The following is a 121,896-nucleotide window of genomic DNA, read 5'->3' as shown; positions in this document are numbered from 1 at the left end:
AGCCTCAGCTACTTAGTGAGGCCCTCTGCAATTCAGTGAGACCCGGTTTCAAAATAAAAAGAATAAAATATAGGGCAGGGGTGTGGTTCGGAGGTCGAATGCCCCTGGGTTCCATCCCCAGGCCTGCAAAAACCACATGCATAGAGTATGTTATTGTTTATTTATTTTATAGTTTATACTTACATATATACATATATATATATATATATATATATATATATATATATATATATGGTTTATTTTGCAGTACTAGGGATGGAACCCAAGGGCATTCTACCTCCAAGTGACACCCCCAGCCCTATTTTTTATTCTTTATTTTGAAACAGGGTCTCACTGAGTTGCAGAGGGCCTCACCAAGTAGCTGAGGCTGTCCACGAACCACAATCCTCCTATCTCAGCCTCCTGAATTCTGGGATTACAAGCGTGCACCACCGTGCCTAGCTGTATTTTATAGTTTAGCATAGAGTAGAGTATAATTGATTTTCAACCTTGCTGCTCTTTCTCCTGCATCAAAATTTTTTTTTTTTTTTTTGGTGGTATAAGGTGTTGAACCCAGTGGTACTCTACTACTGAGCTACATCCCCAGCCCTTTTTTATTATTATATTTTGATATTGTTTTATTTTATTTGGTCTCACTAAGTTGCCCAGGCCGACCTCAAACATGAGATCCTCCTGCCTCAGTCTCTGGAGTAGCTGGGATTACAGGTATGTGCCACCACAGCGGACTCCCAGCAATGTTATCCTTTAACCAGAGGGACAATTGAGTCACAGATAATTCCTTGATACAGTTTTCTGACTAGCTCACAAAGCGTGAATTGCTGTTGTCAAGGTCAGAATTGGAGCACCTTCATGCGAGAGACTTTCTTTTCCTAGGGAGAAGTGATCCTTCTCAGAGACGCATGCTATTTGGGGTGGCTTTTGGTAAGGCTAGAGCTCGATTCTTTTTTTTTTTTTTTTTTTCTCCAGTACTGGAGATGGAACCCAGGGGCATTCTACGAGGTACACCTCCCCCCCAGCCCTATTTTATTCTTTATTTTGAAATAGGGTCTCACTAAGTTGTGGAGGGCCTCACTAAGTAGCTGAGGCTGGCCACAAACCTGTGATCCTCCTGTCTCAGCCTCCAAGTACTGGGATTACAAACCATGCCTGGCTAGGTTTACTCCTTAAAAAAATTTTTTTTTGTGGCAGTATTGGGGATTTGGGGCACAGGGTCATTCTACCTCTGAGCTACACTCCCAGCCCTATTTTAATTTTTTTTTTTTTTTTTTTTTTTTTTTTTTTTTTTTTGGTACTGGGGGTAGAACCCAGAGGCTTTCTACCTCCAGGCTATACTTCTAGACCTACTTTTATATTTTATTTGGAAACAGGGTCTCACTAAGTTGCTGAGAGCCTCACTAAGTAGCTGAGGCTGGCTTCGAATCTGCTCAATCCTCCTGTCTCAGCCTCCCAAACGTGGGGATTACGAGCGTGCACCACCATGCCCAGTTTAACTTTTTGTTGTTGTTGCGGGTCTGGGGATGGAACCCCGGGTTATTCAACCTCCAAGCTACACCCCCTGCCCTATTTTTTATTCTTTATTTTGAAACCGGGTCTCACTGAGTTGCAGAGGGCCTCACTAAGTAGCTGAGGCTGTCTGCGAACTGTGATCCTCCTGTCTCAGCCTCCCAAATGCTGGGATTACAAGTGTGCCCCACCACACCCGGCTTCCAGTTTAACTTTTAACTATATTTGTTTGAGTTTTTTAAATTTCTGTTACATCACGCCTAGCTTTGGAGTCAATTCTTGCAGAAGTAGAAGACTCTAGGTCCTCTTCCCCATTTGAGGAGCAAAAGGTGGAAGTAGGTATAGAACTGCTATTTCAAGAGGATAAATGCTAGCGAAGGGACCAGAAAGTGACATCGTCGAGGGTTCATGGGGTTCAGGCATAGGTAGCAAGTTCAGCAACCCCACCCCTTAATACAAAGGGATTCGGAGGAAGGGAGGGTTGGAGAAGTTTTTGTCCACAAGAATGTTGCAATATTATTGCAGTGTGCATGTGACCCCAGGCGCCTGGCAGGGGCACAGGCATGCCCTGCACCACTGGGCTGACCTCAGATTCACGCTGGTCAGTGGATGCTTCTGCCTCTTTCCTGGAACTACACAGTTGTTAGGTTCAGAGAATAGCCTGAGGCCTCCAGGACTGAGTTGCAGGTAGGGAAGCTCCAGAATATCAGAGCAGTGACTCTATGTCCTGACCTCCAGAACCGTCTGATCTCAAATATACAGCTCGGCAAGTTCACCAGCACCTGTTAGACTGGGTGTTCCAGTTTCTGGTTTGGAAAATATGGTCTCAAGGGTAACGGAGAAGGAAGGAGTTAGTTTGTTACTTCCAAGATCTGAATATGGAGTTGAGTGGGAACAAGAGACCAGCAGAGATGACGCCAGCCCTGTGCTAGAATCTCCCATTGAAGTCTCTCTCGGCTCCGCCCTCATCCGCGCTGAGGCGCTGAGGTGAGCAGATGAGAGGGACGGAGTGCTTTGTGACTGGCACCGGCCTGGATCCAGAGGTTCATCCTTTCTCTGGACCTATCCCTTTTTGAATGGCGGGATCTGGAAGCCAGAGCTCACAGCCTTGCTCCATCAGCTCAATGGGGCGGGCCCAAGGAGGGGAGAGGCGCCACGTGCGAATGGAAACGCAGTCTGCCGCGGCTACTTAAGAAGCGGGTATAAAATACTGGGTTTGGTGAGGTTGCTTACAAGTGGCTGGGAGGCGGACGTCAGTTTCTCCCAGGGGAACGAGGAAGGGAGGCGAGGCCAGGTCCCTAAAGAAGGGTTACGGCCTTTTGGGCCAACAACCCCCTCCCCAACTACACGACCGAGTGGCAGTCAGCCCATCCCCTGAAGCGATCAGGCCACGTCCCCCAGGCGTGTGCGTTCCGCTCTCGAGTAGCCCGGCCCATCTCCCCACCCGAGGCACCGCCCCTGGCCTCGCTGACTTGGGCGAGCCGGTTCCCGCCCGCCTCCTTGGGGCGGACGGGCCGGCTGGACTACAAGTCCCAGCAGCCCCTCGGGTCCCGCCCTCGGGGCGGGGTCACCGCGGCAGCGAATTGGGAGGAGCCCTGGCGCTCAGGCTAGGGAACGCGTGTGACCAATCGCGGGGCCGCTCCCGCCGTGAGCCGATGGGGGCGGGGAGAAGCCCGCCTGGGCCGGGACAAAAGCCGGATCCCCGGCGGCAGCCGGCGGCTGGAGCGCTCGGGGTACTGGGGTGAGCCGGGCCTGTGGAGGGAGCGCCGTGGTCGGACTTTCGCGGAGAGGTGAGTACCGCGGCTGTTTTCCATGGCGGGACCCCCCACTCTCCCGGGAGCTTCCTGCCTCCCTCTCGCAACCCGGAACCGCCTCTCCCGACGCTAGCTGGTGCTCACGTGCCCACCCTGCACCTGCTCGGAAGTTTTGGGGGGTCTTAGGTTTGGGCTGGTCTTCGCCGCGGACCCTGGCCGCGTGCTGAAACCCCCCCAACACACACTCCCACATTCTGGGTCCTGGGAGTTTGCACTGGGCTTGCCGCCGACCTTGTTCTCTTCCCTCCTCCAAATTGCCTTTGCCGCCTCTTGGTGCCCCTCCTCTGCTCCACCCGGGGGCAGCGATCGAGCCTCCTCGGGCTTTTTCGGGCCACTTTTTGACCCCATCCGGGTCCCCAACCGGATGCCGGGGCGGGAAGTAGGGAAGGCGGTGGCGACTTGCCCCACTCCAATCCTTCACAAGCCAGACTCGGGCCTGTCCTCTTGGTTCTGTGGGGAATCGATTACGCTTCTTACGCTCCTCGCAGAAGTGGAGGGAGCGGGCTGGGCCACGCGGCGGGCTGCCCCAGGATGCCCGAGGCCTTGCCGCGCGGCGAGGGCGTGTTGGAAGGACACTCCTCCATCAGAGCTACGTTCAGGCCCAGCCCCTAAACGACAGATGGCGGGGGTGCCCTCTGCCTCCCCACCCCTAAAGCCGACCCCGAGTCTGGAAGGATGCTGCTGCCGCCCTCCTGCCAACCCTGGCAGAGGGCCAATTCCAACGCCTCCTGCCCTCTCCAACCTTGGCAGATTCCTCTCCAGGACCAAGAGGTTATGTCATTAGAGGGTCCTGGGGGTATACCTGGGAAGAGGATTTTGGAAGGGGTGGTAAGGAGGGATGTAAAGTATAGTTTGGTTTGCCAACACACCCCCTTTAACTTTGCTCTGTGTCTCGCCCAGCTTAGCTCCTCTTTTTTTCTGACATGTTGGGTGGGGGACAGCTGGTAGATCCCAGTTGTCAAAGGGGTAATTTTCACCTCTTAGAAAGCTTCTTAAACCGCTGGGGGCGGGGGGGGGGGGGGGGGGAGGAGACACTGGGCAGCTGGTGTCTCCAACCCCATTCAGACAATGCTTGCTGCAACAAGGGACACTCAAAAGAATTCTGCCCCTTCCTTTACTCCAGGGATTGCCTGTCCTCCCAGAAAACCCCAGTCCCACAAATGCTAACCTTAAAATGAAAATATTTTCTGTCCTTCCCAGAGAGAGAGCCTATGGAGCATTCCTAGTGATTCCTCCCTACTGGCTGTGTTCCACAGGCACCTTCCTAGGAAACAGCCTCCTTTCATTCAGCCTCCCCTGCGGGCTGCTTCTGCTCTTATGGCTGCTGTGAGCAAACTCAATTCTGAGTCACTTACTGTCTGTAGAAAATGCTCCGTTCAGTTCAGAGGGTCCCTTCCTTAGAGAATGTGTGTGTGTTCCGGTTCTTTGGCCTGATTTCCCTGTGAAATCAAGTTATACATTTACCTATGACTTGGTAAACAGTTCCTAGGATCCAAGCTCTACCCTGAAATAATCACAAGGTTTGGCAGCTAGGAGAGGTACACTTAGACCTTGGGGGGTGGTTCTCCAATCCCAGATTGGTATACACTTTGTCTTATTGTCACTAGGAACAAATGTTCTGAACTGGTGTTGGGTCAGGGGACCATCAAATCATAGTCCTATGTGAGCACCTTAAAAAGATATGCACAGAGCCTAGTATGATGGTTCATGCCTGTAATCAAGCACTTGGGAGGCTGAAATAGGAGAATCTCAAGTTCAAAGCCAGCCTTTGCAACTTACTGAGGCTCTCAGCAACTTAGCGAGACCCTGTTTCCAAATAAAAAATTAAAAAAAGAAATAGAGCTAGGGGCCCCCGGGTTCCATCCTCAGTACCACTGCCAAAAAAAAAAAAGCATAATTAAATATGTGCATTTTTCCTGGATTTTCTTGGGATTCTCAAGGAGAATGAGATCTTAAGATATCAGAGTGCTTAAGAACTACTGCCCAGAGACTTCAAGATCCCACTGAATGACTCAAGTTTTGATTTATCTTTAGATTCCCCTCCCAGGGTTTGTGAGCCAGTTGCCTGCCCCTCACCCAGCACTTGTGAACATGCAGAGGCCAGACTCGGCCTCCTATTATTCTATAAATACCTGCCTCTATGTCCTCATCGAAGCCAGAGTGCTCTGGGGGTAAAACTCTTGTTTTGGTAAACAGCAAATTTTTGCCATCCAGTTGTGTCTTCTCTCCTGCCCCCTTTCTTAGACCCTATGGGCTCTTGGGTCTAAGATTTGATCTGGGAGCTCAAGTAAATTGTCATTTTCTCCCCCTGCACCCCCCCCCCCCCAAGCTGCCAAAAGGTTCTTTTTCCTTCCCTTGTCCTCTCCACAGTGGGTATTATATCTGCTCTGGGAGGGGGCTGTTGTGCTAGGGACATCAGACTTCTGGAGAGGCTTGGCTAAGGAGCCTCCTTCTGCGGTTTGTGATCACTCCTGCAGAGTATCTGAGCTGCTAAGGGTGGTCAGTCTCTGCCCACTCCTCTCTGTTGGCTTGACCTGCCTTGGGTGCACAGGGAGAGGGATCTGCTTGGGAGGGGGTGGAGGGGTACCCATTTGATTTCAGGACCAGTTTTTCTGGTCTGAGTCAAGAAGGTTGGGAAATGGAGCTGGAGTGGGTGGGGGTGGAGGACTGTGGGGCAGTGGGGCTGGTTGGGGCGTCTCCTTCAGAAACTTAACTGAGAAGCAGAAGTCCAAGCTATCCCAGGGGAGGGCCAGAACAGGGAAGGTCTCAGAGCCCCTTCCCAGCTACCGGACTTTGGGCCGGACAGCAGGCTGAATACTCCCATTGTGCAGAGCTGGAAACTAGCTGGAGGTGGAGGGAGGCAGCCAAGCGAGGACAAGAACCTGAAGCCCCACAGCTCGGCCAGCTGGGAGGGGTGCAGAGTGGCCCTGGGAGGGGTGCAGAGTGGCCCTGGGGCGCTGGCCTTCCCTGAGCTAGGGAGAGACACCAGGATGCCTTAAGTAGCCCACTGATTCAGCTCACCCTCCTGTATTTGTGGGAAGCTCCAGCAAATTCACCAGCTTCCATTCTTTATGGCAGACGGGAGTGACCTGTGATCTGTCGTGCATGACTTGATTTCCTTTCCCGCCGCCCTTCTTTCTCTTCCTCCATGGTTGAGAGGGGAGATGAGGGAATCCTCATCATAAACCTTCAGCTGAAGTGAAGGGGTCCTGTGGGCCTGGTCTTTGGAGAAAATGTTCTTGGGCCGCTGTGGATTTTTCTGAGGACTTAGCTGGAAGAGCATTTGGGTTCAAGTCCTGTTGGCTAGTTGAGCTTCTCTGAGCATTTCTCATCCAATAATGGGGTTATAACTTTCAGTATACCTCCTGGGGCTCATGTAGGGCAAGTTTTGCCCAACCTCCTGCCCTTGCGGTACTAGGAGCCAAACCCAGGGCCTTGTACATACTAGGCAAATGCTTCACCACTCAGCCATACCCCAGCTCCTAAAATGAGTTTCTCTTGACACACGTGATTAAGGAGTTGAGGATGGTTTCCGCCTCCTCCCTGCTCTGGCTCAGTTAGAAGTGACCAGTGCAGAGTGGTCCCCAGAGAGGACTCTGTTTTGCTCTAAATTAGCAGCTGGATGACTCATTGGGGTGGGTAGGATGCACCGAAGGTCACAGTTCCCCGCCCTCTGCCTGCTGGGTGCTCGGGGTGGGAGTCTAGTGTCCTGGGAGAAATGAGCTTTGAGATGACTCTTCTCCTTTCTGCCTGCCTCCCCCCCACTCCGTCCCAAGGCCTTGGGAGTGTGGCCCTACTTGAGGTTAAGTAAACTTGCTGGCCTGGCCTGTGGCCTGGTGGTGTGTATGGGTGAGTTGGGGTGTGGGGAGGCCAGCCTTGTGTAATTCTGGCTGTGCTCCTCACGGGTCAGGAACCGGCGGGCGGGTGTGTTTCAGTGTCTGTGTGCCCATCTCGAGTGGGACAGCACTCAGATTTAGATGGAACCGTGGCCGCCTCTTTGAGCTGCCTTTTGCTCTGGGATGAATGTGGTTGTGGCCGAGCTAGTTTGCATAGAGGGAGGAGAGGTGGGGTTGGGTTGGGCCAAGAGTTCCAGGGGCATTGCCACCTTCGTTTTTCTGCACCATCTTCTCTGGCCTTTCATCCCCCAGGTCCTCTGCCTCTCCTGGCCAGAAGCTGCCATTTGAGTCCCCTTCCTCCTGCTGGGGAGAGTTGTTTTTCTCCTTGTGAAAAGTGGAGATTCAGTTCTTTTGGCTGGGGGCAGCTGGGAGTGGGTCTGTCCTGCTGGGAAAGTCCACTTCTCTCCCCCCACTGACCAGCTCCTCTCACCTCAACAGGTAGAGCAGGTCCCTCCGCAGCCATGTCAGCCAAGGCGATTTCGGAGCAGACGGGCAAAGAACTCCTTTACAAGTACATCTGTACCACCTCGGCCATCCAGAACCGGTTCAAGTATGCCCGAGTCACCCCTGACACAGACTGGGCCCGCCTGCTGCAGGACCACCCCTGGCTGCTCAGCCAGGTGAGCGCTCTCTGCACCATGGTCCTGCAAGTCCACTGTCTGAGGAAGAGAAAGTGATGGGTTTGTTGGCGATGTCTCAGGGGCTCATGGGATCGCCGATTGCCTGTATCACGACTGTGGGAGGTTGAGCAGGGTCTCTTGTTCTCCCTGAGTCCTGAGCATGGAAGTACCCTGGCATGGCCTTGGAACCCGACAAACAAACTGGTGTTCAGTCATAGCTTTCCACGAGATTTATTAACTCTGTGACCTGCGGCCAGCCACTTCACATCTCTGAGTTATAGATTCTCCATCTGTCAAACAGGGATAGCACTCTGTGAGCTGTAAGAATTAGCAGCAATATCTGGAAAGCATTTAGTGTCCTGCCTGGCACTTGGTAGATGCTCAATAAAACAATAGGCTTTTGCTTATGCTGACCCGTAACCCTGCCTGAAGCATATTAGGGACACATCAGGGCAATTAGGAAGTGTGACCTTGTACTTTGTGAGGAATGGTTGGTGGCCAGGACCCTGGTGGGTCAGCCTTGAACAGAAACTCCTGTCTTCAAATCCCTACCAGACCATTTTGGGGACACTTGGAAAGCTCTTAGAATTTTTTGACAGGAGCTGGCCAGTGGCACACTCCAAAAATCCTAGTATTTAGGAGGCTGAGACAGGAGGATCAAAAGTTTATGGCCAGTCTCATCAACTTAGGTCCTCTGCAACTTGGACCTTGTTTCAAAATAAAAAAGTGCCAGGGGTGTAGTTCAGAGGCAGAGTGCCCCATGGGTTCAATCCCTAACACCATATACATTAAAAAAAAAATTTTTTTTTTGGCAGAGCCCAGACAGAAGGACTAGGGCCCCTGGTGGGGATTTCCTTCCTTTCTTAGGCAGCTTGAAGGTAGTAAATTTTCTGGCCCCTAAGATAGGGCCTCCCTGTTTGGCCTGATGTAGATAGGGTTTGTTTGTTTGTTTGTTTGTTTGTTTGTTTTAGTGCTGGGGATTGAACCCAGGGGCGTTCTAACTCTGAGCTAAACCTCAACCTTATTTTTTATTTTGGATTGGTCTCACTGTGCTGCCGTGGGCCTTGCTAAGTTGCTGAGGGTAGCCTTGAACCTGCACTCTTCCTGTCTCAAGCTCCCATGTGCGGGGATTACAAGTATGCACCATCATGCCCCGGTGATAGGGTTCCGGAAGGGGTTGACCAGAAGATGGTTGAAGGTCCTTTGTTACCCCAAAGCTCTGTCTCTGTTCGCCCTTTTGGAGTACAGGAGCTAGTCCAACGGGCTGGGGCATTTAGTGTTGGATAAGAAGGCGCACGCATCCTATGGGACGGATAGGGATTCACTTACTCGGCAAGCATTTTCTGGGCATCTACTCAGCCAGGCCCCATCCTGGCTCTGGACTCCTGGTTGTTACAGAAGAAAGATTATGCTGAGGCAGGTGAGGGAAGGCTTCAAGAGTTGACCCTGACTGATGAATGGTGCTAGCTTTGGGTGCTGGGTGAATTGGAAGTCTCCCGGGTAGTCCTGTGTTTTAGGTCTCCAGGTTCCTACTTCTTAAACTACCCTCTCCTTCCTCACTCTGAATGCAAACCCCTCTTGTTCCAGAGCTTGGTAGTCAAGCCAGACCAGCTGATCAAACGACGTGGGAAGCTTGGCCTTGTTGGAGTCAACCTCACTTTGGATGGAGTCAAATCTTGGCTGAAGCCACGGCTGGGCCAGGAGGCCACGGTGAGTCCAGGTGTAGGGTCAGGGCAGATGTGCTGTGGTAATAGAAGCAGCGCAGCCACCTCCACATCAGTGACGCTGTGACTTACTCCACAGCCAGTCACACTGCAGCCGGGGAGGCGGGGGTCTGTGGAGATGACACCCTGGGGCTTTAGGCCGCAGGGCCAGTCTTTGTGATTTTTCCCAAGCTCCTTATCAGGGAACCCAAACCTAAAGGCATTCTACCCCCAGGCCTATTTTATTTTAATTTGGAAACAGGGTCTCACTAGGTTGATGAGAGTATCACTGAGACTGTCCTCAAACCTGTGATCCTCCTGTCAGCCTCCTAAGCACTGGGATTACAAGCGTGCGCCACCATGCCCGGCTTCCTAACTGCTTTTGTTATTGGTTCAGACCACAGCGTATTGCACTGTGGGGTACAGTGTTGAGCCAGGTAGAAATGGCCTGTTTCTTTAACAACAGTCATGGAGATGGGACTCAGAGGCCCAATCTGGGAACTGCTTTCTTTCCCATTTTCAGAAAAGGCTATGGTTGTGTGTGGAGACGTGCATACTGAAAAGGGCAGACTGATAAAGATGCAAAAGGAAGATGCAGAATCATTTAGTCCGGGTGATGTATTGGGCCCAAACCCTCGGATGAGGTAGTTAATGATGCTGAAAGAGTAAATCCAGTGTGCCCAGCTCGGTGATTAATTTCAGCCACGACGACGAGAGAGCTGGAGTGAAATATGGTGTAGGAAGGCAAAGGGATGCTCGGTGGTAAAACTGCTTCTTCTCACTCCCCAAGGGAGCTGGGAGCTAAGGGAGGGTGTGGGGCTGCAGCCTGGCTTTGCACATGGTTCTGAAGGGCCTGGTGGACCCATCTGGTGTGAGTGCTCACCAGGGATGCGCTGCTCTCCTACTCGGCTGCTCTGGAGATAGGAATGAAGGTGGAGATGAAGATGTTTTCCTCCCTTATTGGGCTTCCTCAAAGCAGCTCTTAATCACCCAGTGCCTGGCCCTCATGGGTAAAGAGGGACCCTTTTATTTTTTAATTATTAGTTTTTTGTGTGTGGAACAGTGGGGGGGGGGCGCGAGGGGCTTTTCTACCTCTGGGCCATACTCCCAGACCTATTTTTTTTATATTTTATTTGGAAACAGGGTCTCACTAAGTTGCTGAGAGCCTCACTAAGTAGCTGAGGCTGGCTTCGAACCGGTGCGACCTTCCTGTCTCAGCCTCCCAAGCGCTGGGATTACAAGTGTGCGCCACCACGCCTGGCTTAAGAGGGACCCTTGAAGATGCACATGGGCCTGGGGCAGAGACATCTGATCTTTGAGTTCCCAGGCCTCCGGGGAGGGGATGCTGGGGCTGGAGTGTGTCCTCAGGGAGCACATCAAGCTCCTTTCACCTCAGCTGGCTGTTGGGAGGGAGGGGATGTCGGGGACATCTGAGCTGGCAGCAGTGTCGCACCAGGCAAGAGCGCCTCATTACCTCTGATGGATCACTGTCTGGTCCCTGACTCAGCAGTGACGCACAGGCGGGGCGGGGGGTTCAGGACCTACTGGGATGAGGGCTGTCTCGTCTCAGCTGCCGCCAGGGATCCACTCAAACTGATTAACTCTGCAGGCCTGTTGGCCTCAGACAATAGAATCTGTGTGAGAATTTTTCCTCATCAAGCACTGGCTTTTCTCACCGTCCCCCCAGGCCTGGACTCACGTCCTCAGGCTGGGTCACTGTGCCTACAGTGCCTACGTCAAGGCAGACAAGCAGAGTGCTCAACCCCCACCTTACCCACGTTCCCATCTCTGCTTGAACTCTGGAATGGCCTTGATTTGTCTGACATCTTTTAATTTGTGGTAGCCGGGAGGGAGATGGCTCTTGATCTCTGTGCCCTCTGGGTGGGGCAGCGTTGAGCTCAGGAAGCAGGTGTGTGTGCAAGGGCTGGCTGCGTGTGCAGGTCAGTGTGTGCAGAGGTGCCACTGGCCCTGGGCAAGAGGGTGAAAGTGCCTCAGAGGCTGTTCCAGCTTAAGGATCTGTGACTCCATTGTCTTGGCTTCTGGAAAAAATCATTCCTGGGTGTCATGGCGGTAGTGCTTGGGTTCCATCTCCTTCTTCCCTGGGGAGCAAGATGAGCCACCCTCCTGAGCTCTTTCTCCCTTGATTTCTCCCTCCACAGGTTGGCAAGGCCAAAGGCTTCCTCAAGAACTTTCTGATCGAGCCCTTTGTCCCACACAGTCAGGTACGTGAGGCGGCTCCATGCTGGGTCTTGCCCTCCCGGAGCTTTGTGCTCCTCCACCTTAAGATGATGAACGGCGAGTCAGGCCGAAGGGGGGAAGCCAAAGAGACCAGCATCTCCGGAGCTACTCTGAGGTGCTACAGTTACAGACCCGTGGTCAGAGCAGGAACTCCAGAGATGAAGAAAGGACTTATCTGGCGGCAGAGCAGAATTAGGGCAGGTAGCAGCGGAGACTTCCCAGTGCTGGGATGAGAAAGACCCAACCACAGATGGGGTCACACTGGCTGAGCCAGGGAGGTTTCCCCCCTGGGGAAGATGGTGACAGTCTCCCCTGGGTGAATGTTTCCTACTGGATTTTAGAAGTGAAGTCGGGTCTCTCTCACCTGCCCTGTGCTTTCCTCCCCCGCAAGGCGGAAGAGTTCTATGTCTGCATCTACGCCACCCGGGAAGGGGACTATGTTCTGTTCCACCACGAGGGGGGAGTGGATGTGGGCGATGTGGATGCCAAAGCCCAAAAGCTGCTCGTCGGTGTGGATGAGAAGCTGAATCCAGAGGACATCAAGAAACACCTGTTGGTCCATGCCCCTGCAGACAAGAAAGAGTTGAGTGAGAAGGACAGGAGGGAGAATGCGGGGCTGGGGGCACAGAGCAGAGGAAGCCAAGCGGGCCTCCCTGTCTGGCTCAGCCCGTGTCCTGAGGAAGAGGGCCACACACAGGGCGGGGCACTGGCTGGGAGGCAGACTGCACTGAGCCATTCTGCCGGCATCCCTCACCTCCCTGCCCCTGTCTGTCTGGGCGCCTCCTCTCCGGCTCCGTGTGACAGCTCCTTTCCGCCTCAGCGGCTGAAGGGTGACATCCAGGGAGCGGGGTTTGCAGCACGGGGGCGGCAGGACAAGTGTCGGCGGTGGGCTGTGAGTGGGGGTGAGAGGCTGCTGCTGCAGGTTGGGGTGGAGGGGTGCTGGCCTCTCGCTGAAGGGTTGACTGTCCCTCTCTCCCTCTCCCCTCTAGAATTCTGGCCAGTTTCATCTCTGGCCTCTTCAATTTCTACGAGGACCTGTACTTCACCTACCTGGAGATCAACCCTCTTGGTAACAGGCTCTGCTGGGGTGGGATAGGGCAAGGGTCAGTTACAGCAGGGGCCCAGTGCCTGTAGTGAACCTGGTCTTGTTCAGAGAACTGTACCCCACTTTGCCAGAGGGCCGCTTAAGGCAGGTGTGTGTGCCTGGAACAGTCTCCGAGCTTATTTGATCCCGTGTCCTATTTCTGAACTCTTAGAAAACTGATCATTTCTCTTTTAACCAACTCCAACTTTTTACTTTGGTCCTCATTTGCCCTATGAGGGGGGTCCTGGTTTTGATCTGACTCTTGGGTTGCTTTTCCTACCAGTGGCTTGGGGTGCCGAGGCTTTGGTCTGACTCTTCAAGCCCTCTACCTCCGTGCCCCCAGAGGACCCCCCCGCCCCTCCCTCTCGGAGTTGGTTAATCATTGACATCAACCCTGGTAAGAGCTGCAGCAGCCTCTCAGGCTAGGAAGGAGGCAGGTGGTGTGAGAGAGGGGTGCGGGCTGGATCTGGCCAGGGCCTCCCAGGGCAAAGTCCAGGAGGCTGAGAAAATTAAATCAGATTCCAGCTGAGGATGCAGTGCCTCTAATGGGCCATATGGCAGGGTGCTAACTTAATTAGCTAAGTGGCCCTGGGGAAAAGGAAGATGGGTAGCCAGTGAGGTGGCAATAAGTGAAGGCTGCTGGTGGGGACTCAGTGTGGCCCACATTCCGGCTGACTCTGCGGCTGCCCTTGGCTGGACTCCAGGAATCCCAGAGGCACAGGCTGGGGCCGTCGGCGTGTGCTGGAAACGCTATTTATTATTATTATTTATTTATTTTATTTTTTATTTTTTGCGGTACTGGGGATAGAACCCAGGGGGCATTCTACCTCCAAGCTATATCCCCAGTCTAATTTTTTATTCTTTATTTTGAAACAGGGTCTCACTGAATTGCAAAGGACCTCACTAAATAGTAGCTGAGGCTGTCCACGAACCACGATCCTCCTGTCTCAGCCTCCCAAGTGCTGGGATTACAAGCATATGCCACCACGCCTGGCTATTTATTTATTTATTTATTTATTTATTTATTTATGTGGTGCTGAGGATTGAACCCAAGGCTCTTTTCCCTCTAAGCCACACCCCACAGACCAGTTTTATTTTTTTATTTGGTAATAGTTGCTGAGGCTGACTTTGAACCTGCAGTCTTCCGTTCTCAGCGTCCCGAGCACTAGGATTATAGGCATGCGACACCATGTCTGGCAGCGCCCTTGTGTATGTATGTATTACTGGAGATGGAACCCAGGGACGTTCTACCACCAGTATATACCCCTAAGCCTATTTTTATTTTTTGTTTTGGAACAGAGTCTCATTCAATTACCGAGGCTGGCTGCAAACCTGTGATCTTCTTGTCCCAGCCTACCAAGTACTGAGATTATAAGTGTGTGCCACCATGCCCAGCTCTGGCAACACTTTTTTATTTTATACTGGGGACTGAACCTAGGGGCATTCTACCTCTGAGCTACATCCCCAGCCCTATTATTTTTCTTATATTTATTTATTTATTTACTTATTTATTTATTGCGGTACTGGGGATGGAACCCAGGGGTGTTCTACCTTGGAGCTACATCCCAGTCCTATTTTTTATTCTTCATTTTTTTTTTTTTTTTTGGTGGCACTGGGGGTGGAATCCAGAGGCTTTCTACCTCCGGGCTGTACTCCCAGACCTTTTTTTATATTTTATTTGGAAACAGGGTCTCACTAGGTTGCTGAGAGCCTCACTAAGTAGCTGAGGCTGGCTTCGAACCCGTGCGATCCTCCTGTCTCAGCCTCCCAAGCGCAGGGATTACAAGCGTGCACCACCACGCCCGGCTTTTATTCTTCATTTTGAAACAGGGTCTCACTGAGCTAAGTAGGCGAGGCTGTCCGCAAACCATGATCCTCCTGTCTCAGGCTCCCTAATGCTGGGATTACAAGCATGCGCCACCACGCCTGGCTTCCTATTTTTTATTACTAATTTGAAACAGTCTTTCTAGTGATGAGAGATTCCCTTCTTGCTGAGCTTGTCTTCACACATGCAACCCTTTTCTCTCAGCCTCCCAAGTACTGGGATTATAGGTGTATGCCATCACACTGTGCTATTACTTGTTGTTTCTGACCAACAACACTTTTTTTTTTTTTTTTTGCAGCACTGGGGAATAAACCCAGGGGCATTCTGCCTCCGAGCTAAACCCCCAGCCCTATTTTTTATTCTTTATTTTGAAACAGGGTCTCACTAAGTTGCAGAGGGCGTAAGTAGATGAGGCCGGCCATGAACCACCATCCTCCTATTTCAACCTCCCAAGTACTGGGATTACAAGCATGCACCACCACACCCAACTCTGGCTAACACTTTTTATTTCTAATTTGTGTGTGTGTGTGTTACTAGGGATGGACCAAGGGATGTTCTACTTCTGAGCTACACCCCCAATTCAATTGTATTCATTATTATTATTTTTTGTGGTAGTGGGATTTGAACTCGGGGCATTCTACCTCTGAGCTATATCTCAGTTCTATTTTTTTTGTGTGTGTGGTACTGGGGGTGGAACCCAGGGGCTTTTCTACCTTCAGGCTACACCCCCAGGCCTATTTTATATTTTATTTGGAAACAGGGTCTCACTAAGTTGCTGAGAGCCTCACTAAGTAGCTGAGGCTGGCTTCGAACCTGTGCGATCCTCCTGTCTCAGCCTCCCAAAAGCTGGGATTACAAGCGTGCGCCACCATGCCTGGCTTATCCCATTTCTATTTTTTGTTTTGAAATAGGGTCTCACTAAGTTACAGAGAGCCTCACTAAGTAGCTGAGGCTGTCTGCAAATCTGTGCTCCTCCTATCTCAGCTTCCCAAGTGCTGGTATATTTTTATTTTGAAACCTGGTTTATTTTTATTTTGAAACAAGGTCTTGCTAAGTTGCTGAGAGTCTCACTAAATTGCTGAGAGTGTCTTGAACCTGTAATCCTGTCTCAGCCTCCCAAGTGCTAGGATTACAACCTTGTACCTCCACACCCAGGTATTTCTAAATTTTTTATATTTATTTTTTTGTGCTGGGGATAGTATCCAGGGCACATGTTCTGCCACTGAGCTATATTCCCAAGCAATTTTTCCCCCCAATGGAAGGGCCATGGATAGATGAATGGTTAAATATTTAAAGCAAGGTTAAATATTTTAAAGATGTCTGAAAATTGTCATGTCAACTAATACAGATCTCCCTGTCCTATAACCAAAAGGTCAAGGAGTGAGGAATGGTCCCTTAAAAACTGTTTTTCTTTAACAGGAAAAAGCTATGTTTCTAGAAGGGCCATTATGGTTTCCGGTGGACTTTCGGGACCCCATGGGAGACCATGGGGGGTCTGATGGAGAGGTTTGGGGTTGATGGTCGCTTCTGCCTGGAAACCATATCTAATTTCTTTTCCTTGTCTTGCAGTTGTGACCAAAGATGGCGTCTATGTCCTTGACTTGGCTGCCAAGGTGGATGCCACGGCTGACTACATCTGTAAAGTGAAATGGGGTGATATAGAGTTTCCTCCCCCCTTCGGACGTGAGGCGTATCCAGAGGTAAGATGGGTTTGGAGAGGAGAAGGAGGGCGATGGGGACCAAGGGACAGGGTGACTAATCTCGGACGAGCATTTGGACCCCTTTGAGACTGTATTTGGCAGGAAAAGGAAGATGGGAAGACCATTTAATTTTCTTAAAATCCCAGTGGGGTGGGGGTGGGAGGCAGCCAAGCCTCTGGATCCTGGCCAGAAATCCTTTTAGACTTCGCTCCCAATCAACCTCCCTGGGCTTTTAACTTGATTTGTTGCTTCTTGATAATTCCAAGTGGCTTCCTCCTAATCCTGTCGGGAAGGAAGGGTGCTGAGAATTTTAATTGCTCCCCCCTCCCCCAAAAGTCCTCCCAGCAGGATCAGGCCTTCTGTGAAGTTCCCCAAGCTGGGCTGCCAGAGGCTGTTGGGCCCGGGGAGGGAGGAGCAGGCAGATGCTGGAGTGGGGCATGGTAGAAGCAGAGTGACATGGTGTGCTGAGGCTTGGGCAGAGAGCCATGTAGTCAGAGGATAGAGTTCAGAAGATTGTCCCCAGGCAGTGACTGTGGCTGTGGGTGGTTTTGGTACTTGGAGATACCATCATGTGTTGTCCCAGACCTGCGTGGCCCTGCACAGTTCTTTCTCCCTGGCCCCCTTAAGGCAGTCGGATGACCTCTGTGTGCTTTCAGGGCAAGGGGAGGTCCTGGGAGCCGGGACCTTGTGAAGGCCAACCTGTTGCTCTCTGGTTCCCTAGGAAGCTTACATTGCTGACCTGGATGCCAAAAGCGGGGCGAGCCTGAAGCTGACCTTGCTGAACCCCAAGGGGAGGATCTGGACCATGGTGGCCGGGGGTGGCGCCTCCGTCGTGTACAGGTGACAGGATGCTAGCCAGGTCCACTCCTCCGTGAGCTGGAAGTCTCTGGTTCTCACCTGGGTGTGGGCCCATAGCTCATGGGACAGATGGAAGTGGTGACATCCTACAGAGCTTCTGGCCCCACAGCGTCGCTTGCAGCCTCTCTTTGCTTCAGAATGATGTTATTATTTTTTTATTTTTTATTTTTGGTGGTACTGGGATTCCTGGAAGCCCTTCTACCTCCGGGCTACACTCCCAGACCTATTTTTATATTTTTTATTTGGAAACAGGGTCTCCTAAGCCAGCGCGCATGGCTGGCTTCGAACCTGCGCGATCCTCCTGTCTCTGCCTCCCAAGCGTGGGGATTACAAGCGTGCGCCACCACGCCCGGCCAGAATGATGTTATTTATATATTTTTTCTTGTGCTGGGGAGGAACCCACGGGCATCTACCTCCGAGCTATACCCTCAGCCCTATTTTTTAGTCTTTATAGTGAAAGTGGATCTCACAAAGTTGCAGAGGGCCTCACTACGTAGCTGAGGCCATCCGTGAACCACGATCCTGTCTCAGCCTCCCAAATGCTGGGATTACAAGCGTGCGTGCGCCACCATGCCATGCCTGGTAGAATGATATTATTTTCTTTTTTTTTTTTTTTTTTTTTTTTTTTTTTGGTGGTACTGGAGATGGAACCCAGGGGCTTTTCTACCTCCGGGCTACACTTCCAGACCTATTTTATATTTTATTTGGAAATAGGGTCTCAGTAAGTTGCTGAGAGCCTCACTAAGTAGCTGAGGGTGGCTTTGAACCTGTACAGTCCTCCTGTTTCAGCCTCCCAAGTGCTGGGATTACAAGCGTGTGCCACCACGCCCAGCTAGAATGATGTTATTTTTAAAAGATTTAATTTATATAGTTAGTGCTGTATATGCCCCAAATGTAAGAGAAAATGAACTAGCAGGTGAAAGTTGCCTGGCTGCCTCTACAAGTCATGCTAGTATGCTAGTGAACATGCTATGTTTTGTGCTCCCAGGCATTTTAATGCCTGTATAAATACTTCAATGCTTTTTTGCTTTGTAGAAATGTTGAGATCATATTCTACACCCTTTTCTTTTTCTTTTCTCTCTTTTTTTTTTTTTTTTATGCTGGTACTGGGGATGGAACCGGGCATTCTACCTCTGAGCTACACTCCCAGCCCTTTTTTTTTTTTTTTTTTTTTTGGTGGTACTGGGGTTCCTGGAAGCCCTTCTCCTCCGGGCTACACTCCCAGACCTATTTTTTTATATTTTTATTTAGAAATAGGATCTCTTACGCTAGTGTGGCTGGCTTCAAACCTGCGCGATCCTCCTGTCTCCGCCTCCCAAGTGCGGGGATTACAAGCGTGCGCCACCACGCCCGGCTCAGCCCTATTTTTTATTCTTTATTTTGAAACGGGGTCTCAGAGTTGCAAAGGGCCTCGCTAAGTAGCTGAAGCTGTCCACAAACTGAAATCCTCCTGTCTCAGCCTCCCAAGTGCTGGGATTACAAGTGTGTGCCACCACACCCGGCCCTACCCTTTTCAATAATTGGCAATTTTTTTTCTTTACAACCACTGCAGGAAAGCCGAACATGGTGGCGCATGCTTGTAATCCAGAATGGGAAGCTGAGACGAGGATAGTGGTTCGCGGACAGCCTCAGCTACTAAGTGAGGCTCTCCGCAACTCAGTGAGACCCTATTTCAAAATAAAGAATAAAAAATTAGGCAGGGAGTGTAGCTTGGAGGTCAAATGCCTCTGGGTTCTGTCCCCAAGACCTGCAATAAAATAAAATAAAATAAATAAAAGCACGGTAGGAGTGGTTAGCGGACAGCCTCAGCTACTTAGTGAGGCTTTCTGCAACTCAATGAGACCCTGTTTCAAAATAAGGAATAAAAAATAGGGCAGGGGGTGTAGCTCGGAGGTCAAATGCCCCTGAGTTCGATCCCCAAACCCGCAAAAAAAAGCACAGTAGGGCCGGGCGTGGTGGCGCACACTTGTAATCCCAGTACTTGGGAGCCTGAGACAGGAGGCGCGTAGGTTTGAAGCCAGCCTCAGCTACTTAGTGAGGCTCACAGCAACTTAGTGAAACCCTCTTTCCAAATAAAAATATAAAACTGGTCTGGGAGTGTAGCCCGGAGGTAGAAAGCCCCTGAGTTCCATTCCCAGTACTATAAAAAAAAATAGCACGATAGGGATCTGGTCATTACAGATGTGTGATCTGCTCCATCCCTCTCTGGATGGCTGGCACTCTTTCATGGGCTGCAACACAGTTCTCTCTATCGGGGAGCCCATTGGGGACTCCCACAGTTTGTGTTTTCTCAGGTTTTTTTGTTTTTGTTTTTGGTGGTACTGGGGGTGGAACCCAGGGGCTTTTCTACCTTCAGGCTACACCCCCAGGCCTATTTTATATTTCATTTGGAAACAGGGTCTCACTAAGTTGCTGAGAGCCTCACTAAGTAGTTGAGGCTGGCTTCGAACCTGTGCGATCCTCCTGTCTCAGCCTCCCAAGCGCGGGGATTACAAGCGTGCGCCACCATGCCCGGCGTTTTTCTCACGTTTTTAACTGGGCACTTGCTCATTGTTTATTTAACCCACACTACCAGAGCCCAGGGCCCCAGGGTTGGCAGAGTGTGCCACCCAGGAGAGTCTCGTGGAGCCCAGTTGACTTTGAGCAAGACTTGTGGGGTTGAGGGTTGAAGGACCAAGAGACTGGTTCTGCAAGCTGACTTTAGTGCTTCTGGGTAGGGGACGGTGTGTCCTCCCAGGAGGCCACTAGGCTGCCCTCTCCTGCCTCAGGCCTGCACTGATGCTTCTGTCTTCCCGGCAGTGATACCATCTGTGATCTAGGAGGTGTCAATGAGCTGGCCAATTACGGCGAATACTCAGGTGCCCCCAGTGAGCAGCAGACCTACGACTACGCCAAGACTATCCTCTCCCTCATGACCCGAGAGAAGCACCCAGATGGTGAGGCACGACTGCACATGCGCACACACCTCGCGCCTTCCCCTGTGACGGCCCAGTGTGCCGCAGCGGGAACGGCTTTGTGCTGGGTCACGGAGGCTGCGGTCCTGCGCCCTTGCCACTTGGGGCTAGTCATTTCATTTCTGGACCTCTGCTTCCCTCATTTCAGATGAGCAGGGATAACATCTATCAGAGGGGCTGCTCAGAGGGCAAAGGGGTAATATGCAGTACCGCCTAGTAAACAGAGACAAGGGAGTAGTACCTGCCCTGATTGCTGTAAGCTCAGTGCCTGATGACAGCGATACCATCTTGTGTATCATCCAGACTGTGTGATTCCCTGTCACCCAGTGTTTTGGATCTATACGTAGCAAGTCTCTTTCTAAGCGAGAGAGAGAAAAGGAGAGAGAGAATGCCACCAACCCATTCTCAAAGAGGTGTCCAGGAACCAAGCTGGAATTCTAGATGCTAACTAGGAACGATGTAGAGATCCTGGGTTTAATAACCACTGCCTGGTGGTGTAGGTATTGGAGAGTTGGGCTGAAAAGGCTGAGTGCACATTGAAGACACAGTCTTGCTGTCTGACTCCTGGCGGGAGGGGGCTCCCCTCGGGAGCGAGGGTTCCTTCGGTTTCTGGGACCTACTCGAGTCTCTCTCTAACCACTTTTCAAATTTTCTCTTATTCCGAACCCAGGCAAGATCCTCATCATTGGAGGCAGCATCGCAAACTTCACCAATGTGGCTGCTACTTTCAAGGTAACCTGCCACCGGAGCGGTGTGGATTCTGGGGAAAGCGGGTTTGGGGAAAGGAAGGTTTGAGTTCCCATGTGCTACCCAGTTCAGGTAGGGTCTCTTGCCCCAGGTTTCTCCTTTTTTTTTGGGGGGGGGCGGGGGGGAGCCTGCTGGGGTTGCAGAAGACACTGGGATAGGAGAGGAAATGTGAAGCTATGTCTCTGGGCAAGGAGCTGACACTGACTGGACCATAATTCTCCCATCGGAAGCATAGGCTCTTCTGGTCTTTTATCTTTTATTGACCAGCCCCTTCTAAAGACTAGCATGACGAAAGTGTTTTGTTTTGTTTTTTTTTTTGGTGGTACTGGGGTTCCTGGAAGCCCTTCTACCTCCGGGTTACACTCCCAGACCTATTTTTTATATTTTTGAAACAGGGTCTCTTACGCCAGTGCGGCTAGCTTTGAACCTGCGCGATCCTCCTGTCTCCGCCTCCCACGCGCAGGGATTACAAGCGTGCGCCACCACGCCCGGCGACGAAAGTGTTTTAATCAGCTGGGGCTCTTGCCCATCCAGCCAGGGTTCCGTAAAGCTGAATCCATGTGCATGGGTCTGGGTTACGGGCACATGTGTTAATGGAAATGTGATGCTGGGCTTAGTGGTACACACCTATAATCCCAGTACTTGAGAGGCTGAGATGGAAGGATCATAGGTTCCAGGAGAGCCAAGCTGGGTGCGTTGGCACATGTTTGTAATTTCAGTGCTTGGGAGGCTGAAACAAGAGGATCACAGATTTGAAAACAGCCTTAGCAAATAGTGAGACTCTCATCAACCTAGTAAGACTCTGATTCAAAATAAAGAAATAAAATGGGGCTGGGGGTATAGCTCAGAGATACAGTGCTCCTGGGTGTCTAATCCCTAGTACCACCAAAAAAATAAAATAGCCAGGCATGGTAGCACATGCTTGTAATCCTAGTGCTTGGGAGGCTGAAACAGAAGGATCACCAGCCTCAGCTACTTAGTGAGGCCCTCCTAAACTTAGTGAGACTTCGTTTTAAAATAAAGAATAGCCGGGCGTGGTGGTGTACACTTGTAATCATGCTCTTGGGAGGCGGAGACAGGAGGATCGTGCAGGTTTGAAGCCAGCCTTGCTGGCTTAAGAGACCCTGTTTCCAAATAAAAATATAAAATAGTTCTGGGAGTGTAGCCTGGAGGTAGAAAGGTTCCATCCCTAGTACCACCAAAAAATTAAAAAATAAAAATATGCCGGGCGTGGTGGCGCACGCTTGTAATCCCCGCGCTTGGGAGGCGGAGACAAGGAGGATCGCGCAGGTTCGAAGCCAGCCGTGCTGGCGTAAGAGACCCTGTTTCAAAAATATAAAATAGGTCTGGGAGTGTAGCCCGGAGGAAGAAGGGCTTCCAGGAACCCCAGTACCACCAAAAATAAATAAATAAATAAAAGGCCGGGCGTGGTGGCGCACACTTGTAATCCCAGCGCTTGGGAGGCAGAGACAGGAGGATCGCGCAGGTTCAAAGTCAGCCGCGCTGACTTAAGAGACCCGGTTTCAAAAAATATAAAATAGGTCTGGGAGTGTAGCCCGGAGGTAGAAGGGTTTCCAGGAAACCCAGTACCACCAAAAAAATAAATAAACAAATAAATAAAAAAGCTGCTAAGGTGTACCTGTTTCAGATTTGACCACGGAATCAGATGCAGTGAGGGAGACCCGTCCGCAGAGCTAGACTTCCATGGCTGACATTTATTTGTTCTTTATTCTCAAAACATATGCAAAATAACCATTTTTTTATTTTTATTTGGAAACAGGGTCTCTTAAGCCAGCAAGGCTGGCTTCGAACCTGCACATTCCTCCTGTCTCCGCCTCCTAAGTGTGGGGATTACAAGTGTGTGCCACCACACCCGGCTTTAGCAGCTTTTTTAAAACTTGGGATTAGCTGGATGTGGTGGCACACGCTTGTAATCCCAGCATTTGGGAGGCTGAGACCAGAGGATCACAGTTCACGGACAGCCTCAGCTACTTAGTGAGGCCCTCTGCAACTCAATGAGACCCTGTTTCAAAATAAAGAATAAGAAAAATGGGCTGGGGGTATAGCTCGGAGGTAGAATGCCCCTGGGTTCCATCCCCAGTACTGCAAAACAAAAAACAAAACAAAAAAAAACCTTGGGATTAGCCTTGGGCAGTAAAGGCAGGACCCTTAGCAAGGGTGGTTATGTCTGGTACAGGAACTGGGTAGAACTTCCTATAACTGTTATGGTGGCACAAATTAGATTCAAGGCTTATAAACTAGCTGAGTCTGGAGAAATACAACTAGACACAACTTTGCACCTCCCATTTTTTCAGAGTAGACGGATATCCAGAGTAATTGCTGTTCTAAGTCAGTCAGGCAGCATTTGTCACTGAAGAAGACTGTCCCTGTACCTCTGCGAAGCCTTGCATGGGGCCCCAGCCCAGACCCTCCCCACGGTTGCAATAAGAGATGAGAATAATTGTGGATGGGACAAGGAGACCAGCAAGCCCTGCGGATGTGGGTGGCCGGGGAGGCGTGTACTGAGGGCGTGGGCTCAGCTGCCCCCACCTTCCTACTTCAGCAGATTCCAGGGAGGTCCCGCGCATGATCCTTGACCGCCAGGACCTGCGGGATTTATGAGCAGAAGCTTTTGCCACATACACCTGGTGCATTTTCTCTATCGCAGCTGTAAATAACTGGTTTGTAGCTGCCTTCACTTATTCACGTCTATCTGTCATTCCTTTGGGCTTTCAGGGCATCGTGCGAGCAATTCGAGATTACCAGGGTCCCCTGAAGGAGCACGAAGTCACCATCTTTGTCCGAAGAGGTGGCCCCAACTATCAGGAGGGCTTACGGGTGATGGGAGAAGTCGGTAAGAGGGGCACGTTGCCCGCTCCCTCTTTGAGGGTGGGTGTCCTGCCTCCTTGGGCTGCAGAGTGTGTCTTTGGGCTCTTTCATGCTCTCCCACTCCCCTCTCTGCACATGCAGCTTTTTCTTCTTCCCTGGCAGAGTGCCTGTTTGAATTTGAGAATGAGAAAGAGCTTTGTCATTCAGCTCCATGGTTAAATACAGACAGCTGGGCATGGAGGTGCATGTGCGTGCCTGTGATCCCAGTACTTGGGAGACTTGAGACAGGAGGATCACAGGTTGGGGGCCAGCCTCAGCAACTTAGTGAGACCTTCAGTAACTTAGTGAGACCTTGTTTTAAAATAAGAGTAAACTAGGACTGGGGGTGTAGCTCAGGTAGAATGCCCTGGTTGTATCTATAATAAAAAAAAAAAAAGGAAAGGGTGTTAAGGAGAGAGAGCCCAGGCCAGGGAGGCAGGCATGAGCCAACACAGGAGACAAGGGCGGTGAAGGTTGGGGAGCAAGGAGCAGGGCCATGATCAGGAGTGCACACTAATAATCCTTTTGGCCGTCGGGTGTGGTGGTGCACACTTGTAATCCCAGCATTTGGGAGGCTGAGACAGGAGGATTGCAGTTTGTGGACAGCTAGCCTCTACTTAATGGGGCCCTCTGCAACTCAGTGAGACCCTGTTTCAAAATAAAGACTACAGCCGGGCGTGGTGGCGCACGCTTGTAATCCCCGCACTTGGGAGGCTGAGACAGGAGGATCATGCAGGTTCGAAGCCAGCCTCAGCTGGCTTAAGGGACCCTGTCTCCAAATAAAATGTAAAAATAGGAGAATGCCCCTAGGTTCCATCCCTAGTACCACCAAATAAATAAATAAATAAATAAATAAATAAATAAATAAATAAAATAAAAGACCAAAAAATCAGGCTGGGGGTGTAGGTTGGAGGTAGAATGCCTCTGGGTTCCATCCCCAGTACTGCAAGAGAAAAAAAACAAAAACCCTTTTGGCCACTTGAGGCTGCTTTTTCCTCTTATCAACAGGTGATGTTTAGAAAGATTTGTTAGGTGGCATGGTTGTGGTTTTTTGTGGTGGTGTTTTTTGTACTGGGATTAGAACCCAGGGGCATTCTACCTCCAAGCTATACCCCCTGGTCCTATTTTTTAGTCTTTATTTTTTTGAAACAGGCTCTCACTGAGTTGCAAAGGGCCTCACTAAGTAGCTAAGGGTGTCTGCGAACCACGATCCTCCGGTCTCTGCCTCCTGAATGCTGGGATTACAGGTGTGTGCCACCACACCCAGCCTGGTGGTAGCATGGTTTTGACAGCCATTTGTCCTGGATAAATGGTCTTGCCCCAGAAGCACCAGCCATGAAGCAAGGCTGCCAGGGCCTTTGTGAAGTCCTGTGGACTCGGCACTTGTACAGGGAGTCACATCAAGTGCTCTTTTCCTTTCCTCACAGGGAAGACCACTGGGATCCCCATCCACGTCTTTGGAACAGAGACTCACATGACAGCCATTGTGGGGATGGCCCTAGGCCAGCGACCCATCCCCAATCAGCCACCTACAGCGGCCCACACTGCCAACTTCCTCCTCAATGCCAGCGGGAGCACATCGGTAGGTACCAGCCTTCCACTTGCCATGACCTAAGGAGCCATAGTGCTCCCCCTCCCTGTCCCCTAATCCAGAATATAGTGTCCCTCTTCTGCCATTCAGGGGAATAAGGAAAATATGGGGGAGTTTAGTACTGATTTATTTTTTGTGCTGGGGGTTGAATTCAGGGGCTTTTCCCCTCCAAGCTACACCTCCAGGCATTTTTGTTTATTGTATGTATATATGTGTATGGTACTGTGGATTGAACACAGGCATTCTACTTCTGAGTTACACTCCCAGCCATTATTTTATTTCATTTTATTTATTTATTTATTTATTGGTGGTACTGGGGTTCCTGGAAGCCCTTCTACGTCCGGGCTACACTCCCTGACCTATTTTTATTAGGAAACAGGCTCCGAACCAGTGCGATCCTCCTGTCTCCGCCTCCCAAGCTCAGGGATTATAAGCATGCTCCACCACTCCCGGCCTTATTTTTTATTTTGAAATAGGGCTCACTAAGTTGCTGAGGCTAACCGCAAACCTATAATCCTCATGTCTTGGCCTCTCAAGTACTGGGATTACAAGCACAAGCACACAGCACACTTGGCTCCTTTTTCTTTTTCTTTTTTTCTTCTTCTTTTTTTTTTTTTTTTTTTTTTTTTTGCAGTACTGGGGATGGAACCCAGGGGCATTCTACCTCCGAGCTACAACCCTAGCCCTATTTTTTATTCTTTATTTTGAAACAGGGTCTCACTGAGTTGCAAAGGGCCTCACTAAGTAGCTGAGGCTGTCCATGAACCCAGATCCTCCTGTCTCAGCCTCCCAAAGGCTGGGATTACATAAGCGTGCAGCACCACGCCTGGCTCCCATTAACGCAAAAAATAAATACATAAATACCAGTGCTTCACCTGATGTCTTCGGGGCCTTGAGCACCAGTGGCTTCTCTCTTATCTGCCAACTGTGACCCTTACCTGTCTCCCCTTGTACCGCGCAGACTCCAGCACCCAGCAGGACAGCGTCTTTCTCTGAGTCCAGGGCAGATGAGGTTGCCCCGGCGAAGAAGGCCAAGCCTGCCATGCCTCAAGGTACCTGGTGGGGCTTGCACGGCCCCTCGGTGCTCTCCCTCTCTCTCCTCCCTTTCCTGGTCCTGTCTGGACTGGCAGAGATGGATGGAAAGCTGTTTGGGCTCCGCGGGAGTGGACTTGGGGCATGGGATGGGCATGAGACAGGAGGAGGTGGTGTGAGCCTCCCTGTGGGCTCTCCTGAGGCTGGAGAGCCACCCTGTGCCTCGGTCACTTCACTCTCCCTCTGTTTTCACCCTGGTCTCCCCAGGGGACTGTGAGCTGATCTGGAAGACTGGAGGAGACAGGGTTTCAGAAATACCAGGAGGTGAGGTTCTCCCCGACTCCTCTTGAGCGCAGGGCAGGAGACAGGAGCTCAGGGCTGCAGAGCAGGCTCTATGATAGCAGCTCTTAAAACACACATTCCCTGCCCATGAGTCCAGCATAAGAAAAGACCTTGTCTGCCAGCCCCTCTGTACTTCACCTGATTTGCCTCTCTCCTGGTTCGTCAAGACATGATCCCAGCCAGCCCTTGCACCAGCGTTAGCTCAGCGACCCCGATTTCCACTGGGCTGACGAAGCCTGTGTAGCCTCTTCCTGATACAGCGAGACCGCTGAGGCACTGGGGAATAACAGTGCCGCTCCCCCCAAAGACTCACCCTGTGGTCCCCAAGCCAGTAGCCTTGTCCACAAGGGAGAATGACAGGTCCAGTCCATGCTGGTCTAATCACCATACTGTGCTTCAAGGGGACAAAGAACAGCTGGAAGCAAGAGGGTGTGACCCACAGACTGAAAGCCCAGCTGTGCTCAGAGGGCCTGGGGGAGGCCGGGCTCCAGGGCACCGCCCAGCTTCACCTCCTGCCCCTCTCTGCACGCCTTGGTTCTGTGCCCTTTCCTGCCTCCTTTCTGCTGACAGGCTTCTTTCTGCCCCTTCTGTTGGCTTTGCTCCTCCTGTCCTGTGAGAAGGAGACAGGGCATCCGCACAGAAAGGCTTGTCCCGGGACCCTTCCCTGACCCCGTCCTCTCCCGCCAAAGCCTCAAGCATCATCAGGTCACTCAGTTGCCTTGGTCATTTTCTTTGACAGATTCAGTCCCAAGTCCAAGATCCCTGCAAGGTAGGATGCCCCCACCCCGCCGGGATCTGCGTGTGGCTTTGTTAGTGGTCACAGTTCTCCTGTGTGCCTTGTTTCTCCCTCCCCTGCCTGGTTGCAGTGTTGTCTGGTATATTTCCTGTCCCTGCCGTGGTGTGGCCCGTCCCCAAGTCCTAGTCTTCACTCTTTGTCTCCCACCCCCGCCGCCCACTCAGCGCTCTTCACACTGTGTGGCTGGCTGTCCCCGTTCCCCGCCTGGGGGAGAGGGAAGGCCTCAGGAGAGCCAGGCCCATAGCCCTGAGTGTCAACGAGGGAGGCTCCCTTGGAAGGAAGGAGCCATTCAGCTGAAAGGGGAGTGGCAGAGGGCAGTGGGCTTCCATGGCTGCCCCTGGTCACCCGATTCGATTCTCCTCGGCAACTCACGATGGCACCCTCCTCCCACTTCTGCTCAGCATCACACTGCGAGCCTCACCCGGAGCGCCTCCTACCAGGACAAGTTTAGATTTCTCCTAGGTTTGCGTGGAAGCACAGGCTAGATAAGAGAGGGAGAAACCAGATATGCTATACAGTGTGTCTACCAACTAGGTCGGTGGAAGGGATCGGGGCTGTGGTGTCTGATGTCACAGCATACAGCAGATAAGTTGTCACAGACATGTTGACTCAGGTGAGTAGATCTATCAGTAGGCGCATCAGGGCTTCCGGGTTACCTTTTCTTCCCCTCAAGACAAGAGTTTTGCTAAGTCCCCCAGGCTGGCCTCAAATTTGGGATCCTCCTACCTCGGCCTCCTGAGTAGCTAGGGTTATAGCTGTACAGAGCCACACCTGGCTCCATGTGACTTTCTGCAGTTCATAGCTGTGGGGGTGGGGAGTCTTCTCTGGGGACTTTGGCTGGTGGTCGTGGAGACTAACTAGGCGAAGGCATTGTTACACTACTCTAGCTACATTCTCTCTTTTCTCTCTTTTGGTATTGGGGATTGAACTCAGGGGTATTCTACCTCTCGACTACACCCCCAGCCCCATTTTATTTTTTATTCTGCTGAGGCAGATCATGAAACTGTAATCCTCCTGTCTCCCTCTCCCAAGTACTGGGATTACAAGCGTGTGCCACCATGCCCTGCAACTACATACTTTTTTTATGGGTGTAAGTGGCATTCTACCTCTGTGTTTCACCCCTAGCCCTGTTTTATTTATTTATTTATTTATTTATTTATTTATTTATTTATTTATTTTGCAGTACTGGGGATGGAACCCAGGGACATTCTATCTCCAAGCTACACCCCCAACCCTGTTTTTTATTCTTTATTTTGAAACAGGGTTCATTGAGTTGCAAAGGGACCCACTAAATATCTGAGGCTGGCTGCGAACTCTGATCTCAGGTCTCCGCCTCTCAATGCTGGGATTACGAGCATGTGGCGCCACACCGGCCTTTATTTCTATTTTGAAACGGGGACTCATTAAGTTGGTGGGAGTCTCACTACTTACTGAGACTGTCCTTGAACCTGGGATCCTCCTGTCTCAGCCTCCCAGGTACTGGGATTACAGGAGTGTGCCACCACAACCAGCTCTAGCAACTACATACTTTTGTGTATGTGTGTGATACTGAGGATGAAACCCAGAGGCATTCTACCTCTCAGCTATACCCCCAGCCACATTTTGTTTTATTTATTTATTTATGTATTTATTTATTTTTGTGGTATTGGGGATGGAACCCAGGGGCATTGTACTTCCGAGCTACACCCCCTGCCCAATTTTTTGAAACAGGGTCTCACTGAGTTGCAAAGAGCCTCACCAAGTAGTTGAGGCTGACTGCAAACCAGATTCTCCTATCTCAGCCTCCACATGCTGGGATTACAAGCATACTCCACCACACCCAGCTTATTTTTTTTATTTTTGAGTCAGGGTCTCACTAGGTTGCTGAGGCTGGCTATGAACCTGCCATCCTCCTGTCTCAGCCTTCCAAGTACTGGGATTACAAGCATGTGCCACCATACCAGGCTAAGTACATACCTTTTTGATTTGCTTCTGCCAAGGTCAAAGCTAGAAAGATCAGGATCAGACTAGTCCTCAGAGAGCTCTTTTCCCTGGGGAGGAGGGTGCTGGTGAGGGGCTTTATTCCCTTACTCTCTGTAACTGAGCTTTGAGGAGAAGTGGGAGAGGACCCACCCTTAGGGGCCTGAGGACGAGCCTAGGGGCACCTGGCCCCTCTCCTGGTTGTCTGGGGCCTGGCGCTGCTGGGGGCTGATGTGAGCCCCTTTGTCTTTGGTTTCCCTGCCCTCCTGTGCTGGAGGTGTGGGAGGGTTAGTGGTGATTTGGCCCTTGTTCTGGTCTTTGAAGACTGATGGATATATATGGCTCACGCATATCCCCGGGAATGGCACAGGCCCACAGGCATATGGGCTTCTCTTCCTTGGACAATCAAACTGCTTCTTAAGTTACTAAGCTCTGATACTAGATGTCCTAGGACCAATGGCATTTAGCTTCTCTGGTCTTCAGTTTCTTGGGGCTAGAAAATGTAAGACCGAGATTAGGTGGCTTCCCTTGTTCTGAGACTCCATGACTCATCAGATCTGTAGACCCAAGTGACAGTAAACCCCAGGTATTGGCAACACCAGGAGCTTTCTGTCATGAGCAGCTTACTGCTGGCTTATACAGGGTTTTAATCAGACCTTGAACCTGGCTTACTGCACCTGCACTGGCACTTTAGGTTAATTAATGCCAGATGCCACTGGATTAGACGGATGTTCTGCTTGGAGAATCTTGGTGTTCGCTTGGAGGATCTCCAGGCCTCTCCCCGGGCTGCTGTCCTCTACCTGGACTTGCAGGGAGTTGGGGGAGGCCACCTACTGCCGGGTGGTAAAGGGTTCTTTCCTTTCCAGCTGGGGACCGCACTTCTGCCAACTCTTCTTCCCTTTCTCACCTCATCTTTTCTTGCCCACTAGAGGATCTGTCCCAGAGCATTCTCAGGAGCAGCCGGGAGCCCCCTGGCCAGAAGGAGGAGGATGGGAGGGACAGGAGAGAAAGGCCAGGGCTCCTGCTGGCAGTTGGATGCTCCTGTGCTAGAGCCCGGCCAGAACCTTAGTTAGAGAAAAGGCTGTCCGTCCTGCCCTCGGCCCTGGTGGCAGCATACCTCTTTATTGGACCTACGCTGGCCAGAACTCATGAGAATTCAAACTCTGACCAGGGCTAGTTTTGTGTGGAGAATTTCTGGGTGATAAACATTGTTGGGAGTGAGTTAAAGTCCTGAGGCTTACCAAAATAGGGAAAGCAGCATTTTTTCTCCACTGATTAAAAAAAAATTGTGTGTGTGTGTGTGTGTGTGTGTGTGTATTTTTTCTTTTTCTGGCACTGGGGATTGAACCCAGGGCTGTTCTATCTCTGAGCTGTACCCCCAGCCCTATTTTGTTTATTTTTTAAAATGACTTCATTAGCCGAGCATGGTGGCGCATGCTTGTAACTGAGTGAGACCTTGTTTCAAAATAAAGAATGAAAACTAGGGCTGAGGGTATAGCTTGAGGTAGAATACCCCTGGGTTCAATCTCCATTACCTCAAAAAATAAAAATGGCTTCACTAAATTGCAGAGGGCCTTGCTAAGTTGCTGAGGCTGGCCATGAACCTGCGATCTTCCTATCTCAGCCTCCCAAGTATTGGGATTACAAGTGTGTGCCACCATATCCGGCTTGTAAAAAGTAATTTATTAAGATAACATTTATGCATGTAAGCTGATACTCTTCCTGTGAAATTAGGCAGGCCCTGGAGGAATTCCCCTGGATGGCTTCAGCAGAAGGGCCCCCTCCCTGTATTAGGAATCCTTTTCCTCTTCATTGCAGAGCTGTTTACCAGCCCACAGGGTCTTAGCTCCTTTCTGCTCTCTCTGCTGCCCCCTTCCAGAACACCGAGGCACCTCCTCCCAAGTTCTCAGAGTGCCATCATCCCAACTGTCCCTGGTTGTCTTGCTGTTTTGCTGAGTCTTCACCCTGGACTCGGGTGTGGATGTGTCTGGCAGGTAGCCCCTGCCCATGCAGGTCCCCCAGGGGTATATTCTGGGTACACTCGCAGTGTTTTTGCCCACCAGGAAAGAGCGCCACCCTCTTCAGCTGCCACACCAAGGCCATCGTGTGGGGCATGCAGACGCGGGCTGTGCAAGGCATGCTGGACTTCGACTACGTGTGCTCCCGAGACGCGCCCTCGGTGGCTGCCATGGTCTACCCCTTCACGTGAGTCATGCAAAGAGCAGGGCTGCAGAAGGTCGGCTTGGGAGTTGGCTGCTTCTAGCCTTTGTGTGGGGGAAGGGTCAGCACATCCCAGTGAACGGGGCGATCAGTATTCCTGGGGGGTTGTTTCCCATAGATGACAATTCTCTGAGACCTCACTTGTTTATTTTCTGGGTGAGCCTCCTCCTCTAAGCTTCCCCCTCTCAGTCCTGTTGGGTTGCCTGTGTCCTGACCCTTCCTCTGCTGTCCATAGTGGGGACCACAAGCAGAAGTTTTATTGGGGACACAAGGAGATCCTGATCCCTGTCTTCAAGAACATGGCAGACGCCATGAAGAAGCACCCAGAGGTAGATGTGCTGATCAACTTTGCCTCTCTCCGCTCTGCTTATGACAGCACCATGGAGACCATGAATTACGCACAGGTAGGCGTCTGGCTCTGGGGGCGAGCGAGGTGGAAAAGGCTCGGGAATAGTGGCCACGGTCATGGCCTCTTGGGACAAAAGGATTGGGAATCCAGAGAGGCCAGTGGTTTGAGTACTTTCAGAAATCAGGTCAGACTAGATGGAGGCTATTTGCCTGGACTTAGGGCCAGTTCCAAACTGGCATGGTGGCACATAGTTATAATCCCAGTCCTTGGGAGGCTGAGACAGGAGGATCGCAGGGTCGAGGCAGCTTCAGCAAGTAGTGAGATTCTCATCAACCTAGTGAGACCCTGTTTCAAAAATAAAAATAACAGCCGGGCGTGGTGGCGTACACTTGTAATCCCCTCGCTTGGGAGGCTGAGACAGGAAGATTGCACAGGTTCAAAGCCAGTCTCAGCTACTTAGTGAGGCTCTCAGCAACTTAGTGAGACCTTGTTTCCAAGTAAAACATAAAATAGGTCTGGGAGGATAACCTGGAGGGAGAAAGCCCCTAGATTCTACCCCCAGTACCACCAAATAAATAAATAAACAAACAAACAAACAAACAAAACAGTACTTGGAAGGCTGAGACAGGAAAATCACAGGTTCAAAGCCAGCCTCGACAACTTAGTGAGTCCCTACACAACTTAGTGAGATCCTGTTTTCAAATAAGAAATAAACCCGGGTGTGGTGGCGCATCCTTGTAATCCCAGCATTTGGGAGGCTGAGACTGGAGGATCACGGTTCAAGGACAGCCTCATCTGCTTAGTGAGGCCCTTTGCAACTCAGTGAGACCCTGTTTCAAAATAAAGAATAAAAAAAAAAAAAAAAAAATAGGGCTGGGGATGTAGCTCAGAGGTAGAATGCTCCTGAGTTCCATCCCTAGTTCCTCGGAAAAAAAAAAAAAAAAAGAAAATTAGACGCCGGGCGTGGTGGCGCGCGCTTGGGAGGCTGAGACAGGAGGTTCGCATGGATTCGAAGCCAGCCTCCGCTACTCAGTGAGGCTTCCAGCAACTTAGTGAGACCCTGTTTCCAAATAAAATATAAAAAAGGTCTAGGAGTATAGGCCGGAGATAGAAAGCCTCTGGGTTCCACTCCCAGTACCACAAAAAAAAAAAAAAAGAAAGAAAGAAAGAAGAAAATCAGGCTGGGGGTTTAGCTCAGAGGTAGAATGCACCTGGGTTCTATCCCCAATACCAAGGATGGGGGGGGTGCCGTTCCAGTCCTTTCACTTCCACCATATCTCTGTTATCCAAAACTAGCTAGAAAAATAGGAAAATACTTGCTTAACATGGAAGTATTATGTATTTGTTATAGAAAAAATTAAGTACTGATAAGAATCATTTCACGTTCTTTTTGGTGGAGCTAGGGATAGAATGAGTACAGGGCTTTGTGATACTAGGGCTAGGTAAGCACTCTGCACTGAGCTCCTCAGCCTCCTCCCCATGCTGAGACGGGGTCTTGCTGGTTTACCCAGGCTGGTTGTGAACGTGTGGTCCTTCCACCTCAGCCTCCCAAGTAGCTGGGATTACGGGAGTGCGCCACCATGCCGGTGAGGATATTGATTCTTCTGTTGTCTGATCCCAGACTGGCTTATTTCCGTCTAGGGCTAGAGAACATAGAATTGTTTTGATCTTTAAATGAAGTGAAAGAAAGGAAGCACATCTGCTAAAAATGAACTGCTTTTTGAGTCTAGAACAGACATGGGCAAACCATTGCCTGAGGCAAAACCAAGCCTGCCACCTATTCATGAAAATAGTTTTATTAAAACACACCGAGCTTCTCAATTACATGTTGTCACAGCTGCTTTCACGCTACAAAAGCTGCCGTACAGACCAGGTTACCTATAAAGCTAAACCATGGTCTTGACCCTTTATGAGAAGTTTGCTGGCCCTTGGTCCAGAGCCAGAGGTGATTGTAGGATGTTCTCTGCCTCCCTCCAGCCCTCTTCGGCTTGCCCCCCCAGCCTGCTGAGTGGAAGCAGCGCCTTCCTCTGACTCCCCCTCCCTGCCTTGTGGGAGCATAGTTTAGACTCAGTGGGTTGCTGCCTTATGAGCAGGCATAAGGACCAGCGGGGATCAGGTAGATCTGAGGGTTTGAGTGAGAATGTAGTGGCTTTGACGGTGGCGGGGTTGCACAAACATCTGCTGCTTCTCCTTTACTGATTTCCAGTGGAGATCGGTTTCGGGGTCTACTGCCTGTTTTAGTGAGAGGGTTAGAGTGATCGGGGAGGCACAGGTCTGAGGGAAGACATCACTTTTGTTGGAACCTGGAAGGGGCCGCAGGGCATGGGGATGAACTGAGCTGCCTCATTGCCCATCAGAAGTTCACAGGAAGGGACCGTTCTGTCTTCTAGATCCGGACCATTGCCATAATAGCAGAGGGCATCCCTGAGGCCCTCACGAGGAAGCTGATCAAGAAGGCAGAGCAGAAGGGAGTGACCATCATCGGACCCGCCACCGTGAGTCCCCTCGGAGAGGCTTCTAAGCTCAGGGTGCCAAGGAAGCGCACCTCTTTACTCTCTCTCCCTCCATTAGGCTGAGAAGACTTTGGGAGTACCTGTTGAGTTAGTCTATTTCCAGTTTTTGTTTTGTTTTGTTTTACAGTTCTGGAGATTGAACCCAGGGCTATTCTACCTCCAAGCTATACCCCCAGCCCTATTTTTTATTCTTTATTTTGAAACGAGGTTTCACTAAGTTGTGGAGGGCGTCACTAAATAGCTGAGGCTGGCTGCGAACCTGAGGTCCTCCTGTCTCAGCCTCCCAAGTACTGGGATTTTTTTTATTTTGGAGTGGTAGTGGTAGTGTTTAGGAAAGCCTTTGATTATTTCTTTAATTACAAAGCAAAGAAAAAGCCATGTGGAGGCCTTACTTTTGACCCAAAGGACTTCAAATAAGAAACTGCTCTATGAATATTGTTTTTGTTTGTTTTTACTTAGCTGTTGCATTAAAGATTCGAAACTAGGATTTTTAACCAAACAAGGGATTTTTCATCTCAGAGGCAAACATGATACATGGAGAAGCCCAGCTGTGTCATGTGTCTTAGCTGGATGCTGTAGCCCTTTGGAGCAATGGGGGTGACTTAACTTTGAGTATCCTGATCTGACTCTCCAGTAGCAAGCCTTTTTTTTTTTTTTTTTTTAACCAGAAAGGCTCTCTTTTCTGTGTACTGTCTCTTAAGAGAGGGAAGAGATTCTTCCCAAGCAGGAAATCCACTAAGCAGGTGTTAGTTTTCTCGACTGTTTTCTCCCAGTTTGCCAACGTGCAGGTAGTATGGGGGCCTGTGATTCTCATGTACCCTGTGGTCGTCAGGTGCCTTCCTCTAATGCTATTTCTGCCCTGCAGGTTGGGGGCATCAAGCCAGGATGCTTTAAGATTGGAAATACAGGTGGGATGCTGGACAACATCCTGGCCTCCAAACTCTACCGCCCAGGCAGCGTGGCCTACGTCTCCCGTTCGGGAGGCATGTCCAACGAGCTCAACAATATCATCTCTCGGACCACGGATGGCGTCTACGAGGGCGTGGCCATTGGCGGGGACAGGTAAAAGTGGGGGCTGGGTGCGAAGAGGGGCCTCCCACACAGAGCGGCGGGCTAGGAGACTGCTCATGGGTCCTGCGGTCTCCAGGCTTATAGGATGTTGCTGAAGTCTATAAAGTGGGGATTTTCTGTCAATGTCTCAGGACTGGTAATAAAAGGGAAATGTGTTTTTAAAGGTGCTTCAGGGCTTTGGGAGTAATTTTTGTCTAAGATGTGACCCTAGGGAGGCAGCAGAGTGCAGTGATGGGGAGGGCTAGTTCTGAAATGGGACCAAAGGGGTTCAAATCTCAAGATCACTGTTTACCAGCCAGAGGTGTCCTAGGCAGGTTATTTGACCTCCCTAGACCTCTGCCATCCTTATTTACCAAATAGGTAAAATAAATGCCCCCACCTCATTGGGGTCATTGGGAGGACCATGTGGGGTAATAAATATAGAAAGTAACCAACACAGGGCCTTGGCACTTAAGTGCTCAGTAAATGTAGTTAATAATACTGTAGTCATGTGGCCAGGTGTGGTGGTGCACGCTTGTAATCCCAGCATTTGGGAGGCCGAGACAGGAGGATCGAGGTTCGAGGACAGCCTCAGCTGCTTAGTGAGGGCCTTTGCAACTCAGTGAGACCCTGTTTCAAAATAAAGAATAAAAAATAGGGCTGGAGGTGGAGCTCAGAGGTAGAATGCCCCTGGGTTCCATCCCAGCACCGCAAAAATAATAATAATAAATAATGATAATACTGTATTCATTACTAGTGATACTAGGAATAATTATCAGTATGTCATCAATCGAATAGTACAGAATGATACCTGACACTGAGTCAGACATAGGAAGTGTTAGTCACTGCCTTTATTATTACTACTGGTGCTGTCTGGCTGAAACCAAGAGCTGTGGAAGAGTAGGTCACCTTGTCAGCCTCCTCGGCTCCACCAGGTCATATCAGACAGGATGCGTGGGCAAGGAAAGGGTTAAGGAGGTTTAGGGACATAGGCGGGAAACTCTAGTCCTCAAGGTGCTCCTTGACCAAAGGTTCCAAATCCAAAACGTCCAGGAAAAGCTGCTGGCTAGACTGTCCTCTTGCTCACACAATGCTTATGAGCTTATCTAAAGCACGTGAAGGTCTCCAGGGATGCCTACTTAGCTTCAAGTCAGCCTTTCACAAAGGCTTCTCAGGTTAGAAAGTAGAAAAAGTATAAAATAAAATTGACTACTTCCTAATTAAAAAAGATAAATAAAACATTGATAATTGGGAAAAAAAATAGAAAAAGTATATAGAACTCGAGTTCAATCCCCAGGACCACACAAAATAAACAAGTAAAATCAAAATAGGGCTGGGGATATAGCTCAGAGGTAAAATGCCCCTGAACTCAATCCCTGGTACCACACACACAAGAAAAAAATGAATCATCAATTGCTATGTAAAAAAAAAAATCATTCCAAAATAAAATGGCTTCTAACAATGATAAAAACATGTCCATGAGGTTTCTGTGGGTCAGGATTTAGGAGCAGTCAGTAGGGCAGTTCTGGAGTGGGGTTTTCTGAGGTGGCAGGGTTTGGATTTTGTTTGTTTTTGGTTTTTTTGTGTGGTACTGGAGATCGACCTCCAAGTTATACCATCAGCTTGATTTTATTTATTTATTTATTTATTTATTTATTTATTTATTTATTTATTGGTGGTACTGGGGTTCCTGGAAGCCCTTTTACCTCTGGGCTACACTCCCAGACCTGTTTTTACATTTTTATTTGGAATAGGGTCTCTTAAGCCAGCACGGCTGGCTTCGAACCTGCACGATCCTCCCGTCTCCGCCTCCCAAGCACGGGGATTACAAGCGTGCACCACCATGCCTGGCATTTGTGGACGGTTTTTAACACCATCACGTGTGTGCTTCCAGGCATTTCCTACTGCTGAATGAACCTCTCTGGGCTCTCCTAGTCTTCTGCAAGTTAAATGACTATCCTCCACCCCTTCCTCTTTGGTCTGCTCCTCTTCAGCCTCCCTCCTCCCATCCACATTATCCCTTGGGTTTCTCTGAACTGTCACCGGACACGCATACCATGGAGAGACCCGGTGTTCCCAGTACATGTACGGGCGCTTCCCGTACCCCAGCCTCCAGGCCTCCTCCTGATGCTCTTTGTGCTCCCTGCTGCTCACAGGTACCCTGGCTCGACATTCATGGACCATGTGCTGCGTTACCAGGACACTCCAGGAGTCAAAATGATTGTGGTTCTTGGAGAGGTGAGGTATTAGCCCCCACCCCACCCGCCCTTTTTTTTTTTTTTTTTTTTTTTCAGTGCTGAGATCAGACTAGGGGCTTTGCATATGGTAAACAGGTGCTTTGCAATGAGCTACATCCCTGTCATCCCCCACTCCCCATTTTTTTAATGGTTGTAAAGGTAATGCATGATTTCAATTTTTGTGTGGTTTTTTTTTTTTGCTTTTTTTTTTTGCAGTGCTGGGGATTGAACCCAGTGGCGTTCTATCTCCGACTACACTTCTAGCCCTATTTTTTACTCTTTTTTAAATTTGAGACAGGGTTTCAGTTGCAGAGGGCCTCATTAAGTAGCTAAAGCTGGCCATGAACCTGCGATCCTCCTGTCTTCCCCTCCTAAGTACTGGGATTACAAGTGGGCGCCACCATACCTTACCTGTAACTTTTTTTAATGGCCCCCTGGGACTGAACCCAGGGGCATGCTACCTCTGAGCTACACCCTCAGCCCTATTTTAATTTTATCTTGAAATAGGGTCTTGCTAGGTTAATGAGAGTCTCACTACTTGCTGAGGCTGGTCTCAAAGCCATGATTGTGTCTCAGCCTCCCAAGTACTGTGATTACAAGTGGTGTGCCAATACACCCAGCTTATCTATAACTTAAAAATGACAGTCCCTGGCAGCCCCACCACAAGACTCAACCTAGAAGTAACTGGTGGGGCCTCTGTATATTTCTGAAAAAGGAAGTCTCAATTCCCAAAGGTATGAGAAGTTAACCCCAATGAAGGAGAAGCTCTGTTCTGGCTGGCCCTGGCCTCTACCTGATGGATAACTGGCATGAAAAGCGCCTTTTTTTAATTTTGGGGAGAGCCAGGTTTTGCTGTACATCTGTAATCCAGCTATGTGGGAGGCTGAGACAGTAGGATTACAGGTTTAAGACTAGACTCTGTGATTTAACAGAGCCCTGTTTCAAAATAAAAAGGGCTGGGGCATAGCTCAGAGATAGAATGCCCCTGGGTTTGATCCCTAGTACCAATACACCCCCAAAAAAAACTCCAATAAATAAATTTTGATAGAGTCTCATGACCCCATCCCTTGCTTATTCCTCTGAATAGTCTGATCCTAAATCATACTACAATAAATCAGGAGGGAGACTCTTTCTCTCTCTCCCTCTCTCTCTCTCTCTCTCTCTCTTTTTTTTTTTTTTTTGTGGTACTGAGGATGGAACCCAGGGGCATTCTACCTCTGATCTACACTTCCAGCCCTATTTTTTATTCTTTATTTTGAAACAGATTCTCATTGAGTTGTGGAGGGCCTCACTAAGTAACTGAGGCTGTTGATGAACCACGATCCTCCTCTCTCCACCTCCCAAATGCTGGGATTAAAAGCGTGCGCCCATACGCCCGGCTCCAGGGACTCTCTTAAAAGACATGCTGTCCCTTTGGAATTCCTTCCTATATCCAGACCGAATCTTCCAGGCCAAAATTACACTATTATTTCACCAAAACCCACGTCATCCCCATTTTGTGGTCAAGTTGTGTCTCCTAAGACACTTGGTGACTTTGGCCCCTGCGTGATCGGGAGCATCTTTTCCTGCTGCAGTGCTTGCTGGTCCTAGAACGACTCAGGATGGGCTCCACTAACTTGTGACCTTTTTTCATACCCTTTCCTCCACAGATAGGGGGCACTGAGGAATATAAGATCTGCCGGGGTATCAAGGAGGGCCGCCTCACCAAGCCGGTGGTCTGTTGGTGCATCGGGACATGTGCCACCATGTTCTCCTCCGAGGTATGGAGGTGACGGGTCACGACTGGGTGGGAAACGGGGGTCATGAGGGGTCATTTGAAATAAACCACGTGCTCATCACAGCAGGCAGCTGGTTCCATCAGTAAACATATGTTACTCACTTGGGTTCTGCAGGGCCCTCCTCCCCGGCAACCTGTGTCCACTTGAAGGAGGCATGCTCAGCAGCGATTTAAGGCCCAGTCAAGGGTCCGAGTCCCCGCTTGTTATCTGCGGGTGTTAAGGAAGCGTCACTGAGGGGGTGCTCTGTAAATGTTGTCTTAGGAGATGAGAGGAGGGAGACCACGGAGGATTCCGAGAGCCTGAGTTTGAGACCAGCCTTGGCAACATAGTAAGACCCCATCTCAAGGGAATAAAGCCCAAACAACCTCACAGTACTTGTTTAACTCCCTTGAGCCCAGAGTTTCTGAGCATAGACTCTGTTCTTCTCACACTTTAACTGAGGAAGATGGAGTTCACAAAGAAGGCTCTGCACACCTACACTGTAAGGCATGTGTTGCAACCCTTTGAACCAGAACTCGCATTCCTAACCTTCACCACTTCACCACTTCACTTCACCTTCTGTGTAGTATCTAAGAGCATAGATGGAGGCCAAGTCGCTTTGCTTCGAGTGCAGGCACATACCATCTAAGTGCCTCGGGCGAGTTGCTTTGCCACTATGCGCTCCATTTCCCTTTCTGTAGGAAAGTCATAGCTCCCGTATAGAATGAGTGGAGCTCTGAGAAAGTGCTTGGTTGGACGAGCCTGGTGTGGTGGTACACGCCTGTAATCCCAGTGACTCAGGACACTGACACAGGAGAATTACAAGCTTGAGGCCAGCCTGGGCAACTTAGTGACACCCTGCCTCAAAATAAAAAGGGCTGAGGTAAGCCGGGCATGGTAGCGCACGCTTGTAATCCCCGCACTTGGGAGGCTGAGACAGGAGGATTGCGCAGGTTCAAAGCCAGCCTCAGCTACTTAGTGAGGTTCTCAGCAACTTAGTGAGACCCTGTTTCCAAATAAAATATAAAATAGGTCCGAGAGTAAATATAGCCCTGAGGCAGCCCCTGGGTTCCACCCTTGGTACCCTCAAAAAAAAGGGGGGGGGGGCTGAGGTTGTAGTTCAGGGATAGAAGCAGCAAGGTTTCAATCCCCAGTATCAGAGCCAGGCATGGTGGCACATGCTTGTAATCCCCATGCTTGGGAGGCTGAGACAGGAGGATTGTGCAGGTTCGAAGCCAGCCTTAGCTGGCTTAAGAGACCTTGTCTCCAAATAAAATATAAGATAGGTCTGGGAGTGTAGCCCAGAGGTAGAGGGCCCCTGGGTTCCATCCCCAGAAAAAAACAAAAACAAAAACCAATGCCCAGTATCAGGAAAAGAAGGGAGGAAGGGCTTAATGGTAGTAAGTGTTGTTTGTACAGGTTAGGGTGTTACTGTGAATGCCCACTAGACACTGAGTAGACAGGGTCACAGGTTTGTAGCAGAGGATTCATGACATTCACTCATTTTCTCCATTGCTGGATTCAAGGCAGTTACCACTCAGCTCTTCTGCTGGACTTTTTTTTTTTTTTTTTTTTTACTAGGAATCGAACCCAGGGCAGTGTACTTGCCAGGCAAACGCTTTGCCACTGAGCTACCTCCCAGCCCTTCTGATGGGCTTTGACTTTTCTCTCTCTCTCTTTTTTTTTTTTGGCAGAACTGGGGATTGAACCCAGGGGCATTTTGCCTCTGAGCCGATACACCCCCAGCCCTGTTTTTTAGTCTTTATTTTGAAACAGGGTTTTACTAAGTAGCTGAGGTTGACCGCAAAACTGCAATCCTCCTGACTTAGCCTCGTGAGTACTGGGATTACAAGCATGGGCCACCACGCTGGGTTTGTCATTGGATACAAGCTTTGTGGTCCAACTCCAGGATAACCATCTTCATATCATGTGGCCTATGTCAGCTCCTGAAGTCCTAGGCCTCTGTTTCCTCATCTGTAAAATGGGAGTCACCCACCCTACCTATGCAGGGAGCTTGAGGCTCAAGGAAGTGATTCATGTGAAGGATCTGCACAGGCCAGCCTCTTGTGGGTGATGACGTTTCCCAGGATCCTTTTTTCTCTCCTGGGGGACTAACCAACTCTCTGAAGCTGTTGTCCTTTGCCCTCAGGTCCAGTTTGGCCATGCTGGAGCTTGTGCCAACCAGGCTTCTGAAACTGCAGTGGCCAAGAACCAGGCTTTGAAGGAGGCAGGGGTGTTCGTACCCCGGAGCTTCGATGAACTTGGAGAAATCATCCAGTAAGTGAGCCTCCCGGAGGAGGCCGGCTTCCCCATCCTTTCCAAATCCTTCCTGAGGCCTGTACCACGCAGGGGCCGCCGGTACCCCTGGTCCCGCCGAGGCATCCAGCACAATTGTGTAGCTGGCTCAGAATCATCTTTTTCTTGGCTGTGATTTTAGTTTGGTTGTAGAAACAGCAGGTCCAGGCCGTTCCAGCTGGTGCTAAAACCTGTTCGTTTTCTGAGCCCACCTACATGACGGGGAGTTGGCGGCCGTAAAGGAACTGATAAGCATGGCAATGTTGAGAAAGTGTCATCTCTGATGAAGAGCTGTTGGGTGTTGAGTTATTCTTCCCATTTCTACCTCCTGCTCCTCTCTGTCCTTTGTGGGCCCCCAGATTAAGCTTTCTGTCAAGCCCCATCCAGAAGAGGGGACATTGAGGGACGGAGGGGAAGAGTCCAGTCTTGGCCAGAACTTGTTTTTATCTACTTCTTGGGATCCAGCTTGTAAGAGTAAGCCCCCGAGAGCTGAAGGAGCCCACAGTGTTGGGCTGAGACAGCCCCAGTCATAAACTGCCCGTGAATGAGCATCGTCTCCTGCCTCTCCCCTGCCGCCAGGTCTGTGTATGAAGATCTCGTGGCCAAAGGAGCCATTGTACCTGCCCAAGAGGTGCCACCGCCGACGGTGCCCATGGACTACTCCTGGGCCAGGGTAGGTGCCTTGGATGTCCTTACGAGTGTGGGTAGGGGGCCTCGGGGACTCGGAGGGTAGGTGTTAGGTTGGTCCTCTGGACCAGTTACAGCAGCCACGTAGTCGCCCCTCACTCAGGCTTTTCCAAGAGCATCAGAAGCAGCTGGATTCTGCCCACTGCCTATGTGCTGAAGCTTATGAGATGGTTCTTTGCGATCTCTTAAAAGAAATACAGAGGGCCAGGGGCAGCCTGCCTTTCCCAAATCCGTCACCTGACCTGGAAACGGGACTGTGCACTGATAATGCCCCATGGAATTGTTTTATACCTGCTAAGGAATTTTGGGGGTAGAGAGTCTACACTGCCTAATTGTCTATGGGGCCTAGATGAAGAGCTAATATTCTTGATGTACAAGGACTCTTAGAAATCAATGTTAAAAGACCCAATGACAGCCGGGCGTGGTGGCACACGCTTGTAATTCCTGCGCTTGGGAGGCAGAGGTAGGAGGATCGCGCAGGTTCGAAGTCAGCCTCGCTTGCTTAGGAGACCCTGTTTTTAAATAAAAAAATATAAAAAATGTGTCTGGGAGTATAGCCTGGAGGTAGAAGGGTTTCCAGGAACTCCAGTACCACCAAAAAAAAAAAAGACCCAATGACCCATTAGCAAATGGAGTAGGAGCTGGACCTGGTGGCGCATGCCTGTTATCCCAGCTGTTTGGGAGGCTGAAGCAGGAGGATGACAAGTTTAGGGCCAGCCTGGGAAACCTAGTGAGATCCTGTCTCAAAATAAAAAAGTCAAGCCAGGCATGGTATCCCACACTTGTAATCCCAGTACTTGAGAAGCTGAGACAGGAGAATCACAGGTTTGCGGCCAGCCTCAGCTACTTAGTGAGGCCCTCTGCAACTTAGTGAGACCCTGTTTCAAAATAAATAATAAGGCTGGGCGTGGTGGCGCACGCTTGTAATCCCTGCGCTTGGGAGGCGGAGACAGGAGGATTGCGCAGGTTCGAAGCCAGCCGCGTGTGCTGACTTAGGAGACCCTGTTTCTAAATAAAAATATAAAATATGTCTGGGAGTGTAGCCTGGAGGTAGAAGGGCTTCCAGGAACCCCAGTACCACATAAATAAATAAATAATTAAGAAATGGGACTAGGGGTGTAGTTCAGAGGTAGAATGCCTGAATTCAACCCCCAACACTGGAAAAATAAATAATAAAAAATGAAAAGGTCAGAGGATGTAGCTCAGTAGTAGAGCAGGTGTCTAGCATGTCGAGACCCTAGGTTCAATCCTGGCACCTAAAAAGAAGAACGGAGAGAGAGTGGGCATGATGGTGCATGCCTATAATCCCAATACTTGGAAGGCTGAAACAGAACCACAGGTTGGAGTCCACTTCAACAAATAAGCAGACCCTGTTTCAAAAATAAAAATAAGCCGGGCGTGGTGGCATATGCTTGTGATTCCATTACTTGGAGGTCTGAGACAGGAGGATTGTGCATGTTCAAAGCCAGCCCTAGCTACTTATTGAGGCTCTCAGCAATGTGATGAGACCCTGTTTCCAAATAAAATATTAAAAAAATAGGTCTGGGGGTATATCTCAGAGGTAGAAAACCCTGAGTTTCATCCTCAGTACCACACACACAAAATAATAATAAAAAAATAAAAATAATCCAGGTGTGGTGGCGTATTCTTGTAATTCCAGTCCTTGGAAGGATGAAACAAGAGGATTCCAGGTTCACAACCAGCCTCAGATACTTAGTGAGGCTGTGTTTCAAAATAAAGAATAAAGCCGGGCGTGATGGCGCACGCTTGTAATCCCCGCGCTTGGGAGGCGGAGACAGGAGGATCGCGCTGGTTCAGAGCCAGCCACGCTGGCTTAAGAGACCCTGTTTCCAAATAAAAAATATAAAATAGGTCTGGGAGTGTAGCCCGGAGGTAGAAGGGCTTCTAGGAGCCCCAGTACCACCAAAAAAAAAAAAAAGAAAGAAAAAGAAAGGAAGAAAGAAAGAAAGGAAGAAAGGAAGGAAGAAAGAAAGAAAAGGGCTGGGGATGTAACTCAGAGATAGAATGTCCCTGGTTTCAATCTCCAGTACTGCCAAAAAAAAAAAAGAAAGAAAAGAAAAGCCGGGCATGGTGGCACACACTCGTAATCCCAGCACTTAGGAGGCTGAGACAGGAGGATCGCAGGTACAAAGACAGTCTCAGCAAGTGGGACTCCAAGACCCTGGTTTTTTTTTTTTTGCAGGTCTGGGGAAGGAACCCCGGGGCATTCTACCTCCGAGCTACACCCCTGCCCTGTTTTTTTATTCTTTATTTTGAAACACGATCTCACTAAGTTGTAGAGGGCCTCACTAGGTAGCTGAGGCTGTCCTCAAACTGATCCTCCCGTCTTAGCCGATATCCTCCCAGCCACCGGCATGGTGGCACATGCTTATAATCCCAGCATACGGGAGGTGGAGACAGGAGGTTTATGATTCACAGCCTCAGCTACTTAGGGAGACCCTTTGTAATTCATTGAGACCTTGTTTCAAAAATAAAATAAAAAAATATAAATATAGGGCTGGGGTGTGTAGGTTGGAGGTAGAATACCCCTGGGTTCCATCCCCAGTACTGCAAAAATGAATAAATAAATAAATAAATAAATAAATAAATAAATAAATAAATAAATAAAAATTTTAAAAGGTCCGGAGGTGTCACTCAGAGGTAGAATGCCTCTGGGTTTAAACCACAGTGTCACAAAAATAATTTTTTTTTTCCGGGTTTGGGGATGGAACCCAGGGGCATTCGACCTCTGAGCTACAGCCCCTGCCCTATTTTTTATTCTTTATTTTGAAACCGAATCTCACTGAGTTGCAGAGGGCTCACTATCTGAGGCTGTCTGGGAACCTCAATCTTCCGGTCTCAGCCTCCCAAATGCTGGGATTACAAGTGTGCGCCACCATGCCCAGCTAAAAAATAAAATTTAATAAATAATAAATAAAAATATAAAAAGGGCTGTGGGAAGCTGGGTGTGGTAGTGCACTCCTGTAATTCCAGTACTTGGGAAGCTGGGACAGGAGAAATGCAGGTTTAAAGCCAGCCTCAGCAACTCAGCGAGAGCCTGTTTCAAAATAAAAAATAAGGCCGGCGTGGTGGTACACGCATGTAGTCCCCGTGCTTGGGAGGCGGAGACAGGAGGATCGCGCAGGTTCGATGCCAGCCTAGCTGGCTTAAGAGACCCTGTTTCCAAATATAAAAAATAAGTGTCTGGGAGTGTAGCCCGAAGGTAGAAGGATTTCCAGGAACCCCAGTACCACCAAAATAAAAAAATAATAGCCAGACATAGTGGTGCACACCTGTAATACCAGTACTTGGGATAGGAGAATCAGGTTCTAGGACAGTCTCAGCAAGTAAAGAGACACATCAACCTAGTGAGACCCTGTTTAAAAATAAAAAATAAGATGGCGCTGGGGGTGTAGCCTGGAGGTAGAATGCCCCTTGCCCCTGTGTCCAATCCCCAGTACCACAAAAAAAAAAAAAAAAAAAAAAAAACAAAGAGAGAGAGAGAAAAAGATAGAAGCAAGCTGGGCGTGGTGGCGCACGCTTGTAATCCCTGCGCTTGGGAGGCTGAGACAGGAGGATCACACAGGTTCAAGGCCAGCCTCAGCTACTTAGTGAGGCTCTCAGCAACTTAGTGAGACCTGTTTCCAAATAAAGTATAAAATAGGTCTGGGAGTATAGCCTGGAGGTAGAAAGCCTCTGGGTTCCACCCCAGTACCACCAAAAAAAGAAAAAAGAAAAAAAGAAGCAAAACAAAACTGCAAAACCGGTTTTCTCCATGAGGTCAGCAAAGGCAAAATTACTTGGTAATAAATTTTATTTGTATGGGTAGGATTGTTGTTGGGAGTTAGTTTTGTGGGGTTTTTTGGGGGGAGGATAGTACTTGAACCCAGGAGTACTCTACCTCTCAGCAACATCCCCAGCTCTTTTTATTTTTAATTTTTTTTTTTTTTTTTTTTTTGAGGTACTGGGGATGGACCCCAGGGGCATTCTACCTATTTTTTTATTTTTTTATTTTGAATCAGGGTCTCCCTGAGTGGCAAAGGGCCTCACTAAGTAGCTGAGGCTGGAACTGTGATCCTCCTTTCTCGGCCTCCTAAGTATTGGAATTACAAGCATGCTACACCACACCCAGCCAGCCTCAGCCCCTTAAGTAGCTGAGATTACAGGCATGAGCCACCATACCCAGCTGGAAGTGAAAATCAATGCAACCTTTCTGAGTGGCAGTAGAGTAATATCAGAAATGTAAAAGTACTCTATGGGTGAGCATGCCTGTCATCCAAGCAACTCTGGAAGCTGAGGCAGGAGAATTTGCAAGATCAAGGCCAATTTGGACAAACTTAGTGAGACCTTGTCTCAAAATAAAAAGGGAAAAAGGGCTGAAGGTATAACTCAGTGCTAGAGCACCCCTGGGTTTTTTACCATAAAAAAGAACAAATATTTTTTTTCTTTCATGCTGTACTGGGGATTGAACCCAGAGGCTTTCTACCTCTAAGTCACACCCCCATCCGTGAGTGTGTGTGTGTGTGTGTGTGTGTGTGTGTGTGTGTGTGTGTGTGTGTGTGGTTCTGGGTATGGAACACGGGGGCATTCTATGTGCAAGCTACACCCCCAGCCCGATTTTTTTATTCTTTATTTGGAAACAAGATCTCATTGAGTTGCAAAGGGCCTCACTAGTTAGCTGAGGCTGGCTACGAACTGCCATCCTCCTATCTCAGCCTCCCAAATGCTGGGATTACAAGCATGTGTCACCACACCCAGCTTTTTTTTTTTTTAAACAGGGTCTCATTAAGTTGCTAAGGACCTCACTAAGTAGCTGAGGCTGGCCATGAACCTGCGATCCTCCTGTCTCAGCCTCCCAAGTAATGGGATTACAAACATGCACCACCATACCCGGTTAAAAGAAAAAATTTGAAGGTGCTCATACCTCTTGGCACAACAATTCCATATTTTGAAAGCTAATGAAGCCAGGCGTGGTGGCCCACGCTTGTAATCCCAGCATTTGGGAGGCTGAGAAAGGAGGATCGCAGTTCGAGGACAGCTTCTGCTACTTACTGAGGCCCTTTGCAACTCAGTGAGACCCTGTTTAAAAATAAAGACTAAAAAAATAGGGCTGGGGGATGTAGCTCGGAGGTCGAATGCCCTTGGGTTCCATCCTTAGTACCAAAAAAAAAATAAAAAAGAAATGAAAGAAAGAAAGAGAGAGAGAGGGAGAGGGAGAGGAAGAGGAAGCTAATGGCAAAAGTCAGGCATGGCATGGTGGTGCACACTTATAATCTCACACTTGGGAGGCTGAGACAGAAGGATCACAGATTCAGGGACAGCCTCAACAATTAGACTCTCATCAACCTAGCAATACCCTATTTTAAAATAAAGCTGGGCATGGTGGCGCACACTTGTAATCCCAGCGCTTGGGAGGCTGAGACAAGAAGATCACACAGGTTCAAAGCCAGCCTCGACTACTTAGTGAGGCTCTCAGCAACTTAGTGAGACCCTGTTTCCAAATAAAATATAAAACCGGTCTGGGAGTATAGCCTAGAGGTAGAAAAGCCCCTGGTTTACAAAAAAAAAATTTTTTTTTAATAGGACTAGGAGTGTGGCTCAGAGGGAGAAGGCCTCTGGGTCCAATCCCCCATTCTAAGAAAAAGAAAAGAAAAAAGAAAATTCTTCCAAGAACTTTTGTCATATAACACATAAAGCAACAACATATCTAGGAAATTTTCATTTAGTTGATGTTTATCACTGATGCTATACATAGATTGTGGTATTTTTGCAGTGTACCATATAGCATTAAAAGAAATACACTAGAGCAGCCCAGTTATTCCTGGGCACTTTAGTTCTGAGAGCACAAGATGGCGGGCAGCCTGCAGATACCTGTCATGGTCACCATAGCCATGTGTCCTTCCGCCCCTTCTCTTCTCAGGAGCTGGGTTTGATCCGCAAACCTGCCTCATTCATGACCAGCATCTGTGACGAGCGAGGACAGGAGCTCATCTACGCAGGCATGCCTATCACCGAGGTCTTCAAGGAAGAGATGGGCATTGGCGGGGTCCTCGGCCTTCTGTGGTTCCAGAGAAGGTGAGGCACGGAGCAGAGGACGGTAGGGCCCTGTGGCTTAGCGCTAATACCCCTGCCCCGATGTAGGAGTGGGACCGGCAGGCCTGTGTCCACTACACTCTTTTTCTTTTGTGGTGGTACCGGGGTTCCTGGAAACCCTTCTACCTCCAGGCTACACTCCCAGATCTATTTTTTTATATGTATACTTTTTTATTTGGAAACAGGGTCTCATAAGCCAGCACGGCTGGCTTCAAACCTGCACGATCCTCCTGTCTCTGCCTCCCAAGAGCGGGGATTACAAGTGTGCACCACCATGCCCGGCTTCCACTACACTCTTAAGGCTACAGAGCAACTGAAAGTTCAAAGGAAAGAGACTCCTTTCTAAGGAGTCTTGCTGTCCCTACCTCATCTAAGGACCAAAAGTCCACTCTTAAAGCAAGAGAAGAACAGCATTGACTTCACCAGAGCTCTTGGAACCACCCTGTTTCCTTGGGAACTTTGAAACAAATGAGACAGTAAACTCAGGCCTCTGGACTGCCTCTGGACTGAATGGTAGAGGTTCACAGGAGAGTTTTTAACAAATCAGAGAGCTTAGAGCATGGGGCCTCGCCGGGCATGGTGGTGCATGCCTGCAGTATCAATACACTTAAGAGATTGAAACAGGAGGATCACAGGTTTAAAGCCAGCCTCATCAACTTAGTGAGATCCTGTTAAAAAATAAATAAATGTAAATATATGCCACTGTCAGCATGATACACATTATAATGTGAAACTATAGTGCACCAATAAAATAGCTGCGGTGAGAATTAAATAAATAAAAACATAGGCTTAGTATAGTGGTGCACGGTTGTAGTCCCAGTGTTGGGAGACTGAGGCAGGGGGGTCGCAGGTTCACAGCCAACCACCGCTGCTTAGTGAGGCCCTTAGCAACTTCATGAGACCCTGTTTCAAAAGAATAAAAAATAGGGCTGGGGGTGTAGCTTGGAGGTAGAGTGCCTCTGAGTTCAATCTCCCATACCACACACACACACACAAAAAAAAAAGGACTAGGGATATCACTTGGAGTTAGAATGACCCTGGATTTCCAACATAAAAATAATTATGTTCTCTTTTCAAACTTGTGTCTCTCTTCTGCATGAGTATTAAAACACTTCGTTTTAGCCGGGCATGGTGGTGCACGCTTGTAATCCCAGCATTCGGGAGGCTGAGACAAGAGGATTGTGGTTCCGGACAGCCTCAGCTACTTAGTGAGGCCCTCTGCAACTCAGTGAGACCCTGTTTCAAAATAAAGAATAAAAAATAGGGCAGGGGGCATAGCTCGGAGGTTGAATGAATGCCCCTGGGTTTCATCCCCAGACCCGCAAAAAAACAAAACAAAACAAAACAAAACAAAAAACTTCCTGTTCTCTGTAGTTCCCAAGGCTAGCCTCCCCCTTAGACTGTCAGCCAGGTAAGGGAGCCAGTGAGTGATCCCAGAGCACTGCGCAGAGGTGAGCTTGGCGTCTTGGTTCCTGTCATGCTTGTACCTGCAGAGTTGGGTCTTGGCCCTGCTTTAAATCCTTCCTAGAAAAGGTCCACAGGTCATAACACCTGGTCAGTTATGTCTGCTCGTGTCTCCCCACACCTCCAGGCTTTGGTCTTGATCATTACTATGGAAATAAGCACCCCACTAAAAAGGCCCCAGACTGTGGATGGGACAGGTTGTCTCACCTCCTCTATCTGGCACATGAAGGACTGCAGCCACGAAGATAGTTCAAATCTTGTGCAGCAACTAATGTTGAAAACTGGTGCTTGAAGAAGACATTTTAAACCCTAATTACTCTTTTGTTTGTGTTATTTTTTGGTACTGGGGACTGAATCTAGGGACTTTTTTTTTTTTTTTTTTTTTTTTTGGTGGTACTGGGGGTGGAACCCAGAGGCATTCTGCCTCCAGGCTATATTCCCAGACCTATTTTATATTTTATTTGGAAACAGGGTCTCACTAAGTTACTGAGGGCCTGGCTTTGAACCTGTGCGATCCTCCTGTCTCAGCCTCCCAAGTGCAGGGATTACAAGCGTGTGCCACCACGCCCGGCGAATTCAGGGACATTCTACTTCGAGTTACACCCCCAGCCTTATTTATTTATTTATTTATTATTATTTTTTTAATTTTATTTTATTTTTTGCAGTATTGGGGATGGAACCCAGGGGCATTCTACCTCAGAACTATACCCCAGCCCTATTTTTTAATTCCTTACTTGGAAACAAGGTCTCGCCGAGTTGCAAAGGGCCTCACTAAGTAGCTGAGACTGTCTGTGAACCGGGCTCCTCCTGTATCAGCCTCCCTAATGCTGGGTTTACAAGCGTGCACCACCATGCCCTCCTTATTTTTCATTTTGAAACAGGGTCTTGCTAAGCTGCTGAAGATGGCCTACAACGTGCAGTCCTCCTGTCTCGGCCTCCCAAGTACTGAGATTATAGGCAAGAACCACTACACCTGTCTCTCTGTTTGAAAAGCAATATCTGAGTGCGGTGTGGTGCTCATTCTTGTAATGCCAGTACTTGGGAGACAGACAGGCCAGCCTCAGCAACTTAGTGAGGCCCTCTGCCACTTAGTGAGACCTTATTTCAAAATAAAGGATAAAATAGGGCTTGGAGGTAGAGTGTCCCTGGATTCAATCCCCAGTACCACACACATGCACTCACACACAAGCAGTATTTGATAACAGCAAAGTCCAGAAATTTTGCCATGCAGTTCACAATAGCATGACAAGTAAATTGGAAGGTAACTATTTTGAATTTGAGTCACTTGTCGGGATGGGAGGACGTAGGCGCATGACCTTGTCACTGTAGCTCCTGGCCTTCATGCCATGTCTCCTCTCCCTGTGTGCACCCTCCTCCAGGCTGCCCAGGTACTCTTGCCAGTTCATCGAGATGTGTCTGATGGTGACAGCTGATCACGGGCCCGCCGTCTCTGGGGCCCACAACACCATCATCTGTGCTCGGGCCGGGAAGGACCTGGTCTCCAGCCTCACCTCTGGGCTGCTCACCATTGTAAGTACTGTCATCTGGAGGTGAGCAGTGATGGGGATGCTGGTCCTTCGACGCCATGTTGCTTAACTGCAGCAGCATTCCCAGAAGGAGCTCCTGAGTGTGGCTGTGGCTGCATCCTGGATGAGTTTGCAAAGCAGAAGAAAACTTACAGCTCTAGACACTGTTGCTTGTTTCTCCTACAGGGGGATCGGTTTGGGGGTGCCTTGGATGCAGCAGCCAAGATGTTCAGTAAAGCCTTTGACAGTGGGATGATCCCCATGGAGTTCGTGAACAAGATGAAGAAGGAAGGAAAACTGATCATGGGCATTGGCCACCGGGTGAAATCAGTAAGTCGCTGCTCTCCTTAAAAGGAGGTGGCTCTACCGGCTGGAGTCGGAGGCTGTCACTTTAGTTGGAAACGCCCAAGCTTTCGCCTTACAAAAGCTGTGGGCATGCTGACACACGCCAAATTTCAGCGGCTGACTTTCCCACGTCGTCATATAGATCGTCCTTAAACACTTTTTAGCTCATTCAATTGTACAAAAACTTTAGCTTCCCAAATGAACTTTATAGGAGAGGGGGCTGAGGTCAGAGTGGAGGGAACACATTGGTCACCTTATGCTAGGTTATACTTCATGATGCAAAACAGCTTCCACACCTCAACGGCCTACAGCAGCAAAGGTCTCCACACTGCACATGCTGTGTGTTGGCGGTGCCTGCCATTTATGATGAAGGAGCGGCCCCTCTCTGGGATATGCATCAATGGCAGGACCATGGGAAAGCACGTGTGCTTCTCCTTGGAATTTGCTGCAGTACATTCTCACTCGTGTTTCATTGGCCAAAGCAAGTCGGAGGGTTACGCCTGACATCATCTCTGGGCAGAAGAAAAGAGTAGTAATATCAGGGCAGGTGGGCACACCAGCACAGGCCGGGGATGTGATCCCAGTGACTCAGGAGATGAAAGCAGGAGGATTGCAGGTTCCAAGCCAGCTTGGGCAACTTAGTAAGATCCTGTCTCGAATAAAAAGTGAAGCCAGGAGCCTAGCAAGGTGGCGCACGCTTGTAATCCCAGTACTTGGGAGGCTGAGACAGGAGGATCACAGGTTTGCAGCCAGCTTCAGCTACTTAGTGAGGCCCTCTGCAATTTAGTGAGACCCTGTTTCAAAGTAAAGAATAAAAACTAGGGCTGGGGGTGTAGCTCAGAGGTAGAATGCCCCTGGGTTCAATCTCCAGTATCACAATAAAAGCCAAAAAATTTGAGGCTAGGCATAGTGGCTCATATCTATAATCTCAGTACTTAGGAAACTGAAACAGGAGGATCACAGGTTCATGGCCAGCCTCAGAAACTTAGCAAGACTCTCTGCAACTTAGTGAGACCCTGTTTCAAAATAAGTAAAATAGGGCTTGGGGGTTTAGCTTATAATAAGCAGAATGCCCCTGGGTTTAATCCTCAGTACCACAAAAGGCAAAAATAAATAAAAAATGAAAAGGGATAGGGATGTAGCTCAGTGGTAGAGCACCCCTGGACTGAGAAAAGCAGTAATATCAAGGCAAGCTCTATTGGGAGGGTCCAGTGGAGAAAGATGGTAAATATTTAAAATAATTAGAGCCGGGCATGGTGGCACATGCTTGTAATCCCAGCACTTGGGAGGCTGAGACAGGAGGATCACACATGTTTGAAGCCAGCCTTAGCTACTTAGTGAGACCCTGTTTCCAAATAAAGTATAAAATTGGTCTGGGAATATAGCCTGGAGGTAGAAAAGCCCCTGGGCACCCCTAGTACTGCAAAAAAAAAAAAAAAAAAAAAAAACTAACAAACTAAATAAATAAAATAAAATAGTTAATAAAATCTTATGCAGGGTAGTAGTCTTCTGTGTCCTGGTAGTAATGTTATATGTACAAATCAAAAAGTAAAAAGACAGTACTTGGGAGGTTGAGACAGGAGGATCACAGGTTTGGGACCAGCCTCAGCAACTTAGTAAGACCCTCAACTTAAACCCTATCACAAAATAGAAAATAAAATAGAACTGAGGAGTTGGGCATGGTGGCACACACTTATAATTTCTATTACTTTGGATTACAAGGACAGCCTCAGCAACCAGCGAGACCCTGATTCAAAACAAACAACAACAACAACAAAAAAAAATGGGAGGCTGAGACAGTAAGTAGGATCACAGGTCCTGTCAGCCTCAGCTACTTAGTGGGGGCCTCCACGACTTAGACCCTGGGACAAAATAAAGAATTAAAAATAGGGCTAAGGTAAGCTTGGAGGTAGACTGCCCCTGGATTCAATCCCCAGTATTGCAGCAAAAAAAGAAAAAGAGAGAGAGGGAAAGAAAGAAAGAGAGAAAGAAAGAAAGATTGATTGAGCTGAAGGTGTAGCTTGGAGGTAAATGCTCCTTGGTTCAATTCCCAGTGCCACAAATAAAATAAGGCTGGGGTATATGTAGCTAAGAGGTAAAATGCCTCCTGGGTTCAATTCCCAGTAACACAAAAGAGAGAGCGGGAGAGAGAACGATGAGGTAGTTGGCAGCTCCTAAGTGGGTGCTCCAGCTCTGGGCTCCTGGGCTCCGTAGCTCCAGGTACCTCCTTTAGTTGGACAGTCTATGATGTGGGCGAGGAGGATGGCTCAATTAGACAAGGTCATACATGTAATCTAGGACCCTCCCTCTAGGCATTTAAATGCTCGGCCGCCTGTTAGACACCTAGAGGTTGCTTTATGAGCAGGGAAGGGATTAGAACCAGCCAGGAAATACAGTTAGCTAAGGTCCATTCCATCCACTGCTCAGCAACCAGCTCCTGGGCAGACCACAGCTCAGGTCCTCTTTTTTTTCTTCTTTTTTTCTTTTTGGTGGTACTGGGGGTGGAATCCAGGGACTTTTCTACCTCTGGGCTATACTCCCAGACCTATTCTCTACTTTATTTGGAAATAGGGTCTCACTAAGTTGCTGAGAGCCTCACTAAGAAGCTAAGGCTGGCTTCGAACCTGTGTGATCCCCCTGTCTCAGCCTCCCAAGTGTGGGGATTACAAGCGTGCGCCACCACGCCCGGCTTCAGGTCCTCTTTCTAAGATAATGCTGTACTTGTGATGTCACATTCAGACTTTGGGCTGCTCTCTTTCTGGAGTCTTTTTGCTGAAGGAGAAGGTCGCTGGCTTTGAGATTTGATGTGTGCCTAAGTCCGCTCACTCCCTCTCTGGCAGGTGCGGATGTCTTAGAGACGGTTGACATCAGTCATTGCAGGTCTGGAGTTTTCCCTAAGGTTTTGGGATTACTTTACCATCACATTCCCAATATGTACTTGCTTAGTGTAGAACTTTATTACAGCTTGACTAGATCGCACAGTTCGACCTGGTGGACAGCTGGCTGGTGGCTAGAACCTGGGTCTCAGGTTAGAGAGGCAATGAGTCCAGCCCCTGCTGCTTAACACTGCAGGACCATGGCTAACTTCCTAAATATTTCTGGGGCTCCGTAATGTGTGAGAGAGGACCTATAAAAGTTACTTTGAGGCCCTAATGAGACATGAGAGGACTTTAATAACCTTCAGAGTTGGGCATGGTGGCGCATGTAATCCCTGCACTTAGGAGGCTGAGACAGAGGATCGCAGGTTGGAGGACAGACAGCCTCGGCAACTAGTAAGACTCTTATCAACTTAGCAGGACCCTGTTTCCACATAAGAAATAAAAGTCAGGCTGGGGTTATAGCTTAAAGGTAGAATGACCTTCAGCCCCAGAGCAGTGTTATAACAGTGCTACAGGGATCGCACACATGGATCAGGTCCCTGAATCGTTTCCAGAGTGATCCGTGTAGCTCTTCCCATTTGCGTCACAAGTATGACCACTTCCCTTAGCGGCCATGTTTGAATGGGTTCCTCTGTCCATTTCTAGATAAACAACCCAGATATGAGAGTGCAGATCCTCAAGGATTACGTTAAACAGCACTTCCCTGCCACCCCGCTGCTCGATTATGCACTGGAAGTGGAGAAGATTACCACCTCAAAGGTAACAAGAAGTTTTCTCACCATGTTTCTGGGTCAGTTTCCTAGGGGAAATCGGAGGCAGTCTGATTATATAGCTAAAATCAAGCCTGCTTTTTAAAAAAATTTTTATATTTTATGTTGCATCACTAAATTGAACAGGCCTGTTCTAAAGGTTCAGTAAATGTTGAGTCCTTGGCTACACACCGGAAATTGAACTAAGTAAAACACAGTCTCAACCAGATGTGAAGTTTTTAAATGGTATCAAAATTCATGGTGATAATGGAAAAATTACAAAGAAAATGAGCACTAATAATAAATGTTTTGACAACCAGTTATGGTGGCGCACACTTGTAATCCCACCCCTTGGGAAGCTGAGACAGGAGGATTACTGGTTTGCACCCAGCCTAGCTACTCAGTGAGACCCTGTTCTAAAAGAATAAAAAATAGGACTGGGGGTATAGCTCTGAAGTATAATGCCTCTGGATTCCACACCCCGCCCCCCAGTACTATAAAAAAAAAAAAAGAAGATAATAAATGCTTTGAATTTTTTGCCTTCGTAGAAACCAAATCTTATCCTGAATGTAGACGGTTTCATCGGAGTTGCATTTGTAGACATGCTGAGGAACTGTGGGTCCTTTACTCGGTGAGCACTGCAACCATTCTCTTCAATGTTGTTTCCTCCCAACTATAAGAGTTAATACCTGCCCATAACTGAGGGTTTGCAAAATACGAAGAGAGAAAGAAAGAAAACGAGTTGCCTCTAAGCTGGGTGTGGTGATGGCGCACCACTATACTCCCAGTACTCAAGAGCTGAGACAGGATTGCAGGTTTGAGGCCAGTCAGCAATTTAGCAAAATTATAAAAAAAAAAAAAGGGTTGGGGTATAGCTTAGAGGTAGAATGCCCCTGGGTTCCCTCTCCACCCCAGTACCCCCCCAAAAACGTTGCCTTTAATCCTACCACCCAGAGCACCCCTCTTTTCCACTCTGAAAACCAAAGCTTCTCATCCCTGGGGCAGTAATACTGTTTTGCTAGGAGGATAGTCACATGAGCCATTTTCAAACTACAAGTTGATTGTGTGTTCCAGGGAGGAAGCTGATGAATATATTGACATTGGAGCCCTCAATGGCATCTTTGTGCTGGGGAGAAGTATGGGCTTCATTGGTGAGTTCACTGTTACTATTTTAAGACTGGGGGTTTTGTTGTTTTAACCTAAACCACTTACCTGAGTCGTAAGTTTGTACATCAGAGACATAACGTTTTCTTAATTGATGTTCATAATCTTTCCTTTAAGTTTCCCCTTATCTTTCCCTTTTTTCCTGTATTTTTGGAATGACTTGCTAGCCCAGAAAATGGAATTAAATCTAAGTTTCCTTTTGCCAGGTCTGGCTGACCTTCCTATGAGATGAGTCTGGCTTTAGTCCCCCCAGTTCTCTCTATGTATCTTTTTTGTATCAGGAGGACATCTCCTCCCTCACCCTCTGCCTTCACCAGTTTTACAGGACTCTGATGGAAAGATGTATTTGCTCCATTTTAGGACACTATCTTGATCAGAAGAGGCTGAAGCAGGGGCTCTATCGTCATCCATGGGATGATATTTCATATGTTCTTCCGGAACACATGAGCATGTAACTGAACCGGGAACCTCACTCAGTAAAGTGAAGACAAGAACTCCTCCCCCGGAAATAGCGAGCAGACAGCTGGCAGTGGAGCCCGCTGCAGGATGGGTCTGGAACGTAAACAGCCACTGAAGACCAAACACCCACAGGCTAGCACCCATTCAGTCCACACAAAGAAGCTTAGTATTTTTTTTATAAGCATAGAAATAAAAACCAAGCCAACACTTGTGACATTTGCTCTGCTACCTACTGTATTTATTATATGGAAGCCTTTAAGCGCTATCAGAATAGCGTTCTTCCTCCTTGTAAGGTGTTACATTGTTGCCTTCTTTTTCTTATCAGTTAATCCCCCACCCCCCTTTGGGAGGAAAGGAATGAAACTTAAGATTTCAAGATACTATACATTCAAAGTACCTCCTGATGTCTTGGTTTTCCTCTTCCCTTTCCTCCTCATATAACATGAAGAACATTGTATAATCTGATTTTAAAGATCTTTGTATGTGTTAAGGGTTTGTTGAGTATCCCACCGAAATGTTCTGTGTTGCAGATCAAAGTCTGCTTATGTCCGGGACGGGACCATTGCAACCTTAGCCATAGTCACAGATATGTGGAGTAGTAATTTAAAATGTAAAGTTGTAACATACACATGTTTAAAATGGAAACACAAAGCAAAAAGCTGTGAAATGTCTTGTGTCTGTTCTCTGTATTTATGCAGCTGACTTGTCTGTCTGTCACTGAAGTGTGGGTTCAAGGACTCATCTCCAGCTAATTTGCATCTATAATCTACAAACATTGTGGGAAGCTGCCACCTGTCTCTTCTCTGTATTATTATAGTTTGGTTTAAATAAACTATATAGTAACAAGGCATGCTGCCGTCTCTTGTCCTCTGTATTCCTTTGAGTTGTACTTTCTAATTCAGTACATGTCATTTTAAATTTTTTATCCACATTTTTTGCTTGTTCATTTGTGGTACTGGGATTTGAACCCAGGGGTGTTCTAACGTCTGAGCTACACCCCAGTCCTTTTTTTTTTTTTTTTTTGTGGGTCTGGGATGGAACCCAGGGGCATTTGACCTCCGAGCTACACCCCCTGCTCTATTTTTTATTTTTTTAAAAATAGGGTCTTACTGAGTTGTGAAGGGCCTCACTAAGTACCTAAGACTGTCTGTGAACCGGGATCCTCCAGTCTCAGCCTCCCGAATGCTGGGATTACAAGCGTGCACCACCACGCCCGGCTCACCCCAGTCCTTTTTATTTATTTACTTTCAAATCTTGAAACAGGGTTGCTGAGGGTCTTGCTAAATTGCTGAGGCTACCTCAAACCTGCAATCCTTCTGTCTCAGCCTCCCAGGTACCTGGGATTAGAGGCATGCACCATTGTGCCAGACTGCTTATCTACTTACTAAAAAGAAAAATTGAATTAAAAAAAGTTTCAAAAAATAAACTCTTCTAGACCTTTACCTCCCTTTTCTTCACTAAAGGGTAACCAAAGTTCTACCCACATACTCCGGCCAAAAGCTTGGGAGTCACCCTTTCCTCTGCTTTATCAGGCTGCAACTCCTGTTGATTTACCCTTTACTTCTTCCTCTGGTCAGCTAACTGGTGTCCATATTTCCCCCTTTTGTGCCAATGAGATCTATTCTCCACATGGGCAACCGGTGATATTTTTAAAAACAAATGGAACCACTCCCTTGTTTGACACTCAAAGTGGCTTTAAAATTCATCTTTAACAAGTATGAAACTGAGAACCAAGCGCTATGCTCAAGCATGACCTCATTTATATTTATTTATTTATTTTTGCGGGTCTGGAGATGGAACCCAGGGATATTCGACGTCCGAGATACATCCCCTGCCCTGTTTTTTATTCTTTATTTTGAAACAGGGTGACTTGCAAAGGGCCTCACTAAGTACCTGAGGCCGTCCTGGAACTGCGATCCACCTGTCTCAGCCTCCCGAATACTGGGATTACAAATGAATACTGGGATTACAAGCGTGCGACACCACACCCGGCTGCAATACCTCATTTAATCCTCTCAGTGATCTTCCAAGGTAAATAACATTCCACTTAGAAAATAATTAGTTCAAGCCGGGCGTGGTGGCATACACGCTTGTAATCCCAGCATTTGGGAGGCTGAGACCAGAGGATCGCGGTTCGAGGACAGCCTCAGCTACTTAGTGTGGCCCTTTGCAACTCAGTGAGACTCGGTTTCAAAATAAAGAATAAAAAATAGGGCAGGGGGTGTAACTCAGAGGTCGAATGCCCCTGGGTTCCATCCCCATACCCGCAAAAAAGAAAAAAAAAAAATTCAGAGATAACTTGCTCACCACCGGCTCTGGAGCCTCAATTTGTTTCCTCCAAAGCCTTTTTAATCCTTATCGTGCTGGGGCTCGGACTCCCAAGCCGTCTGAGTAGCAAGCCCACATTACCACGGCCCAGGGGCTCTAAGGACGCAGAGCGCGAGCCAGGGGAGCAGGCGGCGCCGGGACCCTGGGGGTGCGGGGGCGCGCGGGCGGTGTGCGCAGGCGCGGGCGAGGCTCCGCCCCGCGCGCTCTATTTAATCCCAGAATCCCTCTGTGTCGCAACAGAACGGTTACGCCGTTCGAGGCTGCGGCTGCGTCAAGATGGCGGCGGCAGTGGCGGCGGCAGCTGCAGCGGCTGCTGCAGCTGCATCCCTTCAAGTGCTGGAGATGGAGAGCATGGAGACAGCCGCCGCCGGCCCGGCGGGGCTGGCGGCCGAGGTCCGCGGCAGCGGCACGGTGGACTTCGGGCCGGGGCCCGGGGTCTCCGCCATGGAGGCGAGCGGGGGCGATCCGGGCCCAGAGGCCGAGGACTTCGAGTGCAGCACGCACTGCTCGGAGCTGTCCTGGCGGCAGAACGAGCAGCGGCGCCAGGGCCTCTTCTGCGACATCACCCTGTGCTTCGGCGGCGCCGGAGGCCGCGAGTTCCGGGCCCACCGCTCGGTGCTGGCGGCCGCCACCGAGTACTTCACGCCGCTGCTCTCGGGCCAGTTTTCCGAGTCGCGCTCGGGCCGGGTGGAGATGCGCAAGTGGAGCTCGGAGCCGGGGCCCGAACCCGACACGGTGGAGGCCGTCATCGAGTACATGTACACCGGGCGCATCCGCGTCAGCACGGGCAGCGTGCACGAGGTGCTGGAGTTGGCAGACAGGTAGGCGAGGGCGGCCGGCCCGCGCTGCGCACCTGGGAGACCCCGCGGCCCCGGGAGCACGGGTTCCAGTCGGAGGGGCCGAGGCGGTGAAAAGCAGAGATGGCGTGTGATGGATGCCGTGATGACAGTGAAAAGGAGGGGAGATCCTGTTTCAAAATAGTAAATGAAAAGGGCTGGAAGTGTAGCGCAGAGGTATATAGCATCCCCAGGTTCAATCCCTAGTAACACACACACACACACACACACACACACACACACACACACACACGTAGGTTGAGGAAAGTCATTCTGAGGAGATGACATTTAAACCGACCTCTAACTGGAGAGAAAACTGGCTTTGCAGAAATAAAGTATGAACATTCAACATTCTAGGTAGCACAAAGGCCCTCAGGCAGGATCCAGTTTGTTTTAGGAAGAGATTTTTAAAAAAGGAAAATTCAGTAAAGCTGGATCTAGTAGGTGAAGGGAATATGAGTGTGTGACAGGCATTGGCATAAGGAGTTTGGGTTTACTGTGTGATGGGAAGATGGATAAAGAAATGATGGATTTAGATACTTGAGATGAATCTATCTGCTACTGTGGTAAATGGGATCCTAGGGAGTGGGAATGGATGCTCCAGAGATTGTTTAGGAGATGGTAAATATCATTTATAGGGACAAGGAGTATTTGGGGAGTTAGATTCATCATTTTAACAAATGCCAAGTGAACCTTTATTATGCATCAGGTCAGTGGCTGGGCTCTAAGGCCCTGAGGATCCATCATTGAGCAAAACAGATGAAAGTCCCTTTCCTCCTTGCACTTATATTGGAAAATGGACAGTAAGTAAAGTATAAGGCATGATGAATGATTATTACAGCTCTGTGAAAAATAAAGTGTGGCGGGGAGTTCATAGAAAGCCCTGATGAAAAGGATCTGATTTTTAAACTGGGTAGATAGAGAATTCCTCAGAAAAAGTATATTTTAAAAAAAAAAGGGAGATAAGGTAGTGTTTCTGGTAGGGGACTGAGATGCAAAGAGCCCTCAGGTGGAGCTGCAGAAAAGACCAGAAGCCTTGCAGTTTAGTAATGGGGATGGATCCTGATCCCACAAGGCCTCCTGGACCTTTGGAAACATTTTGTGTGTGTGTGTGTGTGTGTGTGTGTGTGTGTGTGTGTGTGTGTGTGTGTATGTGTATATATGCATATGTATATGTATGTATGTATGTATAATAAAAAGAGTTGCAGTTATAGCTCAGAGGTAGAATGCCCCTGAGTACAAAAAAAAAAAAAAAAAGAGGGGGGGGGAGGAAAAGTGATGGATGTAAGGGCTGACATCTGTCATTATTGTTTTGTTGTTTGCAGTGCTAGGGATCAAACCCACACCTTAGCCACCCTCCCCTTGCCAACATCTGGAGTTTGAAGGTAGAAAGGAAAAATAAGCCAGTGGATTTAATGAGAGTGTCAGGGAGAAGACTGAAGTTTTTACCCAAGCAGTTGGAAAGATGGAGGGTTTTTTCTTTTTTGTTTGTTTTTGTTTTTTGGTGGTACTGGGGTTCCTGGAAACCCTTCTATCTCTGGGCCTCACTCCCAGACCCATATATATATATATATATATATATATATATATATATATATATACTTTTTTTTTTTTTTTTGGTGGTACTGGGGGTGGAACCCAGAGGCTCCGCCGGGCTATACTCCCAGACCCATTTTATATTTTATTTGGAAACATGGTCTCACTAAGTTGCTGAGAGCCTCACTAAGTAGCTGAGGCTGGCTTCAAACCTGTGCGATCCTCCTGTCTCAGCCTCCCAAGCGCGGGGATTACAAGCATGCGCCACCATGCCTGGCTTTTTTTTTTTTTTTAATTTGGAAACAGGGTCTCTTAAAGCCAGCATGGCTGGCTTTGAACCTGCGCAATCCTCTTGTCTCCACCTCCCAAGTGTGGGGATTACAAGCGTGCGCCACCATGCCTGGCGTGAAAGATGAAGGTTTTATTAAAATGTAGAAGGTTGTGGAAGAGCAGACTTGGAGGAAGGCAGTTTGAATTTGGTTAAGGAGATGTCTGGTAAGCAGGTGGTTAGATCATTGAGTCCCCAGTCAGGTTATAAAAAAAAAAAAAAAAAGAAAGGAAATCATGGGGAGAAACAGTGCAACAAATAAATAAAGCCATATCAGGCAGGAATACCACTTTGAAAACTTAGAATAACAAATCTTTGTAGTCAGGCGTGGTGGTGCACACTTCTAATCCCAACATTTGAGAGGCTGAGACAGGAGGATCGTGTTTCACAGACAGCCTCAGCTACTTAGTGAGAATAAAGAATATAAAGAATAAGAAACAGGGCAGGGTGTGTAACTCAGAGGTTAAAAGCCCTGCGTTCCATCCCCAGACTCACAAAAAGAATAACAAATCTTTATATTTTAAAAAAGAGCATTGGACAAAGCGTGTAGTACACACTTATAATCCCAGTACTTGGGAGGCTGAGACGGAATTGCAGGTTCATACTCTTCAAGTAGTGAGAGTCTCATCAACCTAGTGAGACCCTTTTTCTTTTCTTTTTTTTTTTTTTTTTTTTTTTTTAGCGGGTCTGGGGATGGAACCCAGGGGGCATTCGACCTCCGAGCTACACCCCCTGCCCTAATTTTATTCTTTATTTTGAAACCAGGTCTCACTGAGTTGCAGAGGGCCTCACCAAGTAGCTGAGGCTGTCTACAAACCATGATCCTCTGGTCTCAGCCTCCCAAATGCTGGGATTACAAGCATGCGCCACCACGTCTGGCCTGAGAGCCTTTTCAAAATAAAAATAAAATAGGGCTGGGAGTGTAGCTCAGATGCAGACTGCCCCTGGATTCAATCACCAGTACACAAGAAGAAAAGTAAAAAGAACATTGGAAGACAGAGATGCAGATTGGGAGACATTAGCATATAGTTGTAATTAAAGCCTTGGACTGGATGAAATTACTTAGGGAATACAGATAGAAAAGGAGAGCTGGACATGGCGGCCCACACCTGTAGTAACAGTACTTGGGAGACTGGGACAGAAGGAGTACAGGTTTGAGGCTAGCCTCCGCAACTTAGTAAGACTGTTAGCAGCTGAGCAAGATTCTGTTTCAAAATAAAAAGTAAAATAGGCAGGGGGTGTAGCTCAGAGGTAAAATGCCCCTAGGTTTTATCACCAATGCCAAAGAAAGAAAAAGAAAATGGGGGTGGGAGGAGAGCCAGGACTGAACCCTGGGGTTCCCTAGAATGTTAAAGAAGACAGCAAAGGAGACTAATCCCGTGGAAATGTAGAAGCCGTAAGTGATCCTTGGAGTTTGTGATGGCACTGAGAAGGGCCAGGTAAGTCTTGCTTTTAAGAGGATTGGGTTGCAGGTTAGCCTAGTGGCAAAGTGTTGGCTTAGAATCTGCATGGTTGCTGGGCATTATGGTCCATACATGGAACTCCAGTACTTGGGAGTCAGAGACAAGAGAACTGTAGGTTTGAGGCTAGTCTCAGCAACTTAGGGGGGCCCAACAACTCAAAACAAAATAAAAATAAAACAGGGCTGTGGTTCTATCTTAGGGGTAGAATGCCCCTGGATTAAAGTCCCAGTACAGAAAAAAGTTTAAAAAAAGAATGTGCAAAGTCTTAGTTTCAATTCCCAGCACCACCAAATAAGTAAATAGGATCAGAAAATTGGTACACAGCTGGGCGTGGTGGCACATGCTTATAATCCCAGTACTTGGGAGGCTAAAACAGGAGGATCACAGGTTTGCAGCCAGTCTCAGCTACTTAATGAGGCCCTCTACAACCTAGTGAGACCCTGTTTCAAAATAAAGAATAAAAAATAGGGCTAGAGGTGTAGCTGAGAGGTAGAATGCCTCTGGGTTCAATCTCCAGTAACTAACACACACACACACACACACACACACACACACACACACACACACACACACACCAAAAACAAGAAAAATTGTATACATGTGGAAATGTTTGGGGAGGAAGTCAAAGGAAGTATATCCTTTTTTCTTTCTCCAAGATAGTAGATATTAGAGTATGTTTGGACATTGATCCAGAGGCATTCTACCTCTGAGCTACACCCCCAGCCCTATTTTTTATTCTTTATTTTGAAACAGGGTCTCACTAAATTGCAGAGGGTCTCACTAAGTAGCTGAGGCTGGCCACAATCCTGCGATCCTCCTGCCTCAGCCTCCCAAGTACTGGGATTACAAGTGCACTCCACCATTCCTGGCTTAAACCTAGACTTTCATACACATGGTTTTTGTTGTTATTTTGTTTTTCTGTTCTTCTGTTTTGTTTTTGGCTTCTTCATATGTTTGAGTTGCCCTTCCAGTCCTTGTTTCAATGAGCACTGAGCTCAGGGCAAAACCCTGAGCACCTCCTATGGTTGCCCAAGGAGAATGCTTTGGTAAAGAAGAGATTAAAAACTGTCATAGCTGGGTTGGTGGCGCATACCTGTAATCCCAATCAATACTTGGGAGCCTGAGACAGGAGGATCACAGTTTTGAAGACAGCATCACATAAAGCCTAAACTGCTGTTCTTTATAATATCTGACCAAATGGAGCCTCCTGGAAAACACAGTTTCTGTCTGGCTTTTACTGTAGACTCTATAGTCATACTTGATAAAGCCTCTTCACCAACACGCTGCCTCACATAAGAAAAGGCCAAGCCGGGCGTGGTGGCATGTGCTTGTAATCCCAGTATTTGGGGGGCTGAGACAGGAGGATCTCAGGTCAAGGACAGCCTCAGCTACTTAGTGAGGCCCTTTGCAAATCAATGAAACCCTGTTTCAAAATAAAGAATAAAAGTAGGGCTGGGAATGTAGCTCAGAGGTAGAATACCCCTGGGTTCCATCCCCAGTACCACACACTCAAAAATAAAAAGGAGAAGGAGAAGGAAAAGAAGAAGAAGAAAAGAAGAAGGAGGAGAAAAAACAACCAATAAACTAGGCATGGTAGCACTCACTTGTAATCCCAGTACTTAGGAGGCTGAGACAAGAGGATTGCAGGTTTACAGCCAGTCTCAGCTACTTAGGCCCTCCACAACTTAGTGAGACCCTGTTTCAAAATATAGAATAATCTCCAATCCAGCATGGGATGGAGGGAGAGGGAGGGAATGGGATGGGGATTGGTTAAGGGCTAATTGGATGATGTGTCCTTGTATATCCTCACAAGTCTTGTACTCCATTGTAATGTATGACTACAATACACCAATAACAATACATATTAAAACTTTAACATAAATAAATAAAGATTTGAATATTCAAAAAAATATATAGAATAAAAAATAGGGCTGGGGGTGTAGTTTGGAGGTAGAATTCTCCTGGATTCAATTTTCAGTACCAAAAATAAAAGACCAGTAGCCAGGCGCGGTGGTTGTGCACCCCTGTAATTCCAACTACTTGGGAGGCTGAAGCAGGAAGATCACAAATTCAAGGCAAGCCTAGGACACTTTTAGCAAGACTCTATCTCAAAATAAAACTTGTAAAGAGCTGGGAATGTAGCTCAAGAAGAGACTGACAAGGGATTAGAAAAGAATGGCAAAGACAAGTTTGGATTTAAATTTGCCTTTGCTAGCTGGGCGTGGTGGTGCATACTTGTAATCTCAGATTTCAGGAGGCTGAGACAGGAGGATTGCACAGGTTTGAAGCCAGCATCAGCTACTTAGGCCCTTTGCATTTCAGTGACCCTGTTTCAAAATAAAGAATAAAAAATAGGGCTGGCGGTGTCGCTCAGAGGCAGAATGCCTCAGAGTTCCATCCCCAGTACTTCAAAAATTAATAAATTTGCCTTTGCTGAGGATAAATTAAGTGAAAATAAAGTACAAGATTATTGTACTTTAAGGATAAGGTGGTGCACAAGAGTGTTCCACCACGCCCAGCTCGAATATAAATATTTTTAAATATACGTTTTAGGCAGAGTGTGGTGGTGCACACTTGTAATCCCAGCATTTGGGAGGCTGAGACAGGAGGATTGTGGTTCTCAGACAGCCTCAGCTACTTAGCGAGGCTCTTTGCAACTCAGCGAGACCCTATTTCAAAATAAAGAAAAATAGCCAGGCATGGTGGCACATGTTTGTAATCCCAGTGCTTGGGAGGCCGAGACAGGAGGATCACACAGGTTTGAAGCCAGCCTCAGCTACTTAGTGAGGCTCTTAGCAATTTAGTGAGACCCTGTTTCCAAATAAATTTTAAAAAATAGGGCTGGAGAATAGCCCAGAGATAGAAAGCCTGAGTTGCACCCCCTTGCCACAAAAAAAAATAAATAAAAGTAAAGCTGAAGGTGGGCGTTGGAGGTAGAATGCCCCTGTTTTCCATCCCCAGCACCAATAAATATATAAATAAAATAAATAAGTAAATAAATATGCTTTTTATAAAGGTTGTGTGTGGCCAGGCGTGGTGGTGCACGCTTGTAATCCCCGGGTTTGGGAGGCAGAGACAGGAGGATCGCGCAGGTTCGAAGCCAGCCGCACTGGTTTAAGAGACCCTGTTTCAAAAAAAAAAAAAGTATAAAATCGGTCTGGGGGTGTAGCCCTAGCCCGGAGGTAGAAGGGCTTCCAGGAACCCCAGTACCACTAAAATAAAATAGAATAAAATAAAAGTTGTGTGTGTGTGTTTGTTTATTTTGGTACTAGGGATTGAACCCAGAGGCATTCAACCTAGCCCTATTTTATTTCCTGTTTGGAAACAGGGTCTCACAGGGTTCCTAAGAGCCTTGCTAAGTTGACGGCTTTGAACCTGCGATCCTGTTTTAGCCTTACAAGCTTGTGCCATGAAGCCCGGCCTATATATGCTTCTAAACATACTTTTCCAGCATAATACTTACTGCTTTTGTTTATTTGTTTTTGGCACTGTGGATTGAATTCAAGGGCATTCTACCTTTGAGCTACACTCCCAGCCCTTTTTATTTCTTATTCTGAAACAGGGTTTCACAGATGGGTGTCGTGGTATTTGCCTGCAATTCCAATACTTAGAAGGCTGAGACAGGAGGATCACAGGTACTGAGATGCTCAGTAACATAGAAGACCCTGTTTTGAAATAAAATAGGGCTGGGGATATAGCTCAGGTAGACACCCCAGGGTTTAATCCCCAATACCCACACACAAAAAGAAACGGTTTGCTTGTTTGTTTCTTTGTTTGTTTTGTGATGCTGGGGATTGAACCCAGGGGCATTCTACTTCTGAGTACACCCCCAGCCCAATTGTTTTTATCTTTTTTACCCTCACTATTGGCATGGAACCCAGGGACATTTTACCTCTGAGCTATACCCCCAGCCCTGTTTTTTATTTATTTTGAAACAGAGTCTCGCTGAGTTGCAAAGGTCCTCACTAAATAGCTGAGGCTGTCCACAAACTGTAATCCTCCTGTCTCAGCCTCCCAAATGCTGGGATTACAAGTGTGTGCCACCATACCCAGCTATCCTTTATTTTTTTAAACAGGGTTTCACTAAGTTGCAGAGGGCCTCACTAAGTAGCTGAGTCTGGCTGCAAACATGGATCCTCCTATCTCAGCCTCCCAAGTAAAATTACAAGTGTGCACCACCACCACGCTCAGCTTAGAAACAGGGTTTTATTAAGTTGCTGAGGCTGGCCTCAAACCCGTGATCCTCCGTTCTTGCCTCCCAAGTACTGGGATTACAGGTGTGTGCCACTGTACCCCACCCACATAATATTTTCTAATTTGGAGGGGGATTTTTTTCAGATGTTGTGCATAAAAAGATCAATTAACCATTAAATTTCAATTAAGCATTTTAATTTCTTATTTACTTACTTTTGTGTAGTATGAGGGATTAAACCCAGGAACACTACCTTCAAGCTATATCCATAGCCCTTTCTATTTTATTTTATTTTATTAATATATATATATTTATTTATTTATTTTATTTTATTTTATTTTTTGGTGGTACTGGGGTTTCTGGAAGCCCTTCTACCTCTGGGTTACACTCCCAGACCTATTTTTTATACTTTTTATCTTGGAAACGGGGTCTCTTAACCCAGCGCGGCTGGCTTCGAACCTGCACAATCCTCCTGTCTCTGCCTCCCAAGCACGTGGATTACAAGCGTGCACCACCACGCCCAGCGCCCTTTTTATTTTTAGCTTTTAAATGGTCTTGGTGTTGGGAGCCTCACTATGTTAACTGAGGCTGGCCTTGAACCTGTGATCCTCCTGTCTCAGCCTCTATAACCTCAGGGATTACAAATTTATGCCACCATACAGCTCATTTCAATTTTTTTTAGTTCAAGTGCTCTCAAAATGCAACCACATGAGAAATGCTCATTTGGAAATTCATCTCTCTTTTTCTTGATTCTAGATTCCTACTGATTCGTTTAAAAGAATTTTGTGGAGAATTTCTCAAGAAAAAACTTCATCTCTCAAATTGTGTGGCCATTCATAGCTTAGCTCACATGTACACCCTGAGCCAACTTGCTCTAAAAGCCGCTGATATGATACGGAGAAATTTCTACAAAGTCATTCAGGATGAAGAGTTTTACACTCTACCTTTCCATCTCATTCGAGACTGGCTTTCGGACTTGGAAATTACAGTCGACTCTGAAGAGGTTCTCTTTGAAACCGTGTTGAAGTGGGTTCAGAGAAATGCTGAAGAGAGAGAGAGATACTTCGAAGAGCTTTTCAAATTGCTCAGATTGTCCCAGATGAAACCTACCTACCTTACTCGGCATGTCAAACCAGAGAGGCTGGTGGCCAATAATGAAGTTTGTGTCAAGCTGGTGGCTGATGCAGTGGAGAGGCATGCTCTGAGAGCGGAGAATATACAGTCTGGCACATTCCAGCAGCCCACCACTACTCACGTCTCATTGTTACCTCGCTATGGGCAAAACATGGACGTGATCATGGTTATTGGAGGTGTGTCAGAAGGAGGAGACTACTTAAGTGAATGTGTGGGATATTTTGTTGATGAGGACAGATGGGTAAACCTGCCCCATATTCATAATCACCTTGATGGGCATGCAGTGGCAGTGACAGAATCCTACGTGTATGTTGCTGGATCAATGGAGCCAGGATTTGCTAAAACTGTGGAAAGGTACAACCCAAATTTGAATACCTGGGAGCACGTTTGTAGTCTGATGACCAGAAAGCATTCTTTTGGGCTAACAGAAGTCAAAGGGAAGCTGTATAGCATTGGAGGGCATGGCAACTTTAGTCCTGGCTTTAAAGATGTGACTGTGTATAATCCTGAGCTCGATAAATGGCACAACTTGGAATCAGCACCAAAGATTCTTCGAGATGTCAAAGCACTCGCCATCGAAGACCGGTTTGTGTACATCGCCGCCCGCACTCCTGTGGACCGGGACACTGAGGATGGATTAAAAGCCGTAATTACATGCTATGATACAGAGACTCGACAGTGGCGAGACGTGGAATCTTTGCCACTTATTGACAATTACTGCTTTTTCCAGATGTCTGTGGCCAATTCAAACTTTTATCAGACAGCATCATGCTGTCCCAAGAGTTATTCTTTAGAAAATGAAGAAGCAGTAAGAAAAATTGCCGGCCAAGTGTCTGATGAGATCCTTGAGAGCTTGCCCCCAGAAGTCCTGAGCATCGAAGGAGCAGCCATTTGCTATTACAGAGATGACGTCTTCATTATTGGGGGCTGGAAAAACAGTGATGACATTGACAAACAGTACCGGAAAGAAGCCTACCGATACTGTGCTGAGAGAAAGAGGTGGATGCTGCTTCCTCCCATGCCACAGCCTCGTTGTAGAGCCACTGCTTGTCACGTCAGGATCCCGTACAGGTACTTGCACGGCACACAGAGATATCCTATGCCTCAAAACCTAATGTGGCAGAAGGACCGCATCAGACAGATGCAAGAAATACATCGACATGCCCTGAACATGCGGCGAGTACCTAGCTCCCAGATCGAGTGCTGAGTTCTCTTAACACATGAAGCGTAAAACTGTTCTCCCTGTTTCATGAGGCTGAAGATACCTAGACTGTTACTTGAAAAAGTGTGCTGATAACTTATTTTCTACTTGGACTTACTATAACTCCATGTAAAGGAAGTATAGTTAAAAACTGAAGAATGGGAAACTCAATTCAATACGTGGTAATTTTTGTTAGCTTGTGATCTTCTCTGTCTTTAGTTTGTGTTTATGTGTACTAGCTAAGGAAGATCTGATTAAAGGCAAGCGGAAAAAGCAGGTCTAGTTACTTGGCTGTTTTTCTGCCAATAAGTTATATCTCCTTTGTCCTGGGGATTTATATTTCGAACATGCTTTAAGTACCAGTTTTATTTGCACATTTATTTTGATATTCCTTTTCATTTTTCTACTGTGTGGTTGGTTTCAACACGATCAGAATTTATGCATGAAGCCCTCTTCTGCAGGAGGCATGTGCAATAGTGACTGAAATTTGAAAGAAAAAGCACAATGTTTCAGCAACATGATTTCAGAATGCTCGCATCGATGTTGTGTCTGTGTTTATCTAGAAATGTTGTTTTGTTCACTTCTAGAAATGGTGTCCACTGAGAAATCTGTGCTTGGCTCATGCATTTTTAAAAAAATATTTTCACTGTTTAGCAGCCATTTATAGACTAAGCCATTACTCTGGGATGGCTTAGAAGTATTGGTAAAAGTATTGGTCTTTAGTTGATCAGTTGAACAGAGGAAGTTACATATGTGAAATTTGTTTCTCTAAGAAGAAAAGCATTATAAACATGTAGAATGAGAAATCAAAAGCATTTAAAAAATTTAAAACATGTCTTTCAGGAGTTGCAGGATTGAGGATATGTTAATGAGATTAAATACTGCCTATGACAATCAACATTCAATGCCTTCAGTTTTAACTTTTGCTCTAATACATATTGTATAGAATCTTTATTTCTTTCTACAAGAAACTTTTTTTCAAAATGGAAAGAAAGTAACACTTTAGAGAAATGTTACTAAAGAGAAGCCTTATTATTTCATTTCCTTGATTGTTATATTTTATCCAGTTGCTCTGAACTTTTATTGGAACTTTGCCTGAACCTAGAATACCAAATTTGGGTACATAGCTTTGGCTCTTAAAAACATATCACTGCAGTTTTCTTTTGTTTATTTTTGTGCATTTTTCTGATTTCCTGACACAGTCCTGAGATTTATACAAGTTAGTATTCAGGCTGAATCTTTTAGCAATCAGCATAAAAGATTGCTCCTATTCTGATGGTTTTCAGTGTGGATCCAGTATATTGTTATTTGTTAAGGAACATTTTTGCCTTTTTAGAGATTCTGGAAAACCATTCTAGAAACCCAAAGTCCAAATAACAGTGATATTTTCCCTTCTAGTCCATTATAGTTAGCCTTCTTCTTAGTTGTATGATCAAAAATCAAAAGAAAAAAGCACAACCAAGAATTGTATCTATTTGTTGCAAGACTGTTTATGTTTTGGCTGTAAAATACTGTAATGAGAAATTTCCGGAAATTTCTAAATTAGTATCCCTGCCTAGGAAAAATGTTTTTAATATATAGATTGGAAATCTGCTTTAAAACCATTTAATTTAGACTGGAGTGAGGATGGAAAACTGCAGGTCTGTTTTTTAAGGATATATTCTTACCCCACTACTACCTTTTTCTCAATTTCCATTTCTTTGTAATTTTTGTAAATTCCATTTGGATTCAGAGAAGCACTAATTTTTAATTGTGAGAGGTCTATGCAAATAAGACAGAATTAATTGAACGAAGCTTAATGAATGAAATTTTAATTTCTCTCTGAAAGACTGCTACCAAACATCCTTTTCTTGGTTATGTTGAAATAATTTATCTTACTAGGATGACAGTTTTTTTCCAAAAGAGTATGATGTGTTTTGTTGTTTTTTGATCTCAGAATTGTCTTCTGAGACAGTATTATCAAATTGTGTATAGGGTCTTTTTTTTTTTTTTTTCCCACGTGTAGCAACAAAATTATAACTCCTACGATTTGGGTAGAATCTGGTTTTTAAAACTTGATTGAAACTGTTATTTTTTAACTCAGCAGGCAGCCTAATCCCTGGCTGAAAGAAGGGGTAAGTCCTTCATTGCATGATGATGTGTGCAGGTTTTCCTGGCTACTTAAGTTCTAATTTTATATTTCAATTCACATGTGTGACTTCATATTAGTAACTTGTGTTTGAAATATCCTAACTAACTTGTTAATAAGGAAAGAAACCAGATTTGCTTAAATCTGTTCAAGGCTGACATTCTGAAATTCTAAACTTGAATGTTGAGTATTTGAAATGGTTCTAATTATGATGATCAAGCCTAAAGTGGCTCTTTGGGGAAAAAAGGGGTGGGCTGGGTGAAAACTTAAGGATTGGTAGTTTAAGTGGTTAAACACAGCTTTAAGAAGAAAGCTTAACGTGTATTCAAGCAAACTTTTATTGTTTTTTTTCTTTGCTGAAAGGGAGAACAAGGAATTGATTATACCAAAAAGCTATAACTATACATAACTGAGTGAGGCTACTTATATCTTAGAATGGGTATCTTTTAACTATACCTACCCTACATGGTTAAAAAAAAAAATCAATAGTATAAATCGAGAATGTCAGTCATGGGCTTAGTGTTTAAGTAATACATCTCACTTGCGGTTTTTTGCATGATTAGTCTTGTGTATCTTGATAGTCAACTTTGCATTTGCTGTGCCTGTTCAAAAATAACTTTTGCTAAGAACTCTTAAAATTCATTGACATCAGTTTTGTTTCGATCACCTGGTTTTGTATAGTATTTCAGGGACCAAATTAAAAAACAACAACAACAACAGTTAATGTAGAACATACGTTTGAAGCTAGAAACATAGTACTTATGGTAGAGACTTGTGTGCTTTGTGTTTTAAGCCTTCAGCCTGCTGGTAAGGCAGTTTCTACTGCACACTTCCCCTCTCTCTCTTGACTGGTGTGGCATGTGTATATTTAAAATACTTCATTCTCTGCTTTATGATCTGCATATCAATATAAGTAGACAGGTGAGTTGAATTATATTTTGTTTTCTTGGTCTCATCAACCATAACTAAAGGACCTTTCTTTTAAATGGTACTTTCCTCAAATTAAGCTTAAATATAAAGGAATTGACTACATATCTTTGAAACTATTTGGTATTATGAAACAAATACTCTGCCTACACTAGAAAAATAGGGTACTTTAACTGTAGAATATTTGAGAAACAATTCAGTCACTCTTGCTCAACATTGTGTCACTGTTTATCACCCCAGTGTGTTACTTTCTTGAGAAAAGTTCATATTGTTGTTGTTACAAAGCTTACATTATAACATAGTTCTGGTCATTGGAAACAAAACAGCTCCTAGTTGAGTGCTTTAATACATTAACGGTAACATAATAGTCATTTGCTTCCAAGAATTTGATTAGGTAGCCAAGATATTGCTCTTCCTCGGTGACCCTGTAGGGCTTTTGTCTTGCTCTGTGACTACTCCAAATGTCTAGGTTGACACACAAGAGCTAGAGCACTTGTTAACTTAATCCTCCCGCTTTCTGCACTCGTGAAAAGCAGTGCTTGCTCAGTGTTTGAAGATTTTACAATTGTGTGCTAGGGCTTGTTATTTATAAAATTAATATTTAATTGATAGCAAATTTTTTGGGCTAGCAGTATCCAGGCCCCTATGCAAGGTATAATCTTGACTATCTCCCTTCAAGTCAGAGGAGATGTGGTATTTAAAACACTTTGAGACATTACGTTGTAAAATAGCTTGTCTTGTGTTCCTGAAGCTCTTGTTCTGTGTTAAAGCTATGGTCCTCTCAATGTAAGTTTTCAATAAACGTATTTCTTTAGAGCTGGTTTGTACTGTGATTTTTCGTAACTGTGCACTATTGAATACAGTGGCATTCTTCCTACTCCCTCCTTCATTCAACCCTTGCTTCCCTTAAGTTGAACATTTTCCAGTACTCTTCCAAGTTTAAACACTGCATTTATTTAAAAAAAGAATTAATTCTTATTGCTTAGACTTTTTATTAGCTAAATGAAGAGGCTCATACAGGTAGGGTACTTGTCGAAGCGGAATACTTTACTTCATCTCGCAGTGCTAATCCTGTGAAGTTGTCCCGTCTAGCTGCGTACTCCCCAACATTGGCCAGCCCCGGTACTACACAGCAGCTCAGGGCACTGCGGTATATGCTCATGTCATGAGCGTCATACCACTCGTCGGTCTTCTCATCGTAGCACTCCACGTTAAAGGTGGTGGTAAAGCCATTAAAGCCGCCTACCACAAACAAGAGGTCATCCACCACCTCGATGCCAAAATTGCTACGAGGATTAAACATGGTGGGGATCGTACGCCACGTATTAGCCACTGGGCTGTAGGCTTCTGCGCTCCTAAGTCGATTAGCTCCATCAAAGCCACCTACCTGTGGATAGCAAAAGAAACAGGATGACTGCTAACCATGGCTGTGGTTCACTGAGGAACCCTGGGGGAGGACCAGGGATCCCGCCTCCCTCTTTTCAAACGCTTACCAACGGCAGCTTAAACCTGTTTGCTAATCCAGCATCTAGTAATTTTTCTTGCTATTCAAGATAAACTCACCGCGTATACATGTTCCCCATAAGCAATTACGCCGATCCCACTCCTCCTGCTCCTCATAGGTGCTATGACTGTCCACTGATTGCTCTCAGTGTTGTACACCTCTGCTGTGAACAGGCATTCGTTTCCATTAAACCCACCACAGATGTAGACCTGTGGAGAGAGCTGCAACACTTAAAACTGCCCTGGGGCATAGGAAGGGGTAACATGTGGCATGGACACAGTGCCAGTTCTACCATCCAAATTTGTTTTTTCCACATAAGTGTGTTTTTTGTTTTGTTTTGCTTTTTGATACTGGGATTTAACCTAAGGATGCTCTTACCACTGGCCCAGTTGCATGCGTTACTTTTTTTTTTTTTTTTTTGGTGGTACTGGGGATTTAATCCAGGGGCATTCTACCTCCAATCTACACCCCCAATCTACACCCCCAGGCCTATTTTTTATTCTTTATTTTGAAACAGGGGTTCACTAAGTTGCAGAGGGGCTCACTGACTACCTGAGGCTGACTGCAAACCTGTGATCCTCCTGCCTCAGCCTCCCAAGTACTAGGATTACAAGTGAGTGGCACCATGCCTGGTTCTGCATAAATTACTTTTTTTTTTTTTTTTTTTTTTTGGTGGTACTGGGGTTCCTGGAAACTCTTCTACCTCCAGGCTTCTCTCCCAGACCTATTTTATGTATGTTTTTATTTGGAAACAGGGTCTCTTAAGCTAGAGACGCTGGCTTTGAACCTGCGCGATCCTCCTGTGTCTGCCTCCCAAGTGAGGGGATTAAAAGCATGCGACACCATGCCCAGCTCCATACTTTACTTTTTAAAAAGCAAAAGTTAGCCAGGTGTGGTGGCACATGCTTGTAATCCCAGCATTTTGGAGGCTGAGACAGGAGGATCATGGTTTGTGGACAGCCTCAGCTACTTAGGCCTTTTGCAACTCAGACCCTGTTTCAAAATAAAGAATAAAAAGTAGGGCTGGGGAGGTAGCTTGGAGGTAGAACACCCCTGGATTCAATCCCCAGTACTGCCAAAAAAAAAAAAAAAAATAGGGCTTGGGTTGTACCTTGGAGGTAAAATGCCTCTGAGTTCAATCCCCAGTATCACATACACACAAAAAAAGTTACAAATGGCAGAGCATGGTGGCACATGCTAGTAATCCCAGTACTTCAGAGGTAGAGACAGGAGGATCTGGGCTCACAGACAACCTCAGCTACTTAGTGAGGCTCTCAGCAACCTAGTGAGACTCTGTTTCCACATAAAATATTTAAAAATTCCATCCCCAGTACCACCCACACACAAAAGTTACAAATGGTCAATTTTTTTTCCCCCCTAAGGACTGAACCCAGGGCATTCTACATTCAAGCTATACCTCCAGCCCTATTTTTCATTCTTTATTTTAAAACAGGGTCTCGCTAAGCTGTGGAGGGCCTAAGTAGCTAAGGCTGTCCCAAGAACCAGTGTTATCCTCTTGTCTCAGCCTCCCAAATACTGGGATTACAGGCGTGCACCACCATGCCCAGTTTGTGGTCAATCTTTTGAGGAGAAAAATACAGCTGGTCCTCCTGCCTTCACATCCATAGGTGCAATGAGCTAAGAATTAAAAATATTGGGAAAGCCAGGTGTGGTTGGGCACGCTTTATAATACTAGTACTTGGGAAACTGAGGCAGATGAAACAAAGGTTTGAGGTCAGCCCCAGCAACGTAAGCTCTCAGCGACCTATTGATACCTGTTTCCAAATATCAGCCGGGCGTGGTGGCGCACACTTGTAATCCCAGCATTTGGGAGGCTGAGACAGGAGGATTGTGGTTTGCAAACAACCTCAGCTACTTAGGCCCTTTTCAACTCAGTGAGACCCTGTTTCCAAATAAAGAATAAAAAATAGGGCTGGGGGTATATCTCAGAGGCAGAAGGCCCCTGGGTTCCATCCTCAGTACTGGAAAAAAAAAAAATTCAGGGTGTAGCTTGGAGTTCTATACCCCAGTTTAAATTTCCGGTACCAAATAAAAAGGGCTCAGGTGCAGCTCAGAGGTAGAATGCCTCTGGGTTCAATTTCCAGTACCTAAAAGAAAAAAAGTATATGGGAGGATATGTGTAAATTATATGCAAGTTTGAGCCGGGCGTGGTGGTGCATGCTTATAATCCCAGCGCTTGGGAGCCTGAGACAGGAGGATCACACAGGTTCAAAGCCAGCCTCAGCTACTTAGGCTCTGAGGAACTTAGTGAGACCCTGTTTCTAAATAAAGTATAAAATAGATCTGGGAGTAGTATAGCCTGGAGGTAGAAAAGCCCCTGGGTTCCACCCCCAGTACCACCAAAAAAAAAAAAAAAAAAAAAAAGTTATATGCAAGTTCTAGGCTTTTTTTTTTTTTTTTTTGGTGTGTGCACACACGTATGGTACTAGCATGGAACCCAGGGGCCTTCTACCTCCTGGCTATGTCCCCAGACCTATTTTATATTTTATTTGGAAACAAAATAAGGTCTCTCTAAAATGCTAAGAGCCCTACTAAGTTGCTGAGGCTGGCTTTGAACCTATAACCCTTCTGTCTCATCCTCCCAAGTACTAGGATTACAAACCTGTGCCACCACGCTCAGCTTCTAGGCCTTTTTTTTTTTTTTTTTTTTTTTTTGGTGGTGGTCCTGGGGTTCCTGGAAACCTTTCTACCTCCGGGCTACACTCCCAGACCAGACCTATTTTTATATTTTTATTTGGAAACAGGGTCTTTTAAGCCAGCGCGGCTGGCTTCAAACCAGCACGATACTCCTGTCTCCACCTCCCAAGCCTGGGATTACAGGCATGCGCCACCACGCCCGGCTCTAGTCTATCTTTAATAAGGGACTTCAGCCTCCGTGGATTTTGGTAGCCACAGGAAGTCCTAGAAACAGGTATCCCCTGCGAATACCAAAGGACAACTGCTGCCGGTGGGCACTGCCACGTCATTTTCCATCCTCCCCTCTGGAGGAAGGGCAGTGTCTGTCCAGGTGTGTCCTCTGCAGCCATCCTCCCCGTCCGCCTGGGGCCTCACCTTTCCGTAGAGCGTCGTGGCGCTGGCGTCGCTCCTCTGTTCGTGCATGGGGGCAATAAGTGTCCACTGATTGGTCTCTGGCTCATAACGTTCAGCAGTGTTGAGACGCACATAGCCGTCGAATCCTCCCATGGCGTAAATAAAATTGCTGAGGACGGTCACGCTGACGTAGCAACGTCTGGAGTGCATCGGGGCCACTTGGTGCCAAGTTTTCTTAACTGGATCAAAACGCTTAACACTATTGAAATAGTCTACACTATCAAAGCCCCCAATGATATACACGTAGCCTTTCAAATAGGCGGCCCCGTGGTAGGCCCGAGGACTCTCCTCCTCACAAGTGACATTCACCCATCTGTCTGCCCGAGCATCATATGCCTCAATGGCATTGGTGGGGCTCCCACCACTCCAGCCACCGATTGCAAACAGGATGGCGTAGGGCAGGCGGGGCCTGGTGAGCGGGTTGGTGAAGTCGGAATTGGAGGGTCCGTTCATGTTCAGGTCATACATGGCCTTGAGGGCATTGATGATGACTGGCTTGCATTCCTCGCTATCTTTGACATAGTCGTTCATCTTAACATTGTTCATGAAGTACTCAGCATGCATAAGGGCCAGGCGAACCTAGGAGGAAAATGCAGAAAGTTATTCAGATGAGGTGTGGGTACCCGAAAATTCGAATTGCTGGAAGTATTTTGGTTTGGTTTGTATGTTTGTTTTGTGGTACTAGGGATTGAACCCAGGGACTTTCTATCTCTGAGGTATACACACCCAGCCCTGTTTTGTTTTTAATTTTGAATCAGGGGGTCTCTTAAGTTGCTGAGGCTAGTCTTAAACCTGGGATCTGTCTCAGTCTCTCAAGTACTGAGATTAGAGGCATGCACCCCCACACCTGGCCTTGGTAATTGTGTGTGTGTGTGTGTGTGTGTGTGTGTGTGTGTGTGTGTGTGTGTGGTACTGGGGGTGGAACCCAGGGGCTTTTCTACCTCCAGGCTATACTTTATTTGGAAACAGGGTCTCACTAAGTTGCCGAGAGCATCACTAAGTAGCTGAGGATGGCTTCGAACCTATGTGATCCTCCTGTCTCAGCCTCCCAAGCACTGGGATTACAAGCGTGCGCCATCACACCCAGCCCTTGCTATTTTTTTTTTTTAAATGTATAACTCATTGTGAGTAGGTGGATCTTGGGAATGAACTTGGGGGCATTCTACCTGAGCTACACTCTTGACCCTATTTTTTTTTCTGTCCCTGATCTATTTATTTATTTATTTATTTTTGCGGGTCTGGGGATGGAACCCAGGGGCATTCGACCTCCAAGCTACACCCCCTGCCCAATTTTTTATTCTTTATTTTGAAGCAGGGTCTCACTGAGTTGCAGAGGGCCTCACTAAGCTGAAGCTGTCCGCGAACTGCGATCCTCCGGTCTCAGCCTCCCAAATGCTGGGATTACAAGCGTGCGCCATCATGCCTGGCTATTTTTATTTATTTAAAAAAATTTTATTGGTGCATCTTAGCCATACATCTCAATGGGGTACAAGATGTTAGAGGCAGAGCTTGGCGTGGCAGTGCACGCTTGTCATCCCAGCATTTGGGAGGCTAAGACAGGATCGCGGTTCGTGGACAGCCTCAGCTACTTAGTGAGGCCCTCTGCAACTCAGTGAGACCCTGTTCCCAAGTAAAGAAAAAAAAAAATAGGAAAGGGGTTTAGCTCGGAGTTTAGCTCGGAGGTAGAATGCCCCTGGGTTTCACCCCCAGTATTGCAAAAAAGCAAAAAAAAAAAAAGACATTAGAGGCATAAATGCACACATCACTCAGCCTTTCTCCACAGCCCTCCCCTATCTCCCCCGCCTTTATTTATTTATTTATTTATTTATTTATTTATTTTGGTGGTACTGGGGATGGAACCCTTCTACCTTTGGGCTACACTCCCAGACCTATTTTATATTTTATTTGGAAATAGGGTCTCTTAAGCCTGCGCGGCTGGCTTCGAACCTGCGCAATCCTCCTGCCTCCACCTCCCAAGCGTGGGGATTACAAGCGTGTGCCACCATGCCCAGCCTCCCCCTGCCATTTTAATTTTTATTTTAAAACAAGGTCTTGCTAAATTATTGCATGCTGCCCTTAAACCTTCACTCCTCCTGTGTCAACCTCCCAAATACTAGGATTACAGGTGTGTGCCAGTACATCTGGTCATTTAACTTCTAATTTGTTTGTTTGTTTTGGAGGGGAGGGTATGGAGATTGAACATAGAGGTATTCTACCTCCAAACCACACCCCCAGCCCAATTTTATATCTTATTTGGAAACAGAGTCTCACTAGGTTGCTGAGAGCTTCACTAAATTGCTAAGGCTGGCTTTGAACCTGTAATCCTCCTGTTTCAGCTTCCCATGTACTGGGATTATAAACATGTGCCACCACACCTGACTAACTCCTAGTTTTAAATATTTGTTTTGGACAGGTGGATACATTTGGATAGGAGAATGAACTAGACAGCAGATACTTGAAGTCACAGTCACATTTCTTGGCCACTGAACAGTACTACTGGACTAGAGGCAGCTCTGGTAATTGTTTAGAAATCAAATATATAGCTGGGTATAGTGGTGCACACTTGTAATACCAATAGTTGGGAGACTGAGACAGGATCACAGGTCCTAAGATAGCTTCAGAAATGTAGTGAGGCCGGAAGTGGTGGCACACGTTTGTAATCCCAGTACTTGGGAGGCTAAAACAGGAGGATCGCGCAGGTTCGAAAACAGCCTCAGCTACTTAGTGAGACCCTGTTTTAAAATAAAATATAAATTAGGTCTGGGAGTGTAGTCCAGGGGTAGAAAGACCCTGGGTTCCATCCCCAGTACAAAAAAAAAAATGTAGTAAAGTTTTTAGGAACCTGATGAGACTCTGTTTACAAACAAAAAAAATATCAAATATCAAAGGAGTCGGGCATGATGGTGCATGCTTATAATCCCAGAATTTGGAAGGCTGGGACAGGAGGATTGTGGTTCAAAGACAGCCTCAGCTACTTATCAAGACCCTTTGCAACTCAGTGAGACCCTGTTTCAAAATAAAGAATAAAAAATAGGGCTGGGGTGTAGCTCGGAGGTCGAATGCCCCTGGATTCCATCCCCAGTACTGCAAAAAAAAAAAAAAAAAAAAAAAACCCACTAAATATAGATAGATAGATAGATATAAATATATATGTAGAGGGCAGGCATGGGGTGTAGCTCTGAGGTAGACTTCCTGGGGCTCAATCCCCAGTAATGGAAGGAAGGAAGGAAAGAAATCAAGTATCTATGTATGTAAGATAATACTAATCAGCACTAACTGCCTACAAATATATGCAATACTCTTTTATTTACTTACTTACTTTTTGGCAGTACTGAGAATGGAGCCCAGGGCCTTGTACCACTGAGCTATACTCCATCCCTTTTTAATATATTTTTTATTTTTTTAGTGTGTGTGTGTGTGTGTGTGTGTGTGAGAGAGAGAGAGAGAGACAGACAGACAGACAGACAGACAGACAGACAGACAGACACTGGGGATTAAACCAGGGGCATTCTACATCCAAGCTACACCCCCAGCCCTATTTTTTATTTTTATTTTGAAACAGAGTCTAACTTGATGAGATTCTTGCTACGTCTTGCTGAGGCTGTCCTCAAACCTGGGATCCTCCTGTATCTGCCTCCCAAGTACTGGAATTACAAGTCATGCCAGGCTTTTTAGTACTGGAATTATAAGTCATGCCAGGCTTTTTTTTGGGGGGGGGCATTCTACCTTGGAGCTACACCCCTAGCCCTATTTTTTATTCTTTATTTTTTATTTATTTATTTTTTTGGTAGTACTGGGGTTCCTGGAAGCCCTTCTACCTTCAGACTACACTCCCAGACCTATTTTACTTTTTTTTTCTTTGGAAACAGGGTCTCTTAAGCCAGCGTGCATGGCTGGCTTCGAACCTGCGCGATCCTCCTGTCTCTGCCTTCCAAGCGCCTGCGCGATCCTCCTGTCTCTGCCTTCCAAGCGCGGGGATTACAAGCATGCGCCACCACGCCCGGCCTTTATTCTTTATTTTGAAACAGGATCTCACTGAGTTGCAAAGGGCCTCACTAGTAGCTGAGGCTGTCCATGAACTGAGATCCTCCTGTCTCAGCCTCTCAAATGCTGGGATTACAAGCATGTGCCACCTCACCCGGCTACCCCTGGCTCTTTTTTATTTTGACACAATGTCTTGCATTAAGTTGCCCAGGGTGGCCTGCAGCTTGCCAGTCCCTTCTGCCTCATCCTCCCTAGTCAACTCAAACTTGTACCATCACTCTTAGCTCATAACAAGCCCCCCTTTCTTCCTTCTTTCCTTCCTTCCTTGTACTAAGGGTTGAACCCAGGGCCACTTTACCTCAGAGCTACACTCCCAACCCTATTTTTTATTATTTATTTGGAAACAGGATCTCACTAAGTTGCAGAGGACCTCCCTAAGTAGCTGAGGCTGTCTGCAAACTGTGATCTTCCTGTCTCAGCCTCCCGAATGCTGGGATTACAAGTGTGCACCACCACGCCCAGCTATTCTTTATTTTGAAACAAGGTAAATTGCAGAAGGCCTTACTAAGTAGCTGAGGCTGGAGTGAACTAATGATCCTCCTGTCTCAGCCTCCCAAATATTGGGATTACAAGCGTGCACCACCACGCCCAGCTTAATTTTTGTTTTTTTGAAACAAGGTCTAAATCTAATTTGATGAAAGTCTCACTACTTGCTGAGGCTGACCTTGAACCTGTGATCCTACTGTCTCAGCCTCCCAAATATTGAGATTATAGGCATGTGCTACCACACCTGGTTTATTCAAAGGCATTCTACCTCTGAGCTATACCTACAGTTTTATTTTATATTTTATTTTTTATTTTGAAAAGATCTCAGTAAGTAGTTGTGACTACTTACTTCTTTTCTTTTTCCTTTCTTTTCCTCTTTTCTTTTCTTTCTTTCTTTCTTTCTTTCTTTCTTTCTTTCTTTCTTTCTTTCTTTCTTTCTTTCTTTCTTTCTTTGTGGTAATGGGGATGGAACCCAGGGGCATTTGACCTCCGAGCTACACTCCTGCCCTGTTTTTTATTCTTTATTTTGAAACCGGGTCTCACTGAGTTGCAGAGGGCCTCACTAAGTAGCTGAGGCTGTCCTCAAACCGAGATCCTCCTGTCTCAGCCTCCCGAATGCTGGGATTATAAGTGTGCACCCCACGCCCGGCTCGCCCTTCCTTCCTTCCTTCCTTCCTTTCGTTCTTTTTCTTTCTGTGGTACTGGATTGAACCCAGAGGCATTCTCCCTTTGAGCTACACCCCCACCCAATTTCTTCTTACTTGCTAGGTTGATTCAAGTCTTACTACTTGCTAAAGCTGTCCTCAAATCTGCAATCCTCCTGTCTCACCTTCCTAAATACAGGGATTACATGTGTGCACCAGCATACTCAGCCATTATTGGGTTTCTAATCTAACTTGTACCGTGGGTATGTGGAACTCTTTGTATGGGAAAAGGGTGAAAGAAGGCCTCTCAGAACTCTTTGGAAGCCCTTCTCCTCCCACTACCGGGAAAAATTTTGACCTAAGAATATAACTGCAGTAAAGCCAGGTGTGGTGGCGCACGCTTGTAATCCCAGCATTTGGGAGGCTAAGATAGGAGGATCATGGTTTGCGGACAGCCTCAGCTACTTAGTGAGGCCCTTTGCAACTCAATGAGACCCTGTTTCCAAATAAAGAATTAAAAAAAAATAGGGCTGGGGGTGTAGCTCTGAAGTAGAATGCCCCTTGGTTCCATCCCCAGTACCATGAAAAAAAAAAAAAAAAAAAAAAGAATAAAAAATAGGACTGGGAGCCGGGCGTGGTGGCGCATGCTTGTAATTCCAGCATTCCGGAGACTGAGACCAGAGGATCGCGGTTCACGGACAGCCTCAGCTACTTAGTGAGGCCCTCTGCAACTCAGTGAGACCCTGTTTCAAAATAAAGAATAAAAAATTGGGCAGGGATTATAGCTCAGAGGTAAAATGCCTCTGGGTTCCATCCCCAGATCCACAAAAAAAAAAAAAAAAAAGGACTGGGGGTGTAGCTCAGAGGTAAAATGTCCCTGGGTACCAATAAAAAAAAAAAAAAAAAGAAAGAAAAAAAAAGAAAAGAAAAGAAAAGAAAAATTAGCCAGGCATGGTGGCACACGCTTGTAATCCCAGCATTCGGGAGGCTGAGGCCGGAGGATTGCTGTTTGCAGACAGCCTTGGCAATTTAGTGAGACACTGTTCCAAAATAAAGAATAAAAAAATAGGGCAAGGGGTGTTGCTTGGAGGTCGATAAATAAAAAATAGGGCTAGGGGTATAGTTGGGAGGTAGAATGCCCTGGGTCCCATCCCCAGTACTGCAAATAAATTAATAAATTAATTAAAATAGGTCTGGGAGTATGGCTCAGAGGTAAAATGGCTGAGTTTCACCCCCCGTGCCACATACACACAAAAAAAGCGAGCAATTAAGCATTCAGAAAGAATAACTAAACAACCTTAGGAAGTAAAACTGAAATGTGCTGCTTCCTGTTCTGGGGGTCGTGAGAAATCCACTTCAGAATGGCCTCAAACACCGCGTCTTCCTGCTTGACGTTGAGCTCGTCTTTCTCAATGATGTCCTTCAGTTCGGTGACGGAGAGCTCCAGAAACTCCGCCGAGACCTTCACCATCTCCTCAAAGTTGTGCAGTATGAACATGTAGGCCTTCTGCCTCAGCTCGGGGCAGTAGTAATAGTCCGTGAACTTGCAGATGCCGATACAATTATCCAAACACAGCTCCGACTTGAGGAACTCACAACAACCCCTAACGATACCCATGATGTTGAACTGGTCTGCAGCAGCCAGCAGCTTCTCCACGTTGTCCGGGGTGATGGGCACGGTCCGGGTGTACGCATATTCAATGATTAGCTTCATCATGTCGGGGGAAATGCCAGGAATGTTGTATACCTTCTTCTCAGTGTTGTTCCAGCCACTTGTAAACAAAGCTCTGGCGGGAGGGGGAGAAAAAGAAAGAAACTAGCAGCCACAGAAACATCTCTCAGCTGTCACTCATGCCCCCCCCCCCCGCCCCAGTCCCGCTTCTCTCATGGTGGTGGTGACTTTGGAAATTTTCCAAGTGGTACACAGTATACAGGAAATAAACTGGCTTGAGGAAGCAGGATGTGGACTTGTGCTGTATACAGTAGCAAGAAGGGGACCTTTCGGAGCCGGGAGTGGTGGTGCATGCCTGTAATATCAGTACTTGGGAGGCTGAGACAGGAGGATCGCAGGTTCATGGCCAGGCTCAGCTACCTAGTGAGGCCGAGCTTCTGCCTCAGCTCGGGGCAACAGTAATAGTCCTTGAACTTGCAGATGCCAATACAATGATCCAAACACAGCTGTGACTTGAGGAACATGTCCATTATCTGCTCACTTTTTACCTTTTATTGCTACCTCCTCTTTGGTCCAAGCCACCACCATCTCTTGCCCAGGTTATCCAGAGTAACTTAGCTGATGTCCTAGCTTCTGCCTGTGACCCTCCAGCAGCCACAGAGATCCCCATGAGCTTATGGTCCTCTACCAAAACCTTTCTCTGGCTTGCTCTTTTTCTCTCTCCCTTCCTTCTTTCCTTTCTTTCTTTTATTTCTCTTTCTCTCTCTCCACTCCTTCTCTCTCCCTTCCTTCCCTTGTCTTCCCTCCTTCCTTCCTTCTTTCCTTCCTTTTCTTTCTCTCTACCCCTTCTCTCTCCCTTCCTTCCCTCCTTTCTTCCTTTCTTTCTGTTCCTGTGGTACTGGGGAATGAACCCAGGGGCATTCTATCTCCAAGTTACACCCAGCCCCATTTTAATTTTTTTATTTTGAAACAAGGTCTTGCTAAATTACTGAGGCTGTCTTCAAACCTGCGATCCTCCTGTCTCAGCCTCCCAAGTACTGGGATTACAAGCATGCACCACCACGCCTGGCTTTTCTGTGGCTGCTTTGACAGTGTAAACGTAGGGCTGAATAGCTGCAAGAGACTGTATAGCCTACAAAGCTTAAAATATTTACTACCTGATTTTTCTTTTTTCTTTGTGAGGTACTGGGGATGGAACCCAGGGGCATTCTACCACTGAGCTACATCCCCAGCCCTATTTTGTATTATTTATTTATTTATTGTTACGGGTCTGGGGATGGAACCCAGAGGCATTTGACCTCTGAGCTACACCCCCTGCCCAATTTTTTATTCTTTATTTTGAAACAGGGTCTCACTGAGTTTTAAAGGGCCTCACTAAGTAGCTGAGGCTGTCTGCAAACCACGATCATTCAGTCTCAGCCTCCTGAATGCTGGGATTACAAGCGTGCGCCACCACGCCCGGCTAGTTTTTTTGTTTTGTTTTGTTTTGTTTTGTTTTGGTGGCATTGGGGTTCCTGGAAACCCTTCTACCTCTGAGCTACACTCCCAGACCTATTTTATATTTTTTAATTTGAAACAGGGTCTATTAAGCCAGCGAGGCTGGCTTCGAACCAGCACGATCCTCCCGTCTCCGCCTCCCAAGCGTGGGGATTACAAGCGTGCGCCACCACGCCCGGCTTATTTTTTTATTTTGAAACGAGGTCTTGCTAAATGACTGAGGCTGTCTTCAAACCTGCGATCCTCTTGTCTCAGTCTCCCACGTACTGGAATTACAAGTATAATCACTACGGCAGCTGAGGCACGTCGCAGAGCTTGCCCTCCAGCCGAAGCTCATTGAAGATCTCACAGGTCATGGCACTCATCTTCCTCTCCATGTGAGGCTGGTGGAACCGTGTGGAGGCCGCCGAGCTCTCCATCTCCATGACACCCTGGGACCAGCGGAGAGAGGCTGCTCTCCTGGGGTGTCCGGGAGGGTTGTGGGGGCCCCTTTAGCCAGCTGTCGCTCCTTTTCCCTACTACATCTTTCATGTAGGGCCCAACAGAGTCTTACTAAGTTGCAGAGGGCCTCGCTATGTAGCTGAGCTGTACTCAAATCTGTGATCCTCCTGTCTCAGCCTCCCAAGTACTGGAATTACAACAGAGTGCCACCATGCCTGGCTTTTATCTGATCTTTTTGCAGACTTTGTTCTAGGGTGTCTGGAATGAGAGGTTTTTTTACTTCTTCCTTCAGTACTGGTGATGGAACCCAGAGGCATTCTACCTCCGAGCTTCACCCAAAGCCCTATTTTTATTCTTTATTTTGAAACAGAGTCTCACTGAGTTGCGGAGGGCCTCACTAAGTAGCTGAGGCTGGCCGTGAACCTCGATCCTCCTATCTCAGCCTCCAAATGCTGGGATTACAAGCGTGCACCACCACGTCCAACTTGAATGAGAGTTTTAAGCAATAGCAACAGGTGGGGCACACTTATAAAATCTTCTTTTTTGTGGTACTGAGGATGGAACCCAGGGGTATTCTACCTCTGAACTACACCCCAGCCCTGTTTTTTATTCTTTATTTTGAAACATGGTCTCATTGAGTTGTAAAGGGCCTCACTAAGCATTCTACCTCCAAGCTACACCCAGCCCCATTTTATTTTTAATTTTTTTTTTATTTTTTGCGGGTCTGGGGATGGAACCCAGGGGCATTTGACCTCCGAGCTACACCCCCTGCCCTATTTTTTATTCTTTATTTTGAAACCGGGTCTCACTAAGTTGCGGAGGGCATTACTAAGTAGCTGAGACTGTCCGCGAACCGCGATCCTCCTGTCACAGCCTCCCAAGTGTGGGGATTACAAGCGTGCGCCACCACGCCCGGCTTATTTTTTTATTTTGAAACAAGGTCTTGCTAAATGACTGAGGCTGTCTTCAAACCTGCGATCCTCTTGTCTCAGTCTCCCACGTACTGGAATTACAGGTATAATCACTAAGGCAGCTGAGGCTGTCTGCAATCCGAGATCCTCCTGTCTCAACCTCCCAAATGCTTGGGATTACAAGCGTGCACCACCACGCCTGGCTTCATTTATTATAATTTCAATGGAACTGATCATTCAGGCATTTTCAGCTCATGAACAAAACAGTTCTTGGATTACCATGGTTTTAGACAAAACTTCATTTTTCTTCTTTCCCGGGTACTTACTCCTTCTTCTTCTTGTTCCTTTTATCCTTTTTTTTTAAATTTTATTTTATGTTTTGCACATTTGGGGATGGAACCCAGGGGCATTCGACCTCGGAGTTACACCCCCTGCCCTATATTTTTATTCTTTATTTTGAAACAGGGTCTCACTGAGTTGCAAAGGGCCTCCCTAAGTAACTGAGGATGTCTGCAAACCTGTGATCCTCCTGTCTCAGTCTCCCAAATGTTAGGATTACAAGCTCGCGCCACCATGCCCAGCCCAAGGATGGCTTTAAACTTGCAATCCTCTGGCCTCAGTCTCCTGAGTGCTGGGGTTATAAACATGTGCCACTAGGCCCAGTTCTGCTTTACATAGTCTCTCCTGGTACAGGGACAGAGGAGCACTTGAAGTAGGACTGAAATCTGGGTTTAAGTAGGAAAGCCGATAGTAGTATCATAGTAGTATCCAACCAAGGAAAAAAGCATCTGGCCCGCCAGAAATCAGTTGAATTCAGATGAACACCAAAGAAAAGACAGGCATGGTGGCGCACGCTTGTAATCCCAGTACTTGGGGGGCTGAGACAGGAGGATCGCGCATCGTGGCCAGCCTCAGCTACTTAGTGAGGCCCTCCGCAACTTAGTGAGACCCTGTTTCAAAATAAAGAATAAGCAGGGCATGGGCATGGTGGTGGCGCATGCTTGTAATCCCAGCATTCGGGAGGCTGAGACAGGAGGATCGCGGTTCGCAGCCAGCCTCAGCTACTTAGTGAGGCCCTTTGCAACTCAGTGAGACCCTGTTTCAAAAGAAAGAATAAAAATATAGGGCTGGAGGCGTAGCTCGGAGATACGATGCCTCTGGACTCAATCCTCAGTACCGCAAAACAAAAAACAAACAACAACCAAAAAAAAATCAAAGAGACTCTAGCCAAAGTTGTACCTTGACAGAAGACCCAGGAACCAAGCTACGGGGGCCCAGAGCTTTGATATCCCTAAATACAGAGAGGGCGAGTAGGCAACAGAAAACAGAACCGAAGGTTTCGAGAAGAGCGCAATGCCCCCGTCGGCCTCGCTGGGCACCCAGTATACCTAAAGTAGGAACTGCAGCTACACAGGATGTTCTTGTGGGCATTAAACTCGAAGCCATTGACCTTGATGACCACGTCGCAGAGCTTGCCCTCCAGCCGAAGCTCATTGAAGATCTCACAGGTCATGGCACTCATCTTCCTCTCCATGTGAGGCTGGTGGAACCGTGTGGAGGCCGCCGAGCTCTCCATCTCCATGACACCCTGGGACCAGCGGAGAGAGGCTGCTCTCCTGGGGTGTCCGGGAGGGTTGTGGGGGCCCCTTTAGCCAGCTGTCGCTCCTTTTCCCTACTACATCTTTCATATAGGGCCCATCAGGCAGCCCAAGTTCCAGAATCCTGGGCCCGCAGTGAGATCACTCCCAGGATTGTGCTCTCAGATTCTGGAACTCCCTGTCCCTGCCCCTTCCTTCCTCCCTTCCCCCCCACACCTCCCAGGCAGCAGCCCACCCCTCCACCCCTTGCTTGCACCCAGAGCAGAACTCTGACCACCGCCACCATTAGAATTCTTACTGAATCTACTTCCTATCGTCCTCTGCAAGTTGTCCCGGTCAGCCCTCATCTCTGCAGCGACCATTCACCATCCTCGGCTCCCACTGGGCCCCCAACACGCTGCACTCAGGAACCAGAGAAGCCAGTGTGATTAAATCTCAGGGCCCAGGGCCTCTCCAGCCCCCTGTAAGTGTAAGGGTGTGTAAGGCGCTCACTTTCTTCCCTGATGACGAGGGGCCTAGCTGAGGACGGTTCAACAGAACCCCCTCGCTGGCACCTTTCTGTCTCTTCCCACCCTTTGGGTTTTTCCTTGTGTGTGTGTGCGTGTGTGCGTGTGTGTGTGTGTGTGTGTGTGTGTGTGTGTGTGTGCTGCAGAGGATCGAACCAGGGACATTCTACCTCTGAGCTACACTCCCAACTCTACTGTATTCTTTTTTATTGAAAACAGGGTCTCTCTAAGTTACTGAGGCTGGCCTTGAACCTGTGATCCTCCTGTGTCAGACTCCCAAGTACTGGAATTACGGGCGTGCACCACCACGCCGGGATCAAATGCAAACTTTACCCCTGAAAATACCCATTCCTTCCAGGGACCCTGCTGCAGAAAGAGGGGCAGGAGCCGCCCAAGCCTCCACGACAGTCCAGCCACGCCGCATCTCGGAGCCCAGCAGAATGCGCCGGTCCGCAGCTCCCCAGCCCGAGGCCCGCGGCGGCGCGCGCTCCCGCGGGCCCGAGAGGCGGCGCCTGCGCAGTGCGGCCCCGGGCGGCCGCCGTCGCCCGCGCGATGGCGGAGGAGGTGAGGAGGTAGGCGGGCGGGGGCCGCGTCCCGCGCGCGCACCCCGGGGCCCCGAGGCTCCGGGCTCAGCGTCTCTCTGGCGTCCGGGCAGGTGAGCGCCCTGATGAAGGCCACGGTCCTGATGCGGCAGCCGGGGCGCGTGCAGGAGATCGTGGGCGCCCTCCGCAGGGGCGGCGGAGACCGGCTCCAGGTACGGCGGGGCGGGGGCCGGCGCCCCGAAACACCTGCGTTAATATGGTCTGGCCACTTTCTCAGAAAGCACCTCGCACCAGGACCTGCCCCTAACCCGGGCCCACGGGATCCCCAAGAAGTAAGGTAGAGACAGCCTAGGAAGGGCCCCAGGCATTGGCAGGGATGCCATCCACAGCCACCACCACCCCCCCCCCACACACACACACCACAGGAGACCAGATTTTCCTCAGGATTAAGTGTGCTATCCCGGGCACGATGGTGTATACTTTTTTTTTTTTTTTTCGGGTCTAGGGATGGAACCCAGGGGCATTCGACCTCTGAGCTACACCCCCTGCCCTATTTTTTTATTCTTTATTTTGAAACCGGGTCTCACTGAGTTGCAGAGGGCCTCACTAAGTAGCTGAGGCCGTCCGCGAACTACGATCCTCCAGGTCTTGCCTCCCAAATGCTGGGATTACAAACACGTGCCACCGCGCCCAGTTTGGTGCATACTTTTAATCCCAGTACTTGAGAGGCTGAGACAGGAGGATCACAGGTTCCAAGTCAGCCTTGGCAATTTAGCGAGACTGTCAGCAACCTAGTGAGACCCTGTTGCCAAATAAGAAATAAAATGGACTGGGGTGTAACTGGGAGGTAGAATGCCCGTGGATTCAATCCTCAGTACCCAAACAAACAAGTGTGCTAAGGGACTACTTCCCTGTCCCTCTCTCTCCCTCCCTCACCCACCCTGGACTTTGCCGGCAGGGCCACGCTGGTGGGGGCCTGTTTGGTTGTCATCCCCTCTCTTTTGCCTCATAGGTGATTTCTGATTTTGACATGACCTTGAGCAGGTTTGCATATAATGGAAAGCGCTGCCCGTCGTCATACAGTAAGTCGCATTCTGGCTGGCCTGGTTGAACTTGACAGTGACAGCTTCTAAGGGGCAAGTAAAAGGAGTTTTTTTTTTTTTCCCTCCAGATATTCTGGATAACAGCAAGATCATCAGTGAAGAGTGTCGCAAAGAGGTGGGTCACTCCCCTTTTCTGCTCAGAAATGGGGGGCAATGCTACTTCCCACGCCTTTTGGTTAAACCAAACAGTCCAGTGCTGAGAACATAGAAAATTAGCTCTTTTAAAGATGGTCATTATAGCCGGGTGTGGTGGTGCACGCTTGTAATCCCAGCACTTGGGAGCCTGAGACAGGAGGATCGCACAGGTTCGAAGCCAACATCAGCTACTTAGTGAGGCTCTCAGCAACTTAGTGAGACCCTGTTTTCAAATAAAGTATAAAACAGGTCTGGGAGTATAGCCCAGAGGTAGAAAGCCCCTGGGTTCCACCTTCACCACACAAAAAAAGAGTCATTATGCTCAGGTGGCTTGAGTCTTAATGCAGGACGACAGCTTTTCCCTATTTGCTGAGACACAGGATAATTGATGGTTGGAATATGGAAATCAGGATTACTGTTAACTGTACAGCTCACAGAGTCTTCAATTTTTTTTTAATTTTTAAAATTTTAAGCCAGGCTTGGTAGCGCATGCTTGTAATCCCCGCGCTTGAGAGTCTGAGACAGGAGGATCGCAAAGGTTCGAAGCCAGCCTCCGCTGGTTTAAGAGACCCTGTTTCCAAATAAAAAATATAGGATAGGTCTAGGAGTGAAGCCCCGAGGTAGAAGGCTCCTGGATTCCATCTCTAGGACCACCAAAATAAATAAATAAATAAAATAAATAATTTTTTTTTTTTGTGTGGTACTGGGGATGAAACCCAGGGGTATTCTACCTCTAAGCTACACCCCCAGCAATTTTTTTTTTTTTTTTGTGGTACTAGGGATGGAACCCATGGGCATTCTACATCCAAGATACACCCTCAGTCCTATTTCTTAGTCTTTTTTTTATTTTTGAAACAGAGTCTCACTGAGTTGCAAAGGGCCTCATTAAGTAGCTGAGGACCGCGAACCGCGATCCTCCAGTCTCAGCCTCCCAAATGCTGGGATTACAAGTGTGCGCCACCACACCTGGCCTCTTTGGCCCATTTTTTATTCTTTATTTTGAAACAGGGTCTCCCCAGTTGCAAAGCACCTCACTAAGTAGCTGAGACTATCTGTGAACCTGTGATCCTCCTGTCTCAGCCTCACAAATGCTGGGATTACAAGCGTGTGCCACCTTGCCCGGCTGTCTTCAATGGTACATTACTTAACCCTCCTGAAACTCCAGTAGGTGATAGAACTATAATTGTCTCCATTTAACAGATGAGAAAATAGGTGCTTCAAGGGGTAGAGTGAATTACCCTGGGTTATACAGTTGAAGTTTTGCACAGATTGATTCTGTCCCAAACTCTCCCCTCTATATATTATGCTCTTTCTTTGATAATATAATTTTTTTTTTTGGAAAGGCAACATATATCGAGAAAGTTCTTTTTTTATTTTGAACTGCAGATTGAACCAGGGGCAGTGTGTGTGTGTGTGTGTGTGTGTGTGTGTGTGTGTGTGTGTGTGTTACTAGGGATGGAACCCAGGGGCATTCTATCTTTGAACTACATCTTCCAGCCCTATTTTATTCTTACATTGAATTGGGGTCACACTAAGTTGTGGAGGGCCTCAGTAAGTTGCTGCGGCTGGCCCCGAACCTGCAATCCTCCCATCTCAGTCTTCCAAGTACTGGGATTATAAGCGTGTACCACCTTGCCTGTCTTGAACCCAGGGGCGGTTTTTTTCTGTTGTTATTTTTTTTCCTGGTGGTACTGGGGTCCCTGGAAACCCTTCTCTGGGATACATTCCCAGACTTATTTATATTTCTATTTGGAAACAAGGTCTCCTAAGCCAGCAAGACTGGCTTCGAACCTGCATGATCCTCCTGTTTCCGCCTCCCAAGCATGGGGATTACAAGCGTGCGCCACCATGCCCGGCTTTTTTTTTTTTAATTATTTGTGTGTGTGTGTGTGTGTGTGGTACTGAGAGTGGAACTCAGGGGCTTTCCTATCTCTGGGCTATACTCCCAGACCTATTTTATACTTTATTTGGAAACAGGGTCTCACTATGTTGCTGAGAGCCTCACTAAGTAGCTGAGACTGGCTTTGAACCTGTGTGATCCTCCTGTCTCAGCCTCCCAAGCCTGGGGATTACAAGCCTGTGTCACCACACCTGGCTCCCAGGGACATTTTTTTTTTTTTTTGGTGGTACTGGCGGTGGAACCCAGAGGCTTTCTACCTCCGGGCTATACTCCCAGACCTATTTTATACTTTATTTGGAAACAGGGTCTCACTAAGTTGCTGAGAGCCTCACTAAGTAGCTGAGACTGGCTTTGAACCTGTGTGATCCTCCTGTCTCAGCCTCCCAAGCGCGGGGATTACAAGCGTGCGCCACCACGCCCAGCTTCCCAGGGACATTTTGAAACAAGGTCTAGCTAAGTTGCTGAGGCTGGACTAGAACCTGTTGATCCTCCTGTCTTAGCCTACTAAGTACTGGGATTATAGGCCTGTGCCATTGTGCCCAGTTATCAAGAAATTTCTGAACTAATGTCAATGAGTATGTAACTCCTGTTTCCGTAAGGTGTATCCAAATACTGTGATACCATTCCCTACACCCTGGCTAATTGGTTTCACTTTACTCCCCATCTACCCATTGGTGCCCACCTCACCAGACACCAGAGCAGAGCCATGTGGCAAACCCTTTTTTTTGGGGGGGTACTGAGAATTGGAATCCAGGGTCCTACCTTTGGGCTACACCCCCAGCCCTGTTTTATCTTTCATTTGGAAACAGGGTTTCACTAGGTCCATGAGAATCCCACTAAGTTGCTGAGGCTGTCCTTGAACCTGCGATCCTCTTGTCACAGCCTCCCAAATACTGAGATTGCAGGCGTACGCCACCACGCCTGGCTCATAACGTGTTTTTATAGGTTGCTGAGCTCTTTGGGGTGAACAACTTTTTCATTTACTTCCATGTCATTATTCACTAAATTGTGTACCAACTGATCTCTTGGTCTCTCATTATTTGCCTTTTTTTTTTTTTGCCTTGCTGTGCTGAGGATCAAAACACAGGGTATGCACAAAACATTGCATGCCCTTCCAATACCCTGACATAATTACTTATCATCATTATTATTTTGTGTGTGTGTGGGGAGGGTATCTACCTCTGAGCTACACCCCCAGCCCATTTTATTTTTTATTTGGAAACAGGGTCTCGCTAAGTTGCTAAGTCTGGCTTTGAATTGTCCATCTTCCTGTCTCAGCCTCCCTAGTACTAGGCTTATAGGCGTGAACTGCCACGCCCAGCATAGTTACTCTTTATTAAGATGGGTGGTGAGTGAGTTATAGATAGCTCTTATATTTCTTTGTTCTCCTCTTTCTCATACTTTCTCATACTGGGAATTGGACCCAGGGATATTCTACCTCTAAGCTACACACAAGCCTTATTTATTTATTATTTATTTATTTATTTATTTATTTATTGTGTATATGTGTGGCACTAGAGATTGAGCCCAGGGGTGTTCTACCTCTGAACTACACCCCCAGACCTATTTTATTTTATTTTATTTTTATTTTGAAACAGGGTCTTACTAAGTTGCTGAGGCTGACCTTGAACCTGTGATCCTCTTGTCTCAGCCTCCCAAGTACTGGGATCATAGGTGAGCTCCACTCTTCCTGGCTACTCTTTTATTTTGACACAGGGTCTCACCAAGTGGCCTATGCTGGCCTCCAGTTTGTCACCCCCCTGCTCAGCCTTCCAAGTCGCTGAGATCTGTAGGCGTGTGCCACCACACCCAGCAGATAGCGCTTATATTTCTAAATCTTCTTTTGAGGTACTCTTATAGTTCTTTGTGGGTTCTGAGCTGGGTATGCTGGCACATGCTTGTAATCCCAGTACTGGGAGGCCGAGTCAGGATGATTGCAACCTCGAAGACAGCCTCAGCAAGTAGTAGACTCATCAACTTAGTGAGACCCTGTTTCAAACATAAATAAGCCGGGCGTGATGGCGCACGCTTATAATCCCCGCTCTGGGGAGGCGGAGACGGGAGGATCGCGCAGGTTCAAAGCCAGCCTCTCTGGTTTAAGAGACCCTGTTTCCAAATCAAATTTAAAATAGGTCTGGGAGTATACCCCGGAGGTAGAAGGGTTCCATCCCCAGTACCACCAAAACAAACAAACAAAAATAAATAAATAAATAAATAAATAAATAAGCCGGGTGTGGTGGCACACACTTGTAATCCAAGTACTTGGGAGGCTGAGACAGGAGGATCTGGGTTTGCAACCAGCCTCAGCCACTTAGTGAGACCCTCTGCAACTTAGTGAGACCCTGTTTCAAAATAATGGATAAAAAAATAGGGCTGGGGGTGTAGCTCAGAGATAGAAACCCCTGAGTTCAATCTAAATAAATAAATAGGGCTGGAGGTGGTGTAGCTCAGAGTAGAAGGCCCCTGAGTTCACTCCCTAATACCACAAAAAGAAAAGCATGTGGAACCCGAGCATTACGCACACTTATAATCCTGGTACTTGGAAGGCTGAGACATGAGGATCACAGGTTCATGACCAGCTTCGGTACTTAGTGAGACTCTGTTTCAAAATAAAGAATAAAATAATTGGGCTGGGGGTGTAGTTTGGAGGTAGAATCACCTGGGATTCAATCCCCAGCACACACACACACACACACACACACACACACACACACACACACACACACATTGTGGTTGTAGCTTGGTAGTAGAGCATCCTTGGGTTCAATCCCTAGTACCCTACTACCACCACACACGTAATTACATCCCTTGTGTGTGTGTGTGTGTGTGTGTGTGTGTGTGTGTGTGTGTAGCACTGGGGATGGAACCCAGGGACATTCTACCTTCGAGCTAAACCCCCAGCCCTATTTTATTTTTATTTTGCAACAGGGTTTCTCGCTAGGTTGATGGAGTCTCACTACTTGCTGAGGATGTCCATGAACCTGTGATCCTCCTGTCTCAGCCTCCCAAGCACTGAGATTACAAGGCGTGCACCACCACGGCTGGCCAATTACAGCCTTTTGCTGAGCACAATAGTAGGTGCTTGTGGTCCCACCGACTCAGGAGGCTGGGCAGGAGAATTGCAAGTTTTAGGCCAGCTTGGGTAATGTAGGCAGCATAATGAGACCTTGTCTCAAAAAGAAAAATTATAGTCTTTTGGGTTTTCCTATGCTTTTAGAAAAATTTCCTTACACTCCGAAACACACACACATTGAGTTTTTTTTTTTTTTTTTGAGGCACTGGGGGAGTGCTTAGAATTGAGGTCTCCCATATTCTAGGCAAGTTCTCTTTTACTGAGCCATACTCCTAACCCTACTTTGTTGATTTTTTTTCTTGCTATATCTGTGTATCACTTTTGTTTTGTTTTAGGACTTGAACCTAGAGGCATTCTACCTTTGAGCTATACCCCCAGCCTGATTTTATTGACTGATTGATTGTGGTACTGCGGATTGAACTCAGGGGCATTCTACCTCCAAGCCTCACCCCAGCCCTTTTTATATAATTATTGGGAAACAAGGTCTCACTACGTTGCACAGAGCCTCACTAAGTAGCTGAGGCTGGTTTCGAACCTGCCATCCTCCTGTCTCAGCCTCCCCAGTTCTGGGGTTACACGCATGCGCCACCATGCCCGGCCTTGTGTTGCTGATTCTTAGTCCTGACTCTCAGGGTGAGCACAGAAGAACGACAAGCTCTTCAGCTCCAACCGGCCTCCCGGGCTTTATCGAGTGAGTAAACTCAAACCTCACGGAGGAGAAGCCCGAGTCTTTAGATGGTGTGTCTCCGTAGGAGGAAAACTAACACAAGTTGCCTTCACACAAGTTGCCTTCTCTAGCTGGTTTTTTCTCTCACGCTAAGCTGTAGGGCTTTCTGGGGAAAACCCCATGTGCGCTAATGGCTTTTCTCCTCCTGTGGCTTCCCCAGCTCACGGCACTCTTTCACCACTATTACCCAATTGAGATCGACCCACACCGGACCGTCAAAGAGAAGTTGCCTCATATGGTGGACTGGTAAGTGGAGCTGGTGAGGACCTGCCGCTGGGCCCTGAAGATGGAGTGGCCCGGGATCCCTGTGTTTTACTAGAGCCTTGATGGGTTGACAGGCTCCCTTACCTCACTCAGAGTTTAAAGGTGTTTTTTGTTTGTGGGTTTTTTTTTTTTTTTTTTTTTTTTTGTCTTTTTGGAACTGGAGATCGAACCCAGAATGCCCAGAGCAGGCGCTTCGCCACTGGAGCTACATCCCGACCCCACCTCACTCAGAATTTAACTGAAAATGCCACTATCCAGCCGGGCGTGGTGGTGCACGCTTGTAATCCCCACGCTTGGGAGGCTGAGACAGGAAGATTGCACAGGTTCAAAGCCAGCCTCAGCTACTTAGTGAGGCTCTCAGCAGCTTAGTGAAACCCTGTTTCCAAATAAAGTATAAAATAGGTCCGGGAGTACAGCCTGGAGGTAGAAAAGCCCCTGGGTTCCACCCTTAGTACCACCAAAAAAAAAAAAGAAAAAGCCACCATCCCAGCTGTGCACATACACCTTGGGCTCTATCCGGCTGCTGCTAGAGTGGAGGCCTTCGGAGAGTCCTTGTAATAAGCTGGAACCCCCTTGGTTTGGGAGGTTGATGTGTGGGAAATGTCCCTTTGGTTCATTGTGTGCTGCTAAATCAGAATACCACTGACTGGGTAACTTCTTTTTTTTTTTTTTTTTTTTTTTGGTGGTACTGGGGGTGGAACCCAGAGGCTTTCTACCTCCGGGCTGTAATCCCAGACCTTTTTTTGTTTGTTTGTTTGGAAACAGGGTCTCACTAAATTGCTGAAAGCCTCACTAAGTAGCTGAAGCTGACTTCAAACCCATGCAATCCTCCTGTCTCAGCCTCCCAAGCGCGGGGATTACAAGCGTGCGCCACCATGCCCAGCTTGGTAACTTCCTTTTATTAAAAATATTTTATTGGGTCAGGCATGGTTGGCCCACACTTGTAATCTCAGTACTTGGGAGGCTGAGACAAGAGGATCGCAGGTTCGAAGCCAGCCTCAGCTACTTAGTAAGGCTCTCCACAACTTAGTGAGACCCTGTTTCAAAATAAAGAATAAAAAGCCGGGCGTGGTGGTGCACCCTTTTAGTCCCAGCATTTAGGAGGCTGAGACAGGAGGATCCGGGTTCACAGTCAGCCTCAGCTATTTAGTGAGGCCCTTTGCAACTCAGTGAGACCCTGTTTTTGTTTTTGTTTTTTGTGGTACTTGGGTTGGAACCCAGGGGCATTCTACCTCTGAGCTAACCCCCCAAATGCTACAATTACAAGCATGCACCGCCATGCCCAATGAGAACGTTTCAAAAATAAGCCAGGCGTGGTGGCCCAGGCTTGTAATTCCAGCATTCGGGAGGCTGAGACCAAAGGACCGTGGATCGCGGACTTAGTGAGTGAGGCCCTCTATAACATAGTGAGACCCTGTTTCAGAAGAAAGAATAAAAAATAGTGCTGGGAATATAGCTTGGAGGAAGAATGCCCCTGGGTTCCATACTCAGACCCGCAATAAAAATAAATAAATAAAAAATAGGCCTGGGGTATAGCTTGGAGGTCAAATGTCCCTGGGTTCCATCCCCAGTACTGCAAAAAATAAAGAAAGGAAGGAAGGGAGGGAGGGAGGTGGGAAGGAAGGAAGGATAAAAAAATAGTGCTGGAAGTATAGCTCAGAGGTAGAATGCTCCTAGCTTCAATCCTCAGTACTGCCAAAAAAATAAAATAAAATATCAATACATTGTACTCATAAGTACAAGTTCAGAGGGCTAGAAACATCCATGCACAGAGCCTTTGGTGAGCTTACCCGGCTCCCACCCCGCTCCCTCCCCTCCCCTGCACCCAGTGTTGAGATCAGCATGGATAACTGTGTAGGTAGAGAAGTCAGTAGAGCCTCCCGAATGCTGGGATTACAAGTGTGCGCCATCACGCCCAGCTTATTATTTTTATTTTGAAACAAGTTCTCACTAAGTTACAGAATGCCTCAAGAAGTTGCTGAGGCTGGCCAAACCTGTGATCCTCCTGTCTCCACCCCCCAAGCACTATTATTACAGATGTGTGCCACCAAGCGCGGCTGAACTTGTCCCTTTATAAGGAACCCACTCCTGCAATAGTGAGTGCAGGGCCCCATGACCCAACTCCTCCCATTCATTAGGCTCTACCTTCCAGCACCTCTGCTTTGGGGTCAGGTTTCCAATGTGTGAGCTTTGAGGGCACATTGAAGCCACAGCCACCCTGCTGAAACTTCTGCTGTAGACACCAGCATCGCCGGACAGACTTCCAGGTGTCAGAATGCGGGGCCGCGGCAGTGAGGATTCCGCTCAGCCAGCTCTTGCCTTACGCTCTTTCTTTTAAGGCTGGCAGAAATCCTTCGGGAAATGGCTCTATACAAAAGGATGGGCTTCCCCTCCCCAGCCAGTGCATCAGAGGGGAACGGGCCCTTTATTTCCTTGGGTGATTGGAATTTGGGGCTTGTGGGGTGTCTACTCCTAGGTGGACCAAAGCGCACAACCTCCTGTGTCAGCAGAGGATTCGGAAGTGTCAGATAGCGCAGGTGGTTGGAGAGTCCACTGCAATGCTCAGGTGAGCTTCGTGTCCGGCAAACACTTCTCCTGGGCTGTCTGGGTGTTTTGCAAGATGGGGGTTTCCTAACATGCGATGAACCCTGAATTTGATCCCCAGAACTACATACCCAGGAAGATGTCACAGCAGGGCGTGGTGATGCACGCCTATAATTTTAGTACTTGGGAGGCTGAGACAGGTGGATCACAGGTTCGAGACTAGGCTCAGCAAAAAAAGAAAGAAAAGGAAGGAAGGAAGGATATCACAAGCCGGGTGTGGTGGTGCATGCTTGTAATCCCAGTACTTGGGAGGCTGAGACAGGAGGATCTCAGGTTTGCAGCCAACCTCAGCGACTTAGTGAGGTCCTCTGCAACTTAGTGAGACCTGTTTCAAAATAGAGAATAAAAAGTAGGGCTGGAGGTACAGCTCACAGGTAGAATGCCCCTGGTTCAATCGCTAGTACCACAAGAACGAAAAGAAAAAGATGCCACAACTGTTTTGCTGCTGCAAAGGAGGCTGGGGAGAATGCAGCCTTCAGTGGCTGGAAGTCAGACATTGCCCCAGGAGCCCTCTGCCAGTGTAGAGAGTGCCAAGTGGGCAGGGCCTCGTACAGTCCAGCTCATTTTTCGTGATGGTAAAGACTTTTGGGCCCCCCAAAAAGAACATTTTGCAAAATGATGACTTAAGTATCTAAATATCTTCCTTTCTTTTTTCTTTTTTCTTTTTTTTTTTTTTTTGTGGTACTGGGGTTCCTGGAAGCCCTTCTACCTCCGGGCTACACTCCCAGACCTATTTTATATTTTTGAAACAGGGTCTCTTACACCAGCGCGAGTGGCTTCGAACCTGCGCGATCCTCCTGTCTCCGCCTCCCAAGCGCGGGGATTACAAGCGTGCGCCACCACGCCCGGCTTCTTCCTTTCTTTTTTACAATTATTTTATTGTTTGTAATACACAGTCACAGTAAAATTTCTAATAATAAAAAAAAAAGACTTTTGGGTTCCCTTTGAGTGGCTGGTGTTCTCTACCCAGGCATGGGGGTTGGCTAAGCCAGTACCCTTGATCATCAGTATCCTTAACTGAGTGCTCTTTCTGCTGGAGTCTTCTTTCCTGGGGGAGGGGCAGAGACTCACAGAGACAGGAGCTGACACGGGTGCTGGCCCTCGAAGGTTGTGTATCCTTACTGGGGAAAAATGCTAGCCCTGAAAAGCCAAGAGAGTAGAGATGTGCACAGTCTATTCACGTGAAGTTCACGGACAGGCTAGGGCAGTCAGCAGTGGTAGGAAATCAGAATGCGGGGAGGGATGGTTTTAACTAAGGAGCCATGAGGGAATGTTGCTCAGATTAGAGTTACGAGAGTGTACACATATGTGAAAATTAAAGCACTTACTGTATATATCGAGTACTTTTTTTTTTTTGCGGGTCTGGGGGTGGAACCCAGGGACATTCTACCTCTGAGCTGCACCCCTAGCCCTATTTTTTTTTAATTTTTTTTTATTGTTTTGGTGGTACTGGGGGTGGAACCCAGAGGCTTTCTACCTCCGGGCTATACTCCCAGCTCTATTTTTTATTCTTTATTTTGAAACAGGGTCTCACTAAGTAGCCGAGAGCTTCACTAAGTAGCTGAGGCTGGCTTTGAACCTGTGTGATCCTCCTGTCTCAGCCTCCCAAGTGCAGGGATTACAAGCGTGAGCCACCATGCCCGGCTTCAATTTTTTTTAAAAAAAAAAGGGGGAAAAAGCTGGGCGTGTCTTAAGCCGCGCTGGCTTAAGACACCCTGTTTCCAAATAAAAAATATAAAAATAAAGCTGGGCGTGGTGGCGCACGCTTGTAATCCCAGCATTTGGGAGGCTGAGACCGGAGGATCATGGTTCACGGACAGCCTCAGCTACTTAGTGAGGCCCTCTGCAACTCAGTGAGACCCGGTTTCAAAATAAAGAATAAAAAATAGGGAAAAATAAGCCGGGCGTGGTGGCTCACGCTTTTAATCCCGGTACTTGGGAGGCTGAGACAGGAGGCCGCAGGTTCACGTCCAGCCTCAACTACTTAGTGAGACCCTCCACAACTCAAGTAAGACCCTGTTTCAAAGTAAAAAGCATATAATAGGGCTGGGGGTGTAACTTGGATATAGAATGACCCCGGGGTTCATTCCCTAGTATCTCTAAAAAATGGGGTGGGGGGTAAAGAGCAGAGCAAAGGCGATGCCATTTCAGGGTCTTTCTCCTCTTTGCAGGGAGGGCTATAAGACGTTCTTCAACACTCTCTACCATAACAACATACCCCTTTTCATCTTCTCTGCGGGCATCGGTGATATCCTGGAGGAAATTATCCGACAGATGAAAGTGTTCCACCCCAACATCCACATTGTGTCTAACTACATGGATTTTAACGAAGATGTGAGCCGCGCCTCAGCTGGGCTGGGCAAGGGAGGTGGGGACCTCCTGCTGTGCTCCGCACTCTAACCTGAGCCTGAGGAAGGGGCGGGCAGCAGCTGGCTTCTTTGACTGCGGGTGGTTATTTATGGGTACTTTCAAATCACCATCTCTGGTGTTTGGCCAACTGTCAGCTGTCTGTCATGGGGACCTAGTTTAGGGGTCAGCCTGGCGTTGTATTACTGTCATGGGTTTTGTGCCATCCTGGGTACTGAAAGACTTGGCTCTTGACTTGGTTTTCTAGAGTCCATATTCTTCCCCTTAAAACCAGTGGCTAGAAGCCGGGCGTGGTGGCACACGCTTGTAATCCTAGCACTTGGGAGGCTGAGACAGGAGGATAGCACAGGTTTAAAGCCAGCCTCAGCTACTTAGGCTCTCAGCAACTTAGTGAGACCCTGTTTCCAAATAAAATATAAAATAGGTCTGGGATTATAGCCCGGAGGTAAAAAAAAAAAAAAAAAAAAAAAAAAGTGGCTAGAAGCCAAGCGTGGTAACGCACACTTAAAATCCCAGCATTTGGGAGGCTGAAACAGGAGGATCGTGGTGTGTGGACAGCCTCAGCTACTTAGTGAGGCCCTATGCAACTCAGTGAGACCCTGTTTCAAAATAAAGAATAAAAAATAGCGCTGGGGGTGTAGTTCAGAGGTAGAATGCCCCTGAGTTCCATCTCCAATACTTCAAACAAAACAAAACAAAATAAGCCGGGCGTGGTGGCGCACACTTGTAATCCCCGTGCTTGGGAGGCTGAGACAGGAAGATCACACAGGTTCAAAGCCAACCTCAGCAACTTAGTGAGACCCTGTTTCCAAATAAAATATAAAATGGGTCTGGGAGTATAGCCCGGAAGTAGAAAGCTTCTGGGTTCCACCCCCAGTACCACCAAAACAAAACAAAATAAAAACAGTGGCTAAAGCCAGGTAGAATGGTACAAGCCTATAATCCCAGTGACTCAGGAGGCTGAGGCAAGAGGTGGCAAGTTCAAGGCCAGCTTAGGCAACTTAACAATACCCTCTCTCAAAATAGTAAGGGCTGGGGGTGTAGCTCAGTCAGCGGTGGACCACTCGCGTAGCATGTGTGAGGCTCCGGGTTCCATACACAGTAATACAAAGAAGAGGAAAAAACAGTGGCTAGAATTTGACCTGTGGTTAGTATGTGTCCCGCAGCTGAGTGGTACCGCACATGTGACCTGCGAGTCCCCGTAGCCCCTGTCTAGCTCTTGTCTCTGTTATTTAGGGTTTCCTGCAAGGATTCAAGGGCCAGCTCATACACACCTACAACAAGAACAGCTCCGCGTGTGAGAACTCCAGTTACTTCCAGCAGCTTCAGGGCAAGACCAACATCCTCCTGCTCGGGGACTCCATGGGGGACCTCACTATGGCTGACGGGGTTCCCGGGGTGCAGAACATTCTCAAGATTGGCTTCCTGAATGACAAGGTAGGCGGTGGGGTTGGGGCAGGCCTTCCTCTCTTCGGGTTTCTTCTCTTTGGATTCCTGCTACTAAATGCTTTTGAACACCTTCTACGTGCCAGACACCATGGAAACTGTTAGGAGTAAGAGGTAAGACGCAAGGGAACACATGATCTCCTAGGACGGGAAGGACCTGTCACCCCAGAGCCGCGTCTACGAGCTTTGCCACATGGCTGGCCTGACGCAGGAGGTTATGGAGGGGTACTCCCTCTGTCCTCGTAGCTACATGACTGCTGGCCGTGTGGCAGCCCTGTCCTGAGCACCTCACAGACGTTAACCCACATGATCTTCACGACAACTTGCCTCGAGGTGATGACTCTTATCCCCATTTTATAGAAATTCAAACTGAGGAGGTTAACGTGAACTCACCCAGGGTGACAGAGCCGGGGAAACACAGGCTGATGGCCCTACATCAGACCTAGAAGGCGCAATCGATGGGAGAAGTTGGTGTTTAGGATATGATTTTTTTTTTTTTTTTTTTTTTTTTTTGTGGGTCTGAGGATGAAACCCAGGGGCATTTGACCTCTGAGCTACACCCTCTGCCCTGTTTTTTATTCTTTATTTTGAAACCAGGTCTCACTGAGTTGCAGAGGGCCTCACTAAGTAGCTGAAGCTGTCCGTGAACCGCGATCCTCGGGTCTCAGCCTCCTCAGTGCTGGGATGACAAGTGTGTGCCACCACGCTCGGCTCGGAATTGATAATTTAGAAAAGGAAAATAGTAGGAACAGACCAGAGACTGCAGGGATGGAAACAGCGTGGTCACGCAGGGTACAAAGTATGGAGTGAGGGGTGTGCGGACCCCACAGTGCCCATCTCCCCGCGATGCCAGAGCCACGTGAAGACTCAGCCAGACAGACTGGAGGCAACATCTGGGCTTCTGGTGGTTTTTTTTTTTTTTTTTGGTGGTACTAGGGGTGGAACCCAGAGGCTTTCTACCTCCGGGCTGTACTCCCAGACCTATTTTATACTTTATTTGGAAACAGGGTTTCACTAAATTGCCGAGAGCCTCACTAAGTAGCTGAGGCTGGCTTCGAACCTGTGAGATCCTCCTGTCCCAGCCTCCCAAGCGCGGGGATTACAAGCTTGTGCCACCACGCCCAGTTAGCTTCTGGTGTTTTTGTGTGGCAATGGGGATTGAGCCCAGGGTCATTCTGCCTCAGGGCTACACTCCCAGCCGTATTTATTTTTATTTTTATTTTTTTGTGGTACTGGGGGTGGGACCCAGAGGCTTTCTACCTCTGGGCTACACTCTCAGACCTATTTTATATTTTGTTTGGAAACAGGGTCTCACTAAGTAGCTGAGGCTGGCTTCGAACCTGTGGAATCCTCCTGTCCCAGTCTCCCAAGTGCTGGGATTACAAGCGTGCGCCACCACGCCCAGCTCTATTTTCTTTTTATTTTGAAACAGGGTCTCACTTGGTTGATGAGAGTCTTACTACTTGCTGAGGCTGTCCTCAAACCCGTGATCCTCCTGTCTCAGCCTCCCAAGACCTGAGATGACAGCCTGGCTGGGCTTTGGGTTTCAATCCTTGTTACTGTCTTTCTGACATCGACCAGGGGTTAATTGTGGCAGCCTGTGTCCCTCGCCCAGCCATCTGTATTTTCAAAGGACAGGTCCCTGTAACCTTGGAGTCCTCAGAAGTTGAGGAGGGAGCTGGGGAGCCCCCGGTGCACGATGGAGTAAGAGGCCCAGGGCGGGGCATGTTGGGGATCCCTGGCTTTCTTCTCTGGCAGGTGGAGGAGCAGCGGGAGCGCTACATGGACTCCTATGACATCGTGCTGGAGAAGGACGAGACGCTGGACGTGGTCAACGGGCTGCTGCAGCACATCCTGTCCCAGGGGCAGGAAGCAGAGATGCAGAGTTCCTGAGGCGCGGGCGCGGCGGGCCCTGCGGGTCGCAGTGAGGAGGGGACTCCCCCGAGGCTCCTCCGGGGGCAAGCCCGGAGCAGCCATGCCCACCCTGCCCCCGTGGCATCACTTCCTCCTGTTCACCAGAGGCTCGCGGGAGGCCCTGCCGGGTAGGAAGGCAGCAAGTGTGGTTCCCAGTGAACCGTGGACCACAGCATGTTAGGGCTCTTTGGAATATCTGGTCCAAGGGTTTTTAAAATATTTTTAAGTACACGGGAAGCTGTACAGATTTAATGTATGAAACATGGAAATTAAAAACTGAAGGGACAGAGCTGTTTTAATTCAGGGTGTGGGTAGAGGGGCAAAATCAGAAACTCCTAGAGGCACCTCTGAGAAGCCCCTGCACCTCCATGGAACAAAGTTTGAGAACCATCGTGAGTTAGTGCTGGAGCCCGGCTGAGGGTAGTCTAAACATGTGGGTGCTGATCAGGGTGGTGTGAGGGATTAGGCAGGTATGATGCTGGCCCCAAGGAGTTGACATGATTCTTTTTTTGTGTGTGTGGTACTGAGGATTGAACGCAGGGGCACTCCACCTCCAAGCTACACCCCTAGCCCTATTTTATTTTTATTCTGGAACAGGGTCTCACTAGGTTGATGAGACCCTGTTTCTTACTGCTTGCCGAGGCTGTCCTCAAACCCATGATGCTCCTGCCTTAGCCTCCCAAGTACTGGGTTTACAAATGTGCGCCACCATGCCCAGTTAGTTGACATAATTCTCATGCAGCCGTCAAATCTAAAGTTCAGTTGGGGTGAGTTGGGTCAAGATGGCCATCTGAGAGCCCCCTCCTTTTTTTGTGGTACCAGGGATTGAGCCCAGGGGTGTCCTATCTCTGAGCTATGCCCCCAGCCCTATTTTTGTTTTGAAATAGGGTCTCACTAAGTTGCAGACAGCCTAAATAGCTGAGACTGGCCTTGAACCTGCGATCCTCCTGTCTGCCTTCCAAGTACTAGGATTATAGGCATATGCCACCATGCCCAACAAGAGCCCCCTTTTTAGGAATTCACTTGAGTGTGGTTTTTCCCTGGTGCCTTTGGTTTCTTTTTCCTTTTTTTAGTCCAGGGCCACCCACATGATGACCTGACAGGGCCTGGGACTGGCCCTGAGGGAGACCGTGAAATGGCCTGCACTGCTGTCTGTGTTACTGGCTGCCTGCACAGTCCCTTCTCCTTCTCTCACTGCTCTGGATGGTCAAAAACTATCTGAATTCTTTCTAGGGCACCTTTTGAAAACCAAGGCATTTTCTTTGCCTTACTTTACTTAGCAAAAATGAATCACAAACCAGGTATGGTGGCACAAGCATATAATCTCAGTACTTGGGAGGCTGAGACAGGAGGATTGCAGGTTGGAGGACAGCCCCAGCAAGTAGTGAGACTCTCATCAACCTAGTGAGACCCTGTTTCAAAATAAAAGGCCAGGCGTGGTGGCACACGCTTGTAATCCCCGCGCTTGGGAGGTGGAGACAGGAGGATCGCGCAGGTTCGAACCAGCCACGCTGGCTTAAGAGACCCTGTTTCAAAAAGTATAAAATAGGTCTGGGAGTGTAGCCCGAGGTACAAGGGCTTCCAGGAACCCCAGTACCACCAAAAAATAAAAATTAAAAAAAATTAAAAAAATAAAAATAAAATAGGGCTGGGGTGTGGCTTGGAGGTGGAGTGCCCTTGGGTTCAATCCCTAGTTAAAAGAAAAGAATAAGTTGCACAGCTTCCTGCTGAGGGTGCTGGCTCTTGTGTTTACCTACAGATTTTTTTTTTTTTTTTTTTGGTGGTAGTGGGGTTCCTGGAAGCCTTTCTACCTCTGGGTTACACTCCCAGATACCTATTTTTATACTTTTTATTTGGAAACAGGGTCTCCTAAGCCAGCACGCGTGGCTGGCTTCGAACCTGCGTGATCTTCCTGTCTCCGCCTCCCAAGCACGGGTATTACAAGCGTGCGCCACCAGGCCCGGCTATTTTTTATATTTTTATTTGGAAACAGGGTCTCATAAGTCAGCGCGGCTGGCTTCGAACCTGCTCAATCCTCCTGTCTCTGCCTCCCAAGTGCGAGGATGACAAGCGTGCGCCACCATGCCCGGCTTACCTACAGATCTGAAGGCTAAAGGGAAGGTAACACACAGGCTATTCAGTGCCTGCTGTGTGCCAGCTGCTGTCCAGGCCTCACAGTGACCCCACAAGCAGATGGACTCCCTTCCTGTTGTAGATGCTCAGACAAGACGGATAACTTGCCCCAACTCCATAGCCAGGAACCACAGCTGGGATTTGACTATTTCTGTCCAAAGCCCATATGTTTTCTTCTGCATCCAGCTGCACTGCTCTCCTTCAGTTTAGGGCCATCCTGCTAGGACTTGGGGGTCAGGGTTAACCTCTGAGTCTGTGCCAGTAATCGCTGTCAGGCCTCAGGAGCTTCCTGGATGCTCTGGGACCAGGAATTGTCAGTCACTGGCCTTGGGTCACAATCATAGCTCTCAAGATCCTGGGTGTGTTAGCTTTCAGTTACTGTAACAAAATACCAGAGATAATCAATTTAAAAAGAGGAAAAGTGTGTTTTAGCTCAGTTTTGGAAGCGTCTATGAGAGATTGACCTCATTGCTTTGAACCTATAGCAGCACAGTACAATCATGGCAGGTGTCACATACAGGGGGCCTGTTCACCTCATGGTGGTCATGTATGAGAGAGACTTCACCTCATCTGACTTCAGTCCCACGGTCCCCTTCAAGGGCACAGCCGCAGTGACTTAAAACCTCCTGTAGGCCTCACCTCCTAGGGCTTAGGGTTGGTGCCATGAGCTAGGGACCAACCCTTTACCATGTGGGCCTTCGGGGGCCATTCCAGACTGAGCTATCGCACCGGCAGGGAGCTGCTTATGGAGGTGGTTTGGATGTGAGTCTGGCCCCATCCTGTTCTCTCTTGTCTCAGGTCATCCCATCACAGTGGCCGGCTCAGGCAGATGGGTGAGGACAGATGGCCTTGGTGGCATCTGAAGCAACTCCCAGAGTTGAGATCTGAACTCAGTTCCCTTTCTCTGGCAAGGAGAAAATCGGGCGGGTGGTAATGGTGGCCCGGGAGCAGGGAGAGGTACGGCTATCACAGTATGAGAACGAATCCGCATGGAAAAGTGTGATCCATCTTTGTGGTTCGATTAGTCCTTGAGCTTTGCCAGCTGTGTCTGAGGTCAGGGACTCTGTCTTTCCCATTCAACAGGGACAAAGGAAACATCTCCCACGCAGCCCTTGCGGGCCCCGCTCCTTTCTGGACACCCACCCTCAGCGGCCCAGAGCCCCCATTTTCCACAATGAGACCTCCCAGTTATGCCTAAGGGGGGCAGGAACCTGGGAGGGCCAGCCCACCTGCGGCACTGTCTGCAGGCACCACCTGTGTCTTCTCTTCCCGCCTGTCTGTCTTTGGGTAAAAAGCCCTCTCCCCACAGGTCCCCAGAACACTGCCCCGAGGCCTTTCGTTTAGCCTTTTATTTGACACAAGGGAGAAAGGCATCAGGCACCAGGTCAGCCCTCTGAGTGGGCAGAGCCTTCCTCCCACCCCTCAGCTCCATATTAGCACCAAACGCAAAGGTTTCCAAAGCCCATCCACGCCGGTTTCCTCAAGCACAGCCTTTTCCTTTTCTTTGGCTCCTTTGAGAAAGGGGCTTCTGTGGGGATGGAAGCTTCACAAAGCTCCGCCCTGGCCCTGGCCCTGGCCGCCAGCTTCTGAGGAGGTGAGCTAGGAAGCTGGAGGGGCCAGTGGGCGGATGCTGGATGGACAGATGCGCCCGGAGCCCCTTCCCTAGGAACCAGGTGTGTGTGTGTGCGTCTCCCCAGCTCTGATTCATGCTGGTGGGGAGCTGCCTTGACACAGGAATGGCGCGGTGAGGGAAAGTACAAATAAAGGGCGAGTTTGGGGAAAAAAACCAGGAACTCAGTCTTGGAGAGTCTGGTGAGGTATGGATGTGCTAGCCAACCCCAACTCCAGTCTCCAAACTACCTAAAGAAGGGCTTTAGGGCTGGGAGGGAACGTGACGTAGAGGTCTGTGCTGTGGCTCTACCCTTGGGTTGGTGGGAGGCCAGCGTAGTCTCCGCTGACACTTTTTCAATGGCTCCCAGAGTTATCCTAGCAGAAGGAGGGGGCGGTGGGCAGGCCAGTCCTACTGCCACTGTTCCCCAACAGGGGCCTCAGTCCGCGGCTGGGCCCAGGCTCCCTGCCCTCACAGCTCCTCGTGGACCCGCTCCTGGTCCTCATCCGACTTCAGCTTGAGCTCCTCCGCGGTGATCTTGCCATCGTGGTTGCGGTCCTGGTTCTGGAACATGTCCCCTATGGTTTTCTCGGGGTCCTGCCCAGGCAAGAGGCGCCCCTTGCCTTCATTCACCTGAGCCTTGATGAAGGAGGAGAACTGCGGGAGGAGAGAGTGGGGGGGGCAGGGAGTGAGTGTCACGGGGGGGGGGGGGGGTGGGCGCTGGCTCAGCCCAGTGCCTGTGACTCATTGGGGCTTCTCCAGCTCAGTAAGGCGGGGAGGGGAGGAGCCATAGCTGGTGCACAGGAAGGCGCCAGGGGCAGCCAAATGGGAGGTGGGCAGGGGGGGGGAGAAAAGGCAGGGCAAGGAAGTACGGGCACTGGCTCAGCTGGGCAGCGGGGTCTGGGCAGGGGGGTATATGCTGAGCCCTCACTAGGCACCACCTGTGCGCTCACTTCCTGGCAGGGGTGTGCCAGCTCCCAACCCACCTCCTCCGAGGGGACCTCTCCATCTTTGTTGAGGTCCATTTCTTCAAAGAGGCTGGCGGGAGGATCCTTGTGCCACACGAACAGGTAGCCTGTGGGCAGCCCGTCCTCCCGGGACACCAGCTCCACCTCAAATAGCAGCACAGCACTGCCAGGGACCCCTCGGGCTGGAGGGAGGGAGAAGGGCAGCGAGGTCGCAATCCAGCCAGCAGGTGGGCCTGGCTCTGCAGCCCTCCTAATGTGCTCCCAAGCCTACAAGCCTCAGTTTCCCCTCTGGGGTCTGGAGAACAGGGCATGGGATGTTTGCAGAACCATCCTGAGGGCCTCCCCGACCCCTTCCACCAGCCATCAAGGGCCAGGCAGGCCCCAGGTCTCTGCCGCTCACCTCCGCTCTCCCCGTGTGCCAAGTGCGGGGGCACAACCAGCTGCCGCCTCTCTCCCACGCACATGCCCTGCAGGCCCCTGTCCAAGCCTTCGATCACCTTGTTGGCCCCCAGGGTGGCTTCCTGGGAGGCCCCGTAGTCATGGCTGGGGGACAGCAAATACCCAGGTCGGCACCAAGTCCTTGTACCGGGCCAGTGGGCGCCCTTATCTCCCCGAGGTAGACCCAGGACAAGCCCTCAATTCCAGAGCCACCGCTACTGGCACCCCCCAGAGCAGAGTGCAAGCAGCCCCAGGGTGCAGACGCCATCTTGCCACTGCCCCTAGGGTGTCTTCCTCCGTTTCTCCCACTCCCCAGTTGGGTGGGGGGGTGCTGTTAGAGGACTGCCTATGCCTGCGCCCACCCACCTGCCCAGCCCTGGCCCTGCCCTGGACCCACGAGGAGAAGAGCCTGGTGCCATCTAGCAGGGAGCAGTTGTAGTGATAGCGAACAAAGTCCCCAAGCTTCGTGGTCTCGTTGCAGGTCTCAGTGGGCCGGGACAGGGTCTTGATTTCCACTGGGTCCGTAGGGTTGTGGAAGTCGATGACGTGCACGTGGAAGATGAGGACGGCAGAGCCAGGGATCTTGTCTCCTGAGGCCAGGTTGGGGGGGGGGGATCAGCTGGGGGGCCAGGAGGGGCTGCCTGTCTGTCTCCATGGGGACAGGACAGGATGTCTGTCCCCAGTAGACTGCTGTTGGGGTGAGGGTGCAGGGAGCGGAGGGAAAGCAAGCTCCCCACATCTTACCCGCCCAATCTACAAGATTAGTCCTATTTTACAGGTGGGGTCACTGAGGCTCCCACGACCGCTGGGTCTCAAATCCAGGCTTCTTTGTTTCCTCTGACTCCAAACTCTGGAGTTGGCCACCATTCTCCACTATGGGAGGGGCAGTGGGGGCTGCCCAGGAGGAGGCAATCAGATGGGGGCTAGACATAACCAAATGTATATTTGTGAATGGGGGGCAGAGCACAGGCTGCGGCTCCACAGCTGGGACCGGAGCTGGCCACAGAGGGCAGTTCAGGGCTGGGTGGCATCTCGGCTTGGGAACAATCCTACCGGTCCCGTTCTCCCCATAGGCGAGGTGGGGGGGGATGGTGATCCTCCTGCGCTCCCCTACGCATGCGCCCTGAAGCCCCTGGTCCATCCCGGGGATGATGTAGCCCTTCCCGATGTAGGTATTGTAGGTGTGATTTCGGGAGTAGCTGTAATAGAAGGCGGGGAAGGCCAGGGAGGGAGTCAGAGGGACCCCTCCCCTCCCAGGCATCTGGAATGACCCCCTCACCAGTGCCCCTCTCCCTGCTGGGGACTCTCCTGACCTAGAATCAAAGAGGGTGCCGTCCATCAAGGAGCCGTTGTAGTGATAGCGCATGAAGTCCCCGGCGGCGGCTCTCCGGACACAGCCCGGAGGCAGCTCCAGCGTCTCCAGTTGGACTGTGTCCTTCGGGTTGTGGACGTCGATCAGCAGGACATGAAAGACCAGGGAGGCCTGCGGGGGGATCACAGTCCCTGGGGAGGGGATGGGGCTTGAACCATACAGGTGGGGAGCAAACGGGCTCAGGAAGGCCCACGTGGGCACCATGCAGAAAGACCTCCCCTTCCATCCACGGCCCCTTTCCTTGCTCCTGTGAGACCGGAGCTGGGTTTTCCCCAGGGCCCCCATCAGCCCATACTGCGCCTTTGTGTGAATCAGAATAAAGCAGCCCTTCTTGGCGAGACAATCGCCGAGGAATCGATTTCATCCTTGCTTGCCTGCTTGCCCGGATCTCCTTGCACTGTCTACGATCTGATCAACTGCACACGGAGCTCTGGTTTTTCCCTCTTCTAAAGAATTCTCCCAAGTCCCTGCCCACCCTTACCATAGCCCTTCTCGCCATAGGCCAGGAAGGGAGGAATGATGATCTTCCTTCTCTCCCCAGGACACGTGCCCAGCAGCCCCTGGTCCATGCCCTTGATCAGCCAGCCAGAGCCCACGTAGGTGTCATAAGTGCCGCCCCTGCTGTAACTGCAGAGAAGTAGGGAGACGCAGTGCTGTTGGAGATGGAGATGCCCCTCCCTCTTCCACGGTCCCCAGTGCCCCAGGGCTCCGCCAGGCCCCTACCTGGTGTCGAAGGTGGTACCGTCCAACAGAGTCCCGTTGTAGTGGTAGCGGACAAAGTCGCTGTCCTGCACCATGCGGGGGCAGTAGGGCGGGCGCTGCAGGATGCTGACCTGCACCGTGTCAGCCTTGTTCCACACATCCAGCAGGACCACATCAAAATAGAGGGTGGCATCGGGGGGAATGAGCCCCGCTGTGGAGTGGAGCAGCAGGAGCTCATGTCTGCTGCAGCCCCAGGGTGGGGCTGAGGTCTGAGAGTCTCACTGTGTCCCGCCAAGATCCCCTCCTTCTTAGCCGAGCGATGGTTCCGCCCGGGACCCCAGTATTTCCCCTCCTGGCATCCCAGAGGCAGGTCACAGGGCCTCCAGGAGTCAGACTGTGCAGTGTGACCCTGGCCCAGCTGCTCCTGGCTAAGTGAGCCTGGGGCCCCTGGTTCTGCCTCCCGGTGCCCCCCCACACCTGTGCCCCTTCTCACCCACGCCGATGCTGCCGTAGCCCAGGTGGGGGGGCACAATGAGGCGCCGCCGCTCGTTGACACACATGCCCATGAGGCCTCGATCCATGCCAGTGATGAGGCGTCCCACGCCCACCACGATGGCTACCATGGTTTTGCGGTCGTAGCTGGGGGTAAGGAGGAGACGGATGGGTCCCCGCGGCTTCAGGTGTGCACAGGTGAGGCTGCACGCGGCTACAGGGCTCTCTCCTACGGCACAATCTCCTTGCACATGGCGGGCGCACACACACACACGCCTGACCTCCTCCCCAGGTCTCCTGCCCAGGCTGACCACACCGCCACCTCAGGGAAGTCCCTGCAGAGCCCAGGGCCAGCACCCCCAGGTCCCTGCACCCCCAGGATGAAGGGGCGAGGTGTGGTCGGCTGAGTTCCAAGGCTCCATCTTTTCTCCAAGCTCCATTTTTGCCACTGCAGGAGGGGAGGGGAGGCCAGAGCTGCTGGAGATGGGGGTGATTCAAATTCTGAAAAGGCCTTTTTTAGGATTGCCATGGCCAGGCATGGCGGCGTATGTTTGTAATCCCAGCATTTGGGAGGCTGAGATAGGAGGATCGTGGTTCAAGGACAGCCTCAGCTACTTAGTGAGGCTCTTTCCAACTGAGACCCTGTTTCAAAATAAAGAATAAAATATAGGGCTGGGGGTGTAGCCGGGAGGTAGAATGCCCCCGGGTTCGAACCTCAGTACCAAATATGAATATATCTATATCTATTCTATATCTCTATATATAAATAAAATAAAGAATAAAAAATAGAGCTGAGGGTATAGCCTTGAGGTAGAATATCCCTGGGTTCCATCCCCAGTACTGAAAAAAAAATGAAAGAAAGAAAGAAAGAAAGAGAAAGGAAGAAAGAAAGAGGAAGGAAAGAAGGAAGGAAGGAAGGAAGGAAAAGGATTGCCATGGCCAGGTGTAGAGGCACACGCTTGTAATTCCAGTACTTGGGAGGCTGAGACAGGAGGTCACAAGTTCAAAGCCAGCCTTGGCAACTTAGTGAGACCCTGTTTCCAAATTTAAAAAAAATAAAAGAGGGCTGAGAGTGTGGCTCAGAGGTAGAATACACCAAGGTTCAATTTGCAGTACTACAAGAAGAACGTGGAGGAGGAGGAGGAGGAGGAGGAGGAGGAAGAGGAGCAGCAGCAGCAGCGAAGGCAGGAGCCTGGATCTAAGGTCTGGATTGGGAAGGATGACATAGGGGTAAGAAAGTTGTGAGGACTTGGAGTTAGGAAAAGGGATAAGAGCCTAAGAAGACGGCTCGCTCGCCTCCAGCAGCTGTCTGTAATCTCAGTACTTGGGAGACTGAGACAGGAGCATTGCAGGGTTGAGACAAGTGCACAGGAACTTAGTGGGACCCTGTCCCAAAATAAAATTAAAAAGGGCAGGAGGTCGCCGGGCATGGTGGCGCACACTTGTAATCCCAGCATTTGGGAGGCTGAGACAGGAGGATTGCAGGTTCGAAATCAGCCTCAGCTACTTAATGAGGACCTCTGCAACTCAGTGAGACCCTGTTTCAAAATAAAGAATAAACTAGCCGGGCGTGGTGGCGCACGCCTGTAATCCCAGCATTCAGGAGGCTGAGACCCGAGGATGGCGGACAGCCTCAGCTACCTAGTGAGGCTCTCTGCAACTCAGTGAGACCGGGTTTCAAAATAAAGAATAAAAAATAGGGCAGGGGGTGTAGCTCGGAGGTCGAATGCCCCTGGGTTCCATCCCCAGGCCCGCAAAAATAAATAAATAAATAAAAAGAATAAAAAAAAAATAGAGCAGGGGGTGTAACTCAGAGGTAGAATGCCCCTGAGTTCAATTCCCGGTACCACGCACACAGAAAAAAGAAAACAGGATCTAAGTTGCTGAGGCTGGCCTCCAACCTGCGGTACTCCTGTTCTAGCCTCTGCAGTACTCAAATTAGAAGTGTGCACCACCTTGCATGGCTTGGGGTTCCGATTGTTACCCAATATACTGCTTGCCTCCAAAGTCACGGCCACTCATACCCTGTGGGCTGCGTTGCATTTCAGGTAAGGGTCTAAGGGGGTGGGTGACTTTGTGGCATGGGCTTCATGTGTGATGGGACCTAAGGTTTATCCAGGCCACCCCCTTCCCAGTCAAAGTGGACTTGCCGGAGCTGACCAAAGTCCTGGGTCAGATCAGAAGCCCGTCCCTCGGGCCCTAAGGCTGGCAAGATGGGCAGCGGCGCTGGCCTGGGAGAGCTAAAATGGAGGAGGTGGGGTTCCAGGAGGCCCGGAGAGGGAGGCCTGAATAGCCTCCGAGGTGCCCAGGGTGGCACGTCTGACCAGTGACACGTGGACAGACAGGCCAGCGGCCCTACCCGCAGATCCACCCCACTGTCTTATTATAATGCCCACCCTGCTCTATCCCCACCCCGCAGCCACGGCTTCAGAAAAGGCTTATTTCCTTTCCTCAAAGCACAAAACACAGGAAAATGAAAGAAACCAGACCGGGAGCCAGGTGGGGGGAAGGCAGGGGGTCCGAGCTGCAGGCGCCCACCCCTCCCAACTGTGGGCCAGGGCACCCCTCATCATGTCTTTATCTAGGCAGTGGTAGGGAGATGGCTCTGTTCGCCTAGTAAGTACTTTGGGGGACTGGGGCGCTCCTGTTCTTTGTGAAGTTTAAGTCTGGAACTGGAGACAAGGAGCATCTTTGGGGAGTTGGATGTGACAGAGAACCCCCACACACCCGAGCTGTTTGGGGTTTGTGGGCCACCCAGTGAAGCCAGGGTTCCGGGAAGCGGATATCCGAGGGCACCCACCCCCGTTACCTTGAGTCAAACTTCTTGCCATCCTGGAAAGTGCCATTGTAGTGGTACCGCACGAAATCCCCCATCTGCACTTCCCGGGGACAGGCCCTGGGGATGTGGTACCTCTCGATGACCACATCTTCCAGCGGGCCCCCGGCCGGGCTGGCGCGGCCCAGCCCCCTCCCCAAGGCCTGCAGGAGCAGCAGCAGCGTCGTCTGCCACAGCGGCAGCGGGCGGCGGAGGGTGTGGCTGGGAGGCCCGGCGGCGAGCATGGTGCCCAGGCACTGTGAGCGGCGGGCAGCGAGGGCCAAGCGGGCAGCCGAGGAGCCGCGGCCACTGCCTCCTTCCCCCGGCTCCCGGCGCTGGCTCCCCCCCTTCCTGTCCTCGTCCCCACCCCCGCCCTGGCTGGTCCACGTGGAATGGGGGCTGGGTGGCTGGGCCGGCGGGGCGGGCGGGGTGCTGGTGCTGGTGCTGGTGGGCAAGGAGGAGGAGGGGGCGAGGCTGCGAGTTGAGGCCCAGGAATGCGCCACAAAGAACTCTGGGTCCCCTCCCCCGACCTCCACTCGCGGCTGAGACTCCCGGCCTGGCCCCGGGAGGGAGGTTCGGGAAAGATGAGAAGTCAGAAGAGTGGACTCCCAAAAAAAAAAAAAAAAGTTGAGCGTCCTTTTCCCCGAGCCCCCGGGTCCTAAAGCCGGGGCTGTGGCAATGCTAACTGTTGTCAACACCCCCAGATTCAGACCTCTCCAGGTGGATGGTTGGGGCCCCGGAGCCTGAGGGGTGTCTCAGCGCTCCCCCCACCCCAACTGTCCTGCAAGGGAGCTTCTCCACGGAAAAAAAGGGCAGCTTTGGCCCCCGAAAAGGCCAGCCTGTAAGGACTCCGTGGCGCGGGAGGCGTGCGGGGTGCACCAGGGGTGACGGCGGCGCCGGGTGGGGAGACCCGTTGCAGGGGGAGGGGCACCTCGCTCGGCTTCCAGGTCTTAAGGGGGGGCGCTGTCTGCGCGGGGAGGGAGGGGCTCCTCGGGCTACCCCTCCCACCCACCATCTGCCAACGGGAACACCCGAAGAGCCGGGGGCGGCGCCAGCGTCGCGGCCTCGGGACACTCTCCGACGCTCCGAGGAAGAGGGGGGCCGCGACCCAGGACCCCCCCCCCTCCCGCACGCACAGCCCCGCGCCGGGCTCCGCGGGGCGGGCGCTCAGGCCCGGCAGCAGGGGCGCGGCGGGCATGGCGCGGGCGGCGTGGGGGCTGCTGTGGCTGCTGCTGGGCAGCGCGGGGGCGCAGTACGAGAAGTACAGCTTCCGCGGCTTCCCGCCCGAGGACCTGATGCCGCTGGCCGCGGCCTACAGCCACGCGCTGGAGCTGTACGAGGGCGAGAGCTGGCGCGACAGCGCGCGCTACCTGGAGGCGGCGCTGCGGCTGCACCGGCTGCTGCGGGACAGCGAGGCCTTCTGCCACGCCGGCTGCAGCGGCGCCGCGCCCGCGCCCGGCCCCGACGGCGCGGCCGCCTGGGCGCGGGAGCTGCGGCTCTTCGGCCGGGTCCTGGAGCGCGCCGCCTGCCTGCGGCGCTGCAAGCGCACGCTGCCCGCCTTCCAGGTGCCCTACCCGCCGCGGCAGCTGCTGCGCGACTTCCAGAGCCGCCTGCCCTACCAGTACCTGCACTACGCGCTCTTCAAGGTGGGCGCCCTCCCCGCGCCCTGCGCCCGACGTGCGCGCCCCGGGCTGCGGGCTCGGCCCCCCTGACCCGCTGTCCCCCACCCCCCTCCCCGCCCCAGGCTAACCGGCTGGAGAAGGCGGTGGCCGCAGCCTACACCTTCCTCCAGAGAAACCCAAAGCACGAGCTGACGGCCAAGTATCTCAGCTACTACAGGGGGATGCTGGACGTGGCGGAGGAGTCCCTCACCGACCTTGAGGCCCAGCCCTACGAGGTGGGGTTGGAGGGCAGGGGGCAGGCTGGCCTCCGCACCCCCCGGTAGGGCGCGGAGAGGAGGGGAGGGGTTGGGGTCTCCCTGACGCCCCCTGCCATGCTTCCCACCAGGCCGTGTTCCTCCGGGCCGTGAAGCTCTACAACAGCGGGGATTTCCGCAGCAGCACCGAGGACATGGAGCGGGCCCTGGCTGAATACCTGGCCGTCTTTGCTCGGTGTTTGGCTGGCTGCGAGGGAGCCCACGAGCAGGTGGACTTCAAGGACTTTTACCCAGCCATAGCAGGTACCCTCCACCCAGACGGCTACGGGCATCCCTCGCTTCCACAGGACCCTACTTCCCAGCGTCCAAAAGCTCCTTAACACAAATACTCATTTCGTGCATCTTAACGGGGCAGCCGCTAATGTGCTCAGGATGTGAATTTGAATTAGACGGTCCCCCAGCCTTCGGGGCTGTCCAGCCTGCTGCACAGGTGCAGCAAGGCACTGACATCCCAGGAGGGCCTGGGTACGGGGGAATCACAGCCCTTCCAGGAAGAGGACAGTGCAGGTGCTGAGATGCTGGGCAATGTCCAGCAGGTGTGTTCAGAGAGGGCCAGAAATCACACCAGCGGGTGGAGCTGCCCATAGCTTCTCTGCCTGGGCTTCAGTCCAGCCCACCCGCTTTACCTGCCCTTCTTCTATAATTCCCCTTGATTTGGGGTCAGGATTGAGCTGGGGTGAGAAGTGCTTCCTGTCCTTTGTCGGAACTATATGCCAAGCACCTCACAATCTCTCATGTGACTGCAACAGCAGGGTTGTCCCATTCTGGACAGGGAAACAGCGGCTCAGAGCCGGGGTTCGGAGTCTTCCCCACCAGTGGGATGGAGCTGTTCAACGCACCCCAACTCCTCACTGCCGCCCCCCCCCAGATCTCTTTGCAGAGTCCCTGCAGTGCAAGGTGGACTGCGAGGCCAATTTGACTCCCAACGTGGGCGGCTACTTCGTGGACAAGTTCGTGGCCACCATGTACCACTACCTGCAATTTGCCTACTACAAGTGTGAGCCTCCCATGTGGGCTGGGCAGGAGAGGATAATAGGGGCCTCCCCAATCCGAGGGGGAAGGCTAGGGGTGGTGGTAACATGGGGCAAGAACCCTGGTGGTCTGAGGAAGTGGAGGCTTTGAATAGGAACACAGGACAGGCTTGGGAGAGAATACGAGGGCCTCTTGGGCATTGGACTGGCCCCCAGTGACCGCTAAGGGCGGCTGACCCTCGTCTCCCTTGATCCTCTCTCCAACATGTAGCTAGAGTTACTGGACTCATTTTTTCAGATAAGGAAACCAAGATTCATAGAGGGCAAAGGGTCATCTGTCCCATAATTAATAAAAAGGAGTACCAGAAGCTGGGCATGGTGGTGCATGCCTGTAACCTCAGTTCTTGGGAGGTTGAGACAGGAGAACCATAGGTTGGAGACCATCCTCAGCAACTTAGCAAGACCCTGTTTCAACAAAAAATACAAATAAAAAAGAAAGCTGGGCATGGTGGCACACACTTGTAATCCCAGTGCTTGGGAGACTGAGACAGGAGGATCACACAGGTTCAAAGCCAGCCTCGGCTACTGAGTGAGGCTCTCAGCAACTTAGTGAGACCCTGTTTCCAAATAAAACAGAAAATAGGTCTGGGAGTGGAGCCCGGAGGTAGAAAGCCCCTGGGCTTCACCCTAGAACTGCAATAAATAAATAAATAAATAAATAAATAAATAAATAAGGTTGGAACTGTAGCCTAGAGGTTGACTGCCCCTGAGTTCAATCTCTAGTACCAAAGGAAAAAAAAAAAAAAAAAAAAAAAAGTACCAGGACTTGTGGCTGTCCTGACTTGTGAGAGATCCTGCCATCCACTGAGGCTGAGTGGACACTTCCCCAGGGTTGCTCCAACGTGAAAGGCCAAGGCTCAGAGGCAGGGCTGGTGCAGAGGGGCTTAGCACCAAGGGCCAGGACACCCTTCCTGGGGCAGAGAGCAGAGAGGAGGAGGGCCTCTAGCCCCAGTCGGTGTGACTTGCACAGTTTGACCTCTCGGGGCCTTGATTTCCTATCTGTAAATTAGGGCCAACAACCCGTGAGGTATAAATGAGTCCCACTGGCTCGTGGGAAGCTGGTTTGCATTGTTATGGGGGGTGAGCAGCCCAGCAGACACTCTAGGGGGCAGCTGGGAAGCGGGGTGCTGGGCTGCACTGGGAGGTGGGCATGGGGTGGGCTGTCCCCGAAGGGCCGTGCAGAGCTTCTCCCCGGTTCTGCCCGCAGTGAACGACGTGCGCCAGGCCGCTCGCAGCGCCGCCAGCTACATGCTCTTCGACCCCGGGGACAGCGTCATGCAGCAGAACCTGGTGTATTACCGCTTCCACCGGGCTCGCTGGGGCCTGGAAGAGGAGGACTTCCAGCCTCGGGAGGTGGGCTGAATGATGGATAAAAAGCTTCCTGGCTTCCTTGGAAGGCAGGATGGAAAGGGGAAAGGATGAATGTGAGCTGTGGTTAGAGTCTGAGGTTCAAAGCCCACGCCCTCAGCTGTGTGGTCCTGTGATCGTCGCCGGGCCTCTCTGAATCTGCTGCCTCACCTGCACGTTGGGGCTGCTGTTCCCTCCCTTGCTAGCCAGTGTCCAGGATGAGGAAGGCACCTGACCATTCCTGCCAGCAACCCCCCCATCACCCGCATGCTAGCCTTTGCTCTTCCCCAGGGACAGAGCAGTTCAGGAAGGGACAGACTGAGTATCGGGGGCCCCCCCCAGACCTAGCTGATGAGGAAACTCCTCCCCTTGGAGTCTAGGGGCACAGGACTGGGGGGCAACCCCTGCTCTCTTTTGTCAGCAGCAGACTTTGCTAAAGATAAGGGTACTCTTTCTTCCTGAGCCCTCAGAATCCTTCCCAACACAGCACTCCAAATAGCTACAAAGCCTGGGCGTCCTGTCTCCCCATCGCCCGGCTCACCCTCCGTCCCTCCCTCTTCCCAGGAGGCGAGGCTGTACCACAACCAGACCGCGGAGCTGCGGGAGCTGCTGGAGTTTACACACATGTACCTGCAGTCAGATGACGAGGTGAGCGGCCCCTGCCCTTCCAGGCTGGGCTGTGATGGGGCCCCCTGGGGTCACCCTGAGTGACCGTTCAGCCCCAGCCACCACCGTGAAGCATGAAGCGGGTGAGGCTAGCCCATCCCTCTCCTGCACTCTCCCACCTCTCCTGCCCCGTGTGTCCATCTATGACCCCTTCTCCATGTGTCCCAGGCCTGCTTCCTCCAGGGCCAGCTCAGATGGCACCTCCTCCAGGCAGCCCTTGCTGTGTGCCCTGGCTCCCTTAAGGGCTTGCATTGCCAACTCTGACCCACCCTGCCGACCTTGCCACCTGACTTGGATCTAGAATTAGTTGCAGCCTGGTCCACTGCAGCCAGGCCTCTCCTCTAGCCAGGCTCCTGGAGGATTGTGTGCTAGGTCAGGGGTCCACACTGGTCCTGGGGATTGAACCCAGAGGTATTCTACATGCCAAGTCCTTTTTTTTTTTTTTGGTACTGGGAATGGAACCCAGCAGCATTCTACCTCCAAGCTACAACCCCAGGTGTATTTTATT

General features: G+C 49.0%; 6 protein-coding genes across 6 annotated transcripts in view; 4 read left to right on the top strand and 2 right to left on the bottom strand.

The window, feature by feature from the left end:
* Positions 1 to 3,158: 3,158 nt before the first annotated feature.
* ACLY (ATP citrate lyase) lies at positions 3,159 to 57,313 on the top strand (the record flags this gene model as incomplete). Its single annotated transcript, XM_080712838.1, is given in 30 exon segments — positions 3,159 to 3,241; positions 3,243 to 3,293; positions 7,650 to 7,833; positions 9,421 to 9,543; positions 11,696 to 11,758; positions 12,166 to 12,356; positions 12,764 to 12,843; positions 16,253 to 16,383; positions 17,105 to 17,223; positions 20,041 to 20,177; positions 20,866 to 20,927; positions 23,679 to 23,796; positions 25,238 to 25,392; positions 26,363 to 26,453; positions 27,515 to 27,544; positions 31,594 to 31,735; positions 31,986 to 32,154; positions 34,490 to 34,594; positions 35,478 to 35,674; positions 37,819 to 37,900; positions 39,549 to 39,659; positions 41,806 to 41,933; positions 42,531 to 42,624; positions 48,559 to 48,713; positions 51,575 to 51,725; positions 51,908 to 52,051; positions 55,591 to 55,704; positions 56,243 to 56,325; positions 56,769 to 56,845; positions 57,219 to 57,313. Coding segments are annotated over 30 exon segments (3,465 nt in total).
* Positions 57,314 to 59,921: 2,608 nt separating this feature from the next.
* Positions 59,922 to 70,341, top strand: KLHL11 (kelch like family member 11; the record flags this gene model as incomplete). The annotated part of the gene is made up of 2 exons (XM_080712718.1): positions 59,922 to 60,466; positions 68,757 to 70,341. 2 exons carry the CDS (start codon positions 59,922 to 59,924, stop codon positions 70,339 to 70,341), a joined length of 2,130 nt encoding a protein of 709 aa, XP_080568844.1.
* Positions 70,342 to 74,402: 4,061 nt separating this feature from the next.
* On the bottom strand, positions 74,403 to 89,282 carry KLHL10 (kelch like family member 10; the record flags this gene model as incomplete). The annotated part of the gene is made up of 5 exons (XM_080712232.1): positions 74,403 to 74,777; positions 74,954 to 75,103; positions 77,967 to 78,584; positions 84,477 to 84,966; positions 89,089 to 89,282. 5 exons carry the CDS (start codon positions 89,280 to 89,282, stop codon positions 74,403 to 74,405), a joined length of 1,827 nt encoding a protein of 608 aa, XP_080568358.1.
* A 1,183-nt stretch (positions 89,283 to 90,465) lies between these two features.
* NT5C3B (5'-nucleotidase, cytosolic IIIB) lies at positions 90,466 to 105,858 on the top strand (the record flags this gene model as incomplete). The annotated part of the gene is made up of 8 exons (XM_080713232.1): positions 90,466 to 90,558; positions 91,359 to 91,428; positions 91,518 to 91,564; positions 97,445 to 97,530; positions 100,025 to 100,114; positions 102,324 to 102,486; positions 103,756 to 103,956; positions 105,724 to 105,858. The coding sequence occupies exons 1-8, from the start codon at positions 90,472 to 90,474 to the stop codon at positions 105,856 to 105,858; spliced, it is 879 nt and encodes a 292-aa protein (XP_080569358.1). The 5' UTR covers positions 90,466 to 90,471.
* Positions 105,859 to 110,092: 4,234 nt separating this feature from the next.
* Positions 110,093 to 116,653, bottom strand: FKBP10 (FKBP prolyl isomerase 10; the record flags this gene model as incomplete). Its single annotated transcript, XM_080712404.1, has 10 exons — positions 110,093 to 110,278; positions 110,608 to 110,771; positions 110,990 to 111,132; positions 111,425 to 111,617; positions 112,081 to 112,226; positions 112,341 to 112,530; positions 112,881 to 113,026; positions 113,123 to 113,312; positions 113,595 to 113,740; positions 116,403 to 116,653. The coding sequence occupies 10 exons, from the start codon at positions 116,651 to 116,653 to the stop codon at positions 110,093 to 110,095; spliced, it is 1,755 nt and encodes a 584-aa protein (XP_080568530.1).
* A 951-nt stretch (positions 116,654 to 117,604) lies between these two features.
* Positions 117,605 to 121,896, top strand: part of P3H4 (prolyl 3-hydroxylase family member 4 (inactive)) — a gene marked incomplete at both ends in the record, with an annotated part of 5,669 nt that continues 1,377 nt past the window's right edge. The window contains 6 exons of the mRNA XM_080712231.1: positions 117,605 to 118,054; positions 118,153 to 118,305; positions 118,416 to 118,587; positions 119,213 to 119,341; positions 120,583 to 120,728; positions 121,287 to 121,370. Coding sequence (XP_080568357.1) covers positions 117,605 to 118,054; positions 118,153 to 118,305; positions 118,416 to 118,587; positions 119,213 to 119,341; positions 120,583 to 120,728; positions 121,287 to 121,370 — 1,134 coding nt within the window. The remainder of the gene's footprint in view (positions 118,055 to 118,152; positions 118,306 to 118,415; positions 118,588 to 119,212; positions 119,342 to 120,582; positions 120,729 to 121,286; positions 121,371 to 121,896) is intronic.

The sequence above is a fragment of the Muscardinus avellanarius genome (genome assembly GCF_963383645.1).
Source record: "Muscardinus avellanarius genome assembly, chromosome: 16".
In the NCBI taxonomy this organism is placed as follows: Eukaryota; Metazoa; Chordata; class Mammalia; order Rodentia; family Gliridae; genus Muscardinus; species Muscardinus avellanarius.
The sequence above is the reverse complement of the archived record's forward strand: the minus strand, read 5'-3'. Positions and strand labels throughout refer to the sequence as shown.